Raw genomic sequence first — 140,723 nt, forward strand, 5'->3', positions numbered from 1 at the left:
AGCGCACAGATCCGAGCCGCACGTCCGGCGTGTGCCAGGCCGCACGGAAAACCGGGGTGCTTTTCCCTGTGGGGCGCGAGTTCAGTGACTTTACGTGAACATCGTTGCCATGCTCGTTAGGTTCACAGGAAACCGACATCAGGGACTAGCCCGAGGCTCGGCAGGAGCGGCGCCTGGCCCAGCGAACGCCTGCGTGAGGCAGCGAGCCGGGCCCCGGGTTCCAGTCTCGGCGGGGGACGGTGGCGTGGCGTCCGAGGGACCCGGCTCGTGCCCCCGGCTCTCCACGCTCGGCAGGCTCGTCACGAACCCTGTTCAGCTTGAGCTGTCGCTGTAAGGTGGAGCTGGTAACGCCGCGACCGCCGTTTTTGAGGACCGAATGATGCAGATCGGAGCCGATGGTTGCGAGTGCAGGGACCGGGAACACACACCCAAGGGTGGGTCCTGGGCCCGGGCTCCCTGGGTCCTGTGCCAGCCTGTGACTTGGTGCTGGCGACCTCACGCTCTGCCTGGTTTTCTCATCGCTGAGGGAGGATGCTAACTCACGCATCCCTGGGGGTTGCTGTTAGAACAGTGCCCGGGGGGCCTGGGGATCAGCGAAGTTGTTTATCATTATCCGTAACACCCTAGAGACATACCGAGGATTTTGGTTGCTGCTGCTGTCTTGTTAATCGGGCCAGGCATCCGGAGGGCCGAACATGGCAGTGCCCAGGGCGGAGCTGGGTGAGCAAGCACCCGTGAAGCCAGGGCTGCTCTGGCTGAAAACCGCGGCTCATCCCACCCAGGGAGCCCACGCACCCATGTGCCATTGCTGTCACCAAGAGCAGCTCAGCGTCTGAGCAGGGAGGGCCACCACTAACTGGAAGGCCCACGAGCCGGGGCCTGGTGCGGTGCGGGGCCGGGAGAGAGCTCGGACTCTGTGGTCGGTATTATGGGTTTAAGAAGAAAACCGTGTGTCTGCTTAGAATTGAATCTTTCTCAGAAGCATGGCCTCATTTCTGGCTCTGACAGTCCCCTGGAGGTGCGTCAGAATGCCATTCCTTGCTGAAACCATCACTGTAATTGCATGTTTTGATTTGCACTAAAGAACATGACTAGACAGTTTCTCGATGTTCTGGTCCCCTTAGCTATAAAATGCAGAAATGGGATGAGACATTCTGTAATAACCGATCAGGTCGCACATGGTACGGTTCCGTGATCACGTGTCATATTTGGTGTCCCCGGGAGGCCGAGCTCGGGGACCAGGATGTACAGCGGCGTAATCACGTTCTGCCTGGCGAAGCCGTCAAGGTCTCAGGTCGCGGAACCCGCGTTCTGTGCCGTGGCGGGCTCCACGCTGCCGCGCTGCTGGTCTGTGACAGGGTGCGCCAGGCGGTGCGGTTCACGATGACCTGACCCCCGGGGGACGCCCGGCCGGCCCGGGGCTCCGGCTGACCGCTCCGCGCTGGGCAGTGGAGTTGCCTGTACAGGAGGTGACGAGAACAGCCATCGTGAGGCTCCTGGGGCTCTCGGCGCACGGCCCGCTGGGTTCTGTGTCGAACCGAAGTGCTCCTGGCTTTGTAAATATCACACGTCTCAGTACATCTTGTTCAAAAAGCATTTTGCCTTTTTTCTTTCTTGACGTAGTGTGTCACAGTAACAGTAACCGACGCCTGGGCACATCGCACGTGCCAAGCCCCGTGCCCAGGGTCTTTCGAGCATCGTCTGGTTTGACCCTCCCAGGAACCCTGCAGGGCAGTGCCGGTCTCGGCCCCGTTTCACGGGAGAGCAGCCCACGGCTTCGAGAGGCTGTGTGTCTTGCCCCGAGGTCACACTCAGCTGTCTAGATGAGGACGGGTGGCCATGAGGGCAGCAACACCCCGAATTCAGATGCGGGACCTTCGCCAAGAAAAGCCCTCAAGACCGTAAAAGTACGTTGTTGGCGCATCACAGTCGTTTGGCAGAACTCAGGGAGTCTTTCTTGTGGCCAGTGTTTTATTTTCTGTAAGTCTGTTCACTGTATTTTTCTCAGATGGGGAGTTCTATTTTTATCAAAACTAACAATTCATCCATGCTCTCAGAAAGTTTGGTAATTATTTCTATTTGAAAAATGCTTATAAAACATCCTTGGAGGATCTTTGCCTTTTATGCTCTTGAAAAATAAACTTTTGAGTTCCCTCCGTCCTCAAAGAGCTGTTATTATTCACTGAATCCTTAGATCACAAAGAGGCCAGAGGGTAAGAGGCTTTTATTGATACCGTTTATTAAAATATTCATAAGTAGGAATTTAAGAAGCATTCCCTGTTGAGTGCAATCAAGCTATTATTGTGTGGAGGTTTATCTCCTTACTTTTTTAGAGTAATTTTCCAAAGTATAAGAAGCGTTAGACCTTAGAAGTGGGACCTGTTCACTGCTTTGGGAGACGGGAGAGGGTGCGCCATGAAGGCTTTTCCAGCCAAAGGGCCCTGTGAGCCGATTATTTAATGACTGAGGCGTGGCACAGGGAACCGAAAGAATTCCTGGACTCCGGGGCAGCGGGAGGTGTATTTAAAGGAATAAAGGGCAACTTACGAAGTCTCAGAAGAGTACTAACCGCACCCAGCGCTTTAGTGAGAGAGGAGTTTGTGTAGATTGTGATGGCAGCGTTCACAGGACAGGTGAGAGGCGATTTGGCCCATGAAGGATGGACAGAAATCGGGTGCAGGGAGGGACCCAGCGCACCGTGGCCAGAAGCAGGACTGCGCTCAGGACGCCGAGGCCTCCCGGCTCAGGGGACAGTGCGCGGGGGTCAGCGTCTGAGAAAGCGAGAAGTGTAGGGCGTGTTCACAGTCAGAAAGTCGGGGTGCCGCGCCAAGAGGCTGGGCCTTCGGTGCGAAAGAGGCCGCGAGTTTGCACGTGGATGACTGAGCGATGTGTCCGGGTGGTTTTAAAAAAAGGTGAACATCACGACTGTCCTGCAGGACGTAAGTGCGCGTTCAAGATTTTATTCACCTCACAATAAGGGAGCCGGGCGGGGGGTGAAATGTGTCCGGTCGTCGTCATCTATCACCCGGTACTGCCGCTTCCTCTTCCTGTTGTCCATACTCCCATTTCGCCTTCTTCCTCTCATTGTTTTTTATCTCAGTTCTAAAAGGAAGGGAAAATTGGCATTTCACAAAGCAGGAGGGCGTAAGGTGTGAAGCTTCTTCACGAGCTTTGTACGCTGGTGCCTGTCTGCGTCTTGTTTGTGGGAACGTCGGGTCTTTGGGGGCCATGTTCTCGTTATTTCCGATAGAATGAGCTGTTCACATTGTGACTATGGGAGAAAGGAATGATGTTAAATGAGACGTGTGTATTTGCTTACATAAAACGATAATTTCTCTAGTTTAGTTTTAGGTTTTAAAATGTCATTTTCCCTGAAGGTGGAGACGCAGTCCCGAGGCCCAAGGGGGCACTTCTTCTCAGAAGCTATGTGCCTTAATTGGATTTATTTTTAATGTTGACATGCAAAGGCTAGTTTGAAATGTTAAGAAACAGTGAATTCCTTGGAGAGTCACTGAAAACGGGCTTTGCTTTGCAAATTATTTGGCTGCACTATCTTCCCTGCCCACAGGTCACTTGGGCACCAAGGCTCCAGCTGTTGGGCATCAAACATAAAAAAGAACAAAATTCCACTTTCAATGCCTGTTATAATATGAGCTAACTGCCGTTTTACATGTCTTTCTCATTTCCTTCTGTTTTTAGTAAATCCCCTAAGTTTCAAAGCATTTTTAAGATCAAATGCTCCGAGCCTCACATACTTTAGTTAATAATCTGCTAAAATGCACGTTAGATTTAACATGCTAAGAACAGTTTTTACTTGCTTTTTTCTTTAAAGCGAATTCCTTTCGGATTAGTTTTTGGATTACTCCTCAGTGTGGTCCGTTCGAAGGTTCGGCGAAGCGTCTGAACCTGTCGGCGCCCCTCGCCGATGCGCATCGTGCGCTCTCCGTGCACATACGTGTACGTGCACACACGCACACGCACGTCTGCGTGGCGCCGGCAGCTGTCATACCATCGAAACGATCACGTCGAGCAGCATGCGTCCGTTATGGACCGGTGCCTGTGGAAGACGACGTCGGTCCTCAGCGGTGGAAGTGCTGGGAACGCGGAGCTCCGCGGCCGTGCGTGAGGACGGCCGGTCAGCGGGGCTCAGAGGCGCTCCGGGGGGTCAGAGGCGCTTCGGGGGGTCGGCCGCGGTCACCAGAAATGCTCTCGGGGTCCACGCTGTGCCCCCTTCTGGAAGCCACTTCCGCTGCCTTTGCCCACATCGAATGAGGCTGCTGACTTCTTTCTGAATTTTATTTCATTATTAGTTTCAAGTACACAGCACATTGGTTTGTGAGACGACCCCCTGATCGCTCTCTCTCCCCTCTGCCCCCCCATCACATTAGTGCCGGCCGCATTCCCTGTGCCGTGCTCCCCACCCCGCGACCACCTATCAGCTTCTTTAACCCTGTGCTTCTTTAACCCGTCACCCCGTCCTCCCAGCCCCCCAACCCCCTCCCCTCTGGCCGTCACCAGATTGTCCTCTACATTTACGACTCTGTGTTTGATTGAGGCTATAGGCTTTTAAGACGGGCGCTTTTTCCTTACCTGCTTTGCATTCACAGAACAAGGTGAAGAATAACTTAAGCATGCATCATGTATGCATCTGGCTACTAATAAGTGAAGGAAAGGTTTCGACTCATATTTTATTTATAGTTTGTTGTGATGAAAGGCCTGATTGAAAACACGAATACAGCCGCAGAGCCGCCGCTCAGAACCGATGCCTGATTTTTTGGCATTTTGTGTCTGTGGGTTTGGGCTGGCGTCATGTAGGAAATGCTCTTTATAATACCGAAGCCTGGGGGGAAAGCTCTTCCGCGTAACGGTCAACCTCAGGCGTTGCTTCCATTCTCTCTGACGGCCGGTGCTCCCCCCGTGGGGACGGCCACGTCAGGGAGTCCCCCGCTTACCTCCCTTCATCTGCCAGGCCCTAGGTGTCTCGCCCAGAGCCATGCCCGCCTCGTTTGAACCGCATCCGAGTGAGACATTTTCTCGGGTACCTTTTATCTGCCACAGCATCAGAGTAGAATCTCCTCATCATGATTTGTGAAAGCTAAATGAATAGCATAATTACCTATGTATTAGTGATCTATAATTAAAGGCAACAGCAAAAAGTTTTTTTTTTTTTAATGCTCTTGAGACACTTCACGTGTCATGGACATGCCAGAATCCCTCTTCACGGATACCTAGGATATATTCATCCTGTTTCAAAGCCGAGAATAAAGCAGTTAATGTGGTTTTATCGCCTCCTTGTTTCTGAGCATGCCGGGGGTGCCCTGGGGATTAACAGCAGGAGGGGGTGCGCTGGCCTTTCTGCTCAGCGCACCTCCTGTCGGCCATTGTTACAGAGCCTGTAATCCACGCAGGATAATCAGGACGCCAAGGTGGCGGGTTTAGGGGTGGCCTGCTCTGGAGCCCCGTGTGTGTGACGGTGGAGTGTGAGGTGGAGATGGGGGTGGACGTGAACAGGCGTCACCCCTCCCCCCCTCGGAGCCCCGGGTCCACTACCGAGGGGCCAGGCGTGTCCCGAGCTGAAGACCAAGGCCGGTCATGTTCCAGGGGCTTTTCTACCTTTTTAATCTGAGCACGTGATTCCTAAAGCGTAGTCAGTCTCCAAGTTTTCAGTTACCAAACACAGTGATTGGAGTAGGGAGGGCAGGCCACGGGCTTTTATGTTTGCGGTGACCGACGGGCCTTCTGTGCCTTCCCCGGCCACCGCCTGACCCAGGCCTCTATCGGAGACCTGGACCCCCGAGAAGGTTCTTTCTCTTGCAATGTGGAGGTAAATGCTGACACCTGTAAGACCCTCCGTCCATCTGCAAACACGGATTAGGTTAAATCTCACCCCGTACAAATTCGTGCCTTTAAGGAGCATCCTCCAGTTCCCCGTGTTGAGACCGAGCGAGTCTCGCCTGCCCGACAGCCCAGGGTCACCGGCGTCCTCCCAGCCCCGACGGGTGAGGGGGCTGCCTGGGGGGCAGGAAGCACCTGCCCGGCGAGCCCGTCCCGCTCACCGCTAGGCTTACGCTCTCTGCACGTCTCCAAACGACCGCTGCCAAGTAACAAGCCAGGGTTTGAAGTGTTAGCTGGCTTACGGCGCCCTCCAGTGGCAAAATTGACATGAGGCTTTAAGGTTATATTATTAGTCTCAAAACACATTCGACTCGATTCTTCTAGAATTTCCATCAAGACCGTACTCATCATCGAACAGCTCCTCATTTCAAAGCATAACTTGAGCCATTTTTCATTTGGAAATTCTAATTTACTTATGGGTCCGTGCGCACCTGCCGCTCAGCTCTGCGTCCCTCACGCCTGCCATTTAATTCTCGCGTGTTGTAATCTATTATTATTATTTTTAACATTGTTGTTTTTCTCTTGTCACAGACACGCAAGCCGAAGCGTGTTTGTCATACTGTAAATTGTAGAACAGGGACGAGTTTGGGATAAAACGGCGCCGGCGACACCCGCCCAGCAGGCCTGTGGGCCCCGACCGGCTGCGTGCGGGGCGCTGGCTCGGCTCCCCCACACCCAGGAGCCGCCCCGCCAGGCGATTCGCCAGCGTTTTGCCCACGGCCGTTCAATTCCCTTCCACTCTACTGTAGTTTATCTCTAACGGGTCAGAATTTTTACAAATTTAACTCTCTTTTTTTGTGACTTTTCTTTAAATGTTGTGCTCTCTTTGAGTCACCGGCCCGGGGCAAACCAGGCTAGAGGTGAGGCCCTTTGTCAGGACGGAGGGGAGTCGCCGTGATCTGTGAGGACAAAAGCATCGAGATGGCGAGCAACGCGCTCAGCCCCCGGGCCCCACGCTCCACACGGTGCCGACTCGCCAGCCGCCGCCCAGAGTGTACTTGGAACAGTTTGGAAGGAAAACGAGCCATCCGAGGTGAGGGTCCGAGAGCCACTGGCCGAGAGGTACATGTGTCTGAGGCGTGACCGGCCTCGCCGTCTGCACCTGGTTCTGGGGTCGGCAGAGGTTCGGATTGGGGCTCCCGCTGTCCACTCCCCTTTTCCGAATCCCCCACCTGTCCTCCCCACGCCGGTGGCTGCTCCAGACGCTGCCCGCCTGGACCGGAAGCTGCGGACAGTCTGCCCTGCCGGCCGCAGGGCCCCATGGGGACAGGTGCTCGGCCCGCCCGGGCCCTTTCCCAAGCGTCCACGTGGCTGCAGAGACTGTTACGGTCCCCTGATCACCGGCGTGACATCCCGTCACATGTCACATGCCCACTCCGCCCTCCTCGCGGATCACGCAGGAGCCGGGACCACGGGGAGGAACTTAGAATCCACCTACCGCCGACGGCGACCCAGCAGGGAGAGCTGCCTCCTGCTTCTCGTTATGCCAACGAGGACGAGGCAAAGCGCCCCCCCTTTCTCCACCAGTGACCGACTGAGTTCCGAGGCGACGTGATGTCCGGATGCCCTCGTGTTGGGGGGAAACCACTCCGTGACGACTGGGCTCGTTTCTCAGGCACTCCTCACTCGGGGGGTGCGGCACCCCCAAGTCGTTTTCTCCGCTCCGCTCGGCCCCCCGGCCTCATCCCCAGCCGCACACCGTTTCCTCCCCTGGCTCGGCGACGTTCCCTTTTGCGGCTTCCATTGTGAACGATGCTCACATATTCCTTATGCCCATAGAGGAAACGTGTGTTTAGTGTCTTTCAAAACCAGATTGTGTTCATTTTTATAACGTTCCAAGCGTAGCGTCGATGCCGAGGCTTTCTGTGATTTGAAAAAAAAAAATTTACTGTGCTCTCTGCCTGGGGCGTCGTGAAAGGATCTGCAACGTCTCCATAATGGTCCTTAGGACCCGGGCAGGCTGCGCACAAGTGACGCTGTTGTCCCGAGGAGCCTTTGAGCGCAGTGAGCACACTGCGGCTTTCATGCCCTGTGGGGCGTCCACAATGGCACATTGTCGCCCGGGGACTGGCCTGGAGGTCCCTGGAGCACAGGGCACGGAGCTGGTGAAGGCTGAGCCCTTGTCCGTGGGAGGCCCTTAGGGGTAGCGTTCCAAGCCGGCCCCGAGGACGAGGGAACCGGTGGGCGGCTGGTCAGGCCGTGGGCTCCTCTCTAGGGGACGGCGAGAACCCAGCGGTTCAGCGCTGCACAGAGCGGCGGCCACGGGGGTGGAAGTCGGGGCTCCGCCCGCACCGGCTGGGATCTGGGGGATGAGCTGGCTGGGGGGGGGGCTGTGGCCAGGAGCATCGGGCCTCCCAGAGTGGCCGAGCCGTGTGGCCAGCCCGCTCCCTCCTCCGCGTTTTCTAGAACTTTTCAGACTAAAGCCGTCTCCCACTAAATGAGCTAAGTTATGTCAGCATTTGTCCAGCAGCTGGTAGACGGTTGGCAGCCGACAAATGTCACTTCGCTTCTCCCACGTCTACGGGGCTTGGTCAACTCAGCTGTCGTTCATTTAGAAATATAGTATGAAATGTTTGTACCACGTTGAAAAATGTAAGAGTACATTGATTTAAAAATAACAATTTTTAACAAACAGCAAGCAACTCAGAGTGAGAACACAACCCTACAAATAAGACATCGAAACGAAGTGGCCAGCCTGTCAGCCGAGGCCCGCGGGCCTTCCTTGTTCCGAAGCTGGGCGTGTGTGCCTTGACCCCTCACGTAGGGGCTGCTCCTTAAGCGTTGTCTCAGCTTATCAGGCGAAGCAAAGCCGGCCCTCAGCCCAGCCATTTCCCGCCCAGGCTCTCACGGAACGGGCCGGCGAGAACGAGGCGGGCGCGGGGAGGTGTGCGCATTCCCCAGGGCCGGTTCCTCTGGACACTCGTTCCAGACAAGCGCGTGGTCACAGAGGCCGTGGACGGGACACGGCATGATGGCCGGCCAGCCGCGCCCCTCGGACAAAGGCGCCTGCAGGTTCTGCCCGGCCCGGCCCGTCCTGTCCCAGAGAGGACGGAGGGGCAGGGGTGAAGCGGGGACCCTGTTCCATGGGGACCCCGTGAAGCCGTGTGTCTGCAGGAGGCAAAGTTCTGACTTTTTCAAGCCGTGATGTGCCAGTCTGCTAAAACGTGAAGGTGGATCGTGACGTCGGTCTTCATAAAAACCCACGCGACATGTCTAACTTAAAATGCAAAATCCCAGCCCCATCTTCGTGTTTAATTAGCATCACATGGTTCATTATTTCATAAGGCCCATGAACAGAAATAAATATTTCCACAAATTTGCCTAAATAATTTTAGCACATTAGTGCACTGAGTTAGGAAAATTGTTGTTACTTGAACCATGCTCAGATTTTCCTAGACATACTTTCAGTGACTCTGTTCTTTAGACATTTGCAAGCATGATGTTGGAAAATGATGCTTTGCTTTGGGATCCAGGCGATAAAGGAGAATGGCCAGTTTTTTGGGGTTTATTTTTTTCTTTTAGACCAGGAAATCAACTAGGTTTATTTGCATAATAAGTCATGTTTATCTTATGTGGTATTTATGCCATGTAACCAATAAATATCAAACTTCCAGTGTACATTCTTGATATTTACCAGGCAGATGGAGTCATTTATGAATCTTGTTCTGCTGCGTATAACAGGAAAAGCAAAGCCAAGAGAACAACACAGTGGCTTAAACGGATGGAGCTCATCTTTATTTCATGGAGAACGGCCCGGGCCTGGGCAGCAGAGCGAGTCCGCAGTGCCATCGGGACCCAGGCTCCTCCTTCTCGTCTGTCACGGTGCATATTCCTTTTCAAGGTCACCTCGTGGTCCCCGATGCACCTGGTGTCATGTCCAGGGCAGCCCCAAAACAAGACTGAAAAGCAGGAAAGCACAAGGGGACTTCTGGAAAATTCTACACAGAGCTTACATCTCGTTGGACACGATTAAGTCCTCGGGCCGTGCAAAGCTGCAGGGAAGGGCCCCCGCCACGCTTGGCGGAGGCCGCCAGGGTTGCCAGGCAGCCGGCCTCCCCTCCACGTGGGCGCTGGTCACGGCCTCTGCTGGGGACCATGCTGCAGGCGTCGCGGGCGTCGCGGGTGGGGCCGTCTGAGCCGTCTGCCCGGCCAGCGTGCACGGCACATGGCCAGCACGTGCGCTAGACCCGGCTGGCTGACCTGGGGGACTTCTCTCCCGCTACGGAAGTTCCTGTCGCCTCATGCACAGATGGAATGATTCCCTGCGAGTCTGACTTTGCTGGAAGCCGGTGGAGAGGGGAGGAGGCACGGAGGACCCCGTCATTGCCGTGGGGGTCACGTCTTCAGCAGAGCGTGAGCTTTGCAGTAAACGCCCCAGCGTGGCTCGGGTCCCCGACTCACCCGTCTGGCCTGGCCAGTCACTCCAAAGACTTCCGTCCGATCACCGCGGTGGACGCTTGTTCATTCCGTCCAGTGGCCACGCGGGGAGGGCCCTCTGGAGACACGCCTTGTGTCGGCCACGCCCGAGGCCAGCCGGCCCCGAGGTGCCCGCAGCTCCCCGCCTCCCCGTGGCCTCGCGTGAGGGTGGCGTTTCATCGGCAAAAGTAATCACGGGACCCAGAGCCTGCACCCCGAAACCGGGTGGGTGAAAAGTAATAAAAAGTATAATTTAAGTGCCAATTCAATGAAAAACTAGCAGGGAGCACACGGGCAGGGGACCAGGCTCGCGCTTCCGCGGCCGCTGTGCTGGGCCCCGGGCCCCTGCGCGGCCGCCGGGGGCACGTCCTGCTCTGCGGGGGCTGGGCCCGCGCGTGCTGCTCACAAAGGCGCATTGATGGGGAGCCGGAGCCGGACAAACGGACGTCTCACTGCGACACAGCCCGATTGTCCCCGCACAGCGTAGGAGCGTGCTGAGTCATCGCGCGGCCCCCGCCGAGCCCCCCGTGGGGTGCGGCAGCGTGGCCGGGCGGCTGGGCCCGGAGGCCAGGGGCGCGGGGCCCCCCGGGGCGACCGCTGCTCCTCCACCGCGTGCGCGCGGAGCCTTTCGCCAGCCGCAGCAGGTAACTCAGCGTCTCCCTGAGCTGAACTCACAGACGGGACGGCTTACAAGAGAAGTCGCGGCGAGCAGAGGCGAACGTGGGCCGGGGCCAGGGCCGCCCGGCACACCTGCGCCTCCACCTGTGACCCCGACTCCTGGGCGCTGGTGCGAGCGAGGCACGGCCGGCCTGGGCGCCCTCCCCCAACGGCCCGTGATGCCGGGGTCTCGGCCTCTGCAGGAAGGACACATACTGACCTCTGCGAGTAGGCGCACAGGGGCCCGGGGTGCAGAGGTCTTGCCGCGACCAGCGGTGCAGCCGCCGAGCCCCGGGGTGCGGGCGTGACGCGGGCGGCGAGGCCCGGCCCAGAGCAGCCCGCCCCGGGTGCCTGCACGGCCACGGCTGGCAGCCCCCACGCCCGCGGGGCCGCAGAGCTGCCTCTTCCGCAGGCCGGGCCGAGCCCCTGCGTGCGCTCACCCTCCTCCACGTCTGAGAACGGGGTTGTCACCGTGCTGGCCAGCGGACGACGTGACCGCCCAGAGATTTCCGGAGGCTCAGCTTTTCATCCAGGGCAGCGAGCTGCCCTCGGCCCCGCCTGCACCTCACCTCGCGGCCCGTCATGCGGCTCCTGTTCGCTCCTCCGACACGCGGAGCCCCGGGGGCCTCACGGCCAGGGCTCTGCGCACCCGGCCTCCCAGCGCCCGCACGGGCTCGGCCCCGACTCCCGGGCTGGCGTCCTGCGCACAGAAAGCCTTCGGGAAGCTTCGCCCGCGGGGAGGCCCGGGCGGGCGGGCGCCGAGGTCCACGCAGCGGGGCGGGGCTGCCGCACACCAAGAAGCCGCGTGGAGGGAGCAGAACCCGGCCAATTTGTTTGGATTTGCTTAACCTGTTCTCAGGAGGGACGTGGTTTTCCCCAGGTGGTCCCTTTAGGACGCACCTGGCTTCAGAAGGGTAGCGGCTTCTCCCGTCCGTCGCGGGCGCCGGCCCGCCGGACGCCGCCCCGCCGGGCACGGGGGCGATTTCAGGGCCTCGCCGAGCGTTCTCCTGCGGCCCGTCGCGTTCGCAGGGGTTCACCCCGACACTTAGGTCGGCTCACGTGAGACCAAGCGGTCAGGACTTGACCCCTGGTCCCCGCGGTCGGCCGGGGCCGGAGGCGCCCCATGTCCCCCGCACGGTGGCTCAGAGCCTGGGTGCACGTGACGTCCCAGGGGAGAGTCGCCGACGTTTAATGCCCGTGAAATAAGCCAGAGCGCGAGCGCGGGGCTGTGGGTCGTGGTCGCGGGTGGGGCGTCTGCTCGCCGTGGGGCAGCGGGCGCAGGGGTCAAAGGCCAGACGCCCGGTGTGACATGTGCGTGTCCCGGGGCGTCCGTACCGCGTGGTGCCGACGCCGTGCTGGGCGGTTGGGACTCGCCGAGGGAGACCCTCGCGGCGCCCGTCACGAGGGAGGTCCGTGACCACGCCGGTGGCGACGTCACCCAGGCAGCGGGCGGCATCTCGCCCCGTGCGCGGGCATCGAATCGTCACGTCGACCCCCGAAGACCGACGCGATGTGACATGGCCCTCACGGCTCCATCAAAAACGCTAAGCGCGCTCGCGGCCCGAGACGGGCCTCGGCCGGCCCCGCGGCCTGGCGGAGGGGGCTGGCAGCGCGCAGGCGGGCCCAGCCAGCTGGTGCAGTGACGACGGACAGGCGAGCAGACTGGGGGGCCGCGCGGGGGGCTGGCCGACCCACCCCGGGGACGGGGACGTGTGGCCTTGCTCCCGGGGCCGCGGCGCCCTCGGCGCAGGCGTGGTTCTCGGGACACAGCGCGGAGGCGGCGGAGTTGGGGACGGGCTGCTGAGCAGCGCGGCTCTGGCTCCCGGCTGTCACCCGGTGACAGTCACACATGCCACACGGCCAGGCCCGTGCGGCGTGCGGGCGCAGGGGGAGGGACACGCCGCGGGGGTCCGGGGCCGTCCGCGCCCCCGCGGCTCCGTGACAGCGGCGTGCCCATCCCGCCTGTGGGTCGCTGCGGCTGACCCAAGCCGCAGTGCTGAGCGGACGTCCCTTCCAGCGCCGGCCTTGCACCGGCCGCGGCCGGGCCCAGCGGGCCACGCGGGCCACGTGGGGGGTGTGTGCGTGGGGCGCGGGGGGCGTTTAGCGGGAGAAGCGGTTTCCCCCTAACTGCACGCTGGCGTTGGGAGTCATTTGTTCTCGTGTTTAGGGCCTTCCTATTTTCTAAAACGCTTCACGGCCCCCGTGGAAACACGAGCCTTCTGGGACTCCGGTCCCGTACTGAATCATGTGGCCTCTCGCTGCCCCTGAAGTCATGCGGAAACCGGCGTCACCAGGGTCTCGACGTGCTGCGGCCGCCTCGGGAATCGTGGGCACCTTTTTGGGCGCGAAGCCACCCTTCGTTTATCCGTCCGCTTCACACGCGGTTTCGAGCCCGTGATGACCAGGGACCGTTCCAGGCGCAAAGCTGCGACGGGGACCATAGAAACCAAAGTCCCTCTTCCCGTAGAGAGCACGCTCCAACGGCGGCTCCGGTTCGCTTGAAATACGTTAGCCATCAAATTCTGCTCAGACGTCGTTCTCTCAGAAAGGCCGCCTCGGGCCCCGCCGGCTCCCCGCTCCCTCCACCCAGGGTCGCCCTTCCTGCCTCCTCCTCTCCCACCCCCCTCGGTAACCTGCGAGCTGCCTGAGGGCAGAGACCAGCGTCCCATCTGCGTGTGGAGAGAATGTGCTCAGTGGTGAGTGGGTGAACGTGATGAGCGTGTGCGAGAGAAGGCCGTGAGCGCGTGGGTTCCCCCCGTGTTTGCCTGGGCTTGGGGCCCCTTGCCGCACGCCCCTCCCGCGTGTCCCGGAATCCCAGCGAGTGTGGGTTTCCGCCACCGCGAGCCAAACGCAGGCTCCACACGCAGCCCGGAGTGCGGACGGTGGGCGTTTGATCAGCAACCAGCAGTCGAAAGACAAACAACAGAGCCGCCCTGGGCTTGCATCGGGGCTTTTGAAAGGGCCCCGGCTCTGTGCTGGCGCCCGGGACTTCCTGCCCCGTGGTTGGGCAACGGGCCAGGCGTTGGCCAACGTGGCCGCGCGGCCCCCGGCGCTCGCCTGTTCTGCTTTGGCCTTGGGGTCTGCAGGAAGGACAGAGGAGGAAGTCCTTTCCCAGGAAATGCAACCGAGGCCGGGTTGCAAAGGCCAGTGGCAGTTGAGTGGGAGACCGCTTGCGCCACGCCTGGCATTTCGGCGGGGAGAGGGTGCAGGGCTTGACGGCAGGCCCCGGGGACCCGGCGCTCACGGCCCAGGAGCTCAGTCCCCTCGTCTGTCACCCGGGGCAGCAAAGCGATTGACTGTGAAATCTGGCCGATGAGCAAAGTAAAACCGGCAGCTTTTATTTTTAATAATTTTGCAATGTTGGAACAGTTTTAGGTTTGTAGGAGGCTTGTTGAAATGGCAGGGAGGCCCCGGGCACCCCACACCGGTTCCCCTCATCCGTGCCTCACGTAGCGGGGAGCATCTGGCCCGAGACGGAGCCCGTTGGTACACGGCTGCCCGCTGGGGCCCACACCACGTTTTCTCGCTTTCCACCGAATGCCGTTCCGCGTCGGGCTGTCAGAGCGCGGGCCGCGTCTGCTGCCATCCCGTGCTTCACAGGAGTGCAGGACACCGGCGGGCACTCTGCGGGGGTCTGCTGCACTCAGGGAAGGACGGCTGGGTCGTGGGCTCCGGGAGGGAGACGGGGCCTCGTCTAAAATACGCACTTCTGCATGCGCTTCTGACGGTGGCTCTGGCTGGGGCCTGAGAGGGTGGGGTTTTCCCAGGTCCGCTCAGGGTCTGATGGCCGAGGCCGCCGTCTCTCCTTTGGGGGGCGGCAGACACGGTGCGGCGCAGGGCGAAGGCCGGCGCGAGGGTCCCCGCTCGCCGCGGGATGCGCTTCGCTGCCGTTTCCCGCCGCGCCTTTCTTCCGAAACGCCGGTGACGGGAATCACTGAGCGAACTCGCCGCCCGGTGTCCTCGCTTCCGGGGCGCACTGCCCAGAACCTCCGTCGGCCCTACCGATTCCTCTCCACAGATTTCTATTCCCTCCTTCACGCTCGAACTTCTCTGGGGCACGTTTTTGCGTGACACACGCGGAGGGAACTCTTCGTTTTGGCGTGTAGTAGATGCCGTTCCCTCATGACGCGTGTGTTACGGTCTCCACCGGGCAACTCTGTGAAGTCGGCACTGATCACGAGGCGCTCGCCGCCCTCAGCGCCCCGTGCGTCTTTGGGTCCAGCTCGCGCCGTCTCCCGGCCCCTCTCGTCCGGTCCACGTGCCTGTGACCGCCCTTCCCCGGCACATCCAGGCTTTTCGGCCGCACTCCAAGGCCTGGCCTCGGGGCGGTGGCTGGTGACTGGTCCGAGGTCCAGCCGCTCGGGCGGCCAGCGCCCGGCCTGAGTGCCCGCTCTGGGTCCCCACGCATCCTTGTGGCCACTGCATGAAGAACCCGTCCTCAGTGCCTTCACCTGACGCCCTGGAGTCATCCCACCCAGGGTAACGTCCCTGTGAGCAGCTTGGCGTGACCAGCTCCATCTGGGGTGCTCACGACACATGAGAAATCCCTTCACTGTGGCCACGGTCCAGCGGCTAGAAGCAGCCAGCTGCCGCACACAAAGGGACAGCGTCAGAGACGTGAGGCCAGGGAGTGACAGGCCCGGCGTTCCCCTGGGTCTGTTGCTATGGGCACCTTCAGCCCCGAGGCCGCCGTCCGCGCCTGGCCCCAGAGCCGTGCCCCTGGCCCTGGCCGCCTCTCGGCTCCTGGTCTGTTTCCGTCCTCATTCCATCGCTGGAAGGTGTTTACCTCGTTCCCGAATTCCCCTGTTTCTAATTGTTGTGTATTTTCCCTTTACATTTTATCGGTCGTGAATTTCCGTTCAGCACCGAGAGCCGGCGGCGTGGAGGCGCGCACCTGCAGCACCCTGTTCCTCCTGTGTCCCGTAAACGCCGTCCGCTCGGTCAGCCTGGCCCGGGGTTCCGACCCGCAGGGTCCGTCTTAAAGGCAGGGAGGTGTTTAACGAGACAGTCCGGGGACGATTGGCCGGGAGGGGGGTTGTCCCTGGTAAGGAAGGGTAGGGACTCGGCCGGTGTGACTAGGGGCGTCTTCTGGCCTTCGTATTCGAAGCAGGATTTACGAAGTGGTCCGCGTCTGTCTGTGTTAGAGCGAGACCCCCGGCCGCCGTCCCACACGGGACCGCCCCTCGCGGCCATGCCGTCGCGGTCGCCGGCGGGGCGTATCTCCGCCTGCCGTGCCCTTTTCATGGGACGGCCTTTTCAGACAGTTCGTTACCGCTCCGTAGTGTATCACACGGAAGCCCCAGAGGCAGTGAATGACGAAGGGCCGGAGTACGGAGCCTCGGAGCCTCGCTCGGGGCAGAGCCGCACACGGGGAACGCACAGGGAGCGCAGCGGGAGGTCCGGGCCCGGGCAAAGTCCTCGGGGCCTATTGTCTGCTGTTTGTACAGAAACAGACTTTCTCTGCAGACCTTGGCCTTCAGCCTCACACTCACGGACAAACATACGCCTCAGAGTTTCACCTGGAAGCTAGAGCCTCACCGGAGAAAGTGACTGTTTAAGGACCAGATTGTAAGATAACCGCACGCAATGAGTCACAAAATACCGCTCGCGTGGGCCTGCCAGGGCCGGTCCCTCATTGCTTCGTTAGTCTGTCATGTTGAAAGGTGCGAGTAGAATCCTAAGGAAGAGTCGTGGGTTCGGGGGCGTCTTGGACCTCGCCGGTGGGTGCCGGCTGGTGTGCGGCGTGGGGACGGCTTTGGGAGCGCAGACCGAGGCACCAGTGGGGGGACACGGGCAGGGAACTCGAGCGTCAGGGTGGGCCCGAAGCCGCTCCCGAGGGCGGTGAGGATCAGCGTCCGTCCGTGGACGCGGAAGGCGGTGGCCCCCGGTGCTGCACTGTCAGAGCCGGTCGGTGTCGCCCGGGGCTTGCACCGTGCCAGGCCAGATGAGTTAGGGTGCTGCAATTGTGACATGCGGTGAGGCTCCTGCTTCCTTCCCAGGGACGTTGCGGACCAGTGTGCAGGCTGTGCTAGTGACGCATGAGGAGGAGGCTGCACCGCCTCGGCCGGCCCGGGAGTCCCTGCCCGCCCGCCGCCCGCCGTCCCAGCTCATCCGGCCGGCAGCCCAGCGCACCCTCCACGCGGGGCCGCGAGAATCCAGCACGGCCACCCACCAGCCTTCCAGGTGCGACCTCCTGCCGCGGTCGGCTGATTCCGCGTGTCCTGCACCCGACTCTGAGCACGGTTCATCATCAAGTTTTGGACATTATTTTAAAAGATTTAAGTTATCAGTGACTAGGATTAGGGAGCAAAGTTTCCTCGACATTTTTCTAATTGTAAAAATATTATTGCTTGAGAAGAATTATTGAGTAAGCTAACGACGTGTACCATCGCGTAACCAAAATTATTAAAAGTGTAAGTAGATTTATTAAGCAAAGGAACGGGACACAAATTTTCGAAAGATTTTCATAAATTAAATTTTTGCTTAATTTCTAATATATATTTTTTTTTTAAACCAAGAATTTACAGTGCATCAGCAGCAGCCTGCAGTGGATTCAGCAGTTACTGCCTGAAGCCTGGCAGCCGGCGGGACAGAGCTTTAAAGTGAGCGCTCAGGGTCCCCCTTGTGGGACTGGTATCGGTATGTTTCGTGTCTATTTCTAGTTTTTTTTCCCCCCCTAGTGAATTAAATAAGAAATAAACCCAGGGACCGGTAACGTCCTTGGGCCGGGAACTCTTCCCTGCGGTTGTGACATTCGGGTCCCTGACCGGCACAGGACGGCGCGCGGCTGGCCCGTCCCGCCCGCGGGGACCGCACCGCGCGTCCTGGGCCCGGAGCCGCGGCCGCCGCGACTTCCGTTCCGCGGCGCGGGTGGGCGGGTCGCGGGGCGCCGGGCTGGGGCGCCGGGGGCGGGGGAGTGGGGGGGGCCGAGCCGCGGGCCCCTCCGCCCGGCCCCTCCCCCGGCCCCCCGCGGGGCGGGGCCACGTGCGCCCGGCCGGCCGCAGGGCGCGCGCGGCGTCCGCGGAGCAGCGGGGCCGGGGCGCGGGCACGGGGCGACCCAGCCGTCCTGCGCTGACGTCCCGTGCGGCCCCCCGCCCCCCGCAGGTGGCGACACCTGCTCCGCGGAGGCGACAGCCGGCGAGCGAGGCGGAGGTGAGCGGCGCGCGGGGCGGGGAGGCGACCTCCCTCCCCCGGGCGGTGCGGGGCCGGGGCCGGGGCGCCGCGAGGTGGCGGAGGCGACCTCCCTGCCCCGGGCGGTGCGGGGACGGGGACGGGACGCCGCGAGGTGGCGGAGGCGACCTCCCTGCCCCGGGCCATGCGCCGGGGACGCCGGCGACGGGCGCGGGGCCGGCGGGGCGGCGGGAGCGCCCGCCGGGAGTGACAGACGACGACCTCGTGACGGGCCTGCGCCCCGCTGGGGACCCGGCTCGGCGCCGTCCCGCCGCAGCCGTGTCCGGACAGGCCAGAGCGCGTCCCCTGCGCGCCGAGCCGCGCGCCCACCTCGTCCCCGCCGCCAACGCCGCCGTGGGGCTCGGGCAGACCCGGGGTGCGCGGGGCGGGTGGCGGGGAGCGGGGAAGGGGGGGCCGCTGCTGCGGGCCTGGCGCTGAGCGAGAGGGGCTTCCGGCTCCTCCGGGTCCAGACGTGCACCGGTTCCGCTGATGCCCATGACAGTAAAGACACTTACAACAGATATTTTTGTAGAACCTGCTCCTGTGTGTGCAAAGAGTTCGCCAGTTCGTCTTGAATTTCAGTGTCTCTGGTACTAGCGTAGTCAGCGTCTCAGTACTGATGACAAGGGAGGGGACAACGACTCAGTTCTCAGACCGCTGTGCAGAGCTTCGTGGGCCCCTTGGCAAGCACTGCTGCCCGGGTGCCCACTGGGTGCCGCCGGGCGCCACCGGGCTGCTGCCAGATTGCAGGAGTGCAGCCGGGGGTGAGAACCCGTGAGGTCCCGCGGGAACTCCTCGGACACCCGCTGGGCTCCGCTCAGTCACATAAGCATGTTTTCCTCACAGCTGACCCCTGACCCCGGTAACTGCTGAAACTCAGGGGAGGCCACAGGGCGCAGGCCATGTCTGAAGCTGACACACGTTCTTGTCAAGGACGTGAGGTGATGTTTGCGGGGCGCCCCGGGAGAGCGGGTTCGGGAGGCCATGGGGTGATGTCCACTGCTGCGGGGTCTCAGCCACCCGCGACGCCCCGGGACGGCCGCGGACGCACGGGGCCTCCTGCGGTCGTCCTGGGCCCTCCTCTGCTGCCAGCTGCCCTCTGCCGGGCCCGCTCCCGTGGCCTGCGCGGGGGGCTGCGGGCAGGTGGCGGGTGCTGGCTGTGCTCTGCTCTCTCTGGCCGGATCGCCAGCCCAACGGCCGAGGCTCTGGAAGGGCGGCCACTGTGTGGAGCGGCTGAAACCCGTTTTGTTTTCCCATAGACGATTTTGTGTGTGAGCTCTCTAGAAGCTGCCTTACTTTCAGTCAGTTCAGTCTTCTAGAAAAATCTTTGCTTTCCTGAGCAATGAACACATCCCTAAAAGCTGCTTACTGCCCTTGCGGCAGGCCCGGCTGGCTGGGGGCGGCGTGGCCCCGGCAACTTCCACGCCGCTCTCTGCCACGGGCCGGCACTGGCCGTCTGTCACGCCAGCACACCCGCCCACTCCGGGAGCCAGGCATGGCCTCCTGGGGGGTGTGAGTGGGGAGCCAGGCATGGCCTTCGTGGCGGTGGGGGGGGGGGCACAGGGAGCCAGGCATGGCCTTCGTGGGGGGGGGAGGGGAGCCAGGCATGGGGTTCCTGGGGGTGTGAGTGGGGAGCCAGGCATGGCCTTCCTGGGGCGGTGGGGGGGTCCGTCGTTTCGGCGTCACTTTGCATTAGGCCCGTGAGGACCACCACATCATGAAACCATTTGGAACGAAGCAGTTCATCGGAGGCTGGCAAACAGTGCTGGCCATTTCCGGCTCGTTCGGGGCACTCGACAGACATTCATTCCCTCCTCTGGCGAACGTGCGGCCGAGGCGGGTGTCCGTGAGTGCTGGCAGAGAGGTGTGTGGCCCCCAGCGGGTGCTGAGGGCAGCCCGGTCCAGAGAAGGCTGGGGAGGACGGAGGCCCGGAGACGGCCACCCGAAAGGCCCACTGTGCGGCGGTGCCGTGGGCTGCAGGCAGGCCCAGGGGCCATTTTCGATTAAGGTCGTTTTCAGCGAAGGAGCCGTGCGGAGAACAGACACCCCTCCCGCGGCCCGGGCTGGCTCTGAGGGACAGGAGCTGGCCCGGCGGTGTCGAGGGGCCTGGGGACTTTGTCCCACGAGGGCGAGGGCCTTTCCCCGAGCGCTCACAGTGGCCTGGAGACAGGGTCTGGTCACACGGGTGTCCGGGGGGTGGGCTCTCCGGCACCAGGTGGCTGGCGAGTGGCCGGTGGCACAGGAGGGCGAGACAGGGGCTGAGGGTGGCAGTTCCGTTCTGGACTGGGGATGTGAGCGGTTGTAAGCGCCACCGGGAGGCCAGGGTCTGCTGGACAGTCACACAGGGCTGCTGAGCAGAGGCCCGGGCCGGGCGGGCGGATGGGCGGGCGGACCGAGCGGTGTCCAGCACACAGGAGCTGTGGGGAGGGGCGGGTGATCTTCCCGGGCAGGTAGGACGGGGGAGGGGAAGGAGGGCCAGGGGTCCCCAGTGTCAGAGCAGGGCAGAGGGACGGGCGGGAAAGGACAGGAGCAAGCGCCCAAGGCCAGAGGACAGGAGGGGCCGGGAGGTGCCGGTGTTGGGCTGTCTGCCCCTGCCCCTGACTCTGGGACCCTGGACCCAGAACTTGGTTCCTTTAGCCATCTACACCGAGGAGCGAAGCCCTCCAGGAGGGGCCCCCGTGGGGACCGGGCAGCTGTCCAGCTCAGTGCCAGGAGGCTCCCAGGCCGAGGCCAGTTGGTGCCAGCTGGCTTTGATGACTGGGACATCCGAAGAGACCATAGCTTCTCGCAGGGTTTGGGGAGGGTGCAGAAAGGATGATTTAAGATGAGCGTGTGACCTTGCCTCCAGGAAGAGCCAGTAGTATAGGGCAAGTGCAGATCCTGCAGGGAGCAGAGAGTCTCGGGGCACAGTCCTCGGGGAGACGGCCTCGGGGAGGTGGCAGGTTCTGTAGGACAGGCCACCTGCCTCCAGCCTGGACGGATTGGCTGTGTGCACGCTGTTTTTAAGAGCACCTGGTAATCAGATCACACACACTTTTAATGTCTTGTTTCAAGGATTCTTGGTATTGTGAGTTCTGGTTTCGTAGGTAAGCTGATGAGAATGAAGGTGATTCCTTTTAAAAGAATCTGAAAACAAAAGCAAAAACCGAGCCAGGTGATACTAAAACGATGAAATGTAATTTAACACCTGATGACTTGGGAGGTACTTCTGGGTCCTGGGGGCTGCGGTCAGCGGAGTGGAGAGCGGTCACGAGCTGCGTGGCGTGGGGGACGGCGAGCAGCTGCCTAGCGCAGAGGCGCCGAGGGCGCCTGCCTTTTACCTCGGCACTTCTTCCGGGTGAAATCACGCTTCGTTTTAGAGATAAATATCCAAGGTTAGATTTCTATTTTAATATGCGCGTGACCTTTCGACTCTGTGATTAGAGGGCATTTTGAGAAAATGTTTACGCACATGAGCAGGTTAGGAAGCCAGCCGCCAAGCACACGCGGCGCGCGGTGTCCCGTAACTGGTCGTGAGGAGCACCGCGGGGTCGTCAGAACGGCACCTGCCGCCCCTCCTCGTTCGGGCTGGTTTCAGAATGCACGGGTCGCGGGCTTGCACGGCGCTCACAGCGCCACAGGCGTTCAGGACAGCCGCGGAGGTTCTCTACGAGTGAAACGAGCTGAGATGTTCGGCATTTCTAAGGCGAAGTCCTTCGCGCGTGTGGCTTCTGACCTGTGATGCTGCTCCCCGCCGGAAATCCTCTAGCCGCGCACTGTCGTCAGCCCGTTCGGGGTGGAGCTGGGCGCCGTGTGCCCCGAGCCGGCTCCCTCTGGCGGGCGGCCCGACCTTGCCTGTGGCCCCAGGCCGGACTTCTGACAGGTCCAGGTTGAGTGGTCAGCAGCACTGACCTGGTCGTCGCTGCTGTACAGAGGCGACGGATGCCGAGTTGATGTCGGCGTGGCCTGAGGGCCGCGCTTCGGACAGCATTTAGCAGTGAGTGCAGACCCCGAACGGCAGGGCCCCCGGGTGGCCAGGTCAGCGCCCGCTCCGGCCGGGGCGTGTGTGAGCATGTGGACGCTTGGGTGAGGCGGACAGCGCGTGTCCTCTGGGCGTCTCGGAGACTCTGTGTTTTGCTCAGAGCTCGGTGCTGCTTACTGAGTCGTTAGCCGAGGTGGTCACCACATGGGTTCTGTTTCGAAGGCAGAGTCAGTCCCCCTCGACGTGACCTGGACAAACACACCTGCTCCGGGCCGCTCGATCGGCTTACGTTGCAACCGATTTGGTCGAGAGTTGCTTGATTTTAGAGTATCGTTAACACAAAATTTGAGTAAAATTACTTTGTACTTTTCAATTGTTCTGAAGAAGTTTAACATTTGAAATGTTCTCAAGACGCAGAGTCACGATTTTGCAGCTGTCGCGTGGGCCGTAGGCCTGACCCTCTGGCCAGCGAGACGTCTGGTGTCACTGGTCACCCCAGTCCCTGTGAATTTAAAACAATTCTTAAGAAGAAAGTAGAATTAAGTGTGCAAATATGCTGTGTCTTCTGTAATGTGTTCCTGAAAAATTGTGTAAACATTCAGCTTTTATAAATGAACCATATTTTAGAATCTCAAATTTTCAAAATATCTGTAGGAAAAAAAATGGGCAAAAATTAACACTGGTAAATATGGATGATGGGTGTACAAACGTTTGTCACATTAATCTTTATAGTTTTCTTTGTATTTGAAATATTTTATGGTAAAAAAAGCATGAACAGTGAGCGTATAGTGTGTCACATTTCGAATGTACCCAGGGCCTTTGCTACTTAAAGCAAGGCCAAGGTCCACTTTCCTTTGAAAAGGAAACCCTGTTTTGATTAATCTGTTTTGCAAATTGAGATTTTCCTAGTCCCTTCAGGCAAACACGAGCTGGGCACCCCGAGCCCCGGATTCGGCGTGCGGTCACACCCGCCCGACGTCCCCAGCTTCCCGGCTGAGGACGAAGGCCTCGTGGCAGGCGGTCCCTCTTCCCGTCACCCCTCTCGCTGTGCAGACGGGAGGGCCCGGGCAGGACGCGGCGTCCGCCGGCCGCGGGGCGAGTGGCCGTGTGGCGCCGGCACCTCCCGCTCCGGGCCGGACGGTGCCCCAGCCCCCACCCAAGGGCCCTGCTGCGGGCAGAGCTGGTGCTTTCCATGGCTTTGCATTGGGCCCTGAACTGCTGGTCACTTGTGTCACAGCGGCGGGAGCAGGGCCTGGGGAACTGGTCGGACGGGTTTTCCTGCCCTGCCAGTGGGAACCAAGGACTCTCCTGGATGAGGTCAAGGGTGAAGCTGTGTTAGGGAATACCGATGCTGGTCACAGACTCTTTGCTCCTGGTTTGGGGAATATTCGGGGGCGTTTGCGAGAACATACACTCAAGGGGCTAACGCGGGAGGGAGGGGAGCTGGCGGGAGAAGACATGGGGGTCGGACGGGGTGCGGGGGGGGGGGGGCCCGGGGACGGGGCGCGGACGCGTCCACTCTGCTCCGTGGCCTCCGGGAGGCTGGCGCGGCCCCGCGGGAGGCCGCTGCGAGGAGCTGGGCCCAGCTCTGCAACATGCGGGCGCTGCGGCCTCCGGGCTGCCGGCACGGGCCCCGCGCGGCCCCGCGGGAGGCTTGCTGGGGAAACGGTCACGGCTCACGGCTCACCCTGGCTTTGTCTTGGGAACACCTGACTCCCCGAGGGATGGAGAAATGTCACACGCAGGCGTTCGTAGTTTACAGGTCTCTCTCACAGGGGCTCCGCTTCCCCTTGGTTCCGCCCCGAGCTGCGTCCGGCAGCCGGCCACTGGCCCAGCCCCGGCGGGACGCCCGCCTCCGTCACTTCCGGGGGTCGTAGGGCCCCTGGGGGACTCGTGCTGGAGCCGCGGTTCTCGCCAGGCGTGGCGCGGTCGGCAGCTGTCCACCGCCCTCCGCCCCGGCCCCTCCCAGCCCGGAGAGGAGCCCCCGGTGCCCGCAGGCCGCACCTCGCTGCCTCCTGCCACCTCCGTCCCCTGGGCCACTCTTCTGTCCTCCCCATTCCTCGGCCAGGTCGGCCCCGCTCCGGGCCGAGCTTTGCGCTCGGGCAGGCGCTCCCGGCTCGGAGCTCGAGGCCCGACGGCACCATGGCCGGGCTCGGGCCGACACCCTCCCGCGGCGGCCTTCACAGGGCGGACTCCGCGTCCGGGCTGGGGTGCGGGGCCGACCTGGCAGAGAGCCTGCGTCGCCGGGGGAGGGGGCGGAAATCAGATCCCGACTCCCCCACGCCACCAGTTAAAATCCCAGGAAACCGAGTCACAGAAAGTCCTCACGAAACACTTTAAACCGTGCCTCGAACATCGTTGTCTTAAGCAAGCTCACGCCGGTGAGAACGCAAAGCCTCGCACAGTCCCGGCCCCGTGACGTGTGACCGTCCCTCACCCGCTGAAGGGTGAGCTCGGAGCGGAAAGAATTTCGCATTGTTTGCTAGATGCCAGCCACGCAACGCGGTGCCTGGAGACCACGCTTTACGGCCAGGTACGCGATGAAGATCGAAAGTGTTGTAATGCCGCTGTTCTCTGCACCAGAAAGGAAAATCGCACTTTTTAAGGGTGCCCACTTTTACCCCTGTCACAGACTCTCAAAATGTAGCATCGCGTCTCTGGAAATTTGTTGAAGTGTGAAGTCTCGGGCCCCTTGCCAGTCTGTGGGATCAGAACCCCAAGGTCGGGCCCAGCAGGCTGTGTGGACGGCTCTTCCGGTGATCCCAACGCTTGCTGAGGTTTGGGAGCCGCCGCCGGCCACATCAAGTAGAGCCGGAGCGGTGTTCTCATTGACGAAGCTGTCTGTCACCCCAGGGACCAAATTCAGTTTAGATGTCAAAATGCTTCCTGGTAGCACGCCCCTGGCTAGTCCTTGTAACCTGAGCTCACAGGCGCTCTGCCCCGCGGTTTTCTGAGCCCCGCCTGCCCGGTGCGCCCTCCTGCACCCCCAGAGGGCCCGCTGGCAGTGAGTGACGTGGGGCGCCACCCCAGACTCCCAGTCAGGCTGCCTTTTAACAGTGGCCCCATGGATTCTGTCTTCCCAGTGGAGACGCTCTGTAAGGTGCAGGGGAAAATCGAGGTGAGTCTGAGTTTCCTTAATTCTTTCCTCAGCATCCACGATCCGAATCTTAACTATGTCTTTGAACCGACTCACGTCAACCTCAGATGCACACTCAGCAGGTCGCAGAGTGGCGGTGTGGAGACCGTGCACGAGGATGCGCGCCAGGGGCCCGGCCTGAGTGTCAGGGGCTCCCGGGGGAGGCGGGCTCACAAGTGCTCGTCATACACTTTTTTCCTGTTCGTTGTCGGGCCCTCGTCATAGCGCTGTTAAAAATGGTGTTATCTTTGCAATTTAAACCACTTGAAATGTGAGCCACCTCAAACGACAGTTGTCGGTTACCAGAACATGTCCCAAACCCCAAAATGTAGAATGCACCGATGTTTATTTTAGTGATCTACCTAAACCGACGTTGACGACACTTCACCAATGCGCCGATTTCAAGCTAAGTTATAATCCGTGTAGTTGCGCTGAGTGAGGACGGGCGTGCTGACGCGCCCCAACGTCCCGCGCAGGATGGGGGGGCCCCGGCCCAGGAGCGCCGGCGGTGTGCAGCGGGACGCTGAGACGTGTCCGCGCAGGGCCGCGGGCGTGGGCCGGGCTCCGCGCTGTCCCGAGTGCCCGGGCCCCCGGGGGCTTGGTGTTCATGCCCACCCAGGCCGCCACCCGGCCGGGGCAGGCGCAGCACTGTACTCCCAGACTGCGCGCGAGGGCGAGCGAGGTGGCCGCCCTCCCTGCGTGGCCAGGCATGGCGGGCAGGGGACGGGCACGCTCCAGCCGCCCGGCAGAGACCTGGCAGGGTGGGGGAAGCGAGCTGGAGACTGAGCGATGCCACGGGAAGCCCCCGCGGAGCCGAGGTGCAGGGGCGACCTCGGCCTAGGGCTCTGCAGGAACGTCCAGGCAGAGCCAGCTCGGACGCGCCGCCCGCGCCGCCGGGTGGGGCCGGGGGGAGAGGCGACGTGGCCGGTGGCTGGACACACCCGGGAGGCCCCCGTGCGGAACACCCGGTGAGCGCAGTGTCCCCGCCCGGCCCCCCGCAGTCCGGGCCCGTGGCGAGGCCCCTCACCCCGCGGAGACGGGCTCTGGCGGTTTCCGCTTCGATTTTGCTTTTCTCTCTCCCGGCTGAACGTCGGTCGGAACACTGGTCCCTTTCGTCTGCGACCCTCGTGCTCTGGTGTTTTCTCTCTTTGCAGAGATGTCCTCAGGCTTCGCTGGCAATTGTTTAGCGTTTTCGACTGTTTCTAAGCTTCGCTCTTTTCCAGAAAAGCTTTTTGGTTGTTCTGTCGTTGGTCTCACGGGGACAGACATTCTCGGGACGTGCATTTCAACGTGTCGAGCTCCTTCCCGCAGGGGGCCAGACCACACACCCCTAAGTCTCCGTGCTGGCCGCTCTGTGGGCGGCCCCCGCCCCATGTGGAGACTGGTCTGCAGCATTGCTGGCGGGGGCAGCAGCGGTGTGTGTGGGGGGTGCCGGGGAAGATGGCGGGGCGCTGTGCCCCCACGGCCTCCGCTCATGTCTCCCACGAGCTCGTCTCAGTGTTTGTGAGAAATGCCTTCCATGCTGAGGCTCGCCCACACCCCGTTTCCTCACGCCGGCCCTCTCCCGTCTGGTCTTTGGGGTACGGGGGACACGCCCGTGCTCGCTGTCCACCCTGGAGCTCCCATTCCGGGTGTTGCGAATTCCAGTGACATGTCCAGACTGTGTGTTCAAACCCAATATATTTGTAACGATGGTATTTTACTTGCCTTGATGCTCAAAACTTTCTTCTCTTTCAAGAGATCATTTAAAAGCATGACACCACTAATGGCTTTAATTTTTTTAAATTGGATTTATTTAGAGAAAGTCTAAAGTAAACTTTGTGACTGTAGAGCCGTTTTTAACACTCCGTGTGGAGGAAGTCCCTCCAGCACCTGCTGGTGGCCCCTCACCGCTCTTGTATCAGTCCAAGGAATTCTCACAGGCCACTGACCTGACCACTGATTTTGATCACCACCTTGGACCAGTTCCATAGGGTTTTATTTATGCTTAAAACTATGTTTTCGTATCTACCTTGTGTCCCAACTCACTGCTCTTTCCTTTTCAGAATTCTATTTCCTCTTCCTGCATGTTTGTTCTAATGAGCAAACATGAGGACAATTGGGTCATATTCCAAACTAAGCAAAACAAGCCACCTGGACAAGTTTTGAGCAAGATCTTTCAGCCACAGGTGATACAGGAAGGAGGGGCCATCAGAACATCGTCCCCAGTAAAATGATAGTGTCTCTCTACGGGTAGGGTTATTCCTGCGAAAGGCTTGTGTACGTACTGTAGTCAACGAATACACTTCTGGTTAATTTTAGTGCACTTTTTGGTTATTGCAAATGCAATCTTTTCCGTCATCTACTATTTCAAAGTAATACTTGTTATTTTTATTAAGAGGGGAATAACATGTCAATTACTTTTTAAAAAGTTAAATAAAAATCCCTCGGAAGTCACACTAAGGGTGCAGGAGAAACCGCCCTTTTCGGAGCCCGTCACTCCTCCATGTGTACACGTACATCTTTTTCACATGGGCACACGCTGTGTATGATATTTGGTAGCCTCGTTCCCAGGCGTTGGTAAATCCCGAATGTCCTTCCGTGCCAGCAAACATCCTCTGACGCGACGGCGGGGTGCCCGCGCCGTGTGGCCGAGGGACGCGATGCCGCCACCTCCGGCCGTGGGAGCCGAGCCCCGCCCGGAATTTGCACGCAGGGCCGTCTTCTCCCGCCCTGAAGGGTGACGTCGCGGAGCCGCCGTGGGAACGAGGTGCCTGTCACGTGTGCTGCGGGGTGTTTTCCAGGGCTGTCGCTTTTCATTCAGCTCCATTTATAGTGCATTTGATGCATTCTTCTGTATAGTGGAGTTTCGTTTCTTTTCATTCATTTAAGTTTTTTTTCAGGTCACTTTACAGTTTCTCAAATTAATCAATTTTATTTTCCAGAGCAGTTTTAGGTTCGCAGCGTTCCCACACTCCCCGACCCCGCGTGCACCCCGCCGTGCACACCCCGCCGGTGACCCCGCAGCGCCCGTCGTCCGGTGTGTCTTCTCGGACATGCGGGCGGTGACAGGCGGGGTCAATCATGGCGGTGACAGAGCTGCTGAAATAACTGCTTTTGCATAAATTTCAATCCTGCGATTCATAACGTGTCTTCTTCCTGGGAGTTGGACGAACGTGGCGGCAGAGACCGTCAGGGAGGCCGCCCCAGGGGACGGAGGCCAGGACGGGCCCCGAGGCCGGCGACTTGCTCCCTCCAGCCGCCGACCTTGGGATCAGAACATAAACTCACTTCATTGCTATGAAGATTGCATTTTCTCCACATTTATTGTTTAAGGCTCTCATATGCAAGCAACATTTGTGTGTGTGTGTATTTTTAAAGGTGTTTATAATATGTGTTATTTCAGTTTCCTCTTAATGGTACAGTGTCAACTCATCTATGAATGGTTTGAAAATGTCCTTGTAATGAGAGGGAAAAACCACCAGAATATGTAATGTGGTTTATGGTTTCATCTAGCATTTGTCTGCTACTGATTCCTTTTTTTTTCTTTTTTCTTTTTAGGTTGTTTGCCGTGTTTGATGTTGAGAAGGTATAATTGTTAAAACTGCGTTTTTAAATGGTGGGGATTTGTCCAAATAGGATGGTTAATGCAGGACAGTGTGTGAAAGTAGGTATTTGGGGGCACGCACATCAGTCTGTTTTGAGCTGTGCCTTAAAGCAGACGTGTCCAGCTCGCGCGGGCAGCTGCTGTGCAGACCGTCTGTCTGTTTGGAGGATAATTTATTATACTCGGTAAGCTCACATCACGTTAGGGAAGGTGGGGACGGCGCACACTAATGTGCGCCCACTGGTTGGGTACTTATAAAAAGGACGGTGGATGACTCTGTTGTCCGTCATCTGTTAGCGTGAAGGGCTGGGTGACCTGACAAGGTGTGCAGCCACCTCCTGAGCTGCATGCAGGTGCAGCACAGGACATGAGGCGTGGGACATGCCCACTGTCAGCCGCTTCGCCCATGAGCAGTCACTGAGGGCACTTGGCCCTCTTGGAACTTTGCTCTTAAAAGGCTCCATTCTGGCCAGGAATGGAGGCTGCCAGGGGACTCGAAGGCACGTGCGTAAAAGGCAGACACGTGTCCTGTGGAAGATGCCCCCTCTGTGGAAGCACCGCTTGAGAGAATTTTCTAGAACAGTCTTTCTTTGGTCATAAATGGGAATGTTGCAGCTAAGGCAAGATGATTTAAATAGGAGACAGGCTGCCAGACCCGGGCGCCCAGTGTGGCTGGGCCTCCTGGGGCTGCTGCTCACGTCCACTGGAAGATGGACGAATGTGCCATGGGCGTCACAGCTGCCACTCGTGAGGAGGTTCTTCAGTCAGTGGGTGTGGTACATGGTGCCCCAGGCTGTTGGAGCCGGGCAGGTGCGAGGCAGGTGCCTGCTGCTCGACACCGCTGAGCTTCACTTCAGGTCCCAGGTGCCGAGCAGACGGGTCTGTACCTGGGAAGTCACGGGTTTCGGGGCCCTTGCAAAGACGTCCTCGGGGGAGGCGGTCACCCCCGGGCACTCGGGACGGGGGCGGGTGCCCAGTGTGCTGTGCTGTCATTGCAGCCATGAGGTCCTGCACGCCGTACCTCGTGCTCCTGTGCGGCGCCGTGGGGATGGCCCGGGCCGCCAAGATAGTCATCGTGCCGCCCATCATGTTTGAGAGCCACATGTACATCTTCAGGACGCTGGCAGAGGCCCTGCACGAGCGCGGCCACCGCGCCGTGTTCCTGCTGTCCGAGGGCCGCGACCTGGCGCCGTCCCCCAGCTACGGCCTGCACCGCTACCCCGGCGTCTTCAACAGCTCCGCCTCGGACGCCTTCCTGCAGGCCAAGATGCGCAGCATCTTCTCGGGCAGGCCCACGGCGCTGGAGCTGCTGGACATCCTGGACCACTACGCCCGCAACTGCGACATGATGCTGGCCGACCGCGGGCTGGTGCGCGCGCTGCTGCGCGAGCGCTTCGACCTGCTGCTGGTGGACCCCAATGACATGTGCGGCTTCGTGATGGCCCACGTCCTGGGCGTGCAGTACGCCGTGTTCTCCACCGGCCTCTGGTACCCCGCCGAGGTGGGCGCGCCCGCGCCGCTGGCCTACGTGCCCGAGTTCAACTCGCTGCTGACCGACCGCATGAGCCTACTGCAGCGCATGAAGAACGCGGGCGTGTACCTGGTGTCCCGGCTCGGGGTCAGCCTGCTCGTGCTGCCCAAGTACGAGCACATCATGCGCAAGCACCGGCTGCTGCCCGCCACCTCCATGCCCGACCTGGTGCAGGGCTCCAGCCTGTGGCTGCTCTGCACCGACGTGGCGCTGGAGTTCCCGCGGCCCACGCTGCCCAACGTGGTGTACGTGGGCGGCATCCTGACCAAGCCGGCCGGGCCGCTGCCGCAGGTACGGGACGGGACGGGAGGGGCCAGGGCGTCGCTGCTGCGGGAGGTGGCATCCGGGAGCTACCCACAATTCCCCCGTCCCCACCCGCGTCCCATCCCGCCCCGCCCACGACCCTCTCCCCGTGAGCAGAGGGTGGCCGGCGGTGCTTTCCAGGGGTGTGGGCCACGGCACGTGAATGGGGCCCCGGCCCGCCGAAAGCAGCCACGGGCCCGTCCAGCACGGGTGCCCAGCGGGCAGAGCCGCTGGCGGGGTTGTCTCGGTGTCCGGCAGTGAGGTGGGGCAGTGCTCACCCCACCTGGGGGCCACTGGCGAAGTCAGCAGCAAGCATGGCCGTGTGGCGGCCCACCCCATCACGGTTCCATTTCGAGGACAGTTGTGGCCCTTGGGGAGCCTCGTCCTCCCCCAGGTCAGGCCCGCTCTCTCCTGGTGGGCTGCCAGCGACGGCCGTGACCCCGCTCTCCGTCCTGGTCTGTTTGGGGCTCACACTAGCGGATGGGTCCCCGCACTATGGGTTTACAGTCGGCGCCCGGGGCAGTTACTGGGGCCGCGTTCCGCTCTCCCCGAGCCTGAGCCCAGCCCCCCCTCCGCCGCTGGTGCCTCTGCCGACTGGCCCGTTTCTAGCTGCCACCACACACTGATGGACCCAGACCGGCCAGGGCCTCAGGAGCCTACGGCCACCTTCTGTCCCCAGGCAGTAGGGCAGCACAGCCAGCAGCAGAATCTTCCGTGGGTGGCAGCATGATCTGAGTGTCCCCGCGGACTTTTCTCGAGCTCCCGCTAACACGTATCTAAGAAGCAGTACGTCACATGTGACGGGACTGTGGGGCCGCCCTGTCTGTGCCCATCGGCTGGCCGTTTCCCACAGGTGCTGCCCGCGGGCGAGGCACAGCACTCGCTGAGGTCAGCTGTGGGGCGGAGGTGATCTGATCCCAGCCCACCTGGCCTCCAGGAACCCGTGCGGCTTTCTGTGGCCCACAGTGTCTGCCCGCAGAGGCACCATGTGATGGCGGCTGCCCTCCCGAAGGTGGCTAAAGCCACATCTTAGCAGCAGCTTCTGGACGAGGTGGGAAGCGTGCCTGGCCTTACCTGGGTGGCTCGTGGAGCGGCACAGACTGCCCGTGCCCACACATCCTCACCTGCCCTGGTCTGCCGTGGGCGAGGAGGGGCCGAGGCGAAGGGCAGGCTCTGCCCCCGCAGCCCCGGCCAGCTGCCAGGATCGTGCAGAGCGGCATTCTCCGTGTGGCTCTCTGCACCGCCCTCCGTCCAGGCGCGTGGCGGGGAGGGCGCTTCTTTTTCCCCATCACGCAGCCGTCTCTCACCCCCCACGGGTCCTTCTGCCCGTCGGTTTTCCTTTTAAAAAAGAGCTTTGTCAGTGGTCTTGGAGCCTCCTGTGAGTGGCGGTTGCTGGTTTGACATAATTTCTGGTGCGACACTGGCTTCACCTCCTTTGTGGGCTTCCATTTTCTTTTTTCTTCTGGGCTTCGTGATGATTCATGCAAAAGTGTGCCTTTTATTTACACTGGCCGCACTGGCTGTGCCCAAGGCCCCGCACACCGGCACGACGCACATGGACGTGCCCATGGGTGTCTGTGGGCTCGTGAGTGTGTGACTGTGCCGTGTGCGCGAGTCAGTCACGGGCTTCTTCAGCAGGGACGTTCCAGAGACAATCGCCTTACGCGGATGTCCCTTGTCCCGCTGAGGCTCACAGGCTTGGGGACGTGCGTTCCCACTGGGTCTTTTCTAGCAGATCTGGCTGATGTGATACGCTATCCCTCGGGTTCTAGTGGCCCATGAGTTTCTCAGATGCCATGTTATTCATAGGTCACGGTCGTGACACTGAGCTGGCAGGGCCCCACAGGCCGGCCAGGCTCATTTGTTGGCTGCCTGGTGTCGCGGGACAGGCTGGCTTTATGGATGGGGCTTGTTCCACAGCCTGGGACCAAAGGGCGGAACAGTTTCTAAGAGATGCAGGTTAGAAGCTTTCATAGTGTTTGCACCTGAAGATACTCTAAGGCATCTGTCTAGTTCAGCTCCGTTCAGGACGTGTGTTTTCCCCTCAGAGTAAAGAGAGAAGCTTGAGTGGCTTCTCCAGGCCACGCCGACCGTTAGGGGCAGAGCAGACGCACGGTGGAGTTGCCTTGGTGGATGTTTCGTCAGGACACCCGCCCCGCCTGTCACCGGTTCGACTGTTTTCACGTTTATGGGACGTACAGAGCGGTGCTTATTTGCGAGCTCAGTGGTCGTGAGGGCGTAACGTGACTGTCATGTTAAGCTGTGCATGCGCTTCAGAGGCGTGGTCGTAGGAGGCACGAACGGTGGCAGGGACAGGGCGTGGTGGCAGCTGCTAGCGGCATGGCCGGCGGTGATGACAGCGACACCGCAGCCGCTGGACTGTATGTTTACTTAGCGGGCCGTTGGTCGTTAAAGTTCGCATCTTTCTGGTGATGGTTTCGATGGTTTTCTGTTGGCTCGAGTGGTCTGGCCGTGCCACTTCTCGGCCTCGCAGCCCCGATCTGTAATCACTCCCTAACTGCATGTTCCGGTTGGTGCTCTCTCTAACTAGAGTGTGGATGGGTGCCGCATGGGGGGGCAGGGGACACCATTTATATCGCGAGGCCCTGGACAGTGGCGGGCACTCAGACGTCTAATAGTAAACGGCCCGCGTCAGACACAGCAGTCGGCCCAGCAGCGCGCGTGAGCGCGGGGGCTGCTGCCCACCCAGGGGCGGGAGTGACGGGCGCCGTGGCCCTCGTCCGCCGCCCTCGTCCGCTGCTCCTGGCACGGAGGTCGGGGACAAGGGCGACTTCCGGGTGCCAGCGGTCATTTACCAGACACTTTTACTCAGCGCAGTGCGGTCACGGGAGAGGGGCAGCGAAGACAGGAGCGGCAGAGGTGGGGCAGGTCGGGGCGGCCGTCTGCCACTCGCCCTGCGCAGAGCCGCCTTGCAGGGCGGCCTCGGGGCCCGCGCCGCCGCCTTCGTCCGGGTCGGTCTGGCCCCGGCGTCTGTCATCGGTGTCTGCGGCGGGTCTGAGGTGGGTCTGTGGCGGGTCTGGCTTCTGGTCTGGGCTTAGGGTCCGGCGCCGGCTTCCGGTGTCCATCGGGCGTCTGGGTCGAGTCCGGCTTCCAGTGTCTGTCATCGATGTTCGTCATCGGTGTCCGGAGTTGGGTCCGGCTTCCGGTCTGGGGTCGGATTCACTTCCGGTCCGCGGTCGGGTCCGGTGTCTGGTGTCTGTCATCGGCGTTCGTCATCGGTGTCTGGGTCGGGTCCGGTTTCCGGTCTGGGATCAGATCCACTTCCGGTCCAGGGTCGGGTCCAGCTTCCGGTGTCTGTCATCGGCGCTCGTCATCGGTGTCTGGGTCGGGTCCAGTTTCCGGTCTGGGGTCAGATCCACTTCTGTCCGCGGTCGGGTCAGGTGTCTGGTGTCTGTCATCGGTGTTCGTCATCGGTGTCTGGGTCGGGTACAACTTCCGGTCCGGGTTCGGGTCCACCTTCTGGTCCGGGGTCGGGTCCGGCTTCCCGTGTCTGTCATCGGTGTCTGTCATCGGTGTTTGTCATCGGTGTCCGGGGTCGGGTCCACCTTCCGGTCCGGGGTCAGGTCCGGCGTCCCGTCCGCGTCGGTCCGGCTCCGGCGCCCGGTGGTCATCGCGGGCGTGCTGGCCTCTGGGTTCAGGACCGGCGTCACAGGACCTTGAGCGCGAGCGGGAGGTGACGGGGGCGTCCCGGGAGGCCCAGGCACCCCGGGGTCGGGCCTGGGGGTCGGCTCGGAGTGGACGTTTCCTGCACTTCAGTGACGGTGTGAAATGGAACATTCTGCGCCCCGGGCGCGAATGACCTTCTTCTGTCCAAAGCTCGGGCCCTGGTGCAGTTAGGGCAGCAGGGCCCAGGCCAAGCAGGCGTCTGTGCCGCTGCCTTTCGCACAGTACAGAAAATAACCTCTTCATAGAACATAATTGAGTTGTTGCTCTTATTGAAGGATTTTTTTCCTTAAACTGGATTCTTAAAGAAAAATTTAAAAATACACCAAGCCATATACATGATTTGGTTTCTTCTTACCTTAAAAACTGTATTTTTCAGCTTTTAGTGATAACAGAATTTCTGAATGGATTTTGTAAAATGTTTATTCTTAAATGTAAAAATTAAAATTACAGGAAAATGCAGTTGCAAATTTGATTTCATTTTGGTAAAGTTCACGTTTAATTGAAATATATATAGAGTAGTAAAAAAGTAGGGTATTTTCTCATTCTGCTACAAAGCTTAGGTGCTTGAAAAATTGGCTCAGTTAGAAATAGAAATGCCTAACATTGAGAAAAATGAACCATCTGAGGCAAAAAATGCTCACCTGCTCTGTCCACCGTGCCCCTGGTAAGTCTTAAGTAACTTGCTTCATAAATAAAACTTCAGGTGAGACTGACTTATAGGGTTTTTACAATTTAAAGGGTTGGCAGTCACACTGACAGGTAGAATTGGGGCCACTTTTCTGTTATGCAAGTGAAAAAGTCTCCGATGATGAGTTCATTGGAAGTGTTAGGTGTTGTCAGGAAGAAAGTTAGGGAGAGACAACAGGGGACGTGACTTCCGTGCTGGGTGACGCATGGCCCTGTGCGGCTGAACACAGGCAAGTCCGTTGCTTCAGAAGGCAGTGGCTTCCCGCCGTGCTGTTTGGGTGTGGGTGGCTTTCTGCTGTCCTCTTTGGGTGTGGGTGTTCCTGCCGTCCTGTTTGGGTGTGGGTGGCTTCCTGCTGTCCTGTTTGGCTGGTTTCATCTGTGTGGACCCGCTCAGCAATAAAGCTGTGACGAGTCGATAGAAATCGTAGGCAGTGTGTTATGTTAGTGTGAGTTTGACTAAATACGTTACCAAGATTAGGTTGGTTTCTTTCTAGTCCAAATAGCTTTTCAGCAGAGGTGACAGATACAACGCGGCTTCCAGCTTCATTCGTGCGTCGCGTGGGTCACTGCTTAGTGACAGTATCCGTCTCCCCGCTGAGCGGCGAGGGCCTGGGACGCTGTGTCCCCAGCGCGGGGGCCCTTTGTTCTCTCCGGGAGTCAGTATTAGGCGCTGCCGGTCACGGCCAGCCGGTGGCCTCGCAGCTGCGCCGTCAGCACTTCATGCCGCTGGGACCCGCTCGCCAGCCGTCGGGCTGGACAAAGCCTGCCCAGTGCGGCGGACACAACACCGTTTTTGTTTGAGAAACATAAATAAGTAATCTTCGCGCACGCGAGGCTTCGTTAGTGAGCGTTTATGCCGCGGGGTGAAGCGGGCAGTCTTTACAGAGAGCTTCCCCGACAGGGACCCCATCACCGTACCCTCCCGCAGGGCGCTATGCCCCAAACCGTGAGCGGCCGTGCTCAGGGCCGCCAGCTTCGCGCACGCCTCCCGAGTGCCCGGCCCGCCCCGTGTCCTGCTGCTCTCCTGCCCTGCTTGCCCCCGACGCTTGACGCCCCCTCCTGACCGGGGTCACGGCCCACGGACCCACATTCCCCTGGGGCGGGGGCGGGGGGGCGCTCAGAGTTTTCCTCCTGGTTTTTGTGACATGTCATTTGTGTCAGTTTTTGAGTAATTTCTGTGGAGAGGTTCTGCTAAACTTTTGAATGCTGCTGTGTTCAAAAGCCTGACAGGCAGAATCTGAATTTAACACCAAAATTAATAGTATTTCGAAAGGCTAAGAATGAAGTTTGAATCACCGATTTGTAATTAATCTTTGTCAGCTGATAATCGACTGCTGAAAAGAGAAGCGCAGGCGCCCGACCGTGGGTGGCAGTGCTGTCTGCACAGGCGAGAACATCGCCTTGGAACGCCCCTTCCCCCGCCTCGGCCAGGGCCGTGCCTGCCCATTCCCCTCGCCCCTCGGACCCGCACCCTATTGCGTTTTGGTCTGGTGCCTTCCTAAAAAGCCTGCTCACAGATTCCACATCGGAACGTGGGGACAAAGTTATGTCGCTGTCCGAAATAGTGGCTCTAGGAACTTGGTGATACAGTGTTAGTTAAGAAAGAGAAAGAACATTTGGAGTCTGCACCCTCGGCGCCCACTCCCTGTCCCAGCGCGCCTGGGGCGGAAGGCCGTCCTGGAGGGAGCGACGAGACACCGTCCTCTCGCTCGGGGTGGGGCTGGGAGCCCCCTGGGGGTGCCTCCGTTTACGAGGTGCGGCCCCCTGCTGTCTGCAGCGTGGGCGCCGTGCCTGTCAGTGTGCGGGGCCCTGAGCGTTCAGGCCCTTCAGCTGTGACAGCGTGGGGACGACACGAGCATCAGCCGCCCGGAGCCCAAAGCTGCGGTGCCCGGGCCCCAGGGGGGTCGGGGTGCCGGGCGCCAGAGGCGGGCGTGCTGGTTCCGGGCAAGGGCCGCCAGGCAGCAGGGGCGAGTGTGAGCTGAGCCCCCGGTGCCCCGCACACGGCACCCTGAGCCTGCCCGCCTGCTGGTGCCGGCAGCGGTGCGGCCGGCCGCTCCCTCGAGCCCCCATTTCGCATCCTGCATGGGGCACCACGCAGCATCCCGTTCCCGTGACGACAGCGAGAAACGCGGTCCACGCTCAGCGCAAGCCCATCTTTGCGTCACATGAGGCTCTGAGGTGGCAGTCCAGGTGTGTGGCGGCCGTGGGTGCCCAGGGACCCCCAACCCCTGGAGCAGCCCTGGTCCTCGGGGTCCTGCTGGGAGGCCCGCCATGCTCACGGGTCCTTGTCCGGAACACGGGCCCGTCCAGGCCGGGACCGGCCGAGGACCAGGGGTGTTCCCGGGCAGCGTCGGCTCCTTGCTCAGTTACAAAGACACGTCACCCGCGGGTCCCACACACGCGCAGTGCCTGCTCCCTGGGGCCCGCTGACCTGCGTCCTGGCACCGCCGAGGGACATGGGCGGGGAAGTCGCGCCCTCTGGTCTGAGCCCTGTGGGAGCCGTGCCCTGTGGGAGCCGTGCCGGGGTGGCCATGCCTGCCCGGCCACCGGGCGTCCGCCGCGTCAGCGTGCGGCACCTCCCTGAGCCAGCCCGGGGGTGCCACGTGTCGGGGCCGCGGGCTCCCCTCTGCTCAGGCGCTCAGCCCGGGCCCTGACCCCCGACTGTCATGTGAGCCCCGGGTCACACTCGTCACCCCGAGGGTCTGCGTGGCGACGGGCCGCTGCCTGGTCCCCGGGCGTCCTCCGCCCATCTGCCGTGTCGTCCGGGCGCACGGTGCCACCGCGGGGGGCGCTCACGGCCCCGGCCTGCCCACCCCTCCCGTCCCCGTGTGGGCGCCACTCGCCGCTCCGCGGCAGTCTGCACGGCCCCCGCCCCCGTGCGTTCCCTCCGCTCAGAGAAGTACTCAGCGGCCGGTCCGGCTCCGTTGGAAGCGTCCTCGGTGTTGATGGTGACGTCTGGTTGCTGGTTTTAATCTATTTTGAGGGGTGCTGAGTTTGTTGGGATCAACCGTCGGGTGACAGGAGCTCAGGATGATCTCGCGATGAGCTCGGGTCCCCTTTTCCAGCCCTGGGCCCGGCCCCCGTGCTTTAACTGGCTGTGTCACCTCGTTTCCGGAGACTGTCCCTCTGAAGACAGATTCTGAGTCCCTCCCCACCGCAGGTCTCTCCTGAGGCCTCTTCCTCCGAACGCCCCTCCCTTTGCCCGAGGCTCCTCTTCAGCTGCCAAGTCCTGTCTGCGAGGTCACAGACTCTCCCGCTGACACCTGTCAGAAGGCCCGGAAGCTCCTGTGTGCTCGCCCCGCCCGCCGGGGACGGGTGCTCAGAGCCGGAGGCGGTGCGGGGCCGTCGCCAGCAGGCACCTACTGTCTGCGGTTTGTGGGAGCTCGGCCTGTGCGTTTCCTGTCTCCTGTCACCCCGGGCGACTGTCACGCTGGCTTCCCTCTGGAGCCACGTAACACGGCGCAGCCCGAAGGTGGCGGACGGCGTGTCCTCTGAGTGCCGCGCACCCTCTTCTCCGAGGCGTCGCGGCAGCCTTGCCCTACGGCCACCTCCCTGTCGTCTGATCTGAGTCTCAGGTGTTCCTTCAATTTCTCGTGAACTTTAGCGCCGTTTCAAGATTGCAGAGCAGACCGGCGGCCACTGCCCTGCTTCCTCCTGGCCGCGGGCCCCACCGAAGTGCGCCCGGCCATCTGCAGGTAACGCGTTTGCCGTAAGGGTGCAGGTGGCTCTTGGCCTCCTCAACTTATTGAAGGAAACACGTCGTGTGGCCAGGAGGAGGGAGGGCCCTGCGCGCGCACCGCAGGCCGGGCGACGTGGCGCGTGTCCTGTGGGAGGCACAGCGCGCCCTGGCTCGGGCGCGGTGGGCCAGGGTGATGTGAGCAGGAGCAGGCGCCAGGGTGCAGGGCGCCGTGTCTGGGGGGCGTGGGGCGCGGGGGCGGGGCAGGAAGGGGGCTGTTCCTGTCCATGTGGACAAGTGCTGCTGAGGGGCGTGGAGCACAGCGGCCGGCAGTGCTCGCCCGGGCAGTGAGCGGGTTGTGGAGCCCCCGACGGGGACATGATGTGGCAAGCTGCCGTCGGGCCTTTCCCCAGTGTGACTGAGCAGTGGGCCGCCAGCCGGTGGTTCAGGAAGCAGGGTCCCGGGCCCCGGGCCGTGCAGAGACACCCATGGGTGCATCCCCTTCCTCCTCCTCACCGCCCCGCCCCCATGCCCATGCCCGCTGCAGGGGAGCTCAGCTCTGTCCCCTCCCCGCCCTCTGTAAAGTCAGAAAGAAGCAGGTGTCCTTCTGCGGCTGGGTGTTTACAGTGCGATTTTTGTCGTCTTGTGCCCAGCGGTCACTTTGCGTGCTGCTGTCTTCGGTACTCTGCTGCGGCCACATCGGGGACGTCCTGGGACGTCTGGGCCTGAAGGTCTTGAGAACCTTGAAAACCAATTTGGCCTCAAACCAGGGTCTCGGATGCCGCTTCCCTCTTAGGATTTTAATGGCTACAGCAAGAGCTGACAGCATGGTGGGGGACAAGGTCCCCCAGAATCCCGGGGGCAGTGGCCGCTCCGCCCCCCACAGGATGTCTGCCGAGTCCTCACACAGAGCCACCCTGCCCTGGGCCACTGTCACTCCTCCGTGTCGCTTGGCGTGACCCCTCTGGATAACCCTGGCACTCACTTGAATGGTCCGAGCAGCTGGGTTTGCGCGCCGCTGCCTGCGAACCTGTCCTTGTCCCGCGCGGCTGTGCACGTGCTTCCACCGGCGTGACCTGCACCGGTGACAGCGTGCTGCGGCCCAGGGCGCACCTCGGTCGGAGCGGCTTTGGTTCCGGCCCTTGGCGTGGCCGCCGTCTCGTCCACAGTCCATGGGTGCCTGTCGCACGGCCCCTAGGGAGGACGACAGGGTGACTCGCGTGCGACGAGGCACGTTTCTACACTTGGCCTCGCTGAGTCTTCCCGTGACCGCGTTTGGGGAGGAGAAAGCAGGGCACACGGCACACGGGCGCCGGCCGCGTCGCCGAGGGCAGTGGTGCGCGCGCGCCCGTCTGGAGTGGGCGCAGTTCCGTCTTCGGGGCGGGCTGCTTCGTGAGTGTGGCACGCGGCCTCAGCGGTGGTCTGCGCGCAGTCCGTGGCCCGCGGGTCTGAGACACTCTGCACCCAAACGCCCCCCGCGGTGCCACCATCCCTGCTGCAGAGTGAACATCCCGCCACCTGAGCAGAGCCATGTGCCTCGTCCCCGACGCCCAGCAACGGGGAGGAGGCCCGCGGGTGTGGGGACAGCAGTGGGGACCGGGCCCGGCCTGCCGTCCTCGCGTGGGGCCTGTGCACAGGCCGGGCGTCCTGGCCTCACACCGATGGGCCGAGCAGGACACGGGCTCCCTGCTCGAGCTCGCGGCCCTCGGGGCTGCCGTCTGTGGGGCGAGGGGGCTGGGCTGCGGCCATCAGGGCAGGTGCTGCCCAGGCAGCAGCCGGCCTGTCCCCGGGCTGCAGAGCGGGGTCCCTCCGGGTTCCGGCGTGTCAGAAGGAAGCCTGGACGGGGTGGGGCCTGTCGTCTGCCCCCACCCACGCGTCCTCCGTCTGGTTCCAGCGAGCGGTCTTGCAAACGCTGCTCCGGCGTCGCTGGGGTCCTGTGTGCCGTGAGCCGCGGCGGCAGTCTGCCCCTGAGGGGTCGCCTCTCGCTTCCGGCCTGCTTCCGTCTCCCGCCGCCCTTCGCTTCCCACCTTCCTCGCGTCCAGTGGCGCCTAGTTACTGAGAAGCCCACACAGTGGCGGCGGGGGCTCCCGCCTCGCTCCGGCCCCCCCCACCCCTTCGCTGCCGTCAGTGGGACAGGACAGAGCATGGGCAGGGCCAGCGTCTCTGATGAGGGGGGCGAGGTGTCGGGAAGGGTGGCGCAGGCCGGCCGTTGGCTGAAGGCAAAGACAGGCCGCGGGGCCGCGTTGTCCTCCAGGTAAAGTCTGGACGCTGAAAGGTCAGAAACGAGAGACGCAAGCTGTAGAGTGACTGAAACGGACCTGGGTGTGTGAAAGGCCCCCTGAAAGTGAGGCGTGTGCTGGGCAAGACCGGAAACCCAGAGGCCATTTGGGAAAAGACAGTTTGTCCTCCTGCCAAGGAAAACGTGGAGCCGCAGACCGCAGAGGGAGTGACTGACAGGGGGAGAGATTGACAGGGGGAGAGACTGACAGGGGGAGTGACTGACAGGGAGTGACTGACAGGGGGAGAGATTGACAGGGGGAGTGACTAACAGGGTGTGACTGACAGGGGGCGTGACCGATGGGGGAGTGACTGACAGGGAGTGACTGACAGGGGGCGTGACTGATGGGGGCGTGACTGACAGGGGGCTGTGGCCTGAGGGGCTTCTCCAGTGGGCGGGGCGTGCCTCCCTCTTTAACCCTTTGCAGTCCTTGGGCAAAATGAGGGTCCTCCGGGGTTTGCAGTTTTTCTCCGTATTTTGTCGCCGGTGTCAGCTCTCTGTTCTCGTCACTGCTCTCTGGCTCTCTCCAACGCCTTCCATACCTGGAGGCTCCGTTGATGAGCGAGGCTGTCCGGTCCCCGCCCCCAGCCAGGCACAGCTACCGCCTCTGGGCCGCCAGGCCCCTGGTGCACTGCAGGGTCTGGCCCTCAGGCCCCCTCCCCTGCTGGGGCTGGCGGATGCCGCAGCCTCGCTGTCGTCTGTGTCCCTGTGTCCAGAGCCTCCTTCCCTCAGGAGCCGCTGGGCCCGCCCGCCTGTCGCCCGCCCGCCCGCCCGCCCGTCGGGCGCCTGGACGCCTGGACGCGCCTGCAACCCGAGGCCGTCGCGCGGCCCCTCGAGGGCGCACCCCGGCCCGCTCCTCCGTGTCTCCCTGGCCTTGCTTGCACATTCTCCCTCCAGCGGATGTCACCCGCTCGTCCAGTCCCGCGACCGTGCTCTGGGCCTGCGCGGGACTCTTGTGGTAAAACTCAGCGTCTTCAAGCCCTGGTTTCCCTGCGCACGCGTCACACCCCTCCGCGTGTCCTGCCTCCTTTCTGTCCTTCCGCGAAGTAGTTTCTTCATGTGTGCCCCGAGCATTTCGTCAGGGTCACTGCGCTCCTAGGTGTGGGGGCTTCTGGGGATGTTGCCAACGAGGTTTCACTTGGTGTCAGCTCAGCGTTTTGACGGACGTTTGCCTTGGGGCAGCCGCCCTGAGCTTCGTCTTTCCTTGTGTTGAATTTCTAGACTTGGGTTTTTACACGAACACATTTGTCATGAAGGTTTTGGGGGGACGGTTGCTAAGCCGGCTGGCGGCTTACAACGGTGGGATCTTTGGCCTGTGTGCGGGCGCCCCGCCTCCCTGGGTTCCCAGGCGACCTTCTCGCCAGGCTCCCGTCCAGTCTGCACTGCGTTCAGCAGGTTTGGGGGCCTGTCCCCGGGCCCCGGGTCCGTCCATTCGTGCTGCTGAGTGCCGCCCTTGTCGGCCCGACCCCAGCCCCTCTCCACTGCCACAAGTCACCCGTTTGTGATTTTGGGTCCAAGGTCGGGCATCATGGGGCGGGCTCCTTGTCGCCTGCTGGTGTCACCCGAACAGCCTCCTTGTTGCAGGTGCGTGGCAGACGGGGCGTGGGGCCGGGGGCGGCCCGTGCAGGAAGGTGCTATGTCGCCGCCTTTGCCGCGGACTCTGAGCAGACGACCCGGGGCCCGTTCAAACCCTCGCTGTTCGCAGCGGGGTCAGGCCGCCGGTCCTGGGAGCCGGGGCTGGTGGCGCCGCCGCCTGTGGACCCCGTTGGTCCCCGTGGAATTAACTGCCGCTCGCTGGTTGACAGGACCTGCAGAGCTGGGTGGACGACGCGGACGAACACGGCTTTGTCCTGGTGTCCTTCGGCGCCGGAGTCAAGTACCTGTCAGAGGACATCGCCACCAAGCTGGCCGGGGCGCTGCGGAGGCTGCCCCAGAAGGTGATTTGGAGGTGAGGCCATGGCACGTCGCTGCCTCTCGCCCGGAAGTCGCTGCAGCCGCGGGCGGACGCGGCCCCGTGGGCCGGGCGCCGTGTGTGGCGTGGGCACCGCCCGGAGACCGGCCTGCGGGGCGCGCCAGGCCCGCCCACCCTCTGCCAGGATCCCGGAGCCCCTTCCGTTTCGCCGGGGGGCGGTTGCAGACCTTTACGGTTTACCGTTGGGGCAGGACCGGCCCAATGAGGGCCTCCCGAGGCGGCCGCGTGGGGAGCACCTTGGCCTCTCGCAGCCCTTCCCGCGCCCCACGCCCCGCAGGCTCGCCCGGTCCCGCCAGCGCCGGCCCCGCAATGCGCAGTGCGTCCCCGCCGTGGCACGCGACGCAGCCAAAGGATGGGCCCTCAGTGCTGGCCCAGCACCCGCGTCCCCCTCAGTGGGCCTGGCCGAGCGGGAGGCGGGGGTCCCTCCGCCGGCGACCGCAGCGGGCCCCGCAGCGCCCGGCACATGGCCCGGCACGCAGCGGGGCGTTGCACGCGGGCTGCGGTGTGCCGGAGTCATCTGCTGTGCATTTCAGGTTTTCGGGGACCAAACCGAAGAATCTGGGGAACAACACGAAGCTCATGGAGTGGCTGCCACAGAACGACCTGCTCGGTGAGTCGGGGCGCGGCGCCGGGGGCCCAGGGCGGCCCGCGTGAGCGTGATGCCCTCCCGCGCGGCTGCGCAGTGCGTGCGCTGTTTCCCAGTCACCCAACGGCTGAAGTCCGAGGTGTCAGACAGTGGCCATAGCTGTTGGGAAATACTTTGCAAATGTAATTATTTGGATCCGCAAGTGAAAAGTTCCAGACCAGTCATCAATTTTGACTTTCTGGGAAATATACTTAATACTTAATAATACTTACTAAGCCATATAGTAGCCCCGTCCAGGATCCGCCTGGAAGCCCCGCCTGCCACACGCAGCACCTTGAGCTGCCCCTCCTCCTTGTCGTCCCGCCCAGGGCACTCCCGCATCAAAGCCTTCCTGAGCCACGGAGGCCTGAACAGCATCTTCGAGGCCATGTACCACGGCGTGCCCGTGGTGGGCCTCCCGCTGTTCGGGGACCACTACGACACGATGACGCGGGTGCAGGCCAAGGGCATGGGCATCCTGCTGGAGTGGAAGGTGGTCACGGAGGACACGCTGCACGCAGCCCTGGTGAAGGTGATCGGCGACCCCAGGTGAGCTGTTGCTGCGAGCCGGCGGAGGGCGCGGGCCGGCACCACCGTCCCCCCTTGTCCGTGGCCGGTGCTCGCGGGGCCTGGCGTGACGCCTGGGGCAGTGAAAAGCCTTCACTTGTCCAGCTGTGTTTGACCTTGGCTCATTGTCTACCAGGATTCGCCAAGCCAGTGGGGACAACCATGGTCCCTGCGGCATGTCCTCCTCTCAGTGGGGCCCTTGTAACCACGTGACCCCGGTCCCACCACTCACACTGCAGACAAGGCACCTGCACTCGGAGCCTCAGCCTCCGCCCAGGTGACAGGTGTCGGGGCGGCAGCCCGAGCCGGGACCGACCCGTGCTGCGCGGCACTGGGTCCCCAGCACTGGGGTCACCCCCTCTGATTGATGGCTCATCAGAATCTTTCTCTCTTTAAAAAATCATGATTTCTTGAGTTGACAAGTTCACACCTGAGTGTCAGGCGGAGAGCTGGCCTGCGTGCTCTAAACAGCGCAGTCCCCACGTCTGTGTGACAGGCAGCCCGGTGACCTCGCGTCGCAGGGGGCGCGAGCGAGGGCAGAACGTGGTGCCACCCCCTCGGGAGGGGTCACGGCACCACCGCGTCTGCCCGTCACTCTGCTCCCTCTGCCCACAGCTACCGCCAGAGCGCCCGGACGCTGTCTGAGATCCACCGGGACCAGCCGGGACACCCGGTCAACCGCACCATGTACTGGCTGGAGTACGTGCTGCGCCACCGCGGCGCGCCGCACCTGCGGGCCGCCGTGCACGAGCTGTCCTTCTGCCAGTACTTCCTGCTGGACGTGGCCGCCGTGCTCGCGCTGGGCGCCGCCGCGCTCCACCTCCTGCTGTCCCGCGGGGCCGCGCTCGCCCGCAGGACCCTCAGGGGCTGGTGGTCCGCGCGCGGACACAGCGCAGCCAACGGACACCCGCACAACGGCGTCCTCAACGGCAGGTGCCACGGCGGCCGCCCCGCGAAGCACGTGAAGAAGGCGCAGTGAGCCGCCGCCCGCCGCGCCCGGCCTCGGCCCGGCCTCCTCGCCCGCCCGCCCCACTAACGAGCCCCGGCCCCCAAGCGCCCCTCGCCGGCACCGGGCCTCGTGGGAGCCTCGACGACGCGCGGCGACTGGGCGGCCGCGTCAGGCCTGGGCGCCGCGTCCTGGTCCGCGCGTGTCGCTGCGAGGTGCCCCGGGGGGCCCGCCTTGCGCGTGCGTCCCGAGGGGGCTAAGGCCTGGCCGGAGGCGCTGAGGGCCGGGCGCTCCCCCCGGGACACGGGGCGCGCCGCCAGGGACCCCGCCACGAGGGACCCCCGCCCCGGGGGCATGAGAGCGTGGCGCCCGCACGTGCGCCCTCCGCGCACCTGTCCGGCTTTATGTTTATTTTTTGTTTTCACTTTTGTTTTCGTTTTCTTACTGTGGGTGCTTGTGTGAGAGAAACTCACGATTAAGTAAATGTGTAAATCAGTTGTCACATTTTACTTCCTTTTCCACCAACCAGTAATTTGCCTCTGGAAAAATTTTATAGTTTTTTCTACTTCTGTTTCGTGCATAACATTATGTTAAATGTGTGAAAGCAACAAAGCTCAGATTTTTGCTAAAGTTCTTTAACAGTTAACGATTATCGTTTCTGTGGCGTCTTTAAATGGCCTTATTGAATGTTTTTGTAACCGTCTGATGGCTTTTCTGTAATGTAATTTTTGAATGCTCAGGTGTTCTCTTTCCAAAGTTTTAACCTTAAGACGCCGTCCCGTCCCTGCCTCTTGCGGCCGGGGTCACGCAGTCCGCGTTCCGGGCGCCGCGTCTCACTCTTCCCCGGGGACGCGTCCGCTCCCTGTCGTCGTGGTGCTGGCTCTGAGCACTGTGAGCTCTCAATCCAGACTTTACGTGACGTGGAGAAGCGACCGTTTTTGAAATGAGTTTTGCAACCGAGTTTGTCCCCCACTCACTCCTCCGCCCCGCCCTCCACTCCCTCACAGCCATCTTGGCCGCCGGGGACAGACAGGGACGGCACCCGCGGGGGACAGAGACGCACAGCAGCCCCGCGGCGCAGCGCCTCCCCGCGGACCGGTGTGTCCTTAGCGTCCGCGCGCTGCTGAGTTTACTTACGCACCGTCAGCCGCCCAGGTCTGACCGCCGAGGGCAGGACGCGGCACTTACCCACCGACGCCCACACGGGGGCGCTGTGACCGTGCCGGTGTGGTCCGTCTCGGCCCGCACCGGGACTCGCGAGCCAGCCCTGCGCGGAGCGCACCCGCGCTGCTCTCCGAGCACTTGAAGAAACCCGCACCGGGCCTTTTCACAATCTTGCCGCCGTGTCGCTGGTAAAGAGGACGAGGCCGGGAACGCGGGCGCAGGGCCCCGAGTGTGCAGCGCGCTGAGTTTGCCCCTTTCGGCATCGCATGAAGCTGACGGCACACGCTGGATGTGATGGAGGCTTAGTAAACACGGTTTAAAACCCGGTGTTGTTGGCGCACTGTTTCTCCTCGAGTTTCATTGCACTGTGTGCCCATCACAAACGAGTCTAAGGTCTCCTGACCCTATACGTGGGCACGCGTGTGAAAACGGTGTCACGCGTGACGATGGCTTTTTTTTATCGCCTTACAAGATCATCAACGTGGGTCTTAAAACTGGGAGTTAACGTCCGGGGAGCTGTCGGCTGCTCGTTGTCGGCTGTTGCTAGCAGCTGTTGTTAGCCGTTGTTGTAAATAGTGATTTTCAATTTTCCACACTTGGGCTAGATTCTCTAATAAAGTGAAGTTTTCAAGAAGGTTTTGATTCATTTATTTTTTAAAAAGCGTCTGCAGGTATTCCTGTGGCCGGGCGCGATCAGGTCCCGTGCAGAGGAGAGTCGGGGCGGCTGCCCACTTCCGCTCCGGTGCGTGGCCCAGGCGGAGCCGGGGTTCTCAAGGACGGGGAGTGAGAGCCGGCGGGCGCTCGGACGCGGGGCCTGGAGCTCTCGTTTTCCGGTGAGGTCCCCGTGCTCATCGGCGTCCTCAGGGAGTCCCCGTGCACCTCCACGCCGGCCTGTGACGGCCAGGGCGCTCAGAGGCCTCCCGCCTGCAGCGCCCCACGTGGTCTGACCCCTGACCCCTGTCCTGCGGGGCCAGCGTCCTGGTGGCCGTCCCCCATGCCCGCCTCCACCGGGCCATGGGCATCAGCGTGCAGCCCCCGAGGGACAGCGGCCACCGGACTCTGCGCCCACCGCTGCTGCGCCTGTGACGAGGTGACCCACACAGCGTGGCCATGTCACAGGGCGTGAAATGCGTGGTCAGGCTGAGAGAGGGCGGCCGCGTGCTGTGCGGCCATGTCGCGCACTGCTGCCCTGGGCGACCGACCGGCGAGTGGCTCCCCGTGCACACCGGTGGCAGACTGGGGGCACGCCCGCGTGCCTGGCGCCCGCGGCAGGAGCCATGTCCCCGAGGGACGTGCGGGCGGGGCCCCGGGTGCACGTTGGGCGCCCACACTGCCCGCTGCTGTCCCACGGCCCGCGTCGTGAGCGCTTCCCTGGACCGTCCCCGTGAGCTTCGTGTCTCCTGAGCCACACGCTGCACCCCACCAGCACCCCCTGTCACGGGGGCCTGACCTGAAGGCCAGCGCCAGCTTCCGCTGGTCGTTAGGTCCTGATGGTGTAACGACAGTGACCTCCGGGCACACGCACACGCACCACGCTCGCACACACACCACGCTGGCCCCAGACGTGAGCCGCAGCAGGAGCACACGCGACGTCGGCCCTGGCGCGCTGACCATTGCGGCCCCTCCGCGTGGCTTTCGGCTTCGCAGTGGTCACGGAAAACGGTTCCGTTCATCCCTCCGCCACCTGCCGTCTGCCTGGTGGCGCCTCGGCCGAGCCGAGGCCACCCGCTGGTTCCACGTCAGGGCCGCTCCCCACCACCCGGGGCTGCCGAGGGGGACGCCCCACTCTAAGAAGAAAAGGTTTGAAAACAGGGAGCCAAAATAAGGAGACAGAAGAACTTCAGGGGATGATTCGGTGATCTGTCCGATTACTCAGGTACAATTAGTTCATTTTTCGTTCTCGGTAATTCGATTAAGCTGTAAATATAAAATCACACGGGATGCTTATTTGTAATTAGTATACGCAAAAACAATTGAAACAATACTTTCCTATGACAAGGTTTGAGAATTATACAAATTCTATTAGTAATGTCTAAAATATGCACTGAAGACCTCATCCTTCATACTTTGGAGACGGTAAGATCTTGGCCTAGCTTTTTAAAAAACACTTCATGCAAAGAACACAAGCGAAATTTTTGGCAGGCAGCAAAAACATTTTTCCAATGACCTTTAGTAAGAAGTGCCTTAGAAATGCATGCAATTAAAATACTCGCTTTGTCGTTTTTTTGCAAAATGTTACAAGTTCCCAGATACTCAGGAATCCGGGTGGTTGAGTTGGGGCTTTGGAGTGGGAGGATTTTCTGGATTCTTTTAGTTTTCAAACTATGGAAACCAAAAGTCACTCAATAATTATATAATCCACACTCTTTACTTTGGTAAATAGGGCATAGTTTAAGAAAGAATTCACATAGTCTGCGAGATTACTGGTAATGCGCCTAGTCAGTACGGTAAAACCAGCAGTTTTTTTTTCAGCAGAGGAACGGATAGTGTAAGTCCAAACTGAAATGACAGAGCTGCATGCGAAATTATACAGCTACCTAAATAAAGCAGTTACGGCGGAGTCTACTCAAGGAGGTCTGACACCACACCGACTCTTTGCCAAAGCGAGTGGCCAGCAGCGCCACGATCCGCGTGCCGGACCCACCGTCAGCCCGCCGCCGTGGCACGTGGCAGTCCTAGAGGGCGGAACCCCGTTTCTTTTCGGGAGGATCGAGTTGGTGATGCACAGGAAGTTAGATATTCCATCCTGGTGATGCTCAAAGTAGTCTCCGAAATACAGCGATTGATTATCTTTAAGTTAGGACAGATGCAAAAAAATAAATAAATAAAAAATAAAAAGGTTGTCCAGGTCCTGGAAAGCAAATTATAACTAGTGAGTGTTTCAAGGAAAACTTAAAAAACGCTCAGTCGAGAGTTTCAGGTATTTCACGTTGTGTCTTGAAGAACAGGCTGCAGCAACGCAGGCTCGCAGTGGCTTCCGAGCACGTCATCAGCACAGTCCGCAGGAGGGGACTCGCTCGCTGTTTGAGCTCGTTCATCAGCAATGTCTGCTTCTTGATCTCTTCGGGAGTAGACGCCTGCTCATCAGGGGGACCTCGCCCTCTCACCCTGGATGAGGAAGAGAGACGAGGAGCTTGGGTTTTTCAGGTAAAGTCACACCTGTGGCGTGGAAGCTTGCTCTTTAAAGGAATTCCGTCATAACACCTTAAAAGCAGATAATCCCATTGTGATTCCTTAGGGAATCAGCCACAGGGAAACTCGGTTGCCAGTCCCCCATGCCGGGGCCGAGGTAACGCACGTGGGGACGCGGCCACCTTCCGTGCATGGCGACACCGACGCCCATGGCGACGTGGCATCTCCGAGGAGCAGGGCCGCCTCGTGCTCATTTCCCCGCGAAACCTGGGGAGGAACCGCGCAGATGTGTGTCCGCTGCGACCGTGACACCGTGGTGTGTCGTTCAAGGTGACGCGCGGTGACAATGACGTGCCTCCTCTGTGGCCGCGCCCTGGGGCTGCTTTATGGCGGCGCGTGCCGGGGAGTGAGGTGGCCTGGCTGGCTGAGCGCAGGTCCTTGTCCTGGCCTGGGCAGCGGCCGGTTCATGGGTGGCTCTTGGGTGACACCTAGTGGTGAAGCGTGGATCTGTCGGTCCAGTTTTTCCAGGGTTAAGTCGCCCGCATTGAAGATGATGTGGAGAGATGCTGGGAAGCATCGGAGACCAGGGCGGAATGGAGAAACCCAGCAAACTGCCTTCCTTCCGGGGGGGGGGGGGAGGGGCGGGAATAAAGCGGGGAAGAAGGAAAGGGAGGGGGGCGGGTCTGGACGGCGGACCTGCTCGCCCGCGTCCTGAGCCACGAATGGACGTCTGTCCTCCAGCCGGAAGGGAGGGCAGACGAAGGTCGATCGTGCGCATCAAGGTCACCTGGACCCTGGAAGACGGCGCGACCCATCTCAGCGAGTTTTGCCGAGTGCTGCTCTGTGTCAGGGTTTGGTATCGTGTAAGGCTTCAGACACAGGAAAATCAGTGAAAGTTTTTGAATGGAAATTATTTATATGGAGGTGTTATTTCAGGCCTCAAATACTGTGCATTTGCGATGATAAATGCAAGAAAAATGTGTGATGTCAGTCAACAGAATAGAAAACAATAGATTGAGATGATAAAAAGTTTCATTAGACGCAGATGAAGTTAGAGATAAAGACGCGCAGAGAATCCAGATATTTTCTCGTAATTTTTAAGCGCCGGGAGCCCGCGTGTGGACGCCCCATTATGTGTGTGCCCCGTGGAACTGGCGAGCTCCCTTTGGCCCGAGGGGGTCACCCCCATCCCCCGGGCTGTACCCCGATCGACACCAGCTGGGGATAGCAACGTGAAGAGAAGGCACACGGAGGGACCGTGGCGTGGGGCCCGAGGAGGACACGGCCGCCGGGACGGGACACAGGACGGAGCGGCCGCCAGAGCGGGCGGCGGCGGCCGGGGGCGGCAGGAAGTGCGTCCGTGCGCAGCGAAGGGAAGGCGGCTTCCCGTGTGACCGGACACGGTGCGGTTCATGTGTAACAGACGTGGGTTTCGCCGTTAATGGGAGCAGAAAAGCGGGGACAGTCCTCGGAACACGACTCACGGGCTCCGTGACAGACGCGGCCAGCGCCGCCCACCGGGCGCGTGCCGCGTCACCGAAGCGCATTCTCCGTGACTGCGTACAGCCCCCCGGCGAGGAACGCTTCGCCCCGACTTCACAGAAAAGGCCACTGCGACTCAGCGACGCTCCCCAAACTGCGCACGGCCCCACAGCTGGGGACAGGCAGGACCGGATGAGACCCGACGCCCCGAGTCCCCTCTCAGACGTCCAGGCTACGGCACTCGCCGTGCGTGTGGGAGTCAGGAAACGACGTCCCCTGCTTCAAACCTCGGACTGTAAAGGAGAAGCCACGTGACCTTGGGGCCATGTCCCTCGGCAGGCGTGAGAACCAAAGCCACACCAAGTGGGCACCGTGGCCAGTGGCCAGCGGCCAGCGCGCTCTCTGCCTTCGCGCCCACTCCCCGCTCCCCGGAGAACGTGGCTTGCACACCGCCCCCAGGGCGCGTGTGCACCCCGGCTGAGCTCGGCTCCGCCTCGCTGACCACCGGGTCCCTTCCCGAAATCGTCGGCCACCACCGAGCGAATGGTCACCACGTCCTCTAACCCGAACGTGGGCTTTTAAGATGTTATTCCATTCTAAATTGTTGGTGTCATCAAAAATAAGTCAGTGCTCATGGTCGGCGGGCCACTTTACAGACCAGTAAAACAGAGATGGGAGACCAGGGATTAACAGGGTAAATGGAAGTGTTGAAATTGAGGAACATGCATCATTGGACAACGCTATTGTTTCAAAAGAAAAAATACAGCGATAAAAGGTGTATAAATTTTTCTCCCTAGTGTCCTTTCTGTTGTTTATTTAATGCTTTTTGGGCCATGGTTAAATACAAAAAAGAGCGGTTTTGAGTGAGAATTGTGGTATAATTTTGAGAGGTCGGTATTTGACAATCATACGCTGTATTTCGATATAGGCTTATAATAAAATATCGTCCCTGTGTTTATCTGTGAAATAATCAATGACAGTATTTGTGTTAGACCATCGGGATAAACGCGAGAAGGAAAGAGGAGGAGATGCTGGCTGGCTTAAAGTTTCTGGAAAGTTCTGTAAAATTTACTAAAGTATGTCACTGAAGACCATGAGGTATAATTTATTTAGAATTTAAAGAATTTAAATCTTAAGTCAATCATTCTGAAGTAGTCAGTGGGTAGAAGTTTGGAAAATATTCTTGAAATTTAACTTTCTCGATTTATCATAATTTTCTCATCACCCAGAGTTCCTCTAAGTAGTTCACTGTAAGGTAAAGGTGAATTATGTAATTACAATTTATTTTGCGGTCTCTTTTAACAGTCTCAGGAAGAAAAACGTACACCCCGACCGACCCGAGCTGCGGGGAGAGGCTAGCGGTGTTTGGGGCGATTTCGCTCTCAGGTATCGGCATTGTCCCACCAGGTGTGTGCTACGTCATCGAAAGGCGAATGACATCATGTACGTGATTTAAAAGAAAATGAGAAAGAGAAAAAAAAATGAGTTCCTCTTTAACAAATCGGATCATGAGTTGAACTCAGCGTTACGTGGCTGCTGCTTACTATAAATATTCTCTACCCTTTCTTCCATAAACATCTCTGCTATCCCACTTGGAAAAAAATTTAATTTCTAGTTCAAGAAAAAAAAAAACGTCTATAAACTGGAGAAAATCGGCGTGCGCGTAAGCTCCGTGCTGGAGCCCTGAGTCCGGCGCGGTCGGCCGGTTGCCGCGGGGCAGGCGCTCACGCGGGGCGGCCTGAGGGTGGCAGCCGGGGTCTCGCGGGCGGCGCAGCGCGAGAACGGTGCGTGTTCGGGAATCTCACCAATCCGTGCCCAAGGACGATCTTACAAGACCCTACGGATGCCATAAAAAACAACAGGAAAAACCCCCACAAACCTTAATAAAGCATAAATCCAAGGCTGAATTCCGAAACAGAATAGGCGGAGATTCTTGACGCCCTTTATCATTTCATTGGCTTGCTCAGAACAGCCCCCCGCCACCACAGCCAGACCAGAATAAAAATCTTTCCGTTTCCTGAAGACCCCGAATTAGGTCAAGCACAATATCTCCAACTGTCAACAGCCCGCAGAAGGCTCCGTCTGGAGGGAGGACAGCGGGAGGGGCGACTTCCTGCCCCGGGGAAGTGTCACCTGTACGCTCCAGGCGGCGTGCGAGACAGCGGCACACTCACGCACCCTCACAGACGGAACGGGCGGGAGTCCCAGCAGGGTGGCGCGGGCTCCAGGCGGCCGCGGCGCCGGCCACTCGGGCACCCCCAGAGCGCTCCTTCTCCCCTGGAGGTTAATTTCAGGGCGGCACGGCTGAGAAGTGGGTTCACGTTAGAGATTTAGCGATGTCGAACCACGTGAGATTTAGATTATACTTCTTTTCTACGTAGGCATCAAAAGCAGCCTTTGCACGAGTGTCTGCCCTGGCACGTACGAAGGCCGACCCTTAAAACGACCGACACACGAGGGTCTCGCGCTCCCTGTGAACACATCCTGGCGCGTTCACCCCATAGCCTACCGATAACGTGTTTTCCTCCATGGATACTAAAAAAATATATAAATACTATATCATCATCAAAGCAGCATTACCTAGATTAATAGAATAGTACGATTTGGACCCACGTAAAGACAGCCTTACGCGCGCCGGCTGAGATTACACAGAGGGCCCCAAATCTCTGATAGCTTTGGTTGGAACCTCAGGGTGCAGTGCCCCGCCGGCTAAGTGCCCCACCAGCCCAAGCGGCACAGGGCGTCGGGGGCCTTCCAGGCGGTCCCCTCCTGCAGAGGAACACAGACAAAACCGCGAGAGGTGACGGCTTTACTTCTTCAGCAGGTCAAGGAAACATGACGAGGAGAAACAGGAGAATGTGCGTGAGGGACAGAGTCGGCCGTAACCGCTCACGACGCGTACGGGGCTATACGATCTGCTTCCGACACAAAAGCGGCGTGGTTCTCGCGTGAGGGCGGGGAGCGCGGGGGCCCTTCATGCAGACCCCGGTCACGCACAGGTGTCTCGGTCCTCGTCATTTCCTCGAGATGCTCACTCATCGCTTGTGCATAATCAGAGTCCCCGTCGCACACTGTTTCTGGACCCTATGGCTAACAGGCGGACCGGGCTGCAGGGTGATCCCCGCCCCGGACACCAGAAACGCCACCAAACCCCACAGCAGGTCCCCAAAGCTCGCACGGGGAGGCCGCCGGTCACTGCCGACGCGCAAGAGGCCGAGGGGGTTTGTTCACAGGGGCCCTGCCGGCGGGGGCGGCGGCCTTGCTTCTCTGTGCCTCAGTCCGGGGAGACGCGGCGGCCTCGGAGCCGGCGTGCCCAGCGCTATCTGGCCTTCTGCAGCTCCTGTCTCAGCCAGGCCGGCAGGGGCTGCCCCAGCCGGTGCAGTAGCTTGGCCAGCTCCACGTTGTGGTCCCGGTAGTAGCTGGAGAGGAAGGCTCGAGACTGGAAGGCAAAAGCGAGAAGGATGTCACCGGCTGGCTACATGGGGCCGCGTGGCCTGCGTCCCCGAAGGAGGCCCGTGACGGGCCAGCCGTGTGTGAGACGGGCGCCCCAGGACTGCCTCCTCGGCTTTGGCAGGAGGCCGTCCGTGAGGCGAGGGCGGGTCCGCACGTGACCGCCAGCCACACCATTGGGGACCGCGTGAACTGCAGGGCTCGCAGCGTCTACGCAGTGAGCGGAGCCGCGAGATGCGACTCAGGCTAACGCATGCCGAGCTGGGGCCCCCGCGTGCGACCTGCCCGCCGGACGGCAGCTAGAAAGACACACGCACGTCCTCCACCTCAGGTCACTGCCTGCAGAGCTGGGCCGCAACACACGACTCAGGACCAAAACGGATTTAAAAAAAAACATCATCAAGAGCTTTCTACTTTAAAATGTGATGAGGTCTCATGACAAGGGGCATGGTCATGGCTTTTCCTGCGAGGCTTATGTCATGAGTCCGGTGGGAATGACGGGCCCTTATTAGATGGGAGGGGCCAGAGGTTCAGGCGACGGCGAATGGCCGGGGAGTCAGCCAGTCCTGCCTGTGGCCCGCGGCCTCCCCAGACGCCTGAAGGGGCAGGGCCGGGCGAGCGTCCAGGTAAGAGGCGCGAGTCCGGAGAGGCCTCGGGAGCCCCGCCCCTCCCGCCCCGTCCCGTGCGTCTGTCTCTTCCCTCTGTGGGCCCGATCACATCCTCTCGTAATACGCCGGTGGCCTGCTGAGCACCGCGTCTGGCAACGTCATCGAACCCAAGGAGGGCACGCGGGGGCCTCTGACCGGCCGGTCCGGCAGAAGCGCAGGTGGCGACGGGTGACAGCCTGGGCTCGCAGCCGGCACCCGACGCGGCGGGGCGTCCGACGGGGCTGAGCAGGGGCCCGTGGGGCCTGGTGCCACCCCGTGCCCCTGTGTGACCAGACCCTCTGCCTGACTCAGCGCCACGCCCGAGGGGGCGTGCTGGGGACGGACATCTAACACGTCATTAGGAGGCTTACGTATTTGGCCCAAACCACCTGCGAACAACGTGAGGTCGTCGCACGCGGGGCTGGATTTTGCCGTCATTAAATGTCTACGTTCCAACCGGGCGCAATGACCAGCGGTTTCTGCAACATCTGCCCGTCACGCCCCGCCCGGCCGCCTGTCCACTAGACACACCCTCGGGGCGCGCACGGCACGCCAGGGAAGGAGGCGAAGCGCGCCCCCTGCTTCGGGGACGTCGGCTGCAGGCACAGAGGTCGGGGCCCCTCAAGAACGGGGGGGGGGGGGGAAGCTACCTCGGAGGCCATGGGCGGGTACTTCCGGCCTTTGCTCTTCCCGAGGCATCTGGTCTTCCCTCCTTCCAGCAGCTGACACCAGAAGCCCTTCTGCGGGTCGAATCTGCAGGAGACCAAACGCGTGAGTGATTCCGGGGCGCGCGGGTCACACGCTGCGCAGGAAGGCCGCGCCGCGCCCCGATTCCCTGCCGCCAGCGCTCAGGACGCCCGTCCGAGGGCGTCTGAGAGGAAATGAGCGACACGTTATCATATGTTTCTGAATATTTCTACTGTGATGGAAAAAGACATATCCTTGTCCAATCCCACATCGAAATTTTTAATCTAAGTTCCATAGTTTACTTATTCATCCATAAAAGATCAAGGCCCACTCACCAAACCCACAACCCGCGTATACGGGGCCTTTAGAATATTTATTTACTTATTAAATGATACTTCCCTGTCAAAATATATTAATCGATTTCTTTGGAATCATTCAATGGTATACCTTAAAACGGCTGAACGTAACATAGATAAAATTCTGTGACTAGAAAGACGACTTCAACTTGGAAAAACACGGTGTGTTTTTACAGTTAAAACGTTGCCACCTTCAAGGAGAAAATTACAAGCGCTAAAGTACGACTCGCCGCATGCTCCGCGGACGACGCGCGGGCGGGCCGTGCTGGCGGCCAGCGGGCAGGGGACGGCTCTCTGCGTCTCCCGTCGAGGGTCCCCACACCCTTTTCCGTTTTCACTTTTATTTTTTTTAAGCTCCCCACACTCTTGAAATTGTAACGTGGTTTTGCCGTCACGGCTGCACACAATCGAAACAGAAAGGAGGTGTGGCCCGATTACGCGTTTAAACGCAAACGTTCGAGCTTCGAGCGCCCGTTTCCGGCGTCCGGGTGGGAGGGACGGAGGCAGCGGCCGCATGAGGGGCTTCGCGTCTGTCGCTACGGGACGTGTCACGTGCGGCACTCCTGTCGCTCAGCGCGGGTTTCAGAGGACAAGGCCCGGGGACGGGTTGGGCGCTCACGAGGAGCGGGTCAGCTCGCTGCCGGGCCCCCTCCCTGCGGTGCGGGCGCCCGCTCCAGCCTCTGCACGCCCGCGGACTCATGGGGGTGCGGGGGGCACGCCTCCACAGTCCCCCGCCCAGTGGGTCCTCGGGGGCCGGGCCCGTGCTGTCCTGGGTGCGATGGTCTGCGTTGTTAGAATGGAGTGCCTCGCTGGGGAAACGGGCAAAGGGGAGACAAGGCGCGTCCATCCTGGGCTCCCGATCTGCTCCCCACCTGTCACGGTCCTGCCCCCCGGTCCCTTTCATCCCCCCCGAGAGGAGAAACGCCCCGGCCCGCTGCGCAAAGCGAGACAGACGTCGGCCCCCGGGACGAGCCCCTCGGCAGCGTTTCCGGCCTTGGGCTGGGGACATTGAGCTGCATGAAGGTGAAACAGCCCGGCTACGACGCCGCAGGGGTCCTGCCCGTGGGAGGCGCTGCCTGCCCCCCGCGCTGCCCGGCAGCCCTGTGGCAGGGGGGCAGGGCTTCCCCAGGCTGAAGCCGCCCCCCGGGGGGCTCCCGCACCGTGCACCCACAGCACGTCGCTGTCCTGGTCTCGGGCGCGGCACGGACGACCCCCCCCCCCCCGAAAGGGAACAGGCCGCAAGTCGCATCCGCGATTGATTCACTGCCCGTGGTCGTTTCGGTGGGCAGGAAACGTCCACACACGTTTTACGAGGCCCACGTCACCCCGACCCAGAGCCAGACGAGGCCCCCACAGACACACAAAACCGCGGGCCAGTGTCCTCGGCGAACGGCGCACAAGTCCTCGACAGACACCACAGCACGCAAACCCAAGATCGAGCGGACTCATTCCGGGGACCAGTCGACTCGACTCCCCCGAAAACCGCCAGCACCCCACGCGCTCGGCAAGGCTGCAGGGCGCAAAATCGGCATTCAGAAATCCGGCATTTCTACGGGCAAATAGCAACCCCACTCACAGTTGCGTTGAAAAGAACAAAACGCCCAGGAGTGAGGCTAAGCGAGGAGGCGGGAGACGGGCGCCCTAAAAGACAGCCCGCAGGGAGCGCCGTCCCCAGACGCCCCGTCCTCCCCGCGGGGCCCCGGGCGCCACGAGCAGAGGCGAGCCGCCTGCTGTGTCCCGTGTCGACCCCGAGCCGCGGCTTCCACGAGCCCACGGCGGGGCTGCGCTCGCACGCGGCAGGTTCCGGGGTGGCCCGCTGGGTGGCAGTGGGTCCCTGGAACGTCCCGCGAGGCCCCGCTTGGTTCTAATTTAATTAAGACGGGCAGAGCACGTGCGTCCCCTCCCCGCCCGGCCCGGCCCGAGGCACCGCCCTTCCCCGCTCACGAGACCCTTCCAGCCCCGCACCTCCTTCCCGGGACCTGTCCCGCGCAGAGCAGACACCCGAAAACTTTACGTAACCAAACTTATGTTGGAAAGTACCGGAAAGTACCGGCGTGACTCGACAGGAGCGCGCCCCGTGAGTGACGAGCTGGTCCCTTGCTTCGAGCATGAAACGATATCCACCTCCCCGGCCAGAGCTGGTGACTCCGCACACTCGGCCACCCGCGAGGGCCGAGGAGGGCGGAGACCGAAGGGAAGGACACCGGCCGCGAGGACACACTCACGTCAGTGCCTGGGAGTAATTGTAATGGGGCGTGACTCCCAGAAACTTCTGGATTTCGTCCATCACGGTGGCGGGGTACGACCTCAGCTGTTGTCCGTCGATGATCAGCAACTGTGAAGTCAAAAGCAGTCCCTTTAGGAAGAACGTGGGAGAGACCGGGCCCCTCCCGCGGCCCGGTGCATTAGCCAGTGCTCGGCGGACGGGGGGGCCCGTATGCTCTCTCGGAGCGCAGCTGGGCCGAGGTTCCTAAGCTTCCCGACGACGGCCACCACGAGCTGCCGGGGGCGACACTTACGCCCTCGAGCGACCTGACCGTGACCCAGAAGTCAGCCCGGATGCCACGGGTGGGCAGCTCGCGGCAGCGGGTCCCTCCGCCGTGCGATGGGCTGGCCTCGGGGCTGAGCCCACGGCGCGGGCATCGTGGGCGCACGGGCGGAAATCGCCCACCCACCCCGAGCGACCGGGCAGAGAACCCGGGCGGAGCGGCGGCCTGGTCCGGCCCACGCCAGGGACGCTTTGCTCACAACCTCCTTCCTCGTTCTGTCCCGCGTTCCCGCCCGGTGACGGCTCGCCCCCTCCTGACGCGCTGATGCCTGAGCTCCTGCTGCCCGGGCAGGAGCCCGTCAGGGCAGGCGGCGTCCGGGGACCTGCGCACGGCGCCCACACGTGCATCACCCAGCCGTCTGCTGGGCGAGCCCCCGGGGCCGCCTGGGTGATGGCGTGCCCCCTCGAGACCAGGTCCCCTCGGCAGGGCTGCGACCCTAGCGCACCCCGCATCAGGCACGGGCGCCTCTGGGCCACGGCGCCGTCGGTCGCGGTCACGTGACCAGGATGTCACAGACGGCGGCCGTTACCGCCGGGACGGTACCTGGGAGGCAGCGAAGTGAGCCAGCCAGCGCTCCAGGTGGGCCGCGTACCAGCCGGGCACCAGGCACGTCCTCTGCAGGGCCAGCAGCTCGGGCGGGGCCTCCGGGCCGGTCGTCACCACCGCGTGGAAGTCAAACCGCAGGGCGGCCGGGTCTCCGTGCGACCGCTGGTGCTGCCGGGCGAGGGCGGCGCAGATCAGCGTCTCGCTGCGCGGGCTCCCGGCCGGTTGTGCAGCGGGAAGTTTGACTCTCCCTTGGCACCGCGTTTGCTCCGGATTCTGCTGCTTTTAACCCCTGGACACGCCCCGGGGCGCCACGCCTCCCTCGGTGTGGGCTCCCTGTCCCTGTCTGGGCCTCCTCCCTGCTGGCGGCACACGGCGACCGCCTGCTCCACGGGGCGGCCCTGCCTCCCACCTGGTACCAGGAGTACGCCCGGTCCGAGGGGTCGATGAGGATGGTGATGATCTTGGCTTTGGGGACCAGGGAGGCAGCGCGCTTGGGGGCGTCCTCCGAGTGGAAGTAGCTGGAGCTCTTCTCAAACAGGAAGTCGGCGGAGGCGTTGGGCGGCGTTGGGAAGAAGCCCATGTACCTGCGGGTGGAGGGGGCGGTTAGCGTGGGGTCCCCCCTCCCACCCCCCGCCCCTGCTACGGACACGAGACCGTGCGGACACCTTCACGGTCTGCTGTCCGTTCGTAACCACTGGTATCGTGAGGTGGAAATGGCCATTATTCTGCGTACTCTGCGAAAACGGCCAACAGCCCCGTTAGGGCAGCGGGGGGCTCCGGCTGGGCCGTTAGGGGTTGGAGGGCACGTCCTTCCTTTGTCCTTCAGATTTGGGGCAGTTTTCTGCACCATCGAAAGCCAGACCCAGGGAGACTCAGCTCAGCCTCGACAGGCGGCAAACACCACCAGATGCCTGGTAACCGCTTTGAAACCGCACGCCGGTGCTCGCGGACCGTGTGCAAAATTCTGGAGCTGGGGCGGAAGTGCACGGGGTCGGGAGGCGTTTCCTTTCTGGGACATGTTACTGCGTCCCCAACGTGGAGCGGTGAAAAGCCTCAGAGAAAGCATCAAGTCTGGGGTCAGGCTTATTCTCTTTTGGTTTAGGGAAAAAAAACTCTGATTTCAAATTTTTTTCACAACGTAGCAAGCGCAAAGCAAGAGTCCTTTTACGTGCGTGCGTGACCAGAGTGAACACGGTTTTGGAAATGCTCCGCTAGTATCTGCGTGGCAAATGTCGGCTTACGTCACCTCGCACGCTCACAGCCCTCGTGGTTAATGAGGATGCACGTCACCGAGGATAAAACGGAACCAACTACGGAGCGAGTCGCTTCCTCAAGCGCCACGGCGAAGACGGACGATGCCTGTCGTTAAAAAATCTCCGAGGCACAGTGAAAGGATAGTACGCCTAAGGAGCACTTTCAGCATCCTCGTGACTAATCCTGATGAAGAAGATTCTCTAATTCCATCGCATCAATTTACCAGAAAAATATTACCATAATCGCACTGTCCAGATCGAATGATAGGAACGCCGATAAAACGCGCCGTCATCGTAAATCAGCGTCTAGCTGGCTGCGGGGGACCCGAGCGCAACCAACCCGCCCGCCGCGCAGGTGCCCCGCAGCCGCCGTCACGGCCGCCACGCTCCTTACCAGTCCAGGCCCTTGTGGTAGTTGTTGCCGTTGAAGAACTGAACTTCCTCAAGTGTCTGGGGGCCGGGCAGGCTGCTGGCCACGGAGGGGTGCATGAGGAGGAAGAGGCAGAGGGCCGTGGTCCCTGGCGGAGGAAGGGGCCGGGGTCACGGCGAGGGAGGAGCCGGGGTCACGGCGAGGGAGGGGCCGGGTCACGGCGAGGGAGGGGCCGGGGTCACGGCGAGGGAGGGGCCGGGTCACGGCGAGGGACGGGAGGCACAGGCGATTTTAGCAGAAGGTTGCGATCTTCAGTCGGCCGGTTCTCCTGGGCCACCGCGTGCGTCTCGCGAGGCAACGAGCCAAGCGGCGCTCTGGGCCGTGGTCGGTCTCTGCGATTCTATCGACCTAAACACCTGCCTCGGTATTCGCAGCTGGCCCGGTGAGGGGACGGCCGATCCGGCCGGGGCAGGACTTCGGGAATGGGCCGTCCCAGCCGCCTCCCCCGGGGTCAGGCGAGTGCTAGAGCATCCGGGACGAGGAGCACCCACCTGGACCCGCGGGCCCCCAGGGAGCACGACACCCAGAACCACCGCTCCACGCCGGCCGACGGGGGCTGCTCCGCGCACAGCCCCGTGGCAAAGACCGGCGACGACTCCGGATGGAGAGACACACTCGCTGGCCTGCGCACGCTCAGAGCGTGTGGACGCGGGTCGGGGACCGGGCACTCGCCTGGGGGCACAAGCCGGGGTGCGGGGACCAGCGAGTGACCCCAGCACGGGAGAGCGCGGGAGGCCAGCGGCGGCTTCCAGGAGGAGGCGCTTTCTAAGGTTACACCCTAAAAACAAGCGTTCCCACAAGGGTTAAGGGGGGCAGGGCTCTGGAAAGAGGGCCCCGTGGGGGTCCTGCCCCGGCGACAGGGGGCGGCTGAGCCCGACAGCGGAGGCCACGGAGGCCCGGTGACCGGGCCCCGGGCAGGCTGCTGGGTTTCCTGGGTCAGCGGGGGTCGGGCCCCCCGATGGCAGCGGGGGCCCACAGCAGAGGAGCGGGCGAGCACCGCGTTCGCCGGAAGCGTCTCCGCTCACAGGAGTGCGGGCGACCGGGCCGCGGTGCCCGGGGCCGATCTGCCACCGTGGAGCAGAGGCGGGGCGGGCGGGGCCCATCTGAGGGGGCCCCCAAGGCTGCCTCGGGGGGAGCACTCGGGAGCACACCCAGTGCAGGCGCCCCTGAAACAGGAGGGCGCCAATCGACAGACGCCCCGAGGAGACTGAGGCACTGATTAAAAACGCAGAGATACGAATCGAATCACATCGACTCCGTAAAGAGGGCCCTGGACGGCCGGGAAGGACAGAAGGGCAGGGGAGGCGCCCCGGCCACCGTCACATCGGACGGCGTCCTCTGAGCGCACGCAGCGCTGGCACCCAGGCCCTTTCGTTTTAGCTTGGTCTGGGGAAAGTCCCAGCCCGGCTACCAGTTTCAGCATGTCCATCCTCGTAGGTCCAATACTAAAACCTAACGGTGCGTCGCTGTCTTCACAACTACGAACAATGACAACACCAGACTCACGCCTAGCAGCCTGCAGGTTTCTAGCGGAACTAAGAAGTAAGACCATCCAGGGACGAGAGGTAGAAGAAGTGTCTTTAAACTCAGTGTTTAACAGGATTTCGCAACGTGGGGCGGCTCTGTTTCGTTCGCCGTCCCAGAGTTAGCACCGGGGAGCGGGTCCGGCAGAAGGCTCATGCCCGTCCGAGACGACGACCACGGAAGCGTGCGATCTGAAAACAGGTGCTCCCCTCCCCGCTCGTGACCGCTGTGGCACAACGTACATCCTCGGAGGGAGACGAGATTTCAGCAACCAATACCTAACAGTCTGGAGATTTCGCCCACGAGCTCACAAACGATCTCGCTCCTGGTACAAACCCGCTCACGGGGCCGGGCCGACTTACTGTTCCTGCTCGTCCGAGTCACGCTTTGCGCATTCGCTGGTGAAAATGTTTCTCGTCAAAGGGGTGAATTCAAAACATGCAGCTCAATAAAAACTTTAATTAATCAGGACATGAGCAAAGTGTATAAAACTGCCACATACTGAGGAAAGTGTGAAATATGCTAATTGGAAGTGTCGTCTCATCGGTGAAATACTTTCATCTCGTTTACTACACTCTTACACACCCGTCCTCAGCACGTGGCAAAGTGCCCAGGGAAAGAATGCCTGGCGAACCCCTGGGTGTCGGGAGCCACGTCCCAACCGCGCTTACACCTAACGATTGTCAAAACGCATGCCTGGAGCGTGTCTGACAACGAGGGCCGGCTCCGGGCGAACGGTCCCTGCAGGGCGGGGCGGAGCGCAGCGTGAAGCAGCCGGAATCCGGCTGTAGCACGTGTAACAACAACGGAACCGACCGGGTAACTGGGCAACGCCACACAGAGGAGACATTAGAAGCCGGGGACCAGAACCGCGGGCCACCCTCGAGGTTCTCAAACATTTGACGGCCGTTCGCCGGTTTAAAATCCACAGCTCACGGCGTCGGCCTTACGTCTAGGTCGCAGGCGGGCCGGGGACGGTCCAGGGGTGCGGCCCGGGGCGGCGGTGGCCGCACGTGGGCGTCTCCCACGGCGCGCGGCAGCGTCCCGGGGGCCCCGGCCCGCATCACGAGCGCGGCCTGCGAGCGGCCCCGGCGGGGCCGTACCTGTTTTCTGGGGCCCGATGACGAGGAACCTCGGCAGGTGGCCGCACGTCTTCTCCCGGGACCAGATGTCCTTGTGCCGCTTGTCGTCACAGGGGTTCTGCGGGGAGGAAGCACCATGAGGCCGGCGGGGCGGAGCGCCCGGCGGGCCCGGGGGCGTCCGCGGGCGGCCGGTTCCCGCCTGGCCCTGGGCTGGGGCCGGTCCGGCTCGCGAACGCCCGGCGGCTCCTGACACGGCGGCCCCCGCCCTCCGGCCCGTCTCCCGGCTCTCGTCCCGTCCCGCGTCCGACTCAGTGCCACCGCCCCGAAGCCACCCCCGCTCCCGGTCTGCGCTCCCGTCCGTGCCCCTCGGCCTTGACCGCTCTGAGCCTGGTCTGGCCGCGCTCGCTCGGTCCCCTGTGCTCCATCCGCATCGGCCCTGCTTCCTCCCCGGGGGCTGCAAGGCCCCCCTGAACCCCGACCCGGCCGCGTTCCCTCCCCCCTCACCCCGCGCTGCTCTCCGCTGGCCCTGCTGACCCCGCGGCGTGGCCCTGTCCCGTCAGCCGATCACGCACAGGTCAAGGGCTGTGCCCCGCGTCCTGCCTCTCGGCCCGCGCCGGGAGCCGCAGGGGGGTCACGGCGGGACAGCTGTGGAGGGCAGGGCGGACGCACAGCTCCTCCTGGTCCAGTGTCGCCCCGTCTCACCCCGTCCTGCTCCCCGCTGCACGCCGTGTCCGGGACCCACATTCGCCCCCCCCAACCATGACACTTCGAGAATTAAGGGGGCCTCTAAAAGCAAACGATGCCGTTTTTGAAATATTTATCGACTGGCCAATTGACTATTAAATTGGTAACATAAAGAATAATTATCTTCAAAAACCACTTTCATAAATAAAATTCTTTCTAAAAAACACATGTTGGGCATTAAAACAATGATAATGTTTTATCCAAATATTTAAAATGACATAAGACGGCTGATCATTTATGGTTCCTATTTATGGAACTTAATCAGTTCTTTCTCTAACACCTCGCCACCAAAGTCCCTCTGGAGAACGGCTGTTTTCGGTATGATCTCAGTGTTTTTACTTTCCCAGAAAACTACTGGCAATCTTCTTCAAAGATGCTTCGTGGTCAATAAATTTGAAATGTTGACATTTTCAATCAACTCTTCTCTGTAGGCCAGTATGTTTTTAACTGGAGAAATAGTTTATCAGTTTGAGGTACGTGCAGACTAAATTCTGTCAAATTGGAAGATGCTTCCAATTCTATTTTTTTTCATATTGAAATGTCTAACTATTAGAGACCGAATATTCCTACACTTGTTTTCATTGAAAGTGTCTTTTTTTTTTTGACAAATGTTATTTCAAGATAAAACTTGTCAAACAAGTTGTCTTTAATTGTGATTCTTTTGACCACTTTGTCAAATACAGGTTTGCACAATCATAAATTTCTCAATAATGTTTCATTTTAGCTCAGAATATAACTTATCTCATTAAAGATAAGAGACCGTCAGGACATGCTTACTGCAGTGGAACTTCCAAATTTCAATTAAAGAATGCCCGATTAAACCCTGCATTCCATCTGAATTCTCGTTATTTAATTTGTTTAGTCTCCTCCCTTCTTGTTTTGAAGCTTTGTTTTCTTTTAAAGATGGAAAAAGGCACTAAAACAAAGAAAAATATTATTTAAATATACTTTTCTTCAAAATAACATTTTTTCTCAAAAATAACTTTCGAAGCCAATTCTCCTCAGGGTCATTATGCAGATGGTCAGGCCCTGGGCTCATCTCACTCTAGGACTTGGCGCTGGCCTGCTGAGCTGGTGACCAGATGCTGGCTGGACCCGGCAGGTGACAGGTGAAGGTGACGGCGGCGGGTGGCGGGAGCCTTGGCAGGCGCCTTGGCAGGCGCACGCACTCAAAGGCGGGGATAAACCGGTGGAGCTCTGGGCGCCCCCAGTGGCCGGAGGCCCTCAGGGCCCAGCGCGGGAGCGGCCGCGCCGAGGAGCCGAGGGACCGAGGGACCAAGGGACCGAGGGCGGGCGCAGCGAGCGCGCACCCGCGGGCGCGGCAGGCTTCAAAACGCGCTCGGATGCGAACTGCGTGGACGGTCCACCCCGAACCCCTGAGAAAGCCGCCGCCCGCGCCGCCGCCCCCGCATCCCCACGGGGGCCCCGCAGGCCCGTCCGCCCCCGCCGCCGCCCCCGCATCCCCACGGGGGCCCCGCAGGCCCTCCTCGCTAGTTGTTCCATCATCGCTTTAGATCACACACAGACCCCCTCCCCTCCGCACCCCGTTACCCTTTCCGCTTCCAGCGGGCAGAGCTCCGTTCCTCGGCCGGATGTTGGCAACAGGGCAACAGTCGCTGCGCCCGTGGAGTTTCCCCGCACGCGGCCAGGAACGCGCCCCGCTCGTCAGCCGCTTTCTTCCCGCCTCCAAAGGCGCGTGAGCCACCGCGGGGTCGGGCAGCGCCCCGCCCAAAGTCGGTCTTTCCCAGACAGTTCCCGGGGCTTTGTGCGCAGTGGGCCACCGAGCGTCTCCACCGCGGGCACGTCCTTGCCATCCAAATGTCCGCATGCAAAGCGGGTGAAATAAAGCCTTCCCGGGACAGGCGGCTTCAGCTGGACACGTGAGACGACTTTCCTTTGACTGAACACGCCGTTGTCTCAGAGTCTGGAGTCACTTATGGACATCCCCAGAAAATGCCATCAGGAGCCAACCATGGAGCAAAACGCTGAGGCCGCAATGCTCGCCGTCCCGAGCATCGTTGCCCGCGGCCCAAGTCACGCTCCTTCCCTGGCCCCTGGCCCCTGTGCCCGGCATGCGGCCTGTGGCGCTCGTCAGCCCCAGGCCAGGCAGACGGTGCCTTTGTGACCGCGATCCTGCCCGTTTGCACCGTCCCATCTCGTAATGACCACTTCATTATCTGGTATTTGCGTTCCCGAGTTTGTATTCCGAAAGGTGTGTGCAGACTTTCCTGCTCTGAATTTCCTTCCACTGTCTGAATATTTGACTAGCGGCTGACCTCATACCTAACTTTTATTGATCCCCTTCTGTATTCCAGGCATCTGCTTGACGTAGATTATTTCTAATCCTCAGAGCTTCCTGGCAGGGCAGGTGTCATTATCTCTTCTTTCCAGCCGAGGAAGCTGAGATGCAAGGTGTTCTATTTAGGCCTCGCTGAAGGTCGCGCGGCAAATGGGTTTCAGATTTGGGCTCAGAAGCTGAGGTCATCTTCACAGTTAAATTGTGTGCATGTGCGTGTGTGTGTGCATGTGTGTGAAAGAAAGTGAGAGAGAATATTTCTGGCAGAGATTACAAAAGTCGAAGTGTCTTCCCAGGAAAAAGCAAAGCATTTTCCTGCACTTTCATACTCTGCTCCGTTGCTGTTCTTTTCATTTTAAAAGTCAGGAAATTACAAAGCAATTGTATCTCTTTTCATTTTCACTCTCTGATTGTTCCCTGGATACCCGAAACTGGTAGAAACAGTAACTTTAAGTATCTAGCACTATAGATACATTGAAACCTTGGGGAAATCGGTGAAAATCGGTGGGGCGGCTCTGGCCACAGTGCTGACCAGGGCTCGCAAGCCGGCGCTCGCACAGGCGAGGGGCGCAGGCGCTGTGTGCTCACGTGGCGACCCGGCGAGCGGCCTAACTTTTACGTAGTTGAAGAGATGGTTTCCTGAGGGGACGACGCAGACTCAGGAAGGGCAGTGAATTCTGGTGGAATCGTGTCATTTCGAAGGGTACGAGCACCCATATTTTTTCCTCTCGAGTAAAATAAAAACCTCAAATTCACGATGAGGCTAAAAACGCGTGTTTGAAAAAAAATCATCCTGCTTATCCTGGTTTGTATTTTCATGGGGCACATACGTGAAATAACTTCTGCTCCCATCAGGTCTGCTCACCTCGCCCTACCTCGCCGCTGCTCTGCTGAGGACCTGCTGGGCTCGCTGTTTCTCCGCTTGCGTCACTGCCAGGGCCACCGTGCGTCATCGGCTGGAGACCGAGCACCCCACCCCGCCCCCGCCCCGCACCCCCGCAAAGGCCACGCGCCTGCGCCGGGCAGCCGGGGCAGCAGAGAGCGACGCGTGCCCTGAGGGAGGGGGCGCCGGTGAGGACCCCGCTTCACAGGGACTCCGCGGAGCGGGGGCGGCGCCTGCCCGCTGCCGGGCAGGTGCTGTCTGACTCGCCATCTGACCCACCATCGGATCCGCTGACCCAGCTGGCGTCCCGGGGACCAGGTCGCGGGGATCGCACGAGGCGGGGCGTGCACGTGCTCTACACGAGCCGAGTGGCTCCCGCGGGCACCCAGCTGGTCGGGAGGGCGGCGGCACCGAGACGTCTTTGCCTGCCGATCGGGCTCGTGGCAGATTGGCTGGGCCGAACGGAACTGGGGGGCGGAGCAGGGACAGACGGTGAGAGCGCGGGGCGCAGCGGCCTCCCGCATCCGCTCTGCGCTGTCGGCACCTGCTCCAGGGTCTGGGGGCCTCGCGTCGCGGCGGCGCCGGCGCCCATCTCCCTGGAGAGCCAGTGGCCGACCGTCTCGGGGCCCGCAGCGCCCACTCTCAGCTCAGTCCCACCCAAGATGACCAGCTGGAGGACGCCGGCCTGCCGCCTCCTGCGCGCACACGCGCCCGCGCGCCCGGCCCGCGAAGCGTCAGCGCGCACGCAAGGCGCAGACGCCCCATCTGCGGAGCAAACCGCGTCCTGGGCGGGGAAGGGACGCCGGGCGAAGGACGCCGTCACTGCTAAACGCCATCTCCCACCACGGAGGACCCGACACGGCCGGGCCGCGCTCACCCGCTGCGCCCCCACGCCACCCGCGGAGCCCCGCCCGTCACCTGCCACAGCGGGTCCCTCTGCTCCGGGAAGAGCTCGAAGTACTTGCGGGCCAGCTGCACGGGCGGCAGCGTCTGCAGGCGCAGGTTGGTGCAGCTGTGCACGAAGTCGGCCAGGTGCACGAAGGTGTACGGCCCCAGCCGGTCGTTGCCGTAGTTGGACAGGTGCGTCATGAAGACGCTGATCTGAAAGGGAAGCAGAGCGGCACGGAGAGCTGCGCGCGCGCCCGCGCTGCGCACGGAGGCTGCGCCCGCCCGCCCGGCCGGGCCCGCCCCGCATCCCACCAGCAGCCCCGCCGCCTTCGGGGGGGGGGTCACCCACCGCATCGTGCCCCCCCCTCCTGTGCTGGAGCTGGAACCCCAGAGTGACCGTATTCAGATCGAGGGTCTTTAGGGAGGTGAGTCGAGTTAAACGAGGTCGCAGGGTGGGGCTCCGATCTGGCAGGACCAGTGTCCTTGGAGAAGAGGGCGAGCATGTCCCCACCCCCCACCCCCCACCCCCCACATACACACACAGCCCGCAGAGAAGCCCAGCGAGGACGCAGCGGGTCGCAGGCTGGCTGTGGGGAGGAGACGCCTCACCGGAAACTGAGTTCGCGGAGCCTCGGCCGCGGGTCCAGCCCCCAGAAGTTTGCTGTTTAAGCCCCGAGTCTGTGGCACCCTGCCAGAGCAGCTGGGTGTCCTTAGCGTGGGGATGCACTCCTGCCCCGTGCTCCCCCTGGGCGCCGGGCGGGGCCTCTGGGCGCCCTCCTGAGGTGGCTGAGATGCTCCCTGAGGCAGTGGGGACGCAGGGTGGGGCGGAGGGCGGGGCTCGGCCGCCTCCTCCGCATCCCTGGACCGCGTAAATGGCACCTGGGACACCCGCGGCGCTGACCAGGAGCTGGGCGAGAACCTAAGCCCTTCTGGACGCATGGCGAGACCCTCGCAGGGCCGGCAGGAGGGAGGGCAGCCACCGACCCCTCTCAGACGGGGATGCGCTCGGCCCAGGCCACGCCTCCGGTCAGCGCCTTGCAGTTTGAACCTGTCAGCTTGCTTCCCAAATGCGGCACAGGACAAACCTGGCAGCTTCCCCCATATAATGGAATTATAGCGAGAGCGGGCTGGACACCATCCGTGTTTTTTTTCCTTTCGCCTTTTTGAAAATAAAAGACAAAATATCTGTCTGTCGGAGAAGTGGGAAACCTGAGTGAGGGTTATCTTGCCGCTCAAAGGCCTTCTTTCCTCCTCTTAAATTGGAATGACAGAAGAGAAATTATGTTGGGGCTCCTGGGTGACAGCTTCTGAGACAATGAGTCACAGCATTTGAGAGGGATATTACTGCGGGGCTGGGAGTTATCTCCGAAGGCGAAGCCCCTCTCCAGCTGTTTCCGGCCCGTTCGTCCCCCTGGGGGGCAGTCCGAGCTTTTTATTCTAAAGGTCAAAAAAGAGAAAGATTTTTCTAAGAAATATTCTTTACATAGCTTGTTTAGATAGAAATTTAAATTAAACCCCTGACTGCTACTCAATACGATGCTCTTACCTGAGATCCGAGGGCTATCAGGGTGACGGGCTCAGGGCGCCTACGTCTCTAAGTCTCTTGTGCCCACGTTGGCCATTTTCCCTCCTGGTTACTGTTTTTTTTTCTTTTTCTTTCTTTCTTTCTTTCTTTTTTTTTCCCAAACAGGAAGTGCTCTCTCGGCGAAACTTAATGACAGAGCTTCTAGAACATGACACAGTACCAGGAGCCGAGGAGTAAACTCGCAATGGTGGTCATGAGAGCTGCATCATCACCACAGAGCGCTATGCGTTTGATCCCAATGGCCATGCACGTATCTCAGCCGCCGCCGTGATTAAGAAATAAGGCAGAGTAAGCGGCATGCTTCGCGGCGATTTCAGTTTCTCGGGACCGAAATTATCCCGGAAAACCAGGCTGCGGGCCGAAGGCCCGAAGAAGGGGAATCGCGTCCTGGAAGTGTACCGCTCGCCCTCTAGCGCCGCTATTCTGAGGTGGAAATTTAAGGCACGTTTCGTCTAAACTCTGACGAAATTATGAATAAAAATGCTACTTAGAGAAAATACTGATCGAAGGTTATTTTTGTATCGCAGGCAGGTGTGCGTGATGTTGGATTAGTGCCTTAACGTAATCCTGGGGTTTTTTGGGATAGAGAATGATCATCTTTAAGAAGCATTATTGACTTTATTAAGGTGACTGGTTAAGGAAATTACATAGGTTTCGAATGTACGATTCAGTAATACGCCATAGGTGCGCGGCATCGTGAGCTCGCCCCCCAAAGCGACATCTCCTTCTCTGACACGATGTTTTTCAAAGACTTTGTGCAGATTCATTCTGTCGTTTACCCAGAATTTCCTTTGGGGAACAGCCTGGTCTTGTGCAAAGAGCTTAAACTCACTGCAGGGCAAATGGAGGATGCACCTCGGGAAGAACGTGGCCAGTGGGGGTGTTGGGGTTCCCCGTGGAGCAGCGTCAGCGCTTGGAGGTCCTTGGGCTGAGAATAAAGTCAGGCACTGTGGGCACAACGGTGGCGGTCACGGCTGCACGGGCTGCGCGCACATGCCGCCTGGGTGCGGACAGCCGGATAGCTGAGTGCACCTGCTACGCCGGTTCAGGGTGCGGGAGGGCTAGACGGAGTAGGGGCCCCGTGTCCTGGGAGGCTCCTGTGCACATAAACGCCCCCGTCCCCTGACGTCCCCGTCCCAGGCCCCCGCTCGGACAGCCCCAGCCGCGCCTCCCCGCAAGCACCTGCTGGGGCTTCTGCCCGAAGCGCTCTTCTCCTGGATGACACACAAACGCTTGGTGCCTGTAGCTTTGGCCTTTTATTTTGAGGGTAACAGCCCATAAACCAGCTGGTTACTCGCGGTGCGGCACCCGACAGGCCCTCGACCCCGCTCCGGCTTCCCACACCCCTCCCAGCAAGACGCTGCTGCTCCGAGCAGCCGGGGCGCCCGGGCTCCCCGCGGCTGCTCCACGCTCACCGTCTGGGATGGTCGGCGTGCGCTCGGTGGCCTGGCAGCCGAGAGCAGGCCTCTGCCCCGTGTGACCCGACACTGCGCCCGGCCAGACCAGAAGCTTCTTAGAGGTAGGATTGGGTCGTATCTGTTTCTGTTAATTTTCCAGTGTATTTGTATTTACAATCGATAAAGTAACATTAACTTACTGACTGTAAGTGTTGCTGATGAATTCCATGTACATCATTTATAGTTGGAGATATTGCGAATCATGTTAATTTTATACTAATAGGGTTAATTCTGTACTAATTTTTGTACTAATAGAGTTAATTTTGTACTAATAGCTTATGTTTTTCTATCCTCCTCCTTTTTTTTGATATCCTATGCTTGGAAATGCAGCATGCACACAGAAAGATGCACACGGTTCGTCCGTAACGGGCCTTCGCGTCTGGCTGCGTGAGCCGCCCCCCTTGCTCTTCCAGGGCCCTAAAACGCCATCCCTGTGTGTGTGAGAACGACGCCTCGGCAAGCAGCACATCCAGCCGCACGCGATCTCCGCCACGTCCACTGACCGAAGGTTTCACTCAAACACGAGGAACTGCATCTCACGGACATTTCACCTCTCACGACAAATTCAGACAGGGTCAGAAGCGAGAGTGTATTCTGTGACCTACAAGGCACTGTGGGACGAAGCTGGCAGGTCCGGTGACTGAGAGTGACCTTGCAGATGGCCTGATCCCGAATTCCTACCTGCCGGTCCCCTGGGTGGCCGCAGCCCCCGCCTGCAGCTTTGCTAGTGACCGGTCCCAAGCCGGCCCATGCACCTTTGAAATGCCAGGGGAATGCTCTTTGTCCCGACGCCCCAAGGGGACGGGTCACTGCCCTCAGGGGGCACGTGATCTCATGAGCCGGCTGCACTCCGGCCTCGCAGGTCCCGGCCTGGCTTTCTCCCGGTCTCCCCGTCGTCCTCCTCAGCCCCCTCCCTGATTCCACAGCTGCCCTTCCCCACGGCCACCGAGACCTCCTTCCCGCACTTCGTCAGTCGAGCTCAAAGAAACGCAAATAAACTCCTCTAACGTTCTCTGCGGGGCTGGGACCCGCACACACGGTCAGCAGCATTGAGGTAGAAATGGGCGTGCCGCAGAGGTGACAGGAAGCCGGGCTGTAAATGCTGAAATCGGGTCCGTTTCCCCTCCCTCGTTTTTAAAAGGGCCAAATCTACCTAACGAAAAATTCGTCACGATTCCAGTATCTTGTGTTTAATCCGACAAAGCAATAAACAAACGACGCAATTCCGCTACGAGGGAGCAGCAAACCGCACCGGAGCCTCTCTGCTTGCGAGTGCTCCTGGAGTCTGGGCCACCCCCTCTCCTGCCCAAGCTGTCTCTGCGGCCGCGCCTGTCAGATTTCTCATGCATTTTTTCTCCCATGAAGAACACCCTAACAATTGCCAAAAATATGAAGGAATCTGAAACGCCAGGATGATATTCAAGGTGTAGAAATGGAAAGTTTATAGAATTTTATTTACTCTACAGCTGAACAGTAATGATCATTGCAGTTCCTTTCCTTCATAATCTCATCTAACGAGACAATCTTAGCATCAGTGACATGAGGTCACTTTATGTGCGTGTGGTACCAGGTTGTTTAAAGATCACAAAAATTATGAAGAAAATGGAAATGTGTGTGTGCCTGAATACTGACAATATTTACTCAGCAGCTTTGTCGCATAGGTGCCAGGAATAGATAAATGTTTCAAAAATTTCTTTTGAAATAACTACATTGGATAATTCTAATATTTGGGACAAAAAGGACGTGTGCCCTTTTGGTAATTTATACTGATGATTTTAAAGGAACCAAATATAAAATATTAACGGAAATAATTTTAAAAACGTACAGTTCCCTTTCCTAATCACTCACCGTACGCCACACACGTATGACAGAAGTTTTTAGAGAATCGAACTATTTAGAGACTTTTTCCCTTGCCCGTCGTATCAACAACAGCCAGGCTGAGAACGGCAAGCAAGGGAAGCCACCAGCTGGCCTGAGGTCTGCTCTCTCTCCATCTGCCCTGCGGGACACACGGTGGCCGGGGGGTTGTTCCTTGTCTGTCCTCTGCGACTCTGGCTGCGGTCCTCTGTGCCCCCTCCGCCCTGTCAGTTACGCGTCCTGGGATTCCCGCGTCACGCACCCTCGATCACCGCTCCGTCGCTAATTTCTGAGGGTAAAGCTTGCTCAGTGGGCTCCTCGTCCGGAACAGAGTGAGCGGATGACGCTGACCTTCTTGAAGCCGGCGCTAGGGCCCACGACGCACATCTGCCTCCAACACGTTCACGTGGGCTTCTTATCGCCGCGTCGGCTGCTCGCAGAGAAGGTTTAGTCTGACTTTTACTCAGAGTGTCTGTATAAACGCAGATAAAGGGTCTCATCGGACTCTGCCTAAGAATGCTGTTTTTCAAAGTTACAAAACGCGGCAAAAAACAGTGAAAGTGAGATGTAAAAAGATATGACGTTTGTTTTCCTGACTTTCTCTGTTTTCCTCTGGCTGGCTGGTTTCCTCCAGTTTCTTTTTAAAGGCAACTTGGGATTCAGAGTGCTTGCAGATGATAACACCCGTCCTGGGGTCCTACTATGCGGGATTAATCTTACTTGGTATTCGGTCAGTCATTTCGAGGCTGTCACATTTTCACGTGGACCGTTCCCCAGTTAATTCGGTATTAGCTGTCTCCCCCCCGGAGTTCCGCTCCTGACGCTGTCACGAACGGCCCCACGTCTGCGCTGGGAGGCCGCGGCGCCATCTCCCCAGGGGCCCCCTTGCTGACACGTGCTCGTTTGTTCCCGGTGCTCCCGGCAGCCCACGTCTGATGAAGCGCTTTCGGGCACGGACGCTCCTGGTCCGCGTTACTGAGCGAACGGTGGAAAAGGCAGCGTTCGAAACGGGAGAAATTAGAAAAAGAAAAATTATGAACCCTGGGACCCATTTTTCTATGAATCGTAACGTACTTAACTCTAAAATATGAGGCTGAAAAGTGTTATTCTCCGAAGGCCCAGACGTTCTCCTTCACTTAGGAACTCTGGCCTAAGGAGGAGGATGAAGGAGGGGGAAAGAGAGAGACTCTCAGAATCGTGTCTCGGAAGGGAGATGGCGCAGAAAAGCCCGAGTTAGAAAGAAACAGGTCTACTTCTGTGTCTGGATTTGGTTGATAAAAGTCCCTTCGACCTTTACGTCTGTCCTGTGATTTTCCTATCGTGTGATCACCTCTAGCAGCGTTTCTCATGAATGGAGGTGTTTGGGGGAATTTTTCCACAGATGAGCGATCTTTAGGAACACACCTGTCACTGTCAATGTAACCTGCCAACTTCCATCCTGTCACAAACGGGCGCGGCTAACTCTCTCTGTCCCCCAACTCCACCCACGTCACATGCAGAAACACGGGCCCAAGATACGGATAATTGTTACGTCTTCCCACATTTACGAAAACATAGTAAAATCATTTTCCTTATCTTCTTTTATGTCTTCTGACTTTAAGTGTGGAACACACACACACACACACGTCCTTTCAGCTCCTCCGAAGAATTATATCCATTTCTTTTTCACAAGTAAGCCTGTTTGTCAAGACCGGAATCTGCATATTTTATAAAAATTAGCTTTTCGATAAGTAAAGTAATAACTCTGTGTTCCTTGGTGATTCATGGTTGTATTTTCTCTGCATCTGTGTCTTAATTTTACAGCGAAGACGTGCAGCTCGGGCTCGTGGGAAGCGCACCTCGAGGAGTAGAAACGGGACCCCGGCTGGGGCGGGCTGCGAAGCGGGGTGCCCTGCACCCCGGCCCACGCCCTGAGGCTGGAGACCCGGGGAAGCGCAGCCGAGGCGCCCGATGCGCGTCCATGCTGTGCTACCCGGGGGCTCTGGCCGGGAAAAGTAAATAAACAGAGGCCGAGGACAGCACCCCGTCTCGGCCTCGTCGTGAAGATGCGATTTAGTCAGCATGTGCGAGGCCAGACGTGCTCATGTCTGGTACGTAGGGAAGTTCTCGGAAAAGCTCTACTTTACTTAAATTTATTTACAACCACTGGGGCGCACGGGCCTGGGGCAGAGGCGCGTGTCACGCGGGATGAGGCCGTCCACCATTGATGGGGCCGTCCTCGGGTCACCAGACGCAGACCCAGGCCGACCAGCGGCGCCGGCGAGAGGCACGGCCGTGAAGGACCATCGCCACAGGATTTGGCTGTTTCGATAAGATGTTTGTCTAACATGAGAGCTGTCCCTGGCAGGTGTGCCGGAGGTGACCTAAGGCAGGAACAGACAGTGAGAGACAGGCTGCAGCCGTATTTCGGTGGACACTGTCAACGGTCACAATGTCCCTCGGTAATTCTGATGCCGGGGGAACCCGCATGCTGTAAAAACACGTAAACGGTCAGAATGCGAAGGGTGTGCTCTATGGTGGGACGTATTTTAAAGACTTTAAAATAATTTAATGTTTTTAATTAACTTTGAGATGTTAATTGTGGTGGGATGCACATCAGTTTTGGCCTGGATCGATTGCCTTTGTTATCAGGAAAAAAAAAAAAATCTATACCTTTAAATCAGCTCATTTGAATTAAATTCTGGTGAGCTTTTCTCCCTTTCTGGGAAAGTAAAAAACTGGGCCGACCTATTTTTTAATTATGTGGAGTTTGTGAAATACACAAAATTTTATCCTTTCGTTCTGTAGGATAAAATTTGCAGAGTCACTTCATTGAACAGCAGCTGGGCTCGTGCAGTTTCAATTATGAATTATATGTGGATGCAGAGCACGATTTTTTTTATCTCAGATTAGATTTTTCTCCCCATTTGGACAAGACTCAGAAAAACTGAGCAAAATCAAGAAGCATGAACACACTCACGCACGCACACACACACATGGACAGGAATGTTTCAGATCTTTTTTCTCGTAACCATAAATGAATGCTTATGAGACTGTACTTTTACTACTCTGAGGCAATTTTGACTTAGCATTGTTTTCTATTTTTACAATTATAGGATAGAAAGTCAACCATAGATTAAAATACTATATTTTAAAAAGTTGTTTCATTAACATGAAATACACTCAGATATTATTAGGTTTAAAGACAAAGGAAAAAATTAATGAAAAATATGTTATAGAACACCAAGCTTGGAAAGGACCAATTCTTCTTCTGTGTACTACATTATCCCCTCCACCAATATCCTGATCAAAACGGTGTGTCAAGGTGACCCAAACCCTACAATTGAAGAATATTTATATATTTATAAGTATTTGCAAAATTCACTTATCCAATTTATATATTTGTTATTATTTTCAGCCCCTGCCTACTTAGGAATATCCATGGTAAGTAAACAACAGCCACGATAATAAAAACGTCACCTTCGCCCATCATTGTGATGGTGACTACGGCTGAGGCGTACTCAGGCCGGAGAGGCTGTCGGGTGGCTCCTTACATCCAGGCTGACTTGGCCCCGGGGTTAGAGGCTTGAAACACCTCCACCAAATTTCTAATGCCTAATTAATCTACACTTCTAATTTAGATTAATTCCATGGTCATTCGAGCACGTATACATTAAGAGATTACCAATTTCCTTGGGCAGATCCTTACTCATTAGTGAAGACGATTTTATGCATCAGGATGAGATTAAAAGCTCATCGAGATGCGTGGCAAGGTGCGGTGTTAAGGTGCCTGGCGAGCTGCTGGTGCCTCATTCGCCCGCTCGACACCGGGGGCTCCGTAAAACCCCGCCACCGGCAGCTCCCAAACCCGCCAGGGTCACTTGCCCGCCGTGACCGGGGACACCGCTTCCCGCTGGGGGGTCCCGCCTCTCACGGCCTCACCCCACCCCCGGCCATCAGTGCAGAGCTGTCCCCACACCCGCTGCTCCGCCCAGCACCCGTCCTCACGCCCTCCCTGACCGAGCTGGGCACACGCAGACACACGCAGACACACGCAGACACACGCACACAGCACGGCCACGTGACAGGGAGCTCCGCACGGAGGTCTCCCCGGAAAAAACCCGAGAACGTGAAGAAACAAAACGACCGAGACACAAGTCCTAGCGAGGCTCGGCCCGCGGGGCGCAGGCGGCGGTGAAGGGATCGTAGACGAGGCACCAGGTTTCCAACTGTTTTTGGCAATCATTTTACACTGACGACTAGAGAAACCTCAGCGAACAATTTAACAAACATCAGCTCGGGCGGCCTTTAGTGGCAGAATGCTTCTGGACAGCTATCGATCAGATGATACAGATGGAAATCATAAGGATTTAAAAACAATCCTCAGTGAATATCAGCAAATTAAGCATTTACATAAATAACAATCATATTAGCATATAAGCCACTGAAGGAAAAACTGAGACAAAATAATTTGGTCTCCTGAAATACAAAAATACAAAAGCATCAACATGTTTTCAAAAAGAGTTCAAATTTTTATTTTTATAGTATCTAACTCTGAGGCATGGCCAAGGGGAGATGAAGTAGGAATGGAAAAATGAAATAAAGTAAAATGACCCCAAATACTCTTTCTACTTCACTGTACCTTAAAATTAAAAAGCAGCATTGGCGTTAAAGAAAAACAAAGCAAAACAAAATATACCGAGATAATTTGTAGAAGAGATGATAAAATCAAGAATTCTGAACTGTGGGACTGGGTCGGAACACACAGACAAAAAGAGCGAACGTTTCATTTCAGTCTGCGGACTCACAAGACGCGCCTGCTCGCCCACTCTCAACAGCCCCGCGGCAGAGAGAGTTTCTTAGTTATGACCGTGAATTCACTGATTTTGCTTCAAAACTACCCCTCCGTGTCAGAGCATCATGCACATGACATTTATGTATCACAAGCCTGAAAAAAAAAATTATCTATTGCCTAACAGCCACAAAAGCAGGAGGCTGTAGATTCTGCTGTTGAAAATTTATTCATGCTAAAGAGTTATTTCGCCACCTTTCATAACATGCGCTGGGAAAACTAAATTATCCAGTTACGCTGGATGGAATAGACCTCCTCGGTGAAATACTGTTGCTTTCACTTATTTTTCTAGGAAAAGGAAATTGAAAGAAAAAAAAACAATGCGATTTTATGATTTGTTCGTGGTCTAGAAACACGCGGGGATGTGAATCGTGCTCCCGCGGGACGGGGCGCAGCCGCCGCAGCGGGAAGAGGCACGTCCTCCCCGCGACCACCGGCGAGCGCACAGGCCCGGGGACCACGCGCGAGTTCCCAGCAGTCCTGCTGCGGGAGACCCCGCGTGACCCCCGGGGGGCGGGGGAAGCCCGCACCCCCCGAGCCCCCCACATCTGCGGGCTGACCGCCCGGATGACCCACCCCAGGAGGCTGCGCCCCCGAGCCGCCCCGGACTCACGGGGGCCCCATGCCCAGGTGAGGAGTTGGAAGCTGGCGACCCAGGTGCTTTCGTCAAGGTCGGCCTTGCGAAGCTTTAGTTAGAAAAACAATTTTTAAAAAGCAGGGGAGGGGGCGGGGCGGGGAACGGGGGGGGGGTATGGCCTTTTGGTGAGTGGAAATGGAATTTGCCACAGTGTGCGCTCCGCGGGAGGGAGCCGGTCCTCCTGGGCTCCCCAGAACGCTCAGGGCTCCCCGATCTCTGCTCGCGGCAGAGCACACTTCACAGTAGGAGAGCAGGTCAACGTTTATTTGTTTTTTAAAGAATAAACACTGTGGGAACACACACACACACTTCCCACGATCCCGGGTTGGAAATATTAACATATCATTTTATAAAGTGGACTACGGACCAGCCTCGCCTGGGCCGGCCTTAGCGATGCTCACGCCTCCCTGCGAGGCCGGGCGATCACAGGAAATCGTCATCGCAGGGGCCTCGGGGCCTCGCAATCCGGTGCTCGGAGCAGCCACGGAGGCCTGTGCGCTGCGCATCGCTGGGCTGCACGAGGCACGTTTCTGTGCGCCCCTCGCAGGGCCTGGTCCGCGCCCCATGTCCTGTGAAAGGCCCACGGCCCTGCAGAGCCAGCCCTGACCCGCAGCGCTGCGCCCACGGGTTCGCAGCCGTCGCCAGGACGCAGTGCGGCCCGTTCCGGCCGGGCGACCACCCCACGCACACCGCCGCGCCTCCGCACTCCACCGTCAAGTCCAGGTGCGCCCTCCTCCCCGCACGTAGCTCTTGTCCATCTGAATTTGCAATTGACCCACAGGACCGGGAACAGGGTGGGTCCGGGCACCGCTGGGAAAATCGGGAACACGCAGGGGATTTCCTGGCCCCGGGGTGGCCCTTCTAAAGCTTCTAGAATCTAAGCATCTTTAAATGTACCCAGCAAGAAGACTTAGAAAATTCTATCTTCATATTGTTCTTCGTGTAGCAGAAAATTAAAATGACTTGGGAAAAAAATGACATCCAGTCGGGCACATTCATTTTAAGCTTTTACTGTCACCGGTGACACCGTCTCGTAAGCCTCCAGCCTTCCTCACGGCCCTGGCTGCTGCATATTTTATGGGGTGGTGTCTCGGCTTGAATGATAGTGGGTTACCTGGTATAAGCTGTTTCACCTCATACATGATTAAATTATATTTCTTCCTGTCTGAACCAAGATTATACTGAAAGCGCAGGCAGGATTCGGCACCAGGGGAAGGCACATCGGGATCTGGGGTGTGGAGGACGCGGGGAACGGCAGGGTGGGAAGAGGCCCTGCCGGACCTGGGAGGGACGGGAGGGGCCGTCCGCATGCTGAGTGCACGCACGCCCCCTGGCCATTCACGCGGCCCTCCGGTCACTCGCTTTTCCACTGTGTGACTCATTTGGGCAAAATAAGTTGGGACCTAAGGAAATCGGAAACCCCATTCCTTGTAGCTCGCCTCATCCAGAGATCAAATGCACAACGGTTGCAGTTCTCATGTGAGCAAGAGGTAGAAATACCCTCCAGTTTGCATTTTGTCTCACGGCGGATTAGAAAATAATGACACCTTAGAACGTGTACAACTAGGGATGTAGGACACCAGCTAGATTCAAAACTAAAACAAGAAAAACAAACCCTGAAAATGTATAGAGAACACAGACCTGACCCTTCGGAGCGCAGAAAGACCACAGGTCTGCCCCAGAGGGAGGTGGTGTGGGCGGGGCTCACACCTGGGGGGGCGGGGGGCGGGGTCCTGGGCCTTACAGAGCAGAACTGGACGCGCGGACTCCCTGGCTTCCCCCACCCGCCCCTTCCGCTGGGCAGACCGACCGCGAGGAGACCAGAAGGTGCTGAGCCAGGTTTCCGGGGCTCTGCAGAGGGACATTCCAGGACACCTCCCCTTGCCTCGGAGGACACTTCCATACAGGGGACCCCGAAACCACCTCCGCACACCCGCCACGGCCTCTGCTCCCGCCCCATCCCGTTCCTCGGTTCTTGGCCGTGGGACGTCGCCCCTCCCGCCTGTCCTCTGCGCTCACGGCCAGAGAGAGAAACCGCACGCGCAGAGCTGGGCGGCGAGATCTGTAACTAAATCTCGATCTAACGCCTTCGGAAATTTAAAACGCCGCGTGCAAATCACCCAAACCATCCACGTGAGGCCAACCCCGCGCGTCCCACGGACGACCGAGCTGCGGCTGTGCCCCGGGGGTGGGCGATTGTCCCGAGCGCGACAGTTTCTTACGTTAAACGGAGTGGGCGCAGCTGGGCCACGTTCTCGTGACCTAAAGAGGGACGCGTCTCAGAGAGGCAGGTGCCTCCGAGACGCCGGAAACGGGCTCTTTCTGGGAAGACAGTCGGGCCGGTGCCGCGGTCCGCGCACCGCTACGCGCCCGCGGGGAACAGGAAATCCACCTGCAACGCGTCGGACGCAGGGGGGACCCGGCGGGAGAAGAGAGGGCGAAAGTCTCTGCCTTTGATGGCACATCGCGTGGGCCTCGGACGGGGTCACCGGGGGGGACGGCAGCGGCCCGCGGCCAGCGTCGGCTCGCACTGCGGTGGTCCATAGGGACGGAGTCCGCGCGCCTCCCGAGATCTGAGCCTGCAGCCGGCGCAGCTCAGGGACAACGCAGGAGCCACCGAGGCCGCCGGGGATGGTGACTGTGGCCCGGGGCAGCCTGCTCACGGGGCTTCACCCCGGCGGGGTGACGGCGCATCGCGTGGTCAGCGCGGGCTTTCCCGCCAATGGGCCTCGCGCAGGTTCAAGCTCATGGGGCACCGAGCGCTTTTGGGGAGGAGTCTGCTCCCCTCGAGGGCTCTGGTTACCCGCTGTCCTCGCGAAAGGGCCGCCAAGAGCAACCGCGCGAAGCCGCGCGGGAGCCCGGCGGCGGGGGGCGGCGGCGGGGTACGTACGGGGTTCAGCAGGACCGTGAGGAACAGCTCGCCCCCTCGGATGCTCTTGTCCAGCTCCTGGGGGCCTCCGGGGTACTCCTTGTAGAAGATGGTGTGGGTGAACAGCCCGCAGGTCTGCCGAGGGAGGACCTGGGGGGGAGGAGCAGCTGCTGACATGACGGGGCGTCGCTGACCGCCAGCCCCGCCCCCCCGCGTCCAGCCCCACCTCCCCCTTCCCGCCGGGCCTCCCGAAGCCAGTGCCCCATCTGGCCATCCACGCCGCTGGGGCCACGCCAACATCAGGGAGCTGGACATCAAACTAGGGGTGCGAGTTACGGGCCGCAGACCCGGCCTGCGGCCCCCCCCGTGGGGCGGGTCGTCCCCTGCCCGGCCTCCCTCTCCTCCCGCTGCCTCTGCGTCCCCAGCACCGCTGTCCCTCCCAGGGGACCGGCCTCCTGGGACGAGCCGAGCAGGGCAGCTTCGCACCGTCCTTCCGGCTCTGGCGCGGGTCAGGCCGGCTGTGCGCCAGGACCCCCCCCCCCTTCCTCTTCCTGACGTGCGGGGGTTAAAGCAATTTCACTCAGTTCTATAAATCTCACCCACCAGCTGAGTTATGTTAAAGGACTGGCAAAAAATAAAAGCCGGCCTGGGGTTAATTTAATTCAAATATGGAGAGTTTCCCAGCTTATATTCTTCGGGGCCTTAGGCCTCCGCTCTCCGGCCTTCTCAAGCAACGTCTGCCAGGTTCTCTGCTTCCCCGCCCCAAGCAATCAGTTTCCATCACCCCCTCCACCTTCACCTTGCTTTGTTTTTACTACACTCGGAATTGAAATTTTAATCACAGTAGTAGTCAGATCATCTGAGGATTGCTTCTGGCACATTCTGTGGTTAATTCTGTTGTAAATCTGAACGTTCAACAGAGAAAGCAAATAAGTAATTTCATTCTAAGAACTTACACGGAATAGTAAACTACCGATAATCGAATGGAAAAAAATGTGTCCGATTGCACAGAGTAGCTATAATTTTATTTATTCTTTGCTTAATTTTCATAATAGTGTGTGTTAAAGTCGAGGTAAATGAATGCATGCAATGTTGGTTAAAAGAATTGTTTTCATTGCATAAAACGGCCATGCAACCCGTGGGAAAACCGGGTACGTTCGCTCTGATTGGGAATCACGCAAGTTTTCACACCGCCTGGACGGCCGGGGACACCAAGGCCACCGTCTGCACCAGCAACAGCAGAGCCGAGGTTTCTCCAGGTTTCCTGGCACCAATCCACAGCCGAACATTAAAGCTTTATGAGGAACGACTATCGAGTGCTTCTGCTTTTTCTTTGGTTTTAGATAGCGATTAGATAGATGGACAAATGGGTAAATAATTCTAATAGCAATCTGAGGAACGTATTGGGAGGTGTCAATATTTAAAGAAGGGAGAAAAGTTTGTGAACTCCCGCTACGTTCCAGGCAGACTGGTGAGGGGCACGTGACCTAAGCTGCCGGAAGTGGGTATGGAAATTTTAAGATGTGTTATATTATCTCAAAGTAAAGAATACTATTTTTTTTTTTCATTTAAAGAATAATTACAAGTTCCCATCTAAAATTCATTTGGTTTTATTTTCATATAAAGGAACTGATACATTGTCTATATCAGATAATTTTTTCAATTTATATATATATGTGAATGAAAAATATTTATCTCAGTTCTTGTCGTATGTAAGGAAAAGAAAGATGAAAAAGGATAGTGTCCTAAGATATTCTTGAGTTTCCGGTAGCCAAAATAAACAGGAGGCATTTGGCTCTCAGATGCTGTGTGTAGATTCTGTCTGTCGATAGTGTGGTGACTTGGGAGGTGTTTCCTAACTTAGGAACCCACAGCTTTGCCCAGAAAACTGTCAATGAAACAACCCAAACGAAGAGGCGAGGAAAACCTCCCCAGAAGCACATTCCGCCAGGCAGAGCCGAGCCCCGAAACCGCGAGGGAAGAGCTACCAGACGCCAACTTCCAGCGCCTGCAGCAAGCCCGGGATGTGCCCCGACCACCCCCGGCTTGAGCCGCATGGCCGTGGCCCCGCAATCCGACGCCCCACACGGGGCCGGCGGTGCCACCTGCGCCCCCGCTGCGCACCCCCGCGGCCCGCGCTCACCATGATGCTGTCGTGGACGAAGCCCTTCCGGTGCCGGGCGGGCTTCAGGTGCGGGTACTCCTCCGTGCTGGTCACCTGGACGCCCCAGACCTTGCGCCAGGCCGCGTACAGCGGGAGGTGGACGGGGTAGACGCCGGAGTGGTGCGGGGCCACCGCGTAGCCGCTGCGGACCGGGATCCCGTGCTCCTGCAAGACAGCGCGGGCAGCAGCGTGGTCAGCGGGGGCCGCACCCGCGCCGCGCGCCGCACAGGGCCAGCGAGCGGACGTCGCGTTTCCGCAGCTCAGACGCGGTGCCGGGGCCTGCGGGTGACGTCACTCTGAACTTGGAACCGAGAGTTCGGGGGAAGATGGGAAGGGAACGCTGCCCCGTCCTCGGGGACATGCAGGGAACAGTGTCCCTCGAGCAGGTGCCCACATGTGAGAGGGGAGGGCAGTGCACGTGTTCGTGTACATGTGTGCACGTGCGTGTGCAGGTGTGTGAGTGCACACGTGCATGCATGTGCATGCTGTGTGAGTGTGTGCACACGTGTACACGTGAGTTTGTGTGCAAGCATGCATCTGTGTGTGTGCACACATGTGTGAGTGTGTGCATATGAGGGATGCATATGTGTGTAATCGCGCGCATGTGTGTATGTGTGCGTCAGTGTGCATGTTTGCATGCATACACGTGCACGAGTGTGTGCACACGTATGTGCATGCATCTGTGTGCTTTCATGTGTGTGTATATGTGCATGAGTGTGTGCACGTGGTTGCATGGGTGTGAACACGTGTGTGTGCATGTGTGTGCATGCTTGCATGCATGTGTATGTGTGCCTGTGTGCATGTGCATGTGTGATGTTGAAGACAACTCAGAGGGCGAGTTCGGCCCATCAGGTGAGGACGGGTCACTGCTGGGCGGAGGGGTCGGAATGAACTCCATGGAACGGAGCAGGCGAGGACGCGGCGCTGTCTGAGGATGGAGGGGACGAACCCGCCCCACGACGTGACGCTGGGGGTGGGCGGCGGCGCAGCCGGGTCCCTCCGTGGGCCACGCGGGGACGTGGGCAGCTGGGCGGACCCCCGCCCAGCCCCAGCCGGGAGGGGCGGGCGCAGGACCGTGGGGCGGGGTCAGGCCGCCCTCGGCCGGGGCGCAGCGCGGCGCACACCTCCCCGAGGCGCTTGCCTTGCGCAGGTGGACGCTGAAGGCACCAGGTACACGTTTAACACAAGAATATGGAGCACGTCGAAGCTGGCGTGACCGCACCGTCCTGCTGCAGGTCTGCGCATCCCTACCCCGGGGCCTCACGTCTGTCCCCGCCCACGCGCGCCTGCTGCGCGAGGCCTTCCGCAGGCCTGGCCGTCGCGCACCGAGTCGGTCCAGCACTGATACTGAAAGCCGTGGATCAACAAGCAGAACGCAAGGTGCCACCCGGACGACTCTCGTTGCTGTTTCCCAGGATGTGCCACGCGGTGCAGGAAAACAGTTCCGTCTGGCTAACGCGCTGGCGGCGACGGATCGCTGCCCATGGTACCCGGGTGCAGGACACACGACCCGGAGCGGCCAGACACCCTGCCAGCCCCTCACCCTCCCTCCCGTGGACCGGCCGGCGAGCAGCCAGCCCGCCTCTCCACCTGACACTGTGACAACGAACGGCTCTGTGGGCCAACCGGACTACGGCGACGACCAGCACGGTGGGTGAGCTGGAGACCCCCGCTGGGCGCCGGGGGGGGGGACTCGGGTCCCCGCCCCCCACCTCTTGACAATGAGCTTCTGTTACAAGCCGCGGTGGACAGCCCAGGGACGCGGCTCCTCAGAACCCCGCAGAGGGACTGGCGAGCCTGTCCGGCCCGTGGCTGGGGACCTGCGCTGGGACAACAGTCCCCATTCTCCGGGCGAGTCCAGCGCCCACGTGACCGCTGTTCAGACAGGGGACAGGGACATGGCCTGTAGGCTCTCGCAGGGACTCGCACAGGTCCTGGGACAGCCCGAGGACACAGCCGGCGGGGCGCGAGCCCTCACGGCTGCTCTGATCGCCTTGACCGCCCTCTGTTTCCGTCACTGTGGACGTTTTAATGCACATTGGGGGCCTAGGACGCTCAGCGAGTGCGTGTGTGTCCCAGAAACCAAGAGATCGAAGTGAAATCATGAAGAGGGCTGGATTTCAAGCAACTGTATCTCATCCCAGGGGAAAAAAAAGAAGGCATTTCACGTTTGACAGGTAGTAAAATGCACCGTGGAACTTCCGTGAAAAAACCAGAAGGTGGAAAGCAATGGATTTGGTGAGTAGGAAGGAAGGGCAGTGAGAGAATTTTATTACATGTATTGATTTCTGGGGGCTCAACGCTGTCCTCCTCATCACACTGGCAACCGGGACGCGATCGAAATCGTAAATCACGAGGGACAATTATGAGTTTATACGTCTTCAAACTAAACGGTCACACGAAATGAAAAGCAAGTCCCTGGCGACGGCTTCCCGGCGCCCGGGGGCTGCTGGGCCAGCGTCCTCCGCCCTCGGGCCCGGCTCCCGGAGGGGGCTCAGCGGCGAAATGAGGGTCATCTTCACGCACAGGCCGAAAGCCGCAAAATCGGAAAGGCTCGCGAATGCGGATGTAGGAGCCACGCGGAACGATGGACGTTGACGGGGAAATGACAAGATGAACTAATTCAGACGCGGCTTTTACTGATCATGAAAACACCGTCTCTCACGGGATCTAGGAAGTTCCGTGATATTACAACGCGATGCGTCACCACAAGTATTTACAGGGGAGTTTAACTCGATCCGACCTTCCCAGTTACGTTAAGTTCCCAGGTGACTGGAAAATGAGGCAATGTGGTAATTTACAGACTATACAGAAAAGAAAAAAGGGTCACCGTTCTCCCAATACTAGAATAAAATGAATCTAGCACTAAAGGTCTCATTGAGCTGACGCGACCTCTGTTTCTGCCATGGTGACAGCCAAGGGTCCCGTCCTGGTTTAATTTAGCAACGAGAGAAACGGCGCCGGGTATTACGTGCTTAGAGCCGCCGACAATGCCCGGGCCTGGGAGACGTGGTCACTCCCGGTCGCGGTTCTCACGCGCGGTAACTGAGGGTCGGGTGGGAGAGCGCCCGGCACCCCACCGGGGCGTTATTGCCACAGTTACGTGGGCAGAACGAGCCAGAAGAAGGCACTCGATATACCTTTGCTTAATACACATCACACCATTTCACACGTCCATTTGCAATTTTGCCTCAAGCAAATATGACACCTGACTAACCTCGCCATGCCTTTCCTCCAGCCTTGGCTCCTGGAGTACAGAGGCACACGTCACGTGATTCGCTTCTCCACTCGTCTGCCTGTTTGGCTGTGTTCATGGCATAAAGGACTGGTCCATGCGGAGTGGCCAGGATGTGCACGTGTGCGTGTGTGTGCGTGTGTGCGTGTGCAAAGTAGACAAGTCGAAGACTGCAACTTGCCCTTTTAGACACCAGCTAGGATGCCCTTTATATTCCAATTTTGGAGACATTTCCAAAGTTTCTAGATGCTTCCACAATTACATAGACGATGGTTTGAAATCACTAACTTAAATGCTTCGCTTCTTGGATATAGATTTGCGCTATTACTCTCTCTGAGCAATATATTAGGAATATATTTCTAATACTTTTTTTTGAGTCAAGCTGAGATTTCCCTCAGGAGTCATTTCCCCCCTTAATGTCAGCTTAATGCATTTATGGAAAAATGCTTTAAACATTTGGTGTAGCCCGAGCCATTCCTCTGGTTGTCAATTTCCTATACCCCCCCAAATCCAAAGTGTTATTACATTTTGTCCTTCTGGGATACTCTGTGCCTTCTCTAAAAGTTAAACTAATTCACATCTGTGATCGTTTTCAATTTTGTGGAACTTTTATTACTGTGTGAAATAGGTTAAATTTCGTCAGACAAAAAAGAACTGTATGTTAATGAATGAGACCTCTATATTAAAAAAATAAATAAATGAAGTATGCTCACTTAAATAACTGCCTACAAAGATGATTAAATCTACACTTTTCTGTAGCCGCACTGACCTGTTTCAAACAATAATCATGCCACCAGCTCATTATCGTCGTGTCAAAGTGACGTCATCTTTGGAAATCGAAGCCTCGGTGGACAGCCCGTCCCTGAACAACTTCGCCACAAACGCGGTCCGTTCTCCTCCGTCCTTGCCTGGCTTTCTGCGTCCCGCCCCCCGATGTGTGCGCGTCACCGAGGTCACTGCGTAAACGGCTGCAGGGCGCTGAGGGGCCAGCCTCAAAGCAGCGACCTGGGCCCGAGAGGTCGCTCGCCACAGGCAAGGTGTGGAGGGAACTCTCGCTTTTCAAATTAAAAAAACGTAAAAGAGGGAAAAAGCAAAAAGGCAAAGAAACCCAGGGTGACTAACCGCTCGATGGGATGTTCAGTTTGAACAGGGTATGTTCAGTATGGCGGGAGCTAAGTGATGACTTAAAACTCTTGCGAACCTGGGCCCTCGATTATTTCACAGTTATTTAATAATTAAAAACAAGTTTGGTCATCGAAGCAATAAAATCAAAATCTGTCCTTGAAAGCTAATTATGCTATCATCGACCGTCCTGAGAATCCGCTCGCGGGCTGCTTCTAACGATGGACGGACGCACACGCACGGAACTCGCTCCAAGAGCGGGCTGTCCCGTCGGGGCCGCTCTGCGTGAGCGCGCCCGTAGGGGTCAGCACGGCGCAGACCCCGGGGCGGCCGGAGTGTGGGCGAGTCTCAAACCGCGGGAGAGAAAAAACGCGAAGGGGAAACGGTGGCCAGGGATGGGGTTCACGCTGTGGACCGGAAACACAAAGATGAAAACGCGAACGGGGGATTACAGAAAGGGGGGGCTTGTCTTCCAGAATCCGGAGATGAGCACTCGGCTCAGGAGCTCCAGTGCCCTGACCTTTCCTTCCAGGTTAAGACGAAGACCCCGAGACGCGGCCGGTGCCACCACAGAGGAGGCCACAGGCAGGACAGAGGCCCGGGGCGGAGGGCGGGCGGGGCCGGCCGCGGCGGCCTCCCCTCCAGGACCCACGTGGGGGCCACGCTCGCCGGCCCCCGCCTGAAATGCGAGCTGGTCGGTCAGGCCTGTGGACACGTGAGGACGGCACAGCCGAGCTCTCCGGAAGCATCCCGCGTCCGTGGACATGAACACGCCTCGTCTGACCCCCACTCACACCCGTGCCGAGCGCCGCCCTCGCCCGACTCAGCGCTGGGGGTTGGCACGCAGGGATGTCCGCCATCGGCCACGGTCGTCGCCCTTCTAGTGACGGGCGAAGACGAAATCTGGACCACGGAGGTCCGAAGCCGGAGACCTACGTGAAGCTGACACACGAGCACCAGGTGGTGGTGAACGCTAGGCCAGGACACATCACGAAATAGCTTCATGTGAAACACTGGCTCGGGCTGTGCTTTATTCGGGGCCAGTGTGGCTTTTCCCTTCCGTATTTGGAGCACGGTTCCTTGTTCTCTATGATGTAAACAAAACAACATTTAGAGTAACTGTTTATTTCCCTGAAAGCAAGTGAATGAAATATGAACAGCTGCTTTTAGCAGTGGTTAGCTTATCGCCGGGGCGGGGCAGGGCAATGGTTCCACGCTTCAGTGCTTGGAAAGAATCAGAGCCTCTTCCAGTTAATCTTAAAAGAGGACTTAAACGCATAAAAACCGTAAGGCAGAAAGAAAGACTTTCAAGGCTTTACACTTGCCGAAAATAATGGCGACGGGGCACCCGGCACAGACGGACGCGAGCCTCGATGCTCTCGGATTAAGGCCTTTTGAGCGCTATAAATAGTTCATTTCCTTGAAATATTGCTGCCCGGTTTCGAAGTGCATTTTGCAGGTGGTATTTATTCCTTTGAGGTTAAACACGTTCCGAAATAAAAGAGCTACTGGACAAAAAAAAAGATGCTGCGGCTAAAATAGAAATCTGGGGGATGGGGGCGTCTGCTGTTGCCCTCTGCTAGAAGAATCGGATAAATAAAGATGCATTGCAGAGATTTTCTGTCTCAGGGAGAGTGTCTCGCCGACCTGCCAATCCCAGACACACAAGACAAGGCCCGACGGCGATACGGCACGTGCCGAGAAAAGCCATCTTCCCTCCAAATCCGTCGCTAAGCCGTACGGATACGAATCGCTAACGAAACGCCGATTCTCATTTGCAGGCGAAACGTTCACGCCATTCGTCACGTTGCAGGTTTGGTGACACGGGGTCGAGAGCCTTGGGGACGGCCCGAAGGCGCCAGCCGGGGACTCGATCCGGCCACGTCGCCCGCTCGCGAAGCCCCCGCCCGCCGTCCGTGGGCGGCGGAAGACGTCGGACGGTCTCGTCCGTCACGCGATGGGCTTCGCCCGTACACGGGTCACCGTTCCACACTCATCTCTCGGTTTTACACAACGTCCTCCCTCAGCACGGTTACCCGCCTTTGCCCAGGTCACGCACGCATCTCCCCAGTCGGCCGGACGACAGTTGGTGAAGGTCGCCAGAAGACCAGGCACGCGAGCTGGCTCCTTTGGCCTCGGGGAGGCACCGCCCGGCTCCCCGGGGACCACCAGCTCCTGCAGGCGTCCCCTGAGGGGCTCTGGGCTGGGAGCCCCAAGGCGGAGGGCGGGGGTCATGCCCTGTGACTCAGGAGACACTGCGCCGTGAGCTCAGAGCTTCTCAGCGGTTTAGAAGCCAGCCCGGCAGCCGGCTTCCAGCTCAGGGCGACTCGGATACGTGGGGCGTTAGAGGGACCAGGGCCTCGCCCGACTGGCAACGCGATGGCGGCCGCGAGGGAAGCTGCCGGCCTCGCGGACCACACGCCGGGAGACCAGGGAACGTAGACACTAAGCCGAGGGACACGGCTCAGGGTTCTGCAGCCTCTGGGCGCAGTGTGGGCCCAGCGCCGTGGACGCCTCGGCGCCGACGGTGACGGTGACCGCCGCCGGTCCCCGAGGGGAGCCTGACGCGGGGCTCAGGGGGCGTGTGCGCGCCTAGGAGGCAGCGCGTTACGCGTTTCAGAGAGTCACTCCTCGAAACGGTTAAAGGATTAAATCGCTCAAATCCCGAACCTTTTCGGTGACAAACGACTCGCTTACTCGCTGTCACAACGTCCCGTGCCGCACAGCACGTGCGGAGGCTGAATCCGGAGCCGTGCGGTCCCGCGGACCCCGGATACCACGAGCGCGAGCGAGACGGTACGAAGGCTCGTGATGGGCGATGCCGTCGTGGCACAGGGACCCGCCGACGGGGGCGTCGGGGACGTGGCCAGCGCCCTCAAACGGCGCGCGAGAAATACACGCATGTTTAGCACGAACCGCAGAAAAAACGAGCAGACGTGAGATGACGCGGTAGCTCTACCGACCACGCGGATATAAGGAAATGCTTGAGAACTGTTGTGACATGTAACATACGAGCGGGCGTCCGGCAGCAGCAAAGTCACTCGAGTGCTGCACGAGCGTGCTCTCGCTTGGCCGGCCGCCGGTCTGTAACCCTCCCCCTGTGACTTCATTATTTCCTTCCTAAGACCGTTCTGCTTATCATACATTTCCAATAAGTAGCATTAAATATATTCAAGATCATATCAATATTCCATTTTCTACACATTTAGCCAGTTTTCACGGCTCTGCCTTCCAAGGAAATGCAGCGAAGGCTCTCCAAGGGCTCACAGCCCCCCCAGGAGCACGGGAGATGGGGGGACCATCTTCCTGTCCCTAGAGGCAGAGTGACCAAGCCTCAGGAGCAGGGGAGCGCGGTTCTGACGCGGACCTCCTTCCCCAGACGCACGGGCCGGGGCGCACGGCGACAGGGACCCCGGACCCCGGACCCTGGACCCCGGACCCCGGCACCGCACGCGCCCCGCGGTCCGTCCCCGCTCCTGCCCGTCCCCCCCCCGGGGGACACTCCGCGGCCCGCCCCAGGCCCGGCCCGAGGGGGACCGAGGCCGCCGCGTGCCCGCCGCGCTCACCAGGGCGAACTCCTTGTTGAGGACCATCTGCTCCACCAGCGAGGACTCGTTGCGGAACAGGTGGGGCTGCATGTGGCTCCACATGTGCGGGAACCACCAGAACTGGTCCACGGACCGCAGCAGCAGGTCGTCGCCTTCGTCCTCCGCCCTGGTCCCTGCGGCAGGAGGACCCGGTCAGCGGCCCCGCCCGCCGCGCCCCGCCCGCTCCTCCTGGTGCCGCCTCCTACGACCGACAGACGCCTGAGGCCGATTTTGTGCCGTTCTAACGGAAAGAACATCGGTCTCAATCGCATCAGAGGCCCTGGGCGCGGGGCGGGGTGGCGTGGGGAGGCGGCCCCCAGGGCTGAGAGCTGCTTAATTTAGGGCTCAGGGGCATTTCATCCCTCACGTTTGTTTAGAGTTGCCAGCATACGGTGGGAGTCAAACCAGACTTATTTTTGGACCGTTCGTTCCGTTTAAAATGATCAACTGATCACTGTCTCCTTTATCACGGGCACAGGGAAACCTAATCAGAGATGATTATCCCCTTTAGTCTTAACAATATCCCTGCGAGAAGTCTAAAATTGAGCTTAAGATTTAACTGACGCAGCTCGTTAATTTTCTCTTGGGATTACCAAAACGGCATGCGCTTGCTGAAGAAATGTGGGGAGCCCAGGCCAGTGACGGAGAAAACGCAAAGGCAAAAGCAAAGCAGCGGAAACGGGGCCCGTCTCTCTTTTCCAGAGAGAAGCAGCTTTTTTTAAAGTTGAGCTCAGACTGTATAAACACTTTTGTGTTTCTCTGTTTTTAACACGATATGATGAACGTACATAAACATTTCCCATTTCGATACACGTATTTCATAAAATGTAAACAACGAGTTGAGAATTTAAAACTGATACCAATTTCTCATGTTCTAGCAGGAAGGTTTGTCAACAGTGCTCAATGCATAGGTAAAAATTCCTTTGTCGTTCCAACGTGAAAAAAAAAAAAAAAGAAAAAGGAAAAGAATAACTCAATACTTGGGGAATTTGGCGATCAACTACGTTGTAGCTATTCAAGGATATTTTCACTGTCTGGAATCACACGGTTTTGTACGATTTTACAACATTCGGTCTGATTTAAAAATGTTCAGGATCAATAGCGTAAGACCTGATTCTTATTCGGTCTCTAGATACTTAACCACGCCAGTAAAGGAAAATAAATCCTGGCTTCGCGCACGAGGTGTATTTATTCGGTTTATTTTTTCCACAACAGAGTAATGGTTTACAGGTGGCTGCTTGACTTTATAGTCTTCACTTAAATTAAACAAGCAAATATTGAAGATATTTTTTACAAGAATCTTCTCCACATGGCCCTGGGCACGCCGCTCGAGCGGTGAGCACGGTGCAGTGGTTAAAGCGTGTGTTTGCGCCGATGGGGACCAGGTTCAGAGCCCTCCTCTGCCACCTGCTTGGCTGTGTGATCTGGGACCCGCCGTTTCTCGGGGTCTCGGTTTCCTGGTTTGACAGCAGAAATGTGAGAACCTGTCTCATAGTGCCTCTGCGAAGTCGCTGAGTTGATTTACTGCACGCTGTGACCTGCGGTTGGTAAATACCTTACGAATATTGGGGTCTCTTTTTTACCTAAAAATTACCTCTACCGGTTTGTCCCTGAATTTCCATGTTTTCGCACATTCGTGAGGACATCGCCTGCTCAGCTGACCGGTCCGTAAGGTCCGGGGTTGGGCGCCTGCAGCCCGCGGGGCCCGGTGTCACCCCCCGGTGCGGCGGGCGAGGGGCCTCGCCCAGTCTGCAGGCCGGCGAGCTTTCGAGCCCCCCGTTGCGAGCGCTCCCCTGCTTGTGTGTGTATCGATGCGTGCGCACTGCTCCTGGGGCGCGGACCACAGTCCGGGTCCTCGGGAGGAATGGGGACCCCCGGTGTAGAGGGCGGGTGCTGTCGCTGTTAAGACAGCTGCCACTTCAACGGGGACATGCAGGTCGGGGAAGCCGCCCACCCCACGGGCACGGTGGGCAGGCAGAACTCCGTTAACTTTCGCTACAGTCGTTATTGCTACAGACGTAACCATCGGCGACTTTTATCAATATGCCGAGAACATCAAACACCGAAGCCCAGATGAGGAGGAGTGTGTCGCTTCCTCAACAACGGTCTGCGAAATCGTCTTTGCATTTGCTGGTCGACCCCCTCCCCAGTCCAGGACGCGTCCTGTGCTTCCTGCCACTTCCAGTAACGATCAGTGGGATAGAAAGGGAGTGGGGGGGGGCACCTGTCTCCCTGAGGAGAGCCGGGGACGGGGGGAGGGGCCTCGGCTGGCGGGCGGCACCCAGGTCTAACGGCCTCGGTGTGGCCTGACAGCACCCCGCAAACACGTCGTGCATGCGTCTCAACAAGCGGCAAGTCATTCACAGTCTCACGTGGAGGAAACCAAACGTCCGGGCTCTGCAGGTGGACGCACGCGGCCGGGCCGCTGGAGGCCGGTCCCCGTGGGAGGAGCAGGGGCTGCTTGCATGGCTTTGCGTCAGGCTGGTACCAACGGGAAGACTCGACGAGGCCCGCGGAAGAGCGATAATTGAAATGTAGTTCTTTGCCTCCTCCTCAAATTACTGCCCCTGCGACGCGACCGGGGAGCCGTCTGCTCCCTGAGCTTCTCAGGCCTGACCCCGTTGCTCGAGGAGCCTTTGAAGGTCACACAGCCACATCGGTGTTCAAAATCGCAGCCCGGAACAGCCCAGCCTGTGCAGGCGGGATGACCCGAATCTCTTCCGCAGAACGTCCTTTTAACATACGCAATCGTTTGACCTGTCGCCAGGTTGAAATGCTAATTTTCCTTCTATTCCTTTAAACAGATTTCCGAGTCTCAGAGCAGGAGAGACGTCGCATTCAGGAAAAGCCCGTGAGACGTCGCCGCGGTGGCAGCCTGACTAACGACTCACGCCGGGCCGCCGTGGGCAAACGAGCTGCACTGATGATAATTAAAGGCGCCTTTGCACCGGATGTTGTTGATGACCCAACAAAGTGCGCGCGTGCAAAGGGCTCTCGCACACGACTGTGCGACGTCCCGAACGGAGCCCCTGGCTCCCCTCGGGCTGCGGGGCAGGAGCAGGTTCGGCTCTGACGCCTGCGCCACGTTTCGCCACGGCCGCGACCTCGACGCAGAGTTTGCTCTGCACTCGAGCCAGACGTTGTCGGGCTGATATCCCGAAAATTCTGGAGGCGGAAACGGGGGAGGAGCTGAGAACCGCCCGCGAGGGCGGGCGTGAGCGCCGGGCACAGGCTGAGGCTGCAGCCGGAAGGAGGCGCGACCGTGGCTGGAGAGTCGCGGGGAGGAGCGCGGGCCCAACCGCGCCGGGTGGGCGCGGTGCGCGGGGAGCCAAACCGCCCGTGACGACTCAGGGAGAGATCCTGCGAGGGCCCGTGCGGCGCGGAGGGCCCCGAAAACCCGCCAAATCGCATCGAGGCTGCACAATTCTTCTCCCGACAGACGCTTTTCAGAGGAAGTTGACAGGCGGGAAAGGGCCCGTCGCCTCGGCCGCCTGACGACTTAGAGACAGCAGCGTCCGTTCCGATCGTTCTCACTGCGTCGCCGTCACCACCGTCACGCTGCTCTCTGCCTGCGCCATGCCGAGACACCAGGCACTCGGCCCCGCTCGGCTCGGCGGTGACGGCTTCCCCGGCTGAGTCGGGGGAGCCCTCCCTCTCCCGTCTGCCCCCGAACCCAGCCGCGTCTGCCAACGCAAAGGAGCTCCCTGGTTTCGAGTGTGGTGCGCGGATGACGCGCCCACGGACCCGGACGTCAGCCCGGCTCGTCTCCCTCCCTGCTCGCGACACATCCACCAGCCGCTCTCCTGAGGACACGAAGCCCCTTCTTACCTGTGTGGTAAAACTTCCCTGAAAATCCAAGGTTGAAGGTAAAATTTGCAACCTGAGTGCGCAGTAAATTCTGAGTCTCTAGTAACGCCTGAAATAAATAAGAGATGAACACGAGTTTAGAAAAGTCAGGAAGCAGCGTTGGGGTGCCGCGTACGCACGAGTGGAACAGAACCGCACGGGCCCCGGTGCCCGGGGGGGCTGGCGGCCGCGTCGCTCGCCACGCGTCTCAGGCCCTGGAGTCGCCCTGCGACTCCCTTTCCTGGAAGCCACCCAGGTGAGAAGCTGTCCCTCCCAGGCACCGACCGTCAGCTCTCTGCACGCGGCGCTCAAATCGCTCTCTCGTTCCCGCGTGAGCTATTTCTTGAATTCCAGATTATTATCCTCATTTTCTTGGGGATTTCCCCCTTTCCCCCCCAGCATTATTGGAGTCATTATGTCGACAAGTCCACCATTTTTGGGGTAAGGAATAGGAGGGTAACTTGCGTTAGGGTTGCAATTTAGTGTTTCATTTAACTGAGCTACGCTCCCTATCGTTTTTTTAAGGTGTAATTATTGAGTTGAAAGCCTGAGGTTTTACTTTACAAACTAAAAAGCGATGTGTATTTTATAGGATGTTAATTACAGATCTTGAGATATGAATGGGACGGCTAGGCGGGAAACGGCCATTTTCATAAAGAAAAGTCCCTAAATGCGGCCAGAATGCCCCTCGGCTCTCAGCGTGCACTCCTTCTGGCCGACTGGACCGCTCGTGCAGGCAGGAGGGGGGTCCGCCGCCCCGCCCCGCCGCGCCTCCCACTCACGCGTGCGGCCCCCGCGCGGCTCCTGCGTCCCGAGGCCTCGGCGTTTGCTGACTGATTCACGAGTGTTTAAAGAGGGCTTATTTTGCCCCAACGGAAACGAGAAACTCGTTTCGAACTAGAGACGCGGGTGGGACGATTTCCGTTCGCTGCTGGCCGCGGGGGGCAGAGAGCACAGGGCCGGAGGGGCCGTCGCGTCTGCTGGGCCCTCGTCACGCTCGCCGGCCAAACCGCCTATGCTCTGGAGCCCAGAGGGCTGCCCCGAAACTCATTGCGTAAAAGAAAAATGCGAGAAAAAACACGCCCGGATGACTGACAGGGTGGTAGGCTCCGTGGTCAGTGGCGGCCGGGGACACGGCCATCCTGGCATCTCCCTGGCCAACCTTACTTAAATGTTATCAGTGAAATAGAAAAAGGATTAAGAAAAGACCCCTTAGTCTGACGCGGCTCCGTAAACATGTACACAAACCTCTCAAAAAGAACAAGTTAAAGGTTTGAAAAAGGGTGGGGTTAAAAATGAAGCCCAGTTACCTAGTTGAGCTTATTGGTGAATTCTGAGGATCGCAGCCTAAAACGAACACCACGCGAGCTTCTTCGGTTCCGGGATTTCTTACCTTATCAGCGCGCGGTCCCCGAGCCTCCGTGTCTGGAAGGAGGTTTTTAAAGCCGCCCCGTGGCCCTCAGCACTCCGGCCCCACCCGTTCCCTCGGCCGCCTCTGAGTCCTCGCAGTGCCCCGAGCTCTGCGTTTCTTTACCCGACACCCACTCCTCAGCCCAGTCCGCACCTACGGCCCACGCCTGCCCGCTGGTTTGGCAGGCGACGCCCCGAAACCTCGCCCCTCACTGCGGGGAGGGGCAGGGGGTGTCAGGCGGGCGGCCACCCCGATGTGAAACCGACCACAACTCAACGTGAGTGTGTGAACGGATCGCGAGCACGTCGCGAGCGAGGAGACGAGGGGGTTTGACGGCCGCGGGGCACGGGGCGCAGGTCCGCGGCTTCCTCAGGGGCAAGCGGACAGACCCCCCGCACTCCGCTCGCCACGGCCGACTCGCCTGCACTGCAGCGGGTCGCCCTCTCTTCTTCTGGGCTCTCAAGATGCTGGGTCCGTGGTCCCCGGCCCGGCCCCCGTTCCCAGCTCCCGCCACTCTACCTCGGGCCCGCGGGGGGCTGACACCCCACATGGCACCTGTGCGGAGGGGTCTCAGGCCGCTAACCCTCCCCCACCTGTGAGACGGCGTAAGGCTCAACACCTGTGCGCCGTGCCCGCCCCCTGTCCCCCCCGTTCCCTCCGCCCGGGGAGCCCCCCGCTGCCCCCACACCCGCCGCCCGCCCACGCCGCCCGCCCAGACGCCGCCTGTCCGGGCGCGTCTTCGCGGATGCCTCCAGGCTTACAAACCCTTGGAAATTTTCCATATGACACATAGTTAAACATTTCGTAAGCCCACAGTTAGGTACCTAACACTGTAAGTGCGGATCAGAAAAAGTGATTTCCGAAGGCTGCACACCGACTCATGAGTCCATGTGCACAGGATCGAGGCAGGAAAGCGCATTTACTGCTGCAGCTCAAACGTAACAGAATCTTCTCGTTGAACTGCCCGCGGGGTGGGGCGCATCGTCTGTTTTTAGGGTTTGTTGTAATTTCGACACACACACGTCACTATCCGCACAGAATGACGATTCGGTTAGAGAAACCACAACCGACACACCTGACAATTCGTGGTACAGGAAACACCCGAAGGGGGCTTTTCGCTGCAATGAGTGGCCGAATCGTCCTCCGGCAGGTGTCTCTGAAAGCACGCTCGAGCTCCACACATAAAAAGCTCCTGCGAGATCTCGTGTTGTCGCCTCCTCAAATGCAACCCTATTTAAAGCCTCATTATCATTCGCATTCAAAACAAAGCGGGCTCGACATAGTCTGATAAACACCTCCCAGTCTACCAACTCCGCTTCCCCGCAGACGCAGACACAGAGCCAGCCGCAGCCGCGCGGGGACATTTTCCGGTGTGGCTCTCCCCTCCCCGCAGAAGGCAGCGACGCTCGGGGCAAACGGCTTCCGGTCAGGCGGCCGGCCGCCTCTCACACCGCATTTTTTTGTAAAGGAATTGTTCTGCGATTTTAGGAAAGGTTCCCAAACAAGCGAGATAAACGTGCGGCTGATGCCTGAGCGGCTGGCGGCCCAGCCGTTCCGGGCACTAGCGACTCAGCTTCGCACGAGGCCACGTCGCTCCCTTGCGGGTTTACACTCCAGCGGCGAGACAGACGATGAACACATACAGGGATCTCACGTGCCATGAGTGCAGGGGACGCGGGGGAGAGGTCTAAAATCCAGCGCCCCGTGAATCTCGGGTGGAGTGTGAAGAATCGGCCCGGTCGGGGGGGCCAGCAGGGAGAGGGGGGCCATCATGGAGAGGGAGACAGGACTCGCCCCGCCGAGGAGTGGGCGTCTTGCCGGGGCGGTCAGGGAGGGGGAGAGTGGGCAGGCTCAGCATAACGCCGCACCCTTAACAACTGCATTTGGGATAAAACGGTAGCCCTAGGCAAAGGCTCTAGGTCAGCCGATGGGTAGGACGCAGGCTGTGGGGGGGGGGCCGTGAGATGCGGGGTGCGGGGGGGTGAGTTGCAGGCTGCGGCGACTCCTGGCTCCGCTCGCAGAGCCGGGCGGGACGCGGCCCCTGCTGGGCCATCGGCAGCCTTGCGCCTTCTGCCGCAGCGATGTGCCTCTCCGACGGCAGCGGGTCGCGCGTGGGCCGGCTCCGGCCGCAGGGAGCAGGCTCTTCCGGGCTACTACGAATTTTGGTCCAAACAATATACATATTTTGTTTTTCTGTGTTTTCATGAGAGCTCGAGCAGCGTGGAGTGAAGCAAACTGTTCCAAATATTTCAGAGAACAGTGATGGAATGAGTTATCAAAAAAAAAAATACTGCGCTAATGCTGTTTAATTTCAGGAGCAGACACATGTTAAGTGCAGAGAAAATGCAACAGTGAAACAAACGTCTAACATTATTTTTGAACGTGAGACGTAGAGAATGAAAGGCATCTCATTACCAGACTTTTTATGTAAATATTGTGGTATAGAGGCTGGCAATCAAAAATAATTTATACTCTCATTCCACTCACTGAACCGTTGAAATAAAACTCCTAATTATTTTGTTAACTATGGATCATTTAGTAGTATAAAGAAGCTTCCAGAGTGCCAGAATCCGGTGAAACAAATGTCCTCGTCCTCCTGTGAACGACGCGTGGTCGCTCTTTGGAGCGAGCCCACAGGCATGTCTTTTGCAGAAGACGTTTAATCGGCTCACGGGACAGTCCGTTTCATTAACTGACTCGGCTCCGATCCTGCAACCCGGCCTCACCTCGGGCCACCAATAAGGCAAAGTCCCTTAAAAAGCCCGACTCGCCCGACTCGCCCGACTCGCACGCCCCGACGTTTATCGGACAGTGCCGGCCGGTCTCACGTCATTTCGCCCGGGTCTCCAGCGTCCCCTTCCCCGATCGGCATCGCTGCATCTCTCGAGCCAGACGGGTCTTTCCACACGTCCTCGTCCACCGCTGACAAGTCGCCATTCACATGCTGCGCTTTTGAGGCGGCGCCGGCGGCGACGCTTCGCGCTGGTGGGAAGCGACTGGCTCCCCCTTGCTGAGCGCGTGGAAACCTCGTGCCCCCGCCCTGGCCAACGGCGAACATTTGCTCCCGCGCGAATTCGCGTGCTGTTCCGGTTTATTTACGTGCTGTGTTCTGCATTGTTAGCCACTAATGACACTTCAGCGCCGGCCGCCGCGGGGCCCAGCGCTAACCTCATTTTAATGAGTTCATTATTTGCTGTCTTCTAAAGGCAGACAGCAAATTTTTCTTTTAATTAAAGGTCAGAACACCGCAGGTCAGGGAGGGAAGGGGGTGCCCCGGCGTGGGAGGAGCTGGGGGGCCGCCCCGCAGACTCGCCCGCCTGGGCCGGGCCGGGCGCTGCTTCTCGCCAGCACGGACGGTCAGTCGAGCGCGAGAGCTGATGTCCGAAGACTCCGGGAGAAATGAAAGTCGGCCGGAGTCACGGCAGAGGCTCCCCTCCCACGCAGCAGGCCCGGGGGGCACCACGCCGTGGGGCCAGGCCGCCCCGCGTGGGACGGCCGAGCCAGGGTGGGGCACAGGGCCCGGCGACCGGCGGGGGCCGTGTCCAGCGCCCGCGGTCACAGGAACCGGCCGCCCGTGTGGACGTCCCCGCACGCCCGTTACCAGCCTCTGCAGGTGAGGGGTGGGTTTAAATAATGCGCGGTCCTGTCATAACGGATAATGCCGACGGCTTGCAACTCACGGGCGTTTCAAAACGCACAAGCCCCCGGCAGCTGCCGCTCCCCGCACCTCGCCTCTGCAGTCCGCACCTGTCCGCGGACCCTCCGCTGAACGCGCGAACGCTGCGTCACGTGACCCCCGCCGCTTGTCCCCACGCGAGGTCCCAGTGCGGACTCTCGGGGGACGCGCCTCTCCCTGGGGGGAGGCTTTTAAGAACCTGTTTTAATGGACAGCTCCGCAACCTGCCTAGAATCCAAGCCGAAAACGCCCCTCCCAGCCCAAGTGCACAGACGGCGGGGGCCGCGGCTCGGGCCGTGTGGTCCCATTACTGCCCCCCGGGGCGCGGGCGCTCTGCGGGGGGCGCACGGCTCACCCCCAGACGAAGGCCGCGGCCGCGCTCTCTGAGAGCGCGCGAAGGCCACCGCGGACGTCAGTGCCAGGATTCAGGATTTTAGGCCCCATCGCTCTCAGGTGCACCGCCCAAGCGACGTCGCTGATGGAGAGCTTGCCGTCTGGCTGCAGTTTTGCAGCCGCAGGGCTTTTCGCTTTACTTTTTATTGTTTTAACTTGCCGCAGACTTCATCAGTGCAGCGTTCTGTGGCATGCGCTTTGCCTTCGGGTGAGGGTCTCTGGCCGGCAAAGAAATGCCTCTTTTACGCCTTGGGTGTAAATGAGAGGGGTGGTCCCCAGGAGGCCCGCGGGGGCTGGGAGGTCTCTAACTCCTCACAGCCCGGAGGAAATGCTTAGCGAGCCCGGGAGGCCCCTGGTGGAGGCGATCTTTGGAAAAACCTCTGTGGACCCACCCTCAGTCTTCCGGCCTGAGTTTAAGTGCTGACGTTATTACCTGATTAGGATATACCCAAAATCCATCATTCAGTGTGTTCACTCCTGGTTTTTTATGGGGTCTTGGATACCCGTTACTCTATGTCATGATGCGTCAACAGAAAGTAAAGTATGTGTTTTAAAATATTAAAATGTATCATTTTTTTAAAGCTGTATCTTATCAATCCAATTCACTTCTAAACATCACGGCAGCGAGATCGTCTGAGTTTAAGTGGCTGCCACATCACGTCAAAAGAACGATAAAATAAGGGAAAAGCTAATTGACGTAAATCACAGACAATGTGGGCAATCTAGTATCTCCATTCTAACACGTTCCCTGATTTCCCAGTAATTTACTCGTTCACTTCTCTTACAGATTGCCTCATGAGAATATCGGCCCCTTAGAAGTCTGCTAAGAAATCAAATATCTCCAGTAATCAACCCGAGACGATAAATCGGAGATACAAAGCGTTTGAAGAGGTTCTCGGCTCCCGTCCCCGCGTGCGGCGAGGGCTCTGATTAAACACAGCTCCGAGGGGGTCGCCAGTCACGTTAAAAGGACAGCAGAGCCGGATGAAAGAAGCCGAACTCCAGGGGGCAGACACTTCGGCCTCTGTCTCCACCGGCCACCGACTCATATCTTTGTTAAAATTATTTGTCCGCAGATGACCGGGTGGGCGGCACGTCAGGCCCGGCTCCCGCCTGCTCACCCGCCTGCGGCGCCTCTACTTCTGGAAGTGAAGCCGGTGTCCGGCCTCCGTCCGCCCCGCGGGCCTGAGCTCCCAAGCCTCGTTCACTTTAATTGAGTAGCTAAAAATAATTAAAGATGAACCACTGAACATCAACGATTTATACTAACACGATGCCATAGCCCATTAAAACAAACAAAAAATTAGCCAGAGGTTTTTATTACCATAATCACCCTTCAATACTAATACATATTTCGGCTTCAAAATTTATATCGTTTACTAATTATAAAATCAGGAAACACAGGCGAGTCCTCAGTGGGGCCTCGGCCGCTCGCGAGCCGCTCACCCCGCAGCCGCTGCTGACGCTTTGTCCCCGAGCCCCCGGCTCTGGGCGCACCCCGTGTGACCCACGCGGGCGGCCGGGGGCGGGGCTGTCTGTCCCCCGTGAGCGTGGCCGGGCCGGGGCCCGGGGTCGTGTGCCATTGCCCCATCTCCCTGCCGTCACACGGCTGGGCGCGACTCGGCCCGGATCACAGCCCCCCGGACACGAACGAAAAGCTCTTCGACCCTAACGGACGTCTTGGCCCGGTGAACGTCATGGCGGGTACGGGGTCGCCTCGGCACTTAGCCTCTCATCCTTTCCGGGGTTAATTGGGCAAAAAGGTTGCTGAGGTTATTTCTAAACTGGTGATCAGAGAAAAAGTGGAAAATAGTTTAACCTCTTTCTTGGGGAATATTAATCTGTAACCGATTTAATTATCAGGTGCTCAAACTGGAATACGGTTGAACGCACAAGGTGGACTGTTTTTTAATCCTCCCTTAATGGGGGATTTTTTTCCCCTCTAATTTTAACAAGGATCTGATACTTTAATTCTAAATTTCTTATGTTTAATTTAATTGTTAAAACCTATGAGCTCACGGCTTTTAATTTACCCTTAACTCTGTGATAACTCTGTTAAGTGATCATTAACTCCTTTTCTTCATTTGTCTGCTCGATATTTGTTGAGTGCGTCCTTCGTGCCAGACACAAGGGTCACAAAAGGGAACAATGCGGCCGGCGGCCTCTCATGCTTACACTGTGGCGGAGGAGACCATCTGCGAACCCAGCGTGGGGGGCCTGACCCCGCGGAGGCCGCCTGCTCGCGGGGGCGTCCGCTTCGGTGGCCACGGCGGCCGCACTGAGAAGCGAGGTCTGCGCACATCTTTGGCAGAGGGGAGGTGCTGAGCCGTGGGTGCGTCCGGCAGAAGACACGGGAGGTGCCGAGATCCTCGTAGAAAAGCCCGCCTGAGGTGACCAAGGAGCAGCCGGGGCCGGGCTTGGGGAGGAAGGGCGGGAGGCCGTGAGCCCTGATCCTGACCGAGCTCACAGCCCAGTGGAGAAAACCACTACGAGACACTGGTATTCAAACTACAGCACACGATTTGCTCTATTCAAGGTAAACCGGTGTGAATGGGCTTCCGTGTGAGGCCAGGAGCCTCCTCGGGTTGGGGGGGGCGGCCGAGGGGCCAGCGAGGTCTGCAGGTTGAGGGCACGAGAGCCAGATGGGAGGGCGGGGAGCCCAGCGGGAGCGCGGGAAGAGAGCGGAGAAGGCTTGGAGAGGGCGCAGGAAAGAGACTCAGGAAACGTAAGAAGCTCTAGGTGACTGCGGAAGTTGCTTGGAAGTTGGTGGCAGGTGTTACGCGACCAACTTAAGGATTTGAATTTTTATCCGCAAAGCCAGCGAGGAGCATCCAAGTTCTTTAATCAAGCAAGGCGTAAGGAACGCTCAGGTGACACTTGCCGCAGGTGAACCGAAGCGAGGACGGAGAGAAGCCCAGGGCTGTCATCCCGGGAACACCTGCCCCGTGCCACGAGCCAGGGGCGGGGCGGGGGGGGGCGCATCGCCCCCGTGTGTCCCGGAAAGGGGCGGGCATGCCAGTCGCGGGCCGGGGAAGAAGGAGTCCTTGAGAAAAGAGGATGGATTACTGCAAGGCATGCTGAGTTTGAAGTGCCCGAGGGAGGTTCGGGCCGAGATGCCCAGAAGTAATCTATGGAAGAGGTATAATTAGAAAGTCTCAAGTCGTCATGTGTCTAGCGAACTTGAAACCATGGGCTTGATTAAAATTTACAGAGAGAACGGCAGACGATTAATAGTGCAGAAGGTGATGATGGTGATGGTGGTGGTGATGATGGTGATGATGGCGATGATGGTGATGATGATGGTGATGATGGTGATGGTGATGGTGGTGATGATGGTGGTGATGATGGTGATGATGGCGATGATGGTGATGATGGTGATGATGGTGATGGTGATGGTGGTGATGATGGTGGTGATGGTGGTGATGATGGTGGTGATGGTGGTGATGATGGTGGTGATGGTGGTGATGGTGGTGATGGTGGTGATGGTGGTGATGGTGATGGTGGTGATGGTGATGATGGTGATGATGGTGGTGATGGTGGTGATGGTGATGATGGTGGTGATGGTGATGATGGTGGTGATGGTGGTGATGGTGATGATGGTGGTGGTGATGATGATGGTGATGATGGTGGTGATGATGGTGATGATGGCGATGATGGTGATGATGATGGTGATGATGGTGATGGTGATGGTGGTGATGATGGTGGTGATGATGGTGATGATGGCGATGATGGTGATGATGGTGATGATGGTGGTGATGGTGGTGATGGTGATGGTGGTGATGGTGATGATGGTGGTGATGGTGGTGATGGTGATGATGGTGGTGGTGATGATGATGGTGATGATGGTGATGGTGATGGTGGTGATGATGGTGGTGATGATGGTGATGATGGCGATGATGGTGATGATGATGGTGATGATGGTGATGGTGATGGTGGTGATGATGGTGGTGATGGTGGTGATGATGGTGGTGATGGTGGTGATGGTGATGATGGTGGTGATGATGGTGGTGATGGTGGTGATGGTGATGATGGTGGTGATGATGGTGATGGTGGTGATGATGGTGATGATGGTGATGATGGGAATAATCAAGACAATTTTGAGAGTTTTCATATAGGTTACATTGAAAATTTACTAATGCGCTTTACGCTTGCGGAGTGAAGGCATTTAATCTCACAGATGCTCTGTACGAAATGAACTGTTACACATTTTACGTCTCAGGAGGTACTGAGAGTTAAATTTGTTGAGTCAGATACCCCTGTCAGCACCTTATACAGACTAAATCATTTACTTCTGACAACCACGCTGAGGAAATGCTACTACTATCGCCCCGTTTTACTGAAACGGCGATCGAGGAACAGTACGTGTTGGTCGCCTGGCTCAAGGGCGCAGCAGCTGTGAACATGCAGGCATCTGGGTCCGTACCCCAAGTGCTCACCCCCCACATTGCTGTTTCTGTGAGACGGTGACAGACACATAGGCTTTGTTGATAAAACTGGGGAGTGACGAGAAAGATTTCAGCGGCATCACAGTGCTACGAGCACAGAGCAAAAGATCCCGAAGAATTAAATGCGAAGAGGAGGCGGGTCGCACCTTCGTAAAGCCCGGCACGAAGAGGTGAAAATGACGAGTCCGGGGCTGGAGGTACATATGGCTGAAGAAAGAGAATCTTTGTGTTTGCCGTCCGTGTGTGTGTTTAAGAGAAAAGCAAGGTGAGCTGCAACTTCCAGCAGAAAAAGGCACTGAGGATCTCAGAGAGTGAGGGCGGGGCCGATGGGGCCCGGTCCCCGGGGGAGGGGGGGTGGACAGAAAGCAGGGCAGGAGGGGCCGGCAACCGAACAAACAAGCACAGCAGCAGGAGAAGCCTCGCGGCCGCCACCGGCCCAGACGCCGCGACGCACGACGGGCAGACTCCGGCCCGGACAGGCGCGGGGCCCGGCGTCCTCCCTCAGTCCTCTGGAGAGAAACGTGGCCGTGACGAAGGCCTTGTGGCCCCTGACCGACCTCCGTTCTGCGTCACTTTACAAGGAGTTGGGCCCGAGGAAAAGCCAGCTCCGTTTGGGGGTGAACCTTGGGATTCGAGTGGTTCGGGGGATGCTAGAAGGAAATTACCTTCAGACCCACCGCGAGATGAGCATTACATTCCTTCATTTCCTTCTCAACTAGCTTAGAAACCTAGGAAGTGACCTGGGGTTGAGGGGTCTCGCTCGAGTTTCTGACCCGGAAGAGAACCCCTGAGTTGGCCTCCAGAACAGCTTCCGAGATGTGATGAGCTCTGACAGATCCTTCTGGGTGAACAAGGCGGAGGGAGTTAAAATCCTGTCTTTTCAAGCATTTTCCTACCCCATACAATTTTCATCATCCACACATCAAATGTAATATATTTCAAGAGGCCATAATAAAAACTGTTATATCATAAATACACCATTTTTCTTTCCCTGATTTCCATGTAGTTGCCAATGAATTACATGCATGGCCTGTTAAGAAGAGATGATTTTACGGTTCTCCATTAAGTAAACTCATCGGCAGTCTAAATCGCCGCGTTTGGTACTTTAGAAGATTTTCCTTTTACCTGACTCGTACTTCACGCAGGAGTTCTTCCGGCTGTCAGTGAAAGTTCTGGATGGCAGCCTTGATCAGAGCCTGTTGCATCTGCCTCTGCTTAACTGACCGTCTGTACACCTCGGACAATGGTGACAGCCACGTTACGTGACGGTCTTTGAAAGGCATAGGGCAAACCTTTACAGAGCTTTCTAATATTCGACCCACATAAATGTCACAGGGATGGGCAGCGCAGAGGGTTGTCCCCCGGCCTCAGGCACCCACGACGTGCTCACGCCCACACGCGCATGTGGCAGGTGGTCCGCCACGCTTCCTGGGGCCGATGTCACCCGCCTGTCAGGCCTCCCACAGTCTTCAGAGCCTGGAATGTCCTGAGATGCGGTCACCGCAGGTTGCTTGATCTTCGGGGGCTTTACCAAGTGATCGGCCAGGGTAACCTTGCAGTAAGGACTCCTGCATGGGGCGGGGGTAGGGGGCTCGTAAAACCCGCGAGCGGACCACCCACCTGCTCCCCGGACATTTATTCTGGACAAACGAGTCGCTGATACAGAGGACAGTGTTGTTAATGCACTGTGCTCTCCTTAAGCTATTGAGAATGATGTCACTGGAAACAGATAACTGCACAGAGGAGAGAGCTGGGCTCTGGGACACCCAGCAGTTAGCCTGTCACCTCCGGGAACAGCTGTCGGAGCCTTCCCACGGGACCCAGCTGGGGCGAGCTTCCCTGGCCTGGCCCCGCCGGACCCGTCATTCTCTCCCGCACCCCGCAGGGTGACGACGTCTCCTGCATGCCACGCTCGGCTAGGACACAGCATATTTGAAGCCCAAAGCAATAGTATTGGGCTTTTTTTTTTTTTTTAATTTAATGTATTGGATCCCAGAGGGCATAGGAGATTTTTTTTTTTTTTTCGCTTTTAAAGTGAATGTAAGATATGGAATGCCAGCTTCCTAAAACTCATAGATATCAGCAAGCAATGCAAACCTATTAATGACGTGCTGGGGAATGAACATATACAAAGGGACAATAACATTTAAAATTGATAGACTACGCGAGACCGAAGAAGCCCACGAGTCCCTGACGGAGGGGCAGAGGGTGAGAGGAAATCAGAGCATAAGGAGCCGTAGCGCATGTTTAAAACCCAGCGCACTCGGGGACACACTGATGCCCGGCAAGATGCTTCTGCCTCTGAAAATCGACTCAGCAAAGCTCATACGGTTGGCAAAGGTAACCGTGCTATCGAAGCAAATTTAAGTCAACCTGTACGTTAAGAATCAAACAGGGCCAGCACATACTCCAACACGAAATGTTCATCTTACTTAATTCGGGTACAGAAAGTCCAATAAGAAGAGGGAGCAAGTAAGGTCGCCACGGCGCTGGGCAAGAGTTCTCTGACCATCGAGTTACCACGGCCGATTCAGGGTGACATTGAGCCATGGCACCAGGTCGTGAAAATTTAAGATGCCGGTTCAATTTCCCATCAGAGAACCCCGCCATTTAGAGGCGAAAGCTCCCGTATGTCAGTGATAGATGTACAAACATCAAGTCTGGCTGGTCGTAAACAGCGGTCTCAGGAACGGCTGGCTTTAACAGGCATAATAGTTAGATCGTAAAACTGATGCATTAGTTGCTTTATGACATCATTGATGGTTAGGATCAATTGTTGCTTGTTTATTGGTTTGTATTTTCCTGTTTGATTTTGTTTTCTGAAATCATAGATTAGCGATGAGATCCCAGTGTTCATTCTAGGTGGCCATTAACCTCCTCCACTTGGTCCAAGACAACACACGCACATGCATGCACACATGCACACTTACATGCACACACATGCACGCACATGCATGCACACTCACGCACCCTCACACGTGCACACACATGTATGCACACATGTGCACATACTCACACATAGTTTTTCTCTCTCGTTTTGCTATTTATGTATCTTATCTGTAAATTCTTTTATGAATTATTATAATCTTCTGAAATTAACTGATTATACGTTTTTCATGTGGATGGAAAACTTCAACGCTGGTCCCTGCGTCTGCCACGCCATTCACGTAACTGTCGTTACAAGCGCGACACGTCGTTTCCATTCTTAGGGCGGTAAAGTTCTCTTGCCTTAGGGGAAAAAAAAATGACGAGAAACACAGTAGCTGTGCAGTTCTTCGGAGAGATAAGGTAGTTGTAATAGTTTCAACAGATGCCACAGTACTTGCAATTCTGGGATGGCTAGACCTAAAAGAAATAGGTCTTTGTTGTTTATTATTACTGGACATGGCTATTTCTCGAACTCATTAAATTCTCTAAGTTGACAGCGGTGGGGCTCACGAAAGATGACAGCTCCTAAAGCCGTCCATCATTGTGGAAGCGCAAGGATCCAGGATGGGCACAGCACAGGAAAAGCGAGGCCTTAACGTCGCCGTCGTTAGAACGGAGAGCTCGCTGGCACTGGGGGCACCAGGCGGGCTGAGGACGTGCGTGACGAGGCTTCCTCAGAGCACAGAGACCCAGATCAGACCCGGGACGCCGGGCGGCTGCGGAGCGAGGGGGACGTGACCGTCTGACTCAGAGACACGTGGGCGCGACCAGCAGACAGCAAGTCCACGCGGGACGAGAGGAGCAGGGTGCGTCTGGTCCCGAAGGTCCGGCGGCCGGCCGCGTGGACAGGGCAAGGCCGATGCTCTCACTTCCCGTTTACTTTTCTTATCAGTTGCCAGCTGCTCGGCACCGTGGCCGTCGCGGGAAAGGAACATCACGATCACATTGCATTGGAAAGCGAAGCCCTCGTCGGCATGGGGAAAGCTACGAGGCCTCCCCGACGATCACACGCGGTGTCGTTCGGGGCTGCATTGGTGAGAAACTTCGCCACTGTGTTTAATCAGTGGTTGTGAAGTGTCTGGCACGTTTTTAAAGCAACAATTTATTTTTTGTTTGTAAGCGAGCAAAGTGCCTAGCGGCTTCACTTTTGGAAATAGTTTAGACGAACTACGGCTTCTGTTTGAAGGAAGGAACACGTCATACAGTCACCACCTTTCATACCATCAGATCCCAAGTCTGATGTCAGCTGGAGATTCAAGATGTCAAGCCACCAGCAGCCAGGGGACAAAACCGAGGTCACATATCGCGCCTGGCGTCTTACGTTGATTGGAGGGACAGAAGAAAGATATCTTTGTAAGCAAAAGTGTCTCCTTTGAATTATCCTTCTCGGATGACGAGTAATGACTGTGTATCGTTTTCAAATGTCTACTTACTGATTATCTTTTACTTTGTTTCAATATCACCTTTTTCACTTTATCTGCTGGGATTTTCAGGGGCCTAATTTTTAATGTAAAAAATGTTATCAAATTTAAGTAGTTAAGTGTATCTTCAACTTCTAAAAAACATATTTCTCCATCATATTGATGAGTTATGTTTTAGTCTACATTCTTTGTTTAAATATTCAGCTCTTGAATCAAACCACACGTTTGGAGGTTCCTGAAACAATCACCCACAGAACCAGCGGATGACACAGCGATCCCTCCTCTGGGGATTTACCCGAAAGACTTGCAGTCAGGGCCTGTAAGAGACACCCGTGGCCTCACGCGCAAACCAGCCAAACATCTCGAGGGGGGAAGACAGCCAGGGATGCCTGCCTTCGGATCCCGTCATGTGACCTTATGACAGGGAGGTCGGTAGGCACGAAATGGGACAACGGTCCAAGCAAAATCGGTTTAAACAACTGCAGTTCGTAAGACATAAGATGCTGTCAATGAAAAGACATACTCTAGAGTCTGAGACGCTAAAATGTGAGACTAAATGTGACTCTTAGAATCCACGAGATAGGATAATCGAATCATTGAAAGAGATCAAAGGAATCTTCCTTCTTCACCTCTCCATCAAGCAAATTAGCCGAGCTTTACAGAGTGTCAGGCACTTTCCTCGGCCGCTCCCGGCTAGATCATTTCATCTTCACGGCGGCTGCTGGATATGAACTGTTATCAGATCTCGTCGCACAAATGAGGGACGAGTGTGGCACTGGAGATTAAGTGGCTGTGTGAGATTATAGTTATCACGACCAGGAGAGCCGGGAAGCAGCTCTTTCTTCAGAACTAATGTTTTCAAGTGTTATTTTCACCTACCCAAGAAAATGGGCTTTTTCCCACCCAAATCAGGTTCCTTCAACAGAGTACAGGCTCGTGTCCGGAAAACAGAGGCAGCTTGGAGTGAGCGGGTCAGATGCGTCTGATGCAGAATTTCCAGGCCGGGACGGAGCGCTTGGTGTTATTTGGCTTCTGTGCCAGAAAAGGGCCCTTTGTTCTCTGTTTTGTAAAGAAAAAGACTAATCGGCCCTATACAGGAGGGTTTTAGATCTCGCTTCCATCACCGCTTTTGAAAAATCAGCAGCCAGGCTGTACCCCCAAGCCCCTCGCCTCCCACCCCCTGGGGGAGGATAATTGGTCTCATGTTATTCTGTGTCATTATATTGTATCTAGGTAGGGATTCATTTTTTGGTTTATTCCAATACAGATCCCACGAGGAGGCTCTCTGATTTGGAGTGTTATTGTCATTCATTGATTTTGAAAAAGTCACAGCTATCATGCTTTGAAGATGGTGTCTCTATTATCTTCTTCTGGAGATTTGACTAGATTCACGAGTGAAAATGAAGATCATCAGATTTTTTTTTTTTTTTTTTAAAAGCATCAATGCCATGAAGTTACGTTGTAGCGCAGAGACACAGACGAACGTGCAGAGGACACAGAGAGGGTGGGGGCGGACCGTGCGGCTCGGGCCCTGGGCAAAACCGCCGAGGGGGAAGCGACTCGCTGTCGAGCCAACACACATCTTAGTGAGGGGCACTGTGGGTGCGAAGCAAGCCACCCGTGCGCAGGCAGGAAGCAAGCCACCCGTCTGCAGGTGCGAAGCAAGCCACATCATAACGATAATGCTAAACACTTATAAAGTGGTTCTCACTGTCTCCGTGATCATTTAACTTGTTTCAGAACACGCACGTATTTCTACGAGGCGTCCAAAAGGAGCAAATTTCAGTTTGATTTGGTTTTTCTCTTTAGTGATTCTTCGGATGGGACCCTCTCCTGTGGTATCTTTTGATGACGATGGGAACAAAAACGCGGTGGCCCTGGCTGAAGAAGCTATTCTAATCCGAGCCAATTAATTGGCTAATTAATTAATCCCTAATTGTATCATCACAGAGAATGACAAAATATACAAAAGCAATCAGGAAATATCCCCCCGCTCACTGTCCCTGGGGTTTTGAGGCAAGGACGCCATGAACGGGGGCTCCAACGGGGCTTCCCACGTCCCCGCCTTGCTGAGGCTGGGCTGGCCGGCTCGGTGGCTTTCACCGGAACACGGTGGCACGTGCCCCCTCTCCCCCGGGAACCTCTGCTGCATAAAGTTCAAGGACTTGAACCGGGTTCTTTCCCGCTGTGAGCCGGCCCCCGGGGCGCAGGCGCATTCGTCCTGGGCCCATTTAGCCTGTTTTGAGCAGTAATAAATTCAGGGAATGTCTAGCGCTGAATTAAAATCCAATTTGTATATAAAAAGCTTTCAAATTATTCTGAGCAGAAAATCTTCGGTTGATAATGAGTCTTGCTTTAAAATATGCTTTTAAGAAGAGGTAATAATAATTGACCGATACGCAGAGAACGGGCTTAAATGAAAGCATGCCTCCCAAACCCTTGTTTCTCACAAAAAAATGGACATGTTCTCAATGAACACTCATCAAGAAAATGAACACATAACACTAAATGAAATTCTCTCAGAATGTAATTTCTGGGCACGATAATGAAAAAGGAGGCTTCGGCTTCCCGTTCCCCCGATGCTTTTAACCCCTACCCGGGCCGGGAATCCCGGATAACCCGCGACATGGGGTCGCGCTGCGCCTGCCACAGTCGCGCTGGCAGGGGTCGCGCTGGCAGGGGTCGCGCTGCAATTCCTGTTGCTCGGGGCGGGAGGAAGAGCTCAGAGCCCCCCCCCCCCTCCACCACCCCCCCCTGCCCCGCTGCGGCACGCGGCTGTTGCCGGCCACTGTCCCGGGCCCGCCGGCCCCCGAGGCCCCGGGCCGCCCCTCTCAGCCCGGGAGAGGCTGGCGGGGTGGCCGCTGTCTCGGCACGTGAGACCGGGTCCCTCTGTGTGAAGCCGGCCTGTCACGGCCTCGGGCGCGTCCCAGGGCACCCGAAACGGTGCGTTCGACCTGTTTTCCCTCTTCTTCGGGTCGTTTCCCTTTCGCCGTTCCGCCCGGTGCCTTCTGCATCCGCGCCGCCACCTCTGCAGCGCCCGGGACCAGGCGGCCGCTTTCAGACGCGCACGCCGGCCTGTCCCGGGACCCCGTCGGCTCGCCAGACCCGAACCCAAACCCCTGCCGGTCGTGGCGCCCGCCGCGAGCCGGCCCTGCGCACGCGCGGGGCTCACGGCCAGGGCACCTGCGCGCCTCCGCGCGGCCTCTCCCAAGTCCGAGCTCCCCTTGGCGCCCCGACCGTCCCCGCGCGAGCTGAGTCATCTCACCAGCAAGTGCCTGGTGTCCTTGTCGCCCAGGGCGACTGGCTGACCTGGACAGGCGTCAGGGACCCGTAACCTGCGGGTGGGAGAGGCTAACGCACCTGTCCGCGGTGGCCTGGTACCTGCTGGCGCGGAGCCGCGAGCCCAGGCCTCGTCCCCGGAGGGAGGTCCAGACGTTCCCGGCAGGGCCTGGCTCTGCGCTTCGCTGTCCCCGATGAGCCGGGTCACAGCCCCGACGCGGGGAGCCTCATTTCACGCGTTCGGAAGATGTACAACTATTTCTCCTTCGTGTCGTCGTGAATCGTAAATGACACGCTGCCTGTCAACCGCCAGCACAGTGCTACTAACATGCTAAACAAAGGCTTTTTTAAAAAATCCGCAGTAATCACTGCGCCTGTGCCGTTGGAATCGGCTCTTCGCCGGGTCTCCAGGGAACATGCCCCGGTCCAAACAGCGCGTTTTTGTTTTCGGTCCCAGCTCTGACTCTGTCGGTTTCTGGCTACGCCTCTCCCGGGCTCATGCGGTGTCCTTCTGTCCACAGCGCTCGCGACTGCGGCCACGGCCAACTTCTTCCGCACACAGGCCCGCCCACGGCTACTCTGTCACCCAGCCGCAGCGGCCGCGCCCCGCCCGGGCGACCCGCCGGCCAGGGACACGCATCCCCGCCCGGATTTGCGGGCGATCTGTCCAAACGCCAGGGGCTCCAAGGAACCGCCCGGATTCTCAGGCGAAAGAGTGTAGCCGGTTCTCTGGCCCCAGCGACCCCGGCGCTTCCGCCAGGGGGTATGTTGCATTTTGCCTTGCAATGCGACAAGACTGTGGCCATGCCCCACCCACACTACTGAAATTTTACATGTTTGTGCAAACTGTAATAACGAATGCTGCCCAGGACGCATAGACGAGAAATCCCTGAATTAAATTGCATTAATATTAAAATGTGAATTTTTTTAGTGAAATATCCAATTTGGAAGCGGTGTTTTTGGCTCTCTCCTCATCTCCTAGTGCACGATGAAATATTATTCCCCCAAAAAGGAGTGTCAAAAATGAACACGGGGCATTCAGGACTCTCTACACACCATTTTAGATTCTCTTCCACAAGATCGTACTCATCCGAAAAATAAAGTCAACACAGAAATCAAATGCCGAAGACTGAGACCAAGATGTTTATGCTTCAAATCGGTTTCTCCTCCAAACCTATAAGCAACTCCCGGAGGCTCACGGCACCGACAATCACATTCCTGACAACTCTTTGGTGATTCCGAGGAAGAACCGGAAACACCACCAAAAGGGACAGAAAAGCCTGTTTTCTTCAAAGTGACAGTGTGTATGACAATGTACGTAATATCTACGTGCACATACAGATACTATGTGTATGCACACACGTACGCACACGCACACGCGGTCTGAGTCTCTCTCTGCCTGTGCTGACACTGCTCCAGCCTTTGTTAAATTACAGTATTCTATTATTCTGTTTCGGGTTGTGTCACTGAAGAAGTCATCAGTGACCTTTGAATATTGTATGGATGGCGGTAAATGGGTCTTTGTTTCTCGACTGAGAGTAAGTGCAACAGCTGAACGTGAGCTGGGCAGTTTCGTGAACATTATGAGGAACTTTTCAGCTCAGTAGGCGGTTAGGCAGCAGTGGAGCCCCCGCCTTTCTGGGTCAAGAGCAGGGGCCCCTTGGAGCACCCGGAGAAGCACAGGGCCCCCGTCTGAGTTTATGATTAGCAAATGCAAATAAACTAGAATCCGTATTAATTAAAAGGAATAGTAAATAAAAAAGTAAGGAGAAACCCGGAAAAATCTAGCTAGAATGCAAGAGGGTTCCCATAACCCCTCAGGGCAATGCCAGAAGCAAAATACTTGGGTCCCAGTCAAGTAAGGACTCATTCAGGGGCCCATTAAAAACAGAGTCAGGGGTTCACATGTCCTTCCAAGGCTTTTAAAAAGTGAACCTATTACGCTGGTTTTAATCACGTTTCATTGTAGTGCTGATAAGGTCTTAGGATGGGGAAAAACAATGGTACTTTAAATGAGCCCCGGGGTGTCATCTTTGGAGGGAAAACCAATTACTAGCAGAAAAAGATGACACGATCTTTACGGTTCCTTCCTAATTCCAAGTGGTGTCCTGTTATTTTTATTTATATCTTTGTTAAAATTATTTGTCCGCAGGGTGAATTGTTATATATAGGACAAGACAGACCCAAGTGAGCATGTTGAATCAAAACAACAAAAAAAAAAGCGGGAGTTCTCAGAATTACCTGCAGACCAGCGTCACACGCTGCGCTGTCGCTTGATCTAACCGCCATCGCAGGGTGAATGTGGCCTCAGGCAGTTTGGTCACCACCCCGCGCCCCACCGGGAACGTGGCTGCCCCGCACCTGATGCGTGCGTAAGGGAGACGGTGACGGGGGTGGGGGTGGGGTGGGGGTGGCTCGTGGTCTGGTCCAGTACCCACCCTCGCGAGGACCCGTTTTCGTCTCTACGTGTATGGCGTGCGAACATTACACAGCAGCAAACGCTGCCCACCTGGGGTTACAGAAAGGTCTCGGGCTGCGCCTCCATCTCGCACTTCAGCCACCACGGCCAGACCCGGTAGGGCTGGGACGCGGGTTGGACAGGGCGGCGGGGGCTGACGAGGGGGCGGGGCAGGGCGGGGCGGGATGCCCGCGGGGCCACCTAGGCCCCCTGCGGCAGCGCTGGGTGCTGGGTGCGTGAGGAGCGGCCACACCTCAGCGCAAGGGTTTTCAACGCCTGTTTTATTCCTAACCTACTGCATCTTAACATTTCGAGTCATGAGGAATCTAACATGTTCAACACTATGCCTCATGGAGACCCCCCCGGGTTGGCGACACTTCATCGAGACCTCCCGCCTCGCCAAGGCCACCCGGGGGCGACGCAGGCAGCGCGGCGTCGCTCAGTCGCGACCTTACCTTCACGTCGTGGACGTTCATGCGCGTCCCCTCCTTCCCCACGAAGATGTCGTCGATGTCCACGAGGATGTACCTGTCCAGGGACAGCGCCAGCCTCTTCCCCGACAGGAAGGCCACGGCGTCGATGAAGACGAGCTTGTGCAGCCAGAAGGTCAGGTCGTTGCCGAAGAGCACGCGCTGGACGCCGTCGCGCAGGCCCAGGTCGTGCACCACGGTGGCGTAGCGCGGGCCGCGCGCCGCGGCCGGGGGCGCCTGGCCGGCCTGCAGCTCGGCCAGCAGCACGGGCTGGTAGGTGGAGTGGTTGGGCTGGAACACGGTCCAGCCCTGGCCGGGCAGCGGGCCGCGCGCCGCGGCCGCCGCCTTGGTGACGCGCAGCAGCGGCGAGCGCGCGTTCACGGAGCAGCCGCGCAGCGCCAGGTTGCTGAGCAGGCCGAGCGGCTGGCCGGCCAGGCGCGCGCTCGGCGCGCTGTGCTCGGCCGCGCGGTGGAAGCCCAGCAGCCCCGCGCCGAAGTCGGCGCAGTAGCGGTCGAGCAGCGCGCGGCGCCGCGCGTCCAGCGCCGCGTACTTGAGGATGTTCTCGTAGATGACCAGCGCGTACCGGCCCCGGCCGGCCTCGGTGAGCGGCGGCACGTCGCCCTTGCCCGGCGCGATGACCGCGTGGTAGCGGAAGCGGCTGGACTCCAGGATGGCGGCGATGTCCTGGCCCAGCGGCGAGTACTGGCTCTCCACGAACACGAGCACCGCGGCGTCGGTCCGCGACGCGGCCGCCGCCCCGGCCGCCCGGGGCGCCGGGGCGCGGGGCGGCGGGGCCTGCGCGTCCCCGCACTCGGCCCCCGCGCTGCCCCCCAGCAGCGTCGCCCCCTGCTTGCGGCCGGAGTACACGAAGTAGGCGGACAGGGCGAGGCTGGCCAGGCAGCAGGCGGCCGAGAGCGCGACCAGCGCCCGGAAGCCGCGCCGCAGCCTCCCCACCAGGCTCATGGTGCGAACGCGCCCCGGCGCCGTCCCGACTTCTGGCCCTAAGGGGCCATCGTGAGCGACGGCTGCGAGGGCGCGGGTGCCGCTCCCCAAACGTTCATGTGACCATTGCAGACCATGCGAGCTGTCAGCAGGGGCCGCGGCGAGGCGAAGCCGGACGGCTGTGTCCAGGACCCGTCACGCGTCATCTGAAACAGAGGACAAAGGCGGTGACTGCCGTGAGAAGAGACGCGTCGGTGTGTAGACACACGCCCACACGTAAGAAACACGAGCGCGGGTCATTTCAGTGCAGTGCGTGCGCTGGCATGGTCGTCGCCCGACGGCGACAGCTCACATTCCGCCACTTGCAGCAGATGCTTTTCATGGCCTCGAGAGCACAGATCCTAGTGGATGCCGCGCGCACAGGCACGCATGCACGGAGCCGTGAAAATATCTGCGCATATAATATATACGTAACATTACGTGTGTATGGTTTTTCAAACTAATCACCTAAAGAAAAGGTAGGAAACGCAGCTGGAGTGTAAGGCGGTAACCCTGGCTTCTGGGGGTGGTAAACCCCGTCTGGCGTAGAAGCAGGAAAACGGGCTGTGGTGTGGAGGCTGGCGCCATGCACCCAGGCACCTGGGAGCCGGACAGCGACCTTCCACGTGAGGCCCCCACAGGCTTGGCTGTTCCCCTAGACGACACCCTTCTTCGAGGTCACAGGGAGACAGCTGGCCCTCTGCCCCATGGCAGCCCATGGAGGCCCGGCTCCTCCCTCATCCTTGAATCAAAGTGACAGAGAATCTGGGGGAGGAGGGACTAAGTCGCTGGACGGGGCGGGTGGCCCCGGGCACGAACAGGAGCCTTCCTGTCTTTCTCAAAGCTCCCTGCTAACCGTGGCCTGCTCCTGAAAGCAGCACTAAAACTGGGTTTTCTGTCCTTCCGTTTCTCCAACAATCCCACGGTCTAGATCCCCATCCTCTCTTGAGTTCGAAAGAAAAAGAACGTAGATGGCATTAAAGACGATCTTGCCCGGACCGCCCGCCTCTGACGGGCGCGGTGCTCCGCTATCGCCAGTCGCGGTCCCCGGGGCGCACGGCTCTGACGGTCACCGAGTTCCTTTCTACACAGACTTTCTTCCTTCCCCTCAAACCTGCCGAAGTCCTGTCCCCAGGAAGGCGACCCCAAAAGTTCATGCTTGCCACCCAGCACACACGCACGTTATCGACATGCTCTGTCATGGAGAATTAGATTCGCATTCGTATAAGACTGGCACATTGTAAACGCTGTGTTTCTATCACATTGTAAATATTGTGTTTCTGTATTTATTTATTTTTCAGGAACCTGAGTAATTAATGTCAACGAATAAAAAAAGATTATTAGGTTACATCATGAGTTTATTACTATGTCACTATTTTCATTCTATATTTTTCTGTCCTGAGATACATTTTTATTAGTAATTTAAATAAAATTCAACAGTAAGTTGAAATAACATTCGTTCATGTCTTAGATTTTTGAAAAGATATTTTTAAAACTTCGAAAGTCCAGAATTAAAAAATTTTTAAATATCTACCAAACATTTTAATTCCAAATATATAAAAAGAGTCCAAATATATAAGGAGACCTGAATTTTCCCCCCAAAAAGATAGTAAACCAGTTTGAAAAATCTCCCCAGTGATTTCTCATTCACTTTGCTGGGAAATTATTTCCTATATTAGGGACTTATATTTTTATCAAATATAATTCTTTAAGATAATTACTTGTTCTCCAAAAACCTTTTAAGCATTTCAAAATCCATTTCTCTTTAAACAAATTGTATTTTACTAAAAAGAAATAAAATGCAGCAATAAAAAGGTTTGATATAAAACATATAAATCAATTATGCTCCATCCTCTATTTTTGTGTATGTTTGAAAATGTTACAAAGTAAATTTTTAAAATGAAAATTAAATTAAATTACATATATATATTAAGAAATATAACAAATATTGAAAGAGATTAGAAAATTTCCAAGGGAGATTATCCGGTCTTGTCTCTTGTCTTATAACCATACCTAGCCTTCTCCTAGCTCGTGCATTTGATTTAAAAATCTACTTACAGAAACATGGGACCAGCCTCCCCTACACCCTGCATCACCCCATGAGAGCAGAAATCTATTGAATCCACATATTTGGGGGTGGGGGTTGTTCAGTACTTTAAAAACAAATTTAATCAGGAATTTGAAAAGAGACTAAGTGCATGACAAGTTAATGCTTTTTAAAATCCTTATCTATTCTGACATCAAAATGTGACTTTTACTTTTGAAAATACAAAGAATGTCAGTTTCGCGTGTGAGAACAGCTTATCCTGATATGCGACAGTAAAAAAGAAATAAAAAAGCATATGGGACCGGAATCTGTCAACCAAAAGAATAAATAAAATTTAAATGTGACATTTATTTAGCATGAATGTGTTCAGCGTCAGAAGAGCTACAGGCACACAGGATTACCATGACGGACCAGAGGCTTCGACCGCGTGTGCCGTAATCTCAGGACAAGCCTCCCGTTTCTCTTTCCTCAACAAAAGTTAGCCAGTGAAGGTGACAAAGTTTGGAAAATAAAAAAAAATGGTATTACGAGTATGTTGCGGTAGGCTTTGTGCCTGATCAGAGCTGGCGTGGGGTCCTCTGGGGTGCGGGGTGGGGGGGATGCGGTGTCTGAGCGCCAGGAGCATCTTCTGTCCCGACGCTGGGCCTTTGACCCTGTCCCTGACGGAGGCCCTCACCCCCTTGTGATTTCCTGGGTGACATCAGTGTTTCTGTGCCAGCGCTGGTGGGGTCTGGGCTGGGGGCTGCCGTCAGAGAGGCCCAGCCACGTGGAGAAGCCTAGAACTTTTGGCCGCACCCCACATCCGAGGGGAAGGAGAGGAGGTGCTGGAGCCCGAGTTAATGCTGGTCAAGCCTACGTGACGAAGCCTGCATGAGACCCCGGAGGGCTTCCCGGTTGGTAATCCACGTGCCGGGAGCCTATGGCAGCCCATGGCAGCCCAACTCTGCGGGGACAGTCACCCCTGCGCTCAGGGCCCAGCCGCCCCGCCCCGCGCCTCTCCCTGACCGCCGCTCCGCATCGTGCGATAAGCTGGTAAGCGTAAGAGTGACCCCGAGTTCTGTGGCCGGTTCCAGCAAAAGAAGGAGTCCAGGGGAGGCCACGGGGATCTCCGGCTGGCACAGAGCCAGGCAAAAGTCGTGGAGGAGCCAGGCGCCTTACTCCCTGTGACTGGAATCAGGCGGGACAGCCGGCATGGACCTACCGACCAGCCGTCGCGGACCAGACCCCGAAGGGCACTGAGGTGACTCTGTGGCGCTAGGGGAAGACCCAGGGTGCAGGGGGCTGTCACTACTGAACAGGCCCCTCCGCCCCAGGGGCAGTGGGGGTCTGGGGGAATTTGGATTGTATTAAGACTGGGATTTTTTCTTCTCTCAGGATTTCCATTGTCTCAGTCTGTCATTTTACCAAGATGATGATAATAAATGTGTTTTTTCTACCGCAATCATTCACTTTCTACATAAGAGGTTTTCTAGATTTTGTCCTAATGAGCTTTTCACTCAGTCCTTGATCTTGCATTTCAGAGAAGGGATGGGGGTTTTTACGGGGCACCAAATCTGGCTACAAGGGACTCACAGAGACGCCCGTGCCAGTGGAGTGACCTATGCGGCAGGACTGTGCTCTGCGTCCTTCGACCAATCCTAAGACTGTTCGCAGCTAATTTGCATAATACAAGCAAAGTAACTGTAAATATCAGGAGATAAAGTATTAGAACTAATGTAGCATTCTTAAACTTTTAAAACACAAACTCAAATCTATAATAAAGATAATTAAAAATTATAAAAATTAAAATATTTTTAAAAAATGACTTTTTCAAGGCAGTTAACATTTTTTTCTTTAATTACATGGGCCATAGAAAGAGGCGAACCACGTTTGGCACTTGTTTCCCCTGGATTCGAAAAGTTAGCCTGAATATGAGTCTATCACATTTATTTGAAAAGAGAAAATAAGACATTTGCTTTTTGAAGAGTTATTATTTCTAAGCCACCCTCGGGTCGCCCACGATGTTTCAACACTAGAGGGCGGTATAGTCTCGCGTTCAGTGCAAAGCCAGACAGACCCCCAGCACCTGCTCTTCCCAGACGAAACTGGCAGGTGGCAGCGAGGACCACCGCCCGCGGCTGCGGCTGTCACAGCCAGCCGGGGATGCGGACGGACGCGCCCGCCCATCCGCCCCGCCCCGCCCCGACGCGTTTGCTCGACGCCCTTCCGCACGTCGGTACTAACCACTGTTACATTCCTGACCCGGCCCTTGCTTCTGAATCCTTATTTCTGAGTTTTCATTTCATCCTCTTTTTTTCCCTCTGTTCTTTATTGTGCCCAAGAAAAGAAACAAGGACATAACACCTCCGCTTAATACCTGGCTAATTCTGTGACGTTTTAAGACCTAAATCTTTGTCTTTAAGGAGACAGGAGTATATCTGTAATTCAAAGAGGACATGTTTATTTTATTTCTAAAGTAAAAACAGTAATGTGTTTTTTTTTTTCTGAGAGTCACCATTTGGTTTTACATTTCTCTATCATGCAAATGTGTTTATGCAATAATTTCATTCTCCCCACCCCCCCTCCCCAAAACACATGATCTCTAAGGATTTTTTTTCTAAGTTTATTGGGGTAACATTGGTTAATACAATTATATAATTTTTGGGTGTACATTATAGTTTGACATCTATATATTCTATTGTGATTACCCGGAGCCCAGTTTCCTTCAGCTGTGACTTTCTCAAACATAGGAAGAGTGTTCAAATTGTTGAACAGGCCAAAGACAAAAGAACTGATAGAAATGTGAATTAATATAAATGACCCAAAGTGTGAAAAATGGTAATAATAAAGCCTTCTGAGATTAAAAATAAAAACAAAGTGAATCAAATAAGATTTATGAACCCAGAAGTCAGAAGGGAGTAAATGGATTAAAAGCGTTCTACAAACCAAACCTCGTATTGAGGGTATGGTATTAATGAACCTCAGACATTGGTAAGTGAGCATATTTTGATTTCAAAACTAATAGAGGAGAAAATGAAATGCAAGAGAAAATACTTTTAAAAATAAAGAAATAAAGGTAAGAAAAACAAACCTGGAGTAAGTAGGACCAATGGAAAAGAAAATAGGTCTGTTAATGTCAGTAATGACATCACACCTAAGTGAAGTAAATTATCTTTCGAAAACAAAGGCTGCTGGATTGGCTCAAAACGCCCTCGCACGCCGCTCGCGGCCCACCTGCTCCCGCCCGTCCCCTCCGAGGCCCTGTCACGGACCGCTTAGCCTCACGCCCCGGAGGAGAGGGACCTTTTTCCCCAGGGGAAGACGGGAGGCAGCGGACGTTTCGCACCGTCTGCCGAAGGGCTGGGGGGCTGTGAATACCGTGGGAACGACTCTTCTCCCGCCGCGCAGGACACAGCGGTGTCGTGACGGTGGTGGCAGGGGGCGGGGGGGGGGGGCGCGGGGCTGCCCCAGGGCTTCGGGCTCCCGCGTCCCGCGTGCGCGCTCCCTGCACGCTGCCGGGGCCGGGCCGGCCGCCCCGCGCGCTGCCAAACGCGCCTCTCGCCGGAGGCCGCGAGCGGGCAGCGGGGTCTGTCCCGCGACGCCCGGAGCGAGACCTTGGCGACCGCGGAGCGCGGCGAGGGCGATGCGGGGAAACGCGGGGAAACGCGGGGAAACGCGGGGCTGCGCGGGCAGGAGGCGCGGGACGAAGGCTACGCGCCTCCCTTGCGCTCTCCCAGCTCCGAGGCAGGCGCCCACTTTCTCTTTATGCCTAGACTTTGTCTGCACCCGAGGGCGACTCTCTCGAACTCCATTTCAGCGGTCAGCTCTCTGCCACCGACCTTCTTGCCCAGAGACCCCTGAAGCCCTCAGGCACCCAGTAGGGACGCGGGGAGAAAATGCACGCTGCGTGGAGCCACCGAAGCCCGTCCGCCAGCTTCTCCGAGCCCCCTGGGCAGGTGCTCCACGTGGCGCCGGCGACCCCTGACTTCGAGCTGCTTGTGATGCAAAATGACCTTTCCCAAGGGACACTCCGCCGCGGACCGACGGCTGTAGATGCCAGGGACCGGCGTCGTCACTCAAAGACGTCAAGGAACGAACCATGGAGAGTTGCGCCCGGGAACGTGCAGAAGCCCGTCGAGGGTCCCCCGGCAGATGCGGACCCACATCTTCCGAGCGGCTCTGCGGCTCCTCACCCACTGCCGGGGTCAGCACTGGCTCCCCGACTCAGCGAGGCGGAGGATTTCACTGTGCTGTGCGAGGCTCACACGGAACGTCACGGACATGGACATGCTGAGCTTTCCTTTTGCGGCTGTATTTTCTAAGTGTAGATTTTGTAGCTCATCGTTACTATTCTCACCTCACACCTATTGCTCTCACCTGAGAGCAGTCCGAGCTCCGCGGGGCACCATAACGTTGGACGACTCGTGGCCGAAGGGAACCGGCTCTATTCAAGAGTGTCGGTGGTCTGGGCACGTTATTATTATTATTATTTAAATCTATTTCCTTCATATTTCATGTTATTTTAACTTGTAGCTCCTGCAGAATAAAACACCACCTTGGCCATCAACCAGAAATAAGACGGCTGGTCACATGTAAATATAGCCCATCCAGAGCTTCATCTTCCCACGCAAAACTAATCCAGGACACGCAACTCTGGGCGTTTGAGACAAGCACGGTAGAAGCCCACGTGAAGAGAGCTGGAGCGATTTCAAGCATTCCGCTCCTTGTCAGGGGCGTCCCTTCCCGAGACACGCCTATTTTAATACTTGATGTCTGGAACCTAGGGTTGTTGCAGTCGTTACTTGCGAATGCTTTCAAAGGGCGCACAGAAACGGCACCAAAATAATCCGCTTAGCCACTTGTTTGGTAGAAAACCCTGGGGGTTTACGAAGTGTAAAACATCTTGCTGATTCTCAAAACACCTTTGGGAGAAACGGACAGGCAGAGCGAAACGGTCTTGTTTTACATGTGAAGGTCGCTGGGTCAGCGGAGACACAGCAGCGCACCTGCGGCCCAAGCCCAGCCGTGGCTTGCGTCTCCCTGCGCTGCGCTCCGCCGGGGCGGACGCCGGGCCCGCGGGGGGTCGGCCTCCTGGTGGGGCGGTGGGGGGTCGGGGGGTGGGGTACGGCCTCGCGGCCGGGGTTTCTGCGGAAGGCGCTTGCGCCACCAGTGACAGCGAGCGTGTCCCCAGGCCCTCTGCTGTTCCCCGTGGCAGCGCGGCCTCCGCGTGTTTACGTGACGTCCACGGGGAGAGCAAAGCCACGTTTCCATTGTCCCCATTTCTCCCAAAGATAGTTTTGAAGGGCAACAAAATAGTGCCCGTCTCACGATCTCCCAGAATGTTCTAGCCAATCGGCTTGCCAAGTGAAGCGTCTTGGCACAGTGACTACTGTCCTTCTAAAACATTCATGAGTAACCTTTGCAATAATTCTAGAAAACATGTCAATACAGATACCACACGAACTATATTTTTAGTGTTTTACTAGAGAAAATTGCAAGCTAAGTAACATTTGTGGGGTTTTTTTGTTAGTTTTATCCAGTTTCATCTTCTGAAATGTTGCCTTCTCGCCTTTTTCTAATCCCACATTTTCCCTTATTCTAGTATGCCAGAAAAATCAAGATAAACTATTTACCATCTTTTTTCCTGACAGTTTTCCCTCTGGTTCATGTTCTGTTTTTCTTAAGATATTTGAATGTGAGTTAATTTTCAAAACTGCGATGAGTCAAATTAAAATGTTAATCAGCGAAGTTTGATCTTTTAAGTTAGCTTCAGTGTTATTAAAATTCAAATATGTCATCAACAGAACCACAGAGACTGTGAAAAAGAAGGTTTTAGGTGGTGACCTCCCAGCGAAGGGACTGCACACGGCCAACACTCGTCACTCACGGTCCCTGGAAGCCGGGACGGCTGTTAGGCTGTTAGGTTGCGGGCGTAAGTCAGAGGGCGGATGCATGTCATCGATGCCGAGTTCCGTTAAGGTGACATCGCTCATCTCGTCCGTGTGGGGCTCCTGATTGTCACGTTTCGCTCTCCCAGGATTCTCTGACGCAGGCGTCATTACTGCCACGAGTAGACGTGTCGGAGTCTCGGGGGGCTTAGTCAGCCTCTTCGAGGCTATGAGACAAGTTAGGGGCAGAGCTGGGGCTAGAGTCTAGCTTTGTTGAAATTCAGCGTCACCTCCTGCCCCGACCACCTCATCTTTTAATCGAGGTTTTTAAGTGACCGCGACTTTTCTCGAAGGGCTCCTTCTCCGCAGACCATGTCTATGTCCCTGCCATTGAGAAGCTCGTAGAAGCCAGGGGTGTATCTAAGCTTCAGATACGTCCTTTCTTGGGCTGACTCAAAGAGTGGCAAGACCAGTATGTTTAAATTTTTAAAAAATCAGTCTCATTATTTAAGATATTTATCAATTCCTTATCTTTAAGGATTACATACTTTGTAAAATGACCCTTTTATAAAGAGTTGCTTTTATACTCTAGAGCAGGGGTCCCCAACCTCTGGGTCTTGGACCGGTACCGGTGTCCACGGCTCGTTGGGAACTGGCCGCTCAGCAGGAGGTGAGCGGAGCTTCTTCGTTAAATCCTACGGCGTGCGAAAGCCCCTTAGTGTCCCTGCGTCGTCTCGTTCCCTGTCTTCAGCTGTCACCGGGTTCTCGGGCGTCCAGACGGGACGCGCTCCCCACGCGGCCTCACGTGTCGCATCCGCCGGACCCCTGCCGCGCGCCCGCCGCCCCGCGTTCCCGCCACCGGCGTCTTTCGGTGGAACTGGGGGCACCGATGCACACACAGCGGCTGCACCTGAAGGTGACAGGTGCTGGGACACGGCTGCGAGCGCAGAGCAGGACCAGGGCCCCCCGGGGAGGGGGGCGGCCAGCGAGGCCTCGGGGAGCGCGCGCGGAGGGCGGGCCGTGGGCTCTGCTCGGCCGCTTCGCGAGTCCGCGGCGCGCAGCCGCATCCGCCTGTACCGCGGCGGAGTCGAAAGGACTTCTGAAATTGTGAAATTTTAAAAAAATTTCAACCATTGCACTGGTCCCTCCGTCATTTCATTACGTTAAGTCCGTTGTCCCTGCCAACCGTGTGACTCTTTGGGACGCTTCCCACCGATTCGTGAGAAGGAGCCGGGAGCCCAGGGCGTCCACTGCTGAAGTTCCAGTAAGAGCACTAACTGTCAGGCTGTAGGGGAAGAGATGAGCCTTCGGGATCATTTGCTCACATACCACGTTTTAATGCCTAAGAACTACGAAGAGTAGGAGCCGGGTCGAGAATTACGTTTCTCAAATGGATGGGGCTTTCTACTCTCTGGAGAAAGTCCTGAACGGTGGCCCGCGCCCTCCACCCAGCCGGGCAACCTCGCGGAGCCCAGGACGAGAAGCCGGACGCAGCACTTGCTGCAGGAAAAGATGCAGCTTCGGATGCAGGGGCGGCGGACGGGAAGGGGGCGACGGCTCACCGAGGGCCTGGCGGGTGTGGCGGGGCGTCACGGTCGGGGACCGCGGGCGAAGGCCGAGGTCACCGCGCCCCCTGCCTCTCCTGCTGTGTAGAGCGCGGGTCACCACAGTCTCCACGCAGGAAGCATTTCGAACTGGGCTCCGAGGGGAGAAGAGGAGAGAAAAGGGAGGAAGGAGGGCGGGAGGACGTGGGGCAAGGGGGGGAGGGGGCGTGGGGGAGGGGAGGGAGCAGCAGGCAGAGGGAGACTATGGAAGAAATTCACACCCTTTCCCTTCCGCCTACTGCACCTGGCCAGGTCACCTGCCACTTCCACAAAGTTATCATTGAAGGTAAATTGCATTAGAGACTTTTAACGAGGCGGGTAAAGCACGGCCTGGGTCCTGATCTTGGACTGTCCAAACGGGGAACAACATTCTGTCAATGTGGGGGATGCAGAGAGAGGGAGAGACGGACAAACGGACAGACAGACACAGAGAGAGACAGATGCAGAGACAGAGACAGAGACGGAGAGTATGCGTGTGTGCGTGTGTGTGCGTGCATGCGTGCGTGTGTTAGCTTACTAAAAGTTGCTTTCTCCACTGAACTCTTGAAATATTTATAACAATGGTTGCTAAGAAGTGTGAAAACAACTTCTTACAGAAATTGGTGCAGAAGTCTCAATTCTACAACTCGGCAGAGGTACCAGTCCCGTTTTCTCAAATAACCTCAGGGCATCGCCGAGTTAGGTTCCCAAGCATTCCACCATATCCTTTTCTTTAACCCTTCATTTTCTTCTCACATAGTTCCTCAATTCTAACAAATTCATCATGACAGTCATTTAGTACTAGTGACGTTTCTTAAGTATACCTCTTGAAAAAAGATACTTCTAAAGTTGTCTATATATGCAAATTTTCTCAATGAGACACTTCAAGGCCAATATCGACTTTGCCATGTGCAGGTCATTTTCTTATAATGATTTTCATGGCCTGAATTATGTGGACACTCATGAATATAGACACATTATAAGAAAGCAAAGAAAACACATAGATCAAGTGACCAGGCAAACATTTCCACCAGTAGGAACAGAGAGTAAGTAACTACTCGCATTTTAAAGATCCACTGGTTTTGAAATGCCCGAAGCCACTGATGACTAGATTTCATTATCAGACTATTCTGGGCTTCGGTCAAGTTTGTTATCAATTCAATATTGTTCTAAAAGAAATTTTAGGTCTGTCAACTCTAGCGTGCGGTAGATGTCCTTAGAGGACTGAGACAGGGAGCGCTTGGCAACAGGACGGGGTTCATAAAAGCTGCACCCCGCAAGCGACACCTCTGGCTTCCGCGACTTGCTGAAAACACTTTAAAAACAGGGCACTTAACACCCTTTGTGACAGCCTGGCTGCCTGTGTCCTGAAGCGTTAACGGGAAGGGCTGGCGGCATGTGATTCCGTGGCTGCCGAAGGCGGTGCCACCGTCTGACACCTGACCCTTCCTGTCACTTCAGAAACCCAAAATAAATCGACAGACACCGCGGCATCTCTTTTCTGAGTTATCGGGGGCCATGGGGACGGGAGCCCACGCTCCCTTTTGCTGTCCAGCTCACAGGCCGTACCCTGCGGCGGGGCTGGCCGGCTGGCACGCTCATGTCCCCAACCGTCACAAAACCGCCGCCCGCCTTCCCCGGGCGTGTGGCGGCCGTGGGCGCGTAGGTGGCCTTTCTCCCCTCCACCATGCACCTCCTCCTGATTCCCTCTCTGCTCTCGAGGGTACACGCTGCGTCACGCGGGGTTCGCTCGGCTTGTTTACCTTGTGGAGCAACCTCGACATTTGTAAAGTCACATTTAGAGCAACTTTTAATAAGAAGAAAACTTCGTCACTTTGAAATTTTGCTCTACTCGGAAAAACATGTTTGTTCTTTAGATACCACACAGTTTGTACCAGAGAAAGGAGTCACACTCTGGTGAGACTCGAAACACAATGCCTCGCGAGGACTTCCGACCCAGAAAGAGGCAGCCTCGGGGTGCAGCGCATTTTCTACTCTATTTTATGAGTTTCCCAGCTGCTTCCTGGACCTGGGGAGGCAGCACCAGCTGGAACCTTCTGAGCAAAGTGGTCTGAAGGCTCCTCTGTCCTTCTCCCTAAGAAGCTGGAACTGTCCACAACAGAAAGTTTCATCCTGGATTTCCTCCTCAGTGGTACCTTTTCTCCTCAGACACAATGTCACATAAACATTAGACCTACCGGGGGCAAGTGTTTTACTGGGTTAGAAACATTTATTCTGCATCTGTAAGAGGTAAGGTGAGCACTGAGATTTGAATTAGGAGACTGAGTTGTTTTAAGTCCGGTGATAGAATTATTGTTTGGGTGGGTGTGAGGAAGAATAGGTATAACAGTTTTAATACTCAGATAAAATATAGAAGGTTTTCTTTTTTGAGGTAAATATATATATATTAATATTCATGTTTTTCTATTTTGGTTATCAGATATAGAATTTTCAAATTATGATTTTATATATTTGTGTATAAAATAGTCTCCATTTACTGCCTTTTGGCATTTCAGGAGAATCATTTAAATTGACACATCTCTTGGATAATAACTTCAGCTGGCACAAGATGAAACAATTTATACACACATGCAAGTGTATCGGAAGGAAATCAGATATTAAAATCCTTATGAAGTTTTCCCTTTTTACGTAAGAACGATGCCTGACTTTCTAAATTACATCTACATGTTCTCTCTGAGGGTGATTTTCATTTTACAGCTAATAAGCCATACACACATTACAATTTTTTCAAGAGATTTTCCAGGGATTCATCTCAGGGCTGATCATTTGCCATTAAGAGTGAAAAAAAAAAATGCTATTCTGCTCAGTGTTTAATTTCCAAAAACCTCACCCATTAGCTTATCCTGAGCCTTCGCTCAGTGCAAGTGCTGCGTGATCTTCATCACCGGAAGGTGAACGTTCAGAAGATTCCGTATCGTAAAGACATCAACGAGCGCCACAGCTGAGGAAGGGGGCCGAGTTCCCATTTTCGTGTCGAGGGAGGAGTCAGTGGCGGATCCGTTTTGCTTATTAATGACATTGTGTATGAATCCGGGGCAGACGGGGACGGGGCGTCAGGGGACTCTGTTCTCTACATGCATTAGCTTCATGAGAAAACCGTGGCCCACGCAGCACCCCCTTGGCGTCCAGATAAGGCTTGCTGGAGTCTTTTCAACGTGAGAAATTAAAATCATTTTTTTGATATATTAAAAAAAAAAAACCACACACCCTTTAAGTCTTTATGGGGGAACATCATTGTCTCCTAGCTTTGGATAAATTCAACCAATTAAAGAAACTTGTGTTCATCAGTTTCCTTTTAGGGGGCAAGAAACTCCCAGGATTTGAGCCATGAAGTTGGTGAGAAAGGGGAAAACTAAGACCACCAGGAAAACTCATCAATCTCTTTGTATGCCATTTGCCTCGAAACATTTATCATCCTGACTTGATGAAAAATATTCCGGTAGAAGATACCATGAAAGCAAAAAAGGTGTGTTGGAAAAAGACATAATAAAGTATATGCTGCTGAAACTTTTTCGGAGCTATATCACAACTCACGGTATGACCTCGCATAATAAACAAAACAGACCATTACTTGAAAATGCTATGACGGTAACTCTAAAAAAAAAAACAGTCTTATAAATCAGGACAAATTACAGGAAAAATACAGGTGTATGGGTCCCTTTCTATTTACCTTTCTCTAACAGAGATGCCAGAAGGGATAAATAAAGCCATATTTGAATCCGGCTTCTTGTTTTCCAACTTATTCTGTGCATGAGGGATGCGGAGCTGCTTGCAGGCATGAGGCTTGTGGCATATTACACGCACTGTGCTAAGATTTCATTTTCTTTCCTAACGGGACCTAGCAGGAAAGCACCTATTTCTTTAGGAGGCAGTTTATGGCTGTATCCTGTAATTTCGCCCGGCTGTGACAGCTGGTTCTCCGAAGCAGACCGTTAGAACGGAGAAAGCCGGTAAACCTCACATCCCAAAGAGGCGCGTCCCCATCTCAAGCCATCTGAATGCCAGCCACCTCATCTGTCACACTTCCCCGGGAAAACGTCTTTAACCCCACAGTTTGGATGCTGAGTTTGTAAAACTGGCGTTTTCAATATGAAAAGGCTAAAACTGTCATGGAGAGAGGTGCTTATTTATGCAAATGTTCCCGCAACAGTTTAGAATATCTCAAGTTCTCTGTGTGCTCAGAGGCCGGGCTGGGCGTTTCGCGGGCGGCGGGACCGCGCTCCGGGCCGGGCCGGGCCGGCTGGGGCTGCTCGCCGCCGCTGCGTGCACCTGCCGGACGCGACTTCCCCGCGCCCCCGGGTCCCCACTCCCCCCGGCTGCCCGCGCCCGCTGTCGGCGAAGTCGCGACAACTCACCTAGGGCGGCGTCCCGCGGAGCCCGGGCGGCCGGCGGGTCGGATCGGCGGGTCCGGGCCGCGGCGCCCCCCGCGGTCCCCGCCCGTCCGTCCGCACAGGCGCCTCGTCCCCCGGCGGGAGGGGGACCCGGGGCTGGGACGGGGCCGCCGCGCGCCGCGCCGGTGGCAGCTCCCCCGGGACGGGGGGGGGGGCGGTGCGGGGACAGGCGGGGGACAGGCGGGGGACAGGCGGGCGACGGCGCGGGGACAGCGCCGGCCGAGCCGCGCGCCGAGCGAGGGCCCCTCCCGCCCACGGCGCCGGCGCCCCCGGGCGACTCCGCCGGCGGCCAGCGGCAGGCGCAGCGCGGTCCTTCGCGGATCAGCCGAGACTCCCCAGGGCCCGAGGGCCGTGATGTCATCAGGGCGGCGGGCGCTGCACCGAGCGCGCTCCGCGGCCGCCAGCGCAGCCTCCGCGGCGCCCTCGTCGCCCCGAGCCGGGCGCCGGCGCGGGCTCCGCGGTCCCCGCGCGCCGCCGGGCTGTGGTCCGCCCTCCGCCCCCACCCCGCGCGGCCGGGCTGTGGTCCACGCTCCAAGGCCGGGCTGTGGTCCGCCCTCCGCCCCGACCTGGTGCGGTTGGGCTGTGGTCTCCCTAACCCTCCCCCTCTGCCCCCCTCCCCCCCGCCCCCCACGGCTGGGCTGTCGCCTTGGACAACCCGGGACTCAACTCCACTTTGCCCCAGAGACCCCAAAAGATGCCACTGGATCAAAAAAGAAAAGTTCAAGGCCGGTTCTCCATGGCGAAGGTGCGCCAGCGAACCCCGGAATTCCGAGCGGGACAAAGGCCACCGTGAGACCTGAAGAAACGTTAGCGAGCGACACACTCCCAACATCGGTAGGGTCTCAGACCAGGGTGGGTGTGAGCAGGAGAGAACGAGTCGCCGCGTGCGTGCGTGTGCGTGTGTGCGCACGGGTGTGTGCGTCTACCGTTTGCTGGCTTAATTCAGGTAAATTAATGGATTATTACGGAAACGCTCTCTTCTATTTCCCACATGGGGACAAAAGCCACTTGTCCCCATGTCTCCTTTGCTACCTGGCAACGTAAAATGACGATTTGCTCTGACTCGCGTGAGCTCATAAAGATATCCATTACACTTCCTCGCTCTGTGCGAAGTTCCTTGAAGGTCTTCATGCAAAGTCACACGAGACGGGGGCGTCACTCTGGGCTGCGTGTGACACCTTGGGTTCTTCTCGCTGTGGCACCTTCTTGAGTCCCCACCACCCAATTTGGCGGGATAAAACATGCTGACGACAGCTCTACCCGAGACCCCCGACGGGCTGGAAAACTGTGCTTCAAACTTTTCTCAAACCCAGAGCACCTGCGTGTGTTGCACCTTTGGTCACAAAGAGTTCCGCTTGGATTGCTGGGGTGCTGTTGGTGGCCTTCGTCGCTGCAGGTGGGGGCTGCCCCCCAACACGCGGCAGTTATTTGCGACGTGGCCTCGACATGACTGATTGCAGGGCAGCCAGTGTGACTAGTGTTTTTGGCCCACACGAGGCTTCGAGGGGCAGCGAGCTCCAGACGTGTGCCATCGAGGGCGGGAACAACGTTCCAGTGAGTTAAAGAGACTCCGCCATTGTTTGTCCCCTGCAGCTCACAGATCGCGGGCCGCGCACTTCCTCACGTGGGCAGGCCAAAGGTCCATTCAAGAAGTTTACAGCTTGAAGCTCCCCAAAGAAGAGCCCAGGAACTGCCGACTCCTTTTCGGGGTGCTTGGGAAGGCGTGGATGCATTTCAAGGTCAAGTCAGAATTTCCAGTGATACACATCAAAATTCAACATAGATCCATGAATTGCAGTTAAAGATTTCAGTGATCTCCTAAAACGTAATGATCAGAGCTGCACCACGCCACCAAACACTAACCCCTGAGCAGCAAGATAAAAGAAAAAAAAAAGCCGATGGAAGGTTTTCCGTTTTATGCAGTTTCTAATACTAATAGTGCCTTTTTATTTATTCAGGTTTCCTCATCATTCTTGTCCTACCTACACAAAAAAGAAAAGAAACATTAAAAAAATACTTGAGTTCTTTATCCTGTGGACATATTTCTACTTTACAGCTCAATAAAGGATGCCACGGTATGGGAGTAATTTCAGTGACTGGAACGAAATGACAACACAGTGGTTTTGATGATCAAACTGTAACATTAAAACATGGGGCAGGATTTACGTCCTCAGCCCTGGGGATAACAACGGTTGGTGTTAATTGATTACCAGTTAAAGTTGCTGATTATTATCATTTTTTTTCTCTCTCCAGTATTAGCCTATAAATATCATAGGTAAAGAAACATAACATTATCATTTGGAGTAGAGTGCATAATAAAGTAAGAGTACTGTGACAATGTAAAATGTGTTATATATATTAATGGAAGATATTCTTAACATAAAATACTTAAAAATATCTGTTAAACACTAAATTAAAAAAAGATAAAAATCTGAGACTCTGAGTTCAAATTCATGGTAGAAGACAAAAAAGGAAACCACTGTACTGTCCTTTTCTCATTATTTACTCAGTTAGATTAACTGTTGGGGACAGTGGGGTCAACCAGTACATAAATGACAGAACCATCCAGAAAGTGCTTTCTTTCCTACTCTTGGGAAAAGCTGAGGAAATGCATAGTGCCCACACTAATCATAAAAATGAAATAATCCTAAAAGTACCTTAAACAGTTTTATTCTTAAAATTTCCTTTGTATGCTGTACTTTCCAATGATTAAAAAACTTATTTGGGAAAGCATGAACTTGTACCATTTTCTGGCCTGTGATGTTGGGGGAATGACGTCGGCGACCTTGAGCGATGCTTGGAGGGACCACGACGCACAGAAGACCGGGGAGAATTATTTTCCCACAGCGCATTTGAATCACCTGACCTGTGGTCCACAGTTCACAGGCCCTGCACCGAAGTCAGAGGGGCCGCCTCTCCAGTGAGCTCGTAATAATACCCGTTCCGCACGCCACCTGCCCAGCTGTGCAGAGTGAAACGCTGTTACGTTTCTTTTGACGCCCGTGAGAGGTGCTATAACTTCCCTTTACCTATTAGGACGCAGGTCCAGGCCTCAACAGACTTTTCTTAAATTGAATTGGTTTAACTAATACATTTTTGGAGCTCCACATATTTTACTTAATTGCTTCCTGGAAAGTTCAAGAATGTATTATGAGTATGGTTCTGAAATTGTAAAAATAAAATAAAAAAACTTTGGAAATATTCTAGGCTACACACTTAAAAGGCAGGTAAACCATATAGAGTGTATACCGGTGCCTTTGTTCATAGAGGAAACAAAACGGAACCACACACACATATTTTTTAAAAATCCATTTTTTTTTTGTATATATGTCAGTTAATTTTTTAAAGCGAAAGTCAGGGGTACTTATATTTACTAATAGAAATATTAGACGACCAGAAAAATTCACACTTGACAATTTCTAAAATTATTATTCATCATTTTCTTTCCCATTAACTTCTTTTTTTAACTGTCATCAAAGGCCAGTTTGAAATCCATCGTTCTAAAATAAATAGGAATTTGCAAATAAAATGCCAAAGAAATATTTGCAAGTACCTTTTAATTTCTATTAAAAAAAAAAAACCCTTCTCATGCATGTACAGATTATAAGTAGAAGATATTATAGCTTTAAATACACGTTTTTATTTTTTCAAGTTTCATTTCTCTTAATTCTCCTGCAAAAAATGACAGCTTTGAGCACAGGGAACGTCACGTACAATCTGAAGCCCCACAGGTCACGTGTGCAGGCTTTTGTCACCGCGGCGCCACGGCGTCTCATTTTCTCGCAGTGTTTTTCCTTCTCGGGAACAGCTTCCCGATTGTCCGCTCGCACGACAGGCTCTGACCAGCTCTATTTTTTAGGGGAAAGGCGTGAAGAGAAGGAAGGGCCCTGCTCAAAGTTCATGCCTTCGGGGGAAATAGCGTCTAATTGGGCTGCGAGTGACTCATACGGCAAACTTGTTTCGTTTTGTTTTGTTTTTTAAGGAAAAAATGGCCCTTCCGCTGCTCGTTCGTCAGAGAGGAGCCCGCGTGAGAATCGAGGGGACAAAGCCCGTTCGCGCCTTGGAATCCACGCGGTGAGGAGGTCAGCGCCGGGAGGGGGCTTGAGTAACGGTCCCGGCGTCACCCCACTATGCATCTGGACATCCCGTCGCCAAGGTCCCGAGACAGGGGACGAAGCGGGAACGCGGGTGGCGGGAAGGGCCTTCTCGCCAGTGTCCCCGGGGCGCACGGTGTTAGTAAGAGAGCTCGGCGCACCTGCCGCTGCGTGGGGGCGCGCGGCGCTAGGGGGAGTCGCGGTTGCTCCACCGCGGGGGGGGGAGGGGACCCCTGCGACAAGGACCCCCAGGGGACTTCTCCCTGGGAGGCCGCGCCCCGCCCCTGGGGGACTCGAGTGCTGGGGCGCCGCCCCGGGCGCCGCGGGGCTCCTGGTTCCTTCCCTCCTCTGCATCGCGTTGCCAGAACTTCTTTAGGGTTTGAGGGGATCCCCTTTTGACTGAGGCCTCTTGAGTCAAGTCGTTTTCTCTCCTCTAAAGTCCCAGAGGCCGAAAGGGCGACGCCTGCGCGCAGCCCCGAATGCTGGCGGAGGCGCGATGCCCGCAAGGCCTTCCCCCGCGAGGGCGCGGCTGTCCCCTCGGGCCAGCGGGGGGGCCTCGCTCGCCCTGTCCGGTCCCAGGGCCGTGAGTGGGTGGGGGGTGCGGAGAGGCGAGCCGCTGGCAATGCCCCCGGGACGGGATGTTTGGCGGGCAGCCTGCGATGGCCGGACGTCTCCTTCAGGCCGGAGAGGCGATGTTCGTGAACACAGGACACGCCTGGAGGCCACACCTGGAGGCCACGCCTGGAGCCCCCGCAGAGCCTCCTGCCCGCCCGCAGCAGGTAGGGAGCCCTGCATGGCGCGGTTACCCGCCTTAGACACCAGCGGTCATTCTGAGCCCCGGTCATGATCCGGCAATGCAGTCTTTGCTTTTCGAGGACATTTGTTTAAAAGTTACGTGGATACTCGAAGCAGCGCCGCGGCATAGAGTGGATACCGCACTTTGAAATTAAACTTATGCGTCAAGGAATGCGCGCGCGGCGGCCCCTGGGGACTAGGAAGCGGGGGAGGGGTGCACGGCCCGCACGCAAATCCACGTCCGACCACGGTGCCCGCCGGGTCCCACCCCGCAAGCACGGAACTCGCTTCGGGGCGACGCCGACGTGCGCTGTGCAGCCGGCAGCTGGACCCGCCGAGGACAGGGACCAGCTTGGCCGGGCCTCCGCCTGGTCAGTCACAGATAGAAAGACTTTAGTAAGAATAAAGCCCTCCTTTCTTCCCTAAATATTTAAAATATTTATGTGCGTTTACTTTGATTTGTACTTAGAGAATCAGAAGAATGACAGGGGTAATTGCTAAATGCTAAAATAAAACGCGAAGTGCCATTTTATTTCAGGGCTTTAATTGAAGTTTTCTCTTTCCGAATAGAAATGATCATACAAGAGATGATTATAAATTAACTGGAAATAAATGAAGTACTCCGAAGACAGAAATAGTTTACCAAAAGAAGACAAAACACATAATTGAATGCACTATAAATAAATAAAAGGAAATTAATTCTGTAGTGAAAAAGTGAGACTCCGAACACTCTGCGTAGTAAAGGAATGATGAATCTGTTCGCCAGGTTGGCGTCTGTTGGCGGGTGAGGGAGAGGGCGGTGATTAAGGTCAGGGGCGGGGGGAGCATGGGAAGACCACAGAAGGGTATCAGAGACTTCACCTGGCACCCTGCTAAACCTTCGATATTTTAGGTTCCCATAGAGGGCAATATTGCATTAAAGATGGTGAACCAAGAATCTGCCAATTCATCTCTGTTGGTATGCTTTACAGAAAACTGCTGTTACCATAAATTTGATGCTGTACATCCCCTCGCACACTGACTAATAATATATAAAATGATGCACACGTGTGCATGCACACACACAAGCGCGTACACACACGGAGCAGAGCCTCATCAGAAGCAAAGAAGATGGATTTGGTACCCTGCTTACTGGTGGGCTGCTCGAGCGACGAGCCTCTGGTTTCACCCATAATTAGACTGAGTCTCAGAGGGCACACTGCATTCTATCCTATAACTACGTGTATCTATACAGCCATTTAGTCCAGTAGAAATATTAATGACATAGAGGCTTCTTTGGTGCCTGGAAAATAAAGGCTAACTACAGATCAGAGGAGAGCCACGTCTGCGTTTCAAATCCAGCATCCCCAGACCCCACACTGTGTCCTGCAGCAAAACGCCGGCCTGTGAGGCGCCCCCGGGTGCGGTGGGGGGCGGATCCTAAATTTACGAAGGATGACTTTTTGTTCTGACTGCTGTCATTTTATATCAGAGAACCATCGATTTTGCTGTAAAGCAGCAATTATGAAGAAGGTAGATCGAGCTATAGTAAAATGCATTCGTAACTAAAGACACTCCACATAAATTTCCACGTCCGCCCTAAGTGAGGACAAATTAATATTTCATCGCCTCACACTTGCGAGAACATCATCCTCTGCCCAGTCAAACATGCGAAACAGACAGTAACCTCTCAGCCTGACGTGTGACTCGAGCGAGGTGGCAGGGAGCAGCTGGACTCGCCAGCTCCTCTTTCTGCCGGAATTAACTGAAGACATATTGATACGTCTGTGTGAGAAACATACTGACAAACAGCTAGTGTGCATCCGATCCCTCCTCTTTCGGATTCCGGGAAATGGGACTCTACTAGCTCCCAAATGACACCCTGAGGTGGCCGCAGTGACCTCGGCAGCCATGCCGCCACCGCCTGTCTCCCCAAGCAGCAGCGGCGGCAGAGGCCACTGGTCCCCGAACCCCGCGGGCCGGACCGTGCGCGGAGCGGGTCGAGCTCCCTTCCCGAGAGGACCTGCACGTTTTTAAACAAAATCCTGGGCACGCTGGGACAGGTCCCAGGCGAGGCTCTTCGAGGGGCGTGGATTCCATGGGGGGGGGGGCGCTCCCAGCCCTACTATATTTGGTTTTAAAAAAAGCTGATAAAACGTCAGTCTTTATCATCTACTTAGACTGTTGTGATACCATTTCCTATTAAGACGACTATTACAAATCTGCTGCATAAGCTCTAGAATTTATTTAAACCGTAGTTAGTTTAACTGGAATGTACCCCAAGGTGACGATTCATTCCATGGAGTCCAGAAAGGCAATTACATAGCATTCTGTGAAGGACGAGTTTTCATTAGATCATTTGACTTTCCCTAAATTAACTTCTATTATTTTCAATTATAAGTTTTCTTCTGTATGAAATAAGATCTGTTAGTAATGGCCCTTTACAAGAAAAATAATGTCGCGGAAAGTTAAAATGGTGTCATTTGTAGATGGCATATTGAGAGATTTAAAATATAAATTGGAAAAGTTAAATCAAACGAGGTTCAAATTTTTTCCCCTCCAATTCTTAGAGTCAGAGTAAAGCTACTGAATTCTGTTATTGTAAACTCAATATTAAAGATAATAGTAATGTGTTCAATAATTTAATTTTAGTAGAGCAAAGTATCATGGCAAAACATGAGATAAGTTAAAGAAAAGAATGGAACCGGAATGCACTGGTGTGCACCTAACTCGTGACTGGTTTCAAACAACCTTCGATATTTTCCAAAGGCGAAGAGAATAATTTGTGAATACTGTGCGTGCGTGTGTGTGCGTTTGTGTAATAACTGAACTATGGCGTGTCTATGAGGGAGCTGATGGCAGGTATATATACGTGTAAACTTTAACACAGCAGTATGTGTCTTTTCTCTCTGCTGCATTTCATCAATCACATTTTAGAGAAGTTTTGGCCTTTGAAGAACTATTTTGTAAATCAACCTATATTCCCTGTGATGGTATTTAACTTTAATATGTTAGCTCTCTTCATTTTGTTTCAAACCCGTTTTAATGGATTTAAAAAACTTGAACAAAGTATTTCAAGAATGAAGTACCGAAAATTCCCCATTTTTCAAGGTTTACTGACTTATAATTATTAACTACAAAATGTGCAAAACAGAAAAACGTTGAAATTAAGCTCTATAAAGGCAAGAATGGTACCGAATAAATCAAATTATGTGAGCTCATAGGGTGTAGAAAATTGAGTTTTTGAATTATATAATTGTACTTTGCAATATCTTCACTTGTAGGAGGAATTTTATGGCTTTTCTATTCCATTGGATGCATTCATATTCTATATTGAAATGGGATAAAATTACGACCTGGCATTCTAAAGCACAAAAGGTCTGTTTTCCACTGGAACTGAGATGCCTCCGCGCTCCAGAGGCGTCCTCGGCCCATCAGCTTCGAGAGGCCGCACCATCCAGCCCCTGCGGGAGTGAGGACGGCCCTGTGGGAGACCAGGACCCCAGGCCTACGGCTCAGAGGACGTGGACGCCTCGTGCTGGTTCTTAAGAAACTGGGCCTCGGCTCTTAATGCGTCGGGACGCGTCCCCCGGGGGCCCGAGACCTCCCCAACGTGCAGCCACACGGCGTGATCGGCGGCCCCCGTGTTTTTGCAGGGAACGACTTGTCCGTCTGCCTCAGGGACTTCGGGAAGACCCACTTAAACAAGCACCGGCGTGTGAAGAGTTTTCTGCAGCGACGTCACACGGCCGTTTGCTCTACAAGATCCTCGAAATTCCCATCTCGAGCTTTGCCCACGGCGTTTCCAGAACCCAGATGACACCCCGCCACCCTTCCCAAGCTCCATGGGGAAACACGGTGAAATCGTCCTGATCAGCCACCCTCCCCCGCCCCGGAGCCCGGACCGTGACCGTCCACCCCGCCCTCTCCCCGTCCCTGGCCGGCATGGAAGACTCCGCCACGGTCGGGGGCAGCTCCGTGTGGCCAGAGGCTTCGGTGTTGTCGTAATAATCCCAACGGGGACAATCACTTTCCCAAGAAGCACAGTGTCAAATCAGAAGCTAAGACTCCAAAGAGTCCCGGACGTAAGAAAAGTCGCCCCGGAGGCTGGGGCCGGATGCTCTGACTTAGGTTTCAGAAGAAGCGACGCGGTTGGGAGCAGGTTCTTCCTCCGCGGAGAGTGAGAGGCGCCGGCATCGCCACGGCAGGAGGCCAGGTGCGTCTTCTTCGCAAATCTTCTTTCCGAGTTCACTTTTTTTTTTTTTTTTAGTAAGATTTTCAAGAAGGTCATTATGAGAATTCAGTTTTAGGGGAAACAGAAGGCCCGTTGTCTCCATTTGGTTTTTAACGGGGAGCACAGCGTTTGGGGCCGGGCGTGGAGATACTCTGAGGGGAGAAACGCCCGGGGGGGTGCCCGCCCCCCGCCCCCCGCCCCCCGCCCCCTGCCGGGCCTGCTGTCAGCCCGATGGCGTCGTGCTTCGCGGAGGCGGAGCGAAGGCAGGAACGAGATGCCCGGGCCGTGTTGCGGTGCCCGGCCGGTGTGGAGGCGACAAGGACGAGCGCCCCAAGCTCCGTCTCGCCCCCGTCTCATGAGGGAACTGCCGGGCCCCAACCTCGTCGGCGAAAAGGCTTCTCCTAAATGTCATAGTCTGGGAGACCGACACCCGGAGAGATTTCTGGTAAATAACGCGCGTGCTCATAAATATTCAGAAAATCAGTGCTAAAATTCATATTACAAAGACCTGTTATTTGGATTAGGCGAGAAGGTAATCAATCAGTGACAACTTCACGTGAGCCATCTCCATAATGAAGTACCAAAAATCACAAGGTGATCGCGAAAACGGTGGCTCGCGGTAAACGGAAGGGCTCAGAGGAATGAGCGGTGGTTGGAGACCAGACCGCGGATCTCGCCCGTCCGGACGGGGTCGTGGTTTCCGCCAACGTCCGTTTGTCCTAGACGCATGGGGAGTTTCCTGTGAGGGACACACGGCGAGTGTCACCGGAGCGGCGTGAGGCGGCGTGTTTGCTGTCGGGGGCCAGCCGGCCGGTGGCGCTCGGCGGGGGAGGCCCCGGACGCTCACATGGCCG

The 140,723-nt window shown here is 57.3% G+C and overlaps 2 protein-coding genes across 2 annotated transcripts; one reads left to right on the forward strand and one right to left on the reverse strand.

The window, feature by feature from the left end:
* Positions 1-18,008: 18,008 nt before the first annotated feature.
* UGT8 (UDP glycosyltransferase 8) lies at positions 18,009-47,343 on the forward strand. Its single transcript, XM_016144798.2, has 8 exons — positions 18,009-18,120; positions 28,776-28,803; positions 29,820-30,643; positions 42,789-42,931; positions 43,489-43,565; positions 43,910-44,129; positions 44,763-45,122; positions 47,232-47,343. Exons 3-8 carry the CDS (start codon positions 29,822-29,824, stop codon positions 47,341-47,343), a joined length of 1,734 nt encoding a protein of 577 aa, XP_016000284.2. The 5' UTR covers positions 18,009-18,120; positions 28,776-28,803; positions 29,820-29,821.
* Positions 47,344-53,743: 6,400 nt separating this feature from the next.
* NDST4 (N-deacetylase and N-sulfotransferase 4) lies at positions 53,744-116,840 on the reverse strand. Its single transcript, XM_016144802.2, has 13 exons — positions 115,863-116,840; positions 95,379-95,466; positions 91,530-91,684; positions 83,586-83,771; positions 81,464-81,592; positions 68,237-68,419; positions 63,417-63,513; positions 60,754-60,877; positions 59,516-59,690; positions 59,104-59,274; positions 58,237-58,346; positions 55,619-55,721; positions 53,744-54,310 (listed from the first exon to the last, which is right to left on the reverse strand). The coding sequence occupies exons 1-13, from the start codon at positions 116,838-116,840 to the stop codon at positions 54,191-54,193; spliced, it is 2,619 nt and encodes an 872-aa protein (XP_016000288.2). The 3' UTR covers positions 53,744-54,190.
* Between the last annotated feature and the right edge of the window lie 23,883 nt (positions 116,841-140,723).

The sequence above is a fragment of the Rousettus aegyptiacus genome, unplaced genomic scaffold, assembly GCF_014176215.1.
Source record: "Rousettus aegyptiacus isolate mRouAeg1 unplaced genomic scaffold, mRouAeg1.p scaffold_m13_p_16, whole genome shotgun sequence".
In the NCBI taxonomy this organism is placed as follows: domain Eukaryota; kingdom Metazoa; phylum Chordata; class Mammalia; order Chiroptera; family Pteropodidae; genus Rousettus; species Rousettus aegyptiacus.

Excerpts from the sequence above, each read along its gene's own strand:
- UGT8 (XM_016144798.2), top strand. The coding sequence starts at position 29,822 with ATGAGGTCCTGCACGCCGTACCTCGTGCTCCTGTGCGGCGCCGTGGGG. Across the intron at positions 44,130-44,762 it reads AAGGTGATCGGCGACCCCAG|CTACCGCCAGAGCGCCCGGA; the intron begins GTGAGCTGTTGC and ends CTCTGCCCACAG. Across the intron at positions 45,123-47,231 it reads AAGCACGTGAAGAAGGCGCA|CGTCCTGGTGGCCGTCCCCC; the intron begins GTGAGCCGCCGC and ends CTGCGGGGCCAG.
- NDST4 (XM_016144802.2), bottom strand. The coding sequence starts at position 116,840 with ATGAGCCTGGTGGGGAGGCTGCGGCGCGGCTTCCGGGCGCTGGTCGCG. Across the intron at positions 63,514-68,236 it reads AGAGGGACCCGCTGTGGCAG|AACCCCTGTGACGACAAGCG; the intron begins GTGACGGGCGGG and ends TCCTCCCCGCAG. Across the intron at positions 54,311-55,618 it reads ACCCGCCCATGGCCTCCGAG|TCTCGAGCCTTCCTCTCCAG; the intron begins GTAGCTTCCCCC and ends TTTGCCTTCCAG.